The sequence below is a fragment of the Colossoma macropomum genome, unplaced genomic scaffold (assembly GCF_904425465.1).
Source record: "Colossoma macropomum unplaced genomic scaffold, Colossoma_macropomum, whole genome shotgun sequence".
NCBI lineage: Eukaryota > Metazoa > Chordata > Actinopteri > Characiformes > Serrasalmidae > Colossoma > Colossoma macropomum.
Window position 1 is genome coordinate 35,162,969 of NW_023494799.1, and position 130,102 is coordinate 35,293,070.

At 37.7% G+C, this 130,102-nt stretch overlaps 4 protein-coding genes across 6 annotated transcripts; all 4 read left to right on the plus strand.

The window, feature by feature from the left end:
- Positions 1 to 32,393: 32,393 nt before the first annotated feature.
- On the plus strand, positions 32,394 to 60,467 carry LOC118818664 (adhesion G-protein coupled receptor G2-like). Its single transcript, XM_036585952.1, has 15 exons — positions 32,394 to 32,522; positions 34,659 to 34,735; positions 34,830 to 34,912; positions 39,248 to 39,358; positions 40,613 to 40,727; positions 45,285 to 45,426; positions 48,822 to 48,944; positions 50,242 to 50,340; positions 50,452 to 50,497; positions 51,896 to 51,990; positions 52,088 to 52,206; positions 53,572 to 53,834; positions 53,986 to 54,082; positions 56,513 to 56,793; positions 60,280 to 60,467. Exons 2-15 carry the CDS (start codon positions 34,701 to 34,703, stop codon positions 60,366 to 60,368), a joined length of 1,698 nt encoding a protein of 565 aa, XP_036441845.1. The 5' UTR covers positions 32,394 to 32,522; positions 34,659 to 34,700; the 3' UTR covers positions 60,369 to 60,467.
- Positions 60,468 to 67,531: 7,064 nt separating this feature from the next.
- LOC118819048 (adhesion G-protein coupled receptor G2-like) lies at positions 67,532 to 88,707 on the plus strand. 2 transcript variants are annotated; one of them, XM_036586660.1, is made up of 15 exons: positions 67,532 to 67,614; positions 67,733 to 67,906; positions 71,354 to 71,474; positions 73,047 to 73,292; positions 73,397 to 73,571; positions 73,657 to 73,804; positions 73,973 to 74,089; positions 74,805 to 74,930; positions 75,044 to 75,080; positions 76,829 to 76,938; positions 77,082 to 77,197; positions 78,557 to 78,825; positions 79,475 to 79,580; positions 80,126 to 80,406; positions 87,946 to 88,707. In XM_036586660.1, the coding sequence occupies exons 3-15, from the start codon at positions 71,390 to 71,392 to the stop codon at positions 88,086 to 88,088; spliced, it is 1,959 nt and encodes a 652-aa protein (XP_036442553.1). In that variant the 5' UTR covers positions 67,532 to 67,614; positions 67,733 to 67,906; positions 71,354 to 71,389; the 3' UTR covers positions 88,089 to 88,707. The 2 variants fall into 2 exon arrangements, with proteins under 2 accessions (XP_036442553.1, XP_036442554.1); XM_036586661.1 differs by lacking the exons at positions 67,532 to 67,614; positions 67,733 to 67,906; positions 71,354 to 71,474; positions 73,047 to 73,292 and having other exon boundaries at positions 73,474 to 73,571; positions 73,662 to 73,804.
- Positions 88,708 to 91,590: 2,883 nt separating this feature from the next.
- LOC118819475 (adhesion G protein-coupled receptor G3-like) lies at positions 91,591 to 105,748 on the plus strand. Of its 2 annotated transcripts, XM_036587283.1 has the most exons (13): positions 91,591 to 91,720; positions 93,038 to 93,116; positions 94,651 to 94,744; positions 95,254 to 95,388; positions 97,218 to 97,331; positions 97,972 to 98,023; positions 98,209 to 98,300; positions 98,419 to 98,534; positions 100,765 to 101,030; positions 101,207 to 101,297; positions 101,391 to 101,683; positions 103,346 to 103,480; positions 105,619 to 105,748. In XM_036587283.1, exons 1-12 carry the CDS (start codon positions 91,660 to 91,662, stop codon positions 103,447 to 103,449), a joined length of 1,497 nt encoding a protein of 498 aa, XP_036443176.1. In that variant the 5' UTR covers positions 91,591 to 91,659; the 3' UTR covers positions 103,450 to 103,480; positions 105,619 to 105,748. The 2 variants fall into 2 exon arrangements, with proteins under 2 accessions (XP_036443176.1, XP_036443175.1); XM_036587282.1 differs by lacking the exon at positions 105,619 to 105,748 and having other exon boundaries at positions 103,346 to 103,908.
- A 10,075-nt stretch (positions 105,749 to 115,823) lies between these two features.
- On the plus strand, positions 115,824 to 126,391 carry LOC118819476 (adhesion G-protein coupled receptor G1-like). Its single transcript, XM_036587284.1, has 8 exons — positions 115,824 to 115,935; positions 116,351 to 116,417; positions 117,343 to 117,439; positions 118,899 to 119,027; positions 122,770 to 122,883; positions 123,517 to 123,568; positions 123,749 to 123,840; positions 126,258 to 126,391. The coding sequence occupies exons 1-8, from the start codon at positions 115,881 to 115,883 to the stop codon at positions 126,351 to 126,353; spliced, it is 702 nt and encodes a 233-aa protein (XP_036443177.1). The 5' UTR covers positions 115,824 to 115,880; the 3' UTR covers positions 126,354 to 126,391.
- Positions 126,392 to 130,102: the final 3,711 nt, after the last annotated feature.

Below are 130,102 nucleotides of genomic sequence, written 5' to 3' on the forward strand. Positions count from 1 at the left end.
GCTTTTTGATGGGTCACACCTCTGACTTTTGAGGTTTATCATTTTATTTTAGACCAAAAAGATCCCAAGAATAGCACCTAATAGCCCCTGTGCTGGTAGATGGTGGATGCACTGCATGTGCTAAGAAGATCCACTGCAGATCTATATATTACTTAGTATGTAAGCAGTTTTATGATCCACTATAATTTGTACTTGTACTCAAGCTGTGTTTTGGAAAGATACCTTTATTATTTCACTGTAGTAACAATAGTGTTACTTTGAATGTAGGTTTAGGCGACACTACCTGCCTATGATAACGTATTAGATGTGGAAACGGAAACAGGATGGAAGGGACAAACTCAGACTTTGTTAGTAGTTGTGAAAAAGAAAAAGAAGAAAAGCTTAACAAACATATCAGTTAAACGATCACTTTGGGTTCCTGTTGGTGACAGAAGGAAAGATGATGGTTTCACAGAAACAGGCTTAAGGAGTAATTTGAGAATAGCTGTGCTGGGTTTTAGCTGTGCAGGTGAGGAGAGCACTCAGACTGTTTACAGAGATTTGTGAAAACAGGAGATGAGTGTGTTGAGAGAATGAGAGGAGCTTAATGGATGTCAGTATGAATGTGTCAAGTCTTTAACAAATACTGACCCAAAGACAAACACACATAAACACACACGTGCAAACACACACACACACAATAGTGCAGGTATGTTTTTGTGCAATATATATATATATATATATATATATATATATATAGTATATATATATATATATATACACGCACATATATATATATTAATATATATATTATATATATATATATATATATATATATATATATATATATATATATATATATATCAAATGTGTATTATATAGTATATATGTATATGTAAATATGGTTTCTAGGCCTAAACCTAACCCTAAAATGATTTTGTTCTTTCGGTTTTATGAAATAAAATAAGGAGTTGGTCCTGATAATATAGGTTAGCCTTAAAAGAACATTTAAACACACACACACAATTTTCTCTTCCTATCTTTGTGCTGTATTTCCACTGATTTCTCTGTAACTCTGCCTATATCTAACAAATGCCTCGCCTTAACCTCAGGAATGAAAAGTTTTCTTTAAGAAATATTCCCTGCAGGGAGGTCAATTCAGGAAGGTCCTCAACAGTTCAGTGAACACTTTAGTACACTCACCCACACACACACTCATACTCTCACACACACACACGCACACACACACACACACACACACACTCACACTCTCACACACACACACGCACACACACACTCACACTCTCACACACACACATGCACACGCACACACGCACACACACACAATGACCATACAGCAAATAAACTGTTGCATGCTTTCAGTGATCAAAGAACAAGACCAACAGTGTAATTCTGGTCATTCATTAACTCAGACCTGTTCACCGATTCTACATAAGTTATGGAGAGTAAGGTGTTATTCTCAGTAGATCAAACCAAATTATTCTACCAAACTGCAGACTGAGCATTTATTTTTAAATGTCTAGAAAAAAATCATCTCTCCTCTGACTGAAGTTTTTTGTGAATCAGTGCTTCACAAGACATAAACCTGCATGCTCACGAACAGTTTACATTCAAGCAAAAGAAAATGAACTTGCATAACAATATAATTCTGAAAACTATATATATATATATATATGTTCATTTTGACTGTATATAGTGCCCGGCTCCCTGTATTTCTTCTTTTTGTGCATATTTGTCGACAATTGTTTCAGATGTTCCAACAAAGTGTAAGAAAAAGACACCCTGACTAAACACAGGATTCTTTCATTTACAGAAGGAAAATTATTATCCAACACCACCTGACCCTGAAAAAGTAATTGCCCCCTCAGTCAAGCAGTTAATCAATTTAGTTGATAATTGGTATCAATTAAACTGGACACACCCAGGCTTAATTACTGCCATCCTTGTTGAATCTACACATCACCATTACTTGAACTGAACCTTTAACAGCAATGTGAAGTAGGCTAAGAGGTCTCAACAAGCAGCAGACTCTGCCGGAAGAGAAAGAAAGTTATTAAAATATATTAGTCTAGAAAAGGTTACAAAGCCATTTCTAAGGCTCTGACTCCAATGAACCACAGAGTGAGCCATTATCTCCAAATCGAGAAAACTTGGAACAGTGTTTAATCTTCCCAGAAGAAGAAAATTCCTTCGAGAGTACAGTGACGACTTAGTCACAAAAGAATCCAGACGAACATCCAAGAAACTTCACTCACCTCTGATAAGGTCAGCATTCATGATTCCACCATTAGAAAGAGACTGGGCAAAAATGGTAGGCATGGGAGAGCTGCAAAAACCAAGAGGAACACAGAGGTCTGACATTTGCCAAAAACACCTTAATGACCCCCAAGCCTTTTGGGACTGATGACTCGAAGTGTCCCGTTACATCTGGCAAAAAGCTAAACACGGCATTCCACAATAAGAACCTCATACTAACAGTTAAACATGGTGGTGGTAGTGTGATGGTGAGGGGACGCTTTGCGTCTTCAGGGCCTGGATGACTTGCCATGATTGATGGAACCATGAATTCTGCTCTCTACCAGAAAATCCTGCAGGAGAATGTCCAGTCATCAGTCTGTGATCTAAAGCTCATGCATAATGCAGCAAGACAATGATCCAAAGTCCACCTCTGAATGGCTCAACTTTGGAGTGGCCTACTCAAAGTCCTTATTTGAACTCCTTTGCGATGCTGTGGCAGGACCTTAAACAGGCATTTATCCTCAAAAGCCCTCTAATGTGGCTGAATCAAAGCAATACTGCAAAGAAGACTCCAAATTTCCTCTACAGCAATGTGAAAGACTGATCCTTAGTTATAGGAAGAGTTTGGTTGTAGCTGAAGATGCTAAGTGGCACAACCATTTATTAAGTTTAGAGGACAGAGACTTTTTCACAGGGGTGATGTAGGTGTAGCGTTAAAATGTACATTACTACACATATTTAATCTACATGTATAAGTATTCATTTTAAAGTATTGTTGGCACATACTATATTGTGAATAATTATATCTTTAAAAAAGAAAAAATATATATATGCATATTATATATAAATATATATACACATACATATTATATATATATATATATATATATATATATATATATGTATACACACACACACACATATATACATATAAATATAAATACATATAAATATAAATATACATATATATATACACACACATATATATATATATATATATATATATATCTTTTGTGATACAGATCAATACTCTGGGGAACTGGAGCACTGGTTGGAGTGAGAGTGACGCTGCAGTCACGTGATCTCCCAGGGGATTCTGGGAGATTGAGTCCAAAGAGAGTTCAGAGCCAAAGGGCATCTTATCGCAAAATCATATGTGACTCACATCCAGAGTTATGAGCCTACAAAGAGGGGTTAAGAATGTCATCTGCCTCTCATCATGTGTGGATTTATGTATCTACATTTTGTGTGAAACTGACCAATAGGCACATCACATCGGAAACCCTTCATACATTTGTAAATGTATGCTCATTCTGAAATTGATGCCTGCAATATGTTCCAAAAAATGCAAATTCAATGGCACTGAACTGCATTAAACCTAATAAAGAAGGAAATCTCAGTAATTTATTCAAACGTAATGACTTTGCCTCACAACATGTCAAATGGTTTTAGATAAATAGTACATCTTAAATATATATAAATATATTTTATTTACAATGTAGGGTGACTATATTAGATATTAGATATTAGAATTGAAGAATATACATACACAGGTATATACACCAGAATCTATTTCTATTGACAGAGCACCCCCTTATGGTTCTGAAATGGAAAATCTGAAAATCTGAAAATCTGAAATTCTCTGGTGTCCTAAAGGGATTCCTGCACAGTTTGGTGATTTTCCTACTCAAGCACTCCTGAAACAGCTCATCGGTTAATTGTCAGGTTTAGTTATATTGAGTTATACATTATAGTATACCAAAGCAGGAAAATCACCAAACTTTGCTGGACTCAGGTCCTCAGTTCCCCACCCCTGTCTTAAAGTGACCAGTTATTAGTGGTGGACAGTAATGAAGTAAATGTAATTAGTTACTGTACTTAAGTCTTTTTTTTTAGCGTATCTGTACTTTACTGAAGTGTTTCCATTTTGGGCGACTTTTCACTTTCACTCCACTACATTTCAAAGTCTAATATCTTACTTTTTACTCCACTACATTTTGCGAAATCTGTCGTTCCTTTTGGTTTATGTGTGCATAAAAACGTAACATGTCAAAACGAAGGAAGAGCAAAGCAAGAACACCAATCAGGGCACAGCGCGCACTTTGTTTTGAGCTTGTTTTGACCTGTTGGACATACAGACCCAATGCAAGCACACGGTTCAACATCAGTACACCAGCGTAAAATTTTGAGAGTTCCTATTCCAACATGAATGATGGAAGAAACTCCTGACTCTAACCTAACTTTGTGTAAATAGACCACAATATAGAAATATGTACACATATTCAGTTGTGACTGGCGTGTTTCTGTATTCTGAATTTATACAAACACCATTTCATGTTATAGTAAATTCGTTTTGGCTAGTTTATGTTTATGAACAGAGACCTGAAGATGCAACTTAGTAAAGGAAAACTCATTTGTGAATCTGAGCTTAAAGCAAGTTTTTATTAAACTTAAACTTGTAACTAAGTTGCAAATAATTCTGTTTCCGTTAAATAAAGCTTGTTCGCAAAAGTTTATTTCAGAGCCACTCAGTTCTACCTAATGGAAATATTTTGCCTTCAGTGTTTTGTGCTTTTGATCATTTTAATCGACATCAGCATCGGACTAATTAATGACATTCTATTAAAAGATTGGTGTATCAAGAGTGACACTGGAGTATTTTCACCTAAGTTTAGTTGATAAAGCAAGAGTCTTATTACAAAAATGATAATAGGACATTAGAGCCATAATTAATCTTTTAGTACTTTCACTTTTGATACTTAAATACATTTGAAGTCAAATACTTTTGTACTTTTACTCAAGTGGAGGTCTAAAGGGAGGAACTTCTACTTTTACTGGAGTAATATTTAACCTTGGGTATCTCTGCTTTAACTCAAGTACATGATTTGTGTTCTTCATCCACCACTGCCAGTTAATCTTGAGGCAACAGAGGTGACTGTTATTCATTGTTTGTCATGATATCATTTATCAAACAACGATCAGTGCATTTTAAACAGTAATCACTGGCACCTTCTTTCTCTTTTTGCATCTGTTTTTGTTTCTTCCCTGTTTTGCATACATTTACATTTTCTTCAGAAACACAGTACACAGGAAGTGGAGAAGTGACATGGCATGTGAGGTAAATATTACTTACAATTTTAGAAAGCCTACTCGTAATTTGAATTGCAAATTTAAATGAAAATAGAAATGAAAAACATTCTAGTCATTTTGTGTTGCTGTGTCCCTGCATAGACACACATACAGAACTTCAGAAAGGTGAGTTTGTTACTACATTTCTTTATTATTACTGTTGTTTTTTATCATTTCCTTAAAAATTGATGTAAAAACGTCCTGCTTATAATACTGCTTATCATTAAATAATAAATGATTTTATGTTCTAATGATGTGACAGATAAACTGTCCAGTCCAGTGTTGTTGTGCTATTGTATTACTGATTTCACAGACATACATGAAGGGACATTTTACAGATTTTCAAAATTTCTGCACAATTAAATATTAAATATGTAAACAACATCACTGTGAGTGGTTTGATGTAAAATGCACTGTTCATACAGTCAGAATCGTCCATAGCAGTAACAAGAACCAGGCTGAGAAGTTTAATGTCTCTGAAAGCTACATCACAGAAAGTTACTACATGAATATTTCTAAACATATTTATGGTGAAGAGGTGCATGCAGGGAGTTGTGTGGCAAAATGGTAACAAATCAGATTTGCAATAATTTTTCCATCAGCAACACACAGAATCATTTATAAGACATGTGTATGTTCACTGGACAGTAAATAAAATGGCTATATTTACATTGTTGACATTTAGTCTGAGCCGCTAAGTTTCTCTACAATGAACCATTTCACATCAAACGACTCTGAATTTCCCTTTAATCATTCTTACAGCTGCATTGTCTTCAATTTACAGAAATCTGCTAAATCAATAATGAAAATCATGCATTATTACATAAGTCTTTACACAGTAGGGTGTAAAAAACTACTGAATCAATTTAAATCTTATTCTATACAAATAAGTTACGTTTAAAATAATATAATACAGTTACTTTTAAAATTTCATCAGTGTGCCATAAGTATTTGAGCCTCAACTGGACAACAACTGCAAAAAAAGCTGTGTAAGCTAATGTACAAACAGGGTCTATGGAGGACCACGTCTTCCCCTCACAAACAAGCAATTTGGGGTGTTTCTACCAAAGCGTGAAAAATACAGGGCACTATCAATGCAAATAGAGAAATTTGACACCCCTGTGTTAAATACAAATGATTTTTGAAAATGCATGGTTGCTGTCAGTGGGCTTTTAGCATTTAGCCTAATATTTTGGTTTTAATATAATAGTTTTAGTGTTAAAAAGTATGATTTTGTATAATAGAGCATGTAGTTTCAAGAATGCCTCACTCCAAAGATCACACTCTGTCACCGAAGCATGATCGGTTTTAAAAAAGCATCATAACCTAGAAAAGTGCATTTCCTGAAGAAAATACAGAGTCATTGCACATTTAAACAATTTCCAGGTGGTTGCTAAGGTACTGTCAGATGGTTACTATGGTATTTCGGGTGATTGCTAAAGTGTTGCTAAGTTGTCTGAGGAGGTTGTTCGGTTATTGCTAACCAGTTGCACTGGTATGTCTGGTGGTTGCTTGTATGAAAATCTGAAAAAAAAAAAAAATTAGGATTCTATTTTGCTTCCTGCACCATGAATGATTCTGCCCACGTCTCATGACATGTGTGCCTTGACGTTGTGGAAGAGAAAAAACTTTGGCTCAAAATATGTTTCAAGCCAACTATATTGCAAAACGATTGTAAAACAATGTCTGAGGTATCAGACGTCATATTCACAACCATCTATGAAATATGTAGCTTTCTGTGAAGTACATTGAACCCGTCAGTGGTCTGGCTCCTGTCACCACCACTGTGAACTCATCTAGAGATCAGTTTCTCTAAAACACAGCCTTTCACATCAAACCATTCTGAATGACTTTGTTTACATCTTAATGACTACGGTCATTTTTGGTCGTCACCATCAACAACACTGGACCAGGCAGTGTATTAAATAAAACGTCAATATCTGACCATGCTGCCTTAATGACAGGCTGATCTGTTTTTGTTCTGTCTTAGGTTAAACTCAGAATGAGGAAAGTGGTATTTACTGTAATGACTCTAATGTCACTGTTCCTTGGGAACAGATCGGTACTCCCGGAGTTGAACCTTACCAAAGGTAAATAAAAGAATCAATCTGTCTCTCTGTCTTCCAGTTCACCTTTCTTTTGAAATCCACTTATTGGCAAAATCTGGGGATTTATTGAAAAATTGAACTAAATACAGTATATAATACAAGAGAAAAATAACTTGTGTTGACTTTAAACAATGTAGAATGTAAATTGCCTCATACAAACATTCACAAACCATCACAAAATGGTAGATGTTGTTTTGATTTTGGAATTTTAAGGACAGTTTCCCCACAGCCAGAAAATTTGGAAATATTTCTGTATTTTACATATTTTTATTATCATCTGCGTCATCACTGGCTGAGTGAAAGCTATTTGGATATTAGTGTAAAAATAAGGATTTTGCCTTATTCTGAAAAATCATATCCATTGATAAAAGTGTTCAGAGCAGAAAGTTGATTGTTATATTTTGTTTAATTGTGAATTCTGTTACAATCGCTAATATATAGTTCAGCCATTGCCATTATCAAGAGCTTTTCTGGCCATTGTTAAGCTAATCTTCTTTGATTTGTGTGCACTGTGTTTCTAATATGGTCAGTAACTATGCTATCCTTGCAGTTCACTTGAATGCATTGCTCAATTAATTGAATGCCCAGCTAATAAATGACCAGAGAAATTATTCAATCTTACCAAAATATACCATAGTAATCTGTAGACAACAATTAAGTAAAACACCTTCACAGGTTCAGTGCCACCTCACCCTTACCTAGCTGAGTTATCAGAGAAGATACTGGTATCTCCCATTCCAGCTTCATGGAAGGAGATCCATCTGCAAATCTGATTCTGTGCACATCTTGCGGCACTGTGCAGAGTTGTGTCCACTCCATGTGCCTTGATGCTGTGAGACAGAGATGACTTTGGCTTAATTAAGTAACCGAGAAAAAGTGGATCTCCTCGATGCTCCCATGGACCATGAAGAGCTCTTGGGGCTATTGTTGTTGTTTTCTACTCAAAATCCCCTTCAGCCCTTCTGTTTGAGTTCAGCCTGGGTAGAAAAGGTGAAAAGTTTACCAAACATTTGCCACGTTTTGTTTCCCAAAATGTTCACACATTTTCAAAGAATGAAAAGTTGCTTGCAGGTAGTCGGTCAAAGGTGCAGAGCTCTCTTTCATTGTTAAACCAAACTCTGAGCCTGAAAAACAAGAGTGATTCCTTGAACAGCCCACCAGAGGGCGTCAGCACACTATTTGAATCGCCAGTCCCCTCTCACTGTGCATTTACTTCACTTTGCTGTTACCATTCGCTTCAAAATCTACTGTCATTCCATTCTCCAAAAAACAAACAATACTGGACTAAATGACTACAGGTCTAGAGTTCAGTTTGTGGACTTTAGCTCAGCTTTCAACGCCAGAGCTGCTGCTGTCCCAGCTGTCAGTGCCAGATCCTATCTTCTGGTGGATCATGGACTTCCTGACAAACAAGAGATAGCAGTTGCGGCTAGGAACACATGTCAGACCCCCAGACCCCGAAGCATTGTGTGCTTTCACCCCTTCTCTTCAGTCTCTATACCAGTGACATTGTCTCTAAGGAACCAGTTGTGAAGACTGGGCAAGTGGTCACCACCACAGACATGGGAAGTGGGGGTGCTGAGGGGGCTGCAGCACCTCAGACTTCAGGACAATCACATAATCGGTTGCCACGCCACATATCAACAATTTCATACAATCAGCTTTTTTGGATGAGGTTTGTCCAGCATGACAAACAGAGAGAGGATCAGAGCATCAGTGGTCTGATGTGTCAGTTATACATGTATATTGTCGTCTCTTGCCTCATTATAGTGCAGCATGAGACGTTCTGTTTGATATAAATTACCAAAACAAATTCAAGCTGAAAAAAGGCAAATAATTTAGCATGACATCATCGTAAATAGAGGTTGTAAAAACTCTAAATGGCCATCATGTGTGTTCTGTCTGCCAAAAGGCTTCATACTGGCTCATAAGGTTTGTGAAAGATCAGGTTAAATGGCTGATTCAAACAGCCTATCTTGAGGAAAACAGTGCAGATCTCAGTTCTGACAATAAAAAAAAATACTTAGTAAAAATTTTATGTACTGGCTGAATAAAAAAAACATGTACTGCTTCTTTTTAGGGGAATTCTTCAGAAATATCTCCTTGCAGCAACCCACTTTTGCACATTAATGACGTAGTGTCCAAAATCATTTACTACCATCACAAATTCTGTTCTTTATAATAATGTTCTATATTGTGATCCAGAGTTTCAAAAGTGGGGCATAGTGATTATAGTGATTCATTTCAGACACAGCAAGTGTCATGGCTTGGGCACACATTGTTGTTTCTATAACTGGCTCACTGGTCTTCATTATGATGAAACTGGCGATGATGTTTGGTAATCATGATTTGTCACTCAATAATAATGAATTTCTTTAACAATAAAAAATATAAATGTGGTTTTGAGAAATCAGTATTTGTTCTACTGTGAATTTAAGTAAAAGGGAGACATAGGGGTATCTAATGGCACCTAAACTACACATGTAGGCAGGCTTATCCCTACTTCCCCAAAGAGGTGCACCATGACTTTGTGCTTGAGGTCAGAATCTGCAGTGTCACACCCACCTCACTGGAGAAGGCCATGAGAAAAGCAGAAAGAACTGTGGTAATACTGTGTCCCCATAATCAGAGGATGAGAGTGAGGATTGAGTAAAAAAGTGTACCGAGCAGAGTCTGAGCATCCATTTACGGTCAGTTTGGTTTGCTTGCATTGCTTTAAGAGAGGACATACAGCACAACACTGCTGTAAAGCAGAGCCAGCAAATGGGAAGAGTCAACCCAGTGAGGGACATGCAGCTCCCACATTTCCAACCACTTAGAGAGAACTTAGTGATCAGCAGAGTAGGGAAGTGATGCAGCCTGTGGCAACAATGCACCATGACCGTCATGCCATAATTGACATGCTTGACCATCTGCCTGGCACAGCAACAAGAGCTCTGGAGGACTGGACAACCACTGAACTAAGGCTAAAGTCTTTCACTAGCAGAATTGCGCTCATGCTGGGGAAAAAGCAACTTAAGATCTAAGGGTGGAAGCAGCCATTGAGCACGAATAGTGGTTCACTCCCTGTGATCCTTACATTTTGAGGCTGGATGTCCTCACTGCAGCTAAAGCATTGCTGGATGCTATGTCAAACCAAGATCCAGCTCATCTGTGAGGACCAGCAGCGGCTGACGTAGTAGGAAGAAACTCTGGAGAGTGAGGCACTTAAGTTCTCTGTGGGGAACCGTTCTGAGACTTGAGGAGCTGAACACACAGCACCAGTGGTAAGAAAGGAAATTCTGGAGGCCGAAGGCGGCACACTCAAGACCATTGTCTCTCCTCAACCAACATAACTATTGGCACTAAGTATTCCAGTGGGTATTATTCTCCTGGCGTATACCAAACCGAGATGTACATCAGACTGCCAGAGTGTCAAAGTGAAGTATGATTTATCACTCTAGAGAACACGTTTCAACACTCTAGAGAACACGTTGCTTCGCACCACTCCAGCCAGCACTTGGCATTGTATATTGTGATCTTAGGCTTGTGTGCAGCTGCTCAGCCATGGACCCATTTCATGAGCACAGCAGAATGCCACAGTACACTAGAGAGTGAATCAGCATGGCAGAACGCCACAGTACACCAGAGAGCCAAATCAAACCATAAACAGATTGAAATACCACCCCTTACTTTACCATCAGATTGTGCAAACTGTGCTCGACTTGGCCAGAGTGTTGCTAAATCGTAAAGCAGAATCTCCGTTCTCCATCACATAAGGAATGTTGAATTTTTTATAGACTTGCTCATCTCGACAACTCCGCCGGCATAGGCAGACAGTTCATGGGGCCGTTTGGGAGCGAAACCCAGGTCTCTGATCAGCTCTACACCTTGTCAGTCTGAAGCTACTATCAGCCCAGGCCTTTCTCCTAAGCCCATGTCCTTGCCACCAACAACCCTGCTCATTGGAGATTCCATCATTCAGGGGAATCAGGGCAAAAAATGCGCTAACTTACTTTCTTATTTTTCAGATTACAAATCTGATTTGATTACTGATGTAGCCAGCGCCCCCTTTAGTGGAACAGACTTAAATGCATCAACTAGGATCAATGATTTTATTAATCAGCCGATCTGTGTATATATATATATATATATATATATATATATGTATATATATATATATATATATATATATATGTATATATATGTATATCTTCTAACTTTTAATAGGCCATGTGCTTCAACCTCTAGGAAACATGTGCAGCACATGTGCAAAATCTGTTGCCTGTCACCATTCAAACACAGCAGAAAGAAATACCTAAATTTGCCTCTATGAATGTACAATCACTTACAAACACATCCCTTATTTTACTTTCACTTAACTTTCTGTTTTACGACTGTGTTTTTGGATCATCCTTTTGACATTAAAGCTCTTAACTCTAGCCTCGTCTGTGAGCATCTGGATAGTAATAAATTATTATTATTATTATTTATTATTATTATTACTACTACTCTTATACGTTGAGCTCATACATTTGGCCATATAGTGTACAGTGGTGTTGTGATGTGTAATGTGGCAGAACGGACCTGACGCTTGTGGCAAAAGCACAATGTGTCTTATTAGTAGTAATGTGAGTGTAATGTGAGTGTAATGTGAGTATAATGTGCCATATTGATATCTCCTTCAGTTGTAGACTGAAAGAGCTAAAACAGAGCTTATGTAAAGTGTGGAGAAGTAGTGTCACCACTGAAAACATTTGGCACATTATAAAATGAAAAAATACAACAAAGGAGACCCCGAACTGATAAGCAGCTGAAATCCCATATCAAACAAGAACAGGAAAACATTTAACTTTCAAAACTGTAGCAGTTGGTGTTAAAAGAATAGGTGATAAAACACAGTGGTAAACATGCCCCCGTCCCAACTTTTTTGGAATGTGTTGTTGGCATCAAGTTCAAAATGTTTCCATATTTGATATGTTGTCTTTGTACTATCTTCAATTAAATATAGGGTTCAAATGATTTGTACATCATTGAATTTTGTTTTTATTTTTGTTTTTTGCACAGCATCCCAACTTTTTTGGAAATAAATAATAATAATAATTATTATTATTATTGTGATATCTGTGCTATATACCCACGCCCCAGGAGGATAAGCAGGTTAGATAGGGAATGAATGAATGAATGAATGAATGTGATCTATATTTGTGATGCACACAGAGGATCTTTAACCTTTTGTCCAGCCCTCTTTTTTTATTAAACACAAAACAATAAATGCTAAAATGAGAATATTCATAAAGTTGTTGTTTTTCTTTGAACTGCAACCATAATCTTGTTCTTTCTTGAAAGCTGACACTCTGATGTTTGTTGTGGACATTTTTTATTTGTGCTTATGAAAATAGTGTGAAAATAGCTGCCAGTGGATCTAAAATACAATGGAGCCATAGATATCAATGTTACCTACTCCTGGTTCAAATCATAGGTGCCAGAATTAAAAATAAATTACTTAAGAGCTGACCTGCTGTACAATCCTTTCTGGTATGTTTGTTTTATGAGTAAACAAAAGAAATAACTAAATAAATAAATAATAGTACAAAAATAGTACAATTTTTTACAAGACAATAACATTAAAAAACCTTTTAGCTTATGTTGTATGCAAAACATTATCCAAAAATAGCTGATCTGGAATGCAAATATTATGAATACATAACAAAAATAGCAAAATTTAGGTTCTTTCTGTATAGTGGAGTAACTCAGTGGGCTCTTTTTACAGAATTTAAAAAATAACGGTTCCATTAGTTCAATTTCTAGGTTTCCAGAAACTCACAAATAATCTTAGTGTACTTGATTGGTTTTCGTGATTCTTGTCAGTGCTTTAAAATTTGTAATCATTTTATCTGGTATAGATTTGTGATCATAGCAATATCAAACGTGTCTCAAAAGCCCTTAGACCCCCCTCACAAACAAGGGATTTAAACTTATAAACTTGATGGCACCATATTTTCCACCTTATTTTCAACAGCACAGTTCTGCTGTCTTGAAAATCTTAAAATTAAATTACAAAACTTCAGTTAAAAATAGTACATTATTCAAGGATCTGTCACTGATATCTGACATGTTTCTTATGTGTCATCTTCTTAAAGTCTTGGAAAAATTCCTGGAAATTCACCTTCAAATTCAAACATTGATGGCCACAGACTCAATGAAGGAAGTTAACAATCTTTTGGGAAATAGTAACCTGAAGACGCTGATGAGGTAAGGACCCCAACATCAACAGTCACTTTATGAAGGACTTAGTACAGTCAAATAAACAGATTAAAAGTTTTCTTATAGTAACAATATTGACTACTTTTTTTTAAATAATCATATTTTGCTTTTCATGCTCTTTCATACAGCTGTGTCAAGGATTTAGAGAAGGATCTTGAACACACAGAAATTTCAAAGTCAGAATCCCTGAAAGAAGGAAATGTAACTGCTTACCTGCACAAAGCAGACAAACCCTTCAGAAATCTTACAGTATATGTCAAAGACACAACGGTACGATGTCTTTTTTATAGTTAAAAAATTAATTATAGTAAAAATATTGTCATGTCTTTTATAATGCTTTAGTCCATTTGTGCGTTCACTATTTTAACATGTTCTGCATTTAATTTAAGTTATGGTGATTTAGTTAGGCCAGTCCACGTCTACCAACTCTGCAAGACCTGGTGGACCACCAAAACTGTAACCTTCAGATAAACAGTACTTAACGCCTTCATCTTAGAGAGAGAGGAGAAAGTCAAGCTCCACTCTTCCTTCATCTGATTCTGAAAAACATCCACAGATGTTTTTGTCTGTTCTTCCACAACTCAACGGCACGAGTCTGAAAGGATGTGTAGCTGTAAAGAAGCTGTTACTGAGAAAAGAAACTGTAAACGAAGATTGAAAATGTACAAAATTAAAAATAGAAGCTGCTGGTTTTCTCAGAACAATGGCTCTGGCCACCCCAGAGTCCAGACCCCAACATTACTGGAGGGGATTGGGATTACTTGGACTGTAAGAAGCAGAAAATGCAACCAACTTCTAAGACTAAACTTTGAAGCTGTGGAAAAGTATTCCTGCGGATTTCTTTCAAGCACTGTACAAAATAAGAAGGCAGCTCAACTTCAAATGATATAGCAACTGATTTCATGGCTTTGCTTGAGTTGACTCAACTTGAGGCCACCAGCGTTCACCCAACTCAAACTTAGTTGAGTCAAAAATTCTCCCAGTTACTGTTTCTAGGTCTGCATCCCAGTTAGATAAACAAAACTGACTTTGCGTTTTTTTTTTTACTCATTTTCCCCACTAGCTGGCGCGCCTTCTATCACACAGTCCCAATTTTTCTATGGGGCTTCCAGTTATGGACGGCTGTGGTATTGCTGGGATTCAAGCTCAGAATCACCTGATGCTACAACAAATTATTAGACAGTTGCACCACATGAGACGATGCCCTGCGTTACATTTAAAACAACAAATATTTTCTCAGGTCTATTAAACATTTGTAGACACTAAAACTGAGTTCATGTGGTGCAGTGGACTAAGCCGTCACCGCAACAGGAGGTTGCGAGCTCCAGCAATACCATAGCAATGTTTACTCAAGAGGAAAAATGTCTAGCAGGATTGTGTGATGGAAGGAGTCCTGTCTAGTGGGGAAGCTGAGTATAAAAAAATAGGCTCATTTTATTTACCTCACTGAGACGCAGAACTAAAAAATGAAGAAAACTTTTGACTCAACTAAGAAGTTTGTGTTGTGTCCTCAAGTTGAGTCAACTCAAGAAAAGCCATGTAATCAGTTACTAGATCATTTTGAGTTGAGCTGACCTCTCATTTTTAGTGGTGAGTGGGAACTTGTGTCCTGTGAAAGGTTCTCCGGTACCTTGTTCAAAATCAAATGATTAATCAAAACATTTAGAGAACACAAAGGCAAAACATATGCATGAAATAAAGTCATGTCTAAATGCTAAAACAGGTTTGATAATTATGCCTAAACTTTGATGACATCTCTATGCTGTCTAGCTGGGATTTTAAACACCTTTCACTTTATTTATGCAGGACAATTATTACCTGGTCTATAAAGTCGTTGTGTGAAGTTATTCTGTTTTGTACAACAGACAACCACACAGGTGTTGAACAGCACAGCGCAGATCTTCCTACCGGAGGAGCTCGTAGCAGAAGCTGAGAACACAACAATCGTCGTCTGTATAGTAACCTCACCTCTGGATTTTGAGGTACAGCCTAGTAATTTCCTCTTTGTCCTGAAGAATTCTCTTCATGTCTTACAACAAATCCAAGCAGGCCAAATAAGCCAAATAGGAAATGAAGGACAGATAGACCTTTTTATTTTAGGATATTTTAGGACATAAGCACTTTGTCGATTTAGAATAATAGCATATTTTCTGTTCACTCTCCCATTTTAAATGAGCATACATTTTGAAACACACACACACACACACACACACACACATCATCTAAACCGCTTATCCTTCTGGGTCGCGGTGGGGTGCTGAAGCCTATCCCAGCTGTCATTGGGCGGAAGGCAGGATACACCCTGGACAGGTCACCAGTCCATCGCAGGGCAGGCAGACAGACACACACACACACACACCTAGGGGCAATTTAGCATGTCCAATTGGCCTGACTGCATGTCTTTGGACTGTGGGAGGAAACCGGAGTACCCGGAGGAAACCCACGCAGACACAGGGAGAACATGACTCCCATTTTGAAACAGTTTCAATTTTATTTTTAATTACAGTTAGTTTCAGTTGTGCATGCTTTCCACACAATAATTACATCTAATTACAGACTCATTATGTCTTCATTGTGTATCCAACAAAGCAGGGGTGGGGAACTACAGTGCTGAAGGGCCAGATACCTGCAGAGTTTGGCGATTCTCTGTACAAGTACACCTGATTCAACTCATCAGCTAATTATCAGGTTTAGTTGGTGTTCTAGAGCAGGGAAATCACCAAACTGTGCTGGACTCTGGCTCTCAGTTCCCACCCATGCAATAAAGCATAAACTTAACTTGCTGAAAAGGATTAAATTGGTGTGAAAATGTATTATTATTATTGTTGTTGTTGTTGTTGTTGTTGTTATTATTATTATTATTATTATTATTATTATTATTATTAAACTTATAAGCAAACATAGTTATGCATCAGGAGTTAAAGTAATATTACTTTACTATTATTATATAGTCAGGGATGGATTTGTGAGCTTTTGGGCCACGTCTAATCACAACTGCCAGCTGACGTTACAGTCTCAATTCTCACTGTGCAGAGCCAGTGGCACAGCCAAGGCAATGATAGATTGGAAAAGCAGCAGCCTCCTTTGGGCCCTAGTGCCCTGCCATCGAGTCTCTACATTCACCAAGATTAAGACCGACCAACTAAGAATGAATGAGAAAAAATAATGATGGTCTATGGTTTATAGTATAGTATAGTGTATGGTGTAGTATAATATATTTTAATGTAGTATAGTACAGTACAGTACGGTGCATTACAGTATATTATATTGTAGTTTAGTATGATACAGTTATAGTGCAGTCAAATGCAATATAGTGTATTGTGGTGTAGTGTAGTATAGTATAGCACAGTACAGTGTATTACAGTATAGTATATTGTAGCATAGTAGTGTTGTATGATGAAGCATACTACATGTATAACATGATAAAGCGTGGAAGAGTAAAACAGTATTCAGAGTACTCTGTTGTTATTCATCTCAGTTTATGGGTGATTGATAAAAGGCAGATGCATTTAACAAACGTGATTTACTTTCATTAAGTTACGTTTCCAAGCACTTTTGCTCATAGAAGAACTGGAAAAGTGTGACTGTTTCAAAATGTAAAATGTTACATTATGCTTCGGCTCATATTCTTCTCACTTTCAGTAAAAACTGACTGGGCGTATAGCAAAAAATCTCAAGTTTCTTTCTCGTAAGACTGTTAATAAAGCCCAATTTGTTTTCTCTACAATGACAGAATGCCATTGATGGCCGAATTATTGGTGTGAGTGTCAGTGGAAAGAATATCTCAGGTCTGAAGTCTCCAGCGATTATCTCTGTGCGTGTGGGATCGCTTGTAAGTACATTTTACTTTCAGTAATATGACACACTCATTTATTAGTTGTAGTCTTTCACTGCTCTTCCTTTCAATAACAATTCCAAATCATTTCCACTGTAGGTAAACAGAGAGCCAAAGTGTGTATTTTACAACTTTACATTCTTTGGTAAGTTGACTCACTTCGCTGCTTGAATGCTTGAATTATCATTTATTTTTACACTGTATCACAAACAGTTTGATCTTTGTATGAGTTCATGAGTCTCTTGTCTCTGAGACATTTTAGATTTTTTTTTTATACAGATTTAAAACCTAATTTGCCTCTAGAACATGTTTGATAGTACTGGCATTAAATCATTATTGCTATTTCATTGGAGGGTATGAAGCAGACAAACACAAAAATGTGCAAAATCTCAGGCAAGATTACTTTTTAACAGCATTCTTATTTTGCCTAATTTCAATGCAAAACAGTCGCTGATGCCTATAGTTATAATGTATACTAGCAAACAAGATTACACACAAAATTAACAAGCTACAGTGCCCTCCATAAATATTTGCACCTCTGGTAGCGAAAAGGGCTGTAACAACATTCTATATATAAAAAAGAAATTTTTACCTTTATTTAAAATATAATGATTGAAGAAAAATCCGAAATCTTATGGAGACTTTTGTGGTTTTCTATGGGGTTTATATCAGGGGACTGGGGGGGCATGGCAAAACCTTGATTTTGTTGTCAGTGAACCATTGTTGTGTTAATTTTGAGGTGTGTTTTGGATCATTATCCTGGTGGATGATTCAAACTATGGCCACAGTTTAAGCTTCATAGCTGGGACAGTCAGGTTTTGGTTTCTGCTGGTACTTGATGGAGTCTGTGATACCATGTATATGAACAAATTGTTCAGGGCCTTTAGAAGAATAAGAGCTCCACCACACCACAGATTCACCACTATACCTCACAATGGGAAGGAGGCACTTTTGGTGGTTATATAGGTGGTATTTGATTGCAGTTTGGGAGATGTTCTGACCCCAAGACCTAACTAACGTCTGTAATTCCCCAGCTGTAACCTTTGGAGATTCTTTGTCCATCCAAACCATCTAAATGGGCTTGTTATTTTCATCAACTGGTTTGTTATTTTCTTGTATCCATTTCCTGATTTGTGCAGCTCAACAACCTTTTGTCGTAGATTACTGCTGTATTTTCTGGTCTTTCTCATAGTGATGAATGACTGATGGAATTTCTAGCGGCATTGAAATTGCGGCACACATAGATTTGAGAACAATATTTATTTCATGAAAAGATTCAGTTTTTTCTTTTAATCATTACACCTTAAATAAAGGTTAGATTTTTGCTAATATTTTTGAACAAAAGATTATGATTGTTTTGGTTGTGACAAACTTACTTATGAATTGCATAAAACACAATCTTACAAAAACTCATTTTTTCAGTGTTTCAATAATAAAGCAGGTTTGATGTTTCCTTTTCTTCGAACAGACTTTGACGATAGCGGTTGTTCGACGAATTGGAGTACAGGACAGGACTGGGTTATCTGCTCATGTGATCACCTCACCTTTTTTGCAGTATTAATGGTATAATCAAATTTATTTCAAACACACACAATATTTCATAACTATAGTAGAGATAAAAGGGTCAATCATGCCCATGTTATGTTCAGATATCACCCAAAAATGTTTCCAAGGAAGATGAAGAGGCTCTGTCCTACATCACTCTCATCGGTTGCAGTTTGTCTTTGCTGTTTCTGGTGGTCACTGTTTTCCTCTACTTTATAAAATGGTGAGTGTATTGCTTCTTTTTGCTCAGTCTACTTTGCATCTGTCAGGCAGATGTTTAAAAGGTACAGTGTTCATCAAGCAACAAACAATGTAAAAGTGCCCTCAAAAATACAGCAACCTAAATGTTAAGAAGAGGCATTTTGTCTTTCCAAAAAAAAAATCAAACCACCTTGGGAGCCACAATATTTCATGTCCATTTTACCATCTTGGCTGTAAATAGGTCTCAGTATGTGCTAGTGTAGCTACTAGTATAGGCTACAAATATAATATAAACAAAAACACAGTCTTACTTTGCTCTGCTTCAAGCTTCAGCTCAGCTATAGCTGCTTTTCTCGCATCTCCTGCAGGAAACTTTTCCGCAAAAGAAGAACAGTTTCTTGTAAAATGTCACTCAATGATTGACTTTTTATGAGGCTAAAGTCACTTCTCATTCACCAGTTTCTTTTAATAACTTTCCCATTCCACCTTAAATGGTGCCTGATGTGCCAGAATGTAATTGCTCCACCAATTAAGGTGGAATGGGAAAATTTGAACAAAAAGCTGGCGAACGAGAAGCTGACTTCAGCCTTGAGACTTTTTAGTATTTGACAGTTTTTCGTTGCAGATTAAACGTATCAGTAAACCAGATGGAGTGATTATGAAAACAAATAAATCCATTTGTCTCTTTTCATTAGTACTGGCTAGGCAAGACTGTTGTCTGCGTTGCTATGATGACCAGCAGTCTGCGCACCAACCATCAGGGTGAATTAGCAGTTCTGCATTAACTCCACCTTTAAGACCATTTATTGTTAAAACTGTGTTTGAAAGATGAGCAGAGCTTTATTTTACTGCAAAGGAGGATTATTTTATTTTTACCTACAAATCTAATTCTAATGTGGAGCCACAACAGGGCAGTAAAAGAGCCACATGCTGCCAACCCCTGCGCTAGTGTCAAGCGGGGTACCACCTCAGTGACATTTTAGTACTTTTTTCTGAGTGTAGGCAGTGAAGAAAGCTAGCCTAACTATAAGTTTTTGTTTTTTTTCTGTCTCTAAGGCGTGGCTCAGCAGATCAGTCTCAGTGAGTGCACATTAGCCTGGCTGTGGCTCTCATTCTGTTGAATGGACATTTCATAATGAATGATCTGGTTGTAAATGTACAATCTGCATGTATCTACGTGGCAGTTCTACTTCACTACTCTCTCCTGGCCACTTTCACCTGGACAGCTATCGAAGGCTTCCACCTCTACTTGCTGCTGCTGAGGGTCTTCAACATCTACATCACGCGATACCTACTCAAACTAAGCCTGGTGGGCTGGGGTAGGTTTAACATCTTCAACTGGTTTTAATAGAAAAGACTTCATTACTTACAATACATTAATTAAGTTATCAGGATAAGTTAAAATGGTCTTTTGTTTTGAGAAATATAAATATGTTTAATAAGTTTTGCCATAACTATTAAATTGTTCATTTAATTTTAGGCATCCCTGCTATTTTTGTTATTTTGATCTTCATCACTGACAAAAGTGTGTACCTGAATGTGGGTTCCTCTTCAGAGAACAGCAACTACAACAATGTGTGAGCTTAAAACAGTTGCCTCTCTTTTAGACATAGTTTCAACGTTTTTATTGAAAATGAACAGGAAAACTAACTATAGAGTCTTTTTTAAGATTAACATTTCATGGATGAATTGTGAAATATACATGAAATAGTTTTAATTGGCATAATTTATAGAAAAAATTTAAAATATTGATGATTTTTTTTAAAAACTATTAGCATTTTGTTTCCATACAGCAATAGCATGCCAATCGGTCAATCTGCAATGCATATAGTGTAAATATATCAATAAACCGCCAGTGAGACCCAGTCATGTTCATCATCCAGGCGTGTGCACAATGACCATTTGCATGCAAGTGTTTAAAGATGCAAAAAATACAAAAAAATAATTATCATGATTTAAAAACAATCAACTTGGAAAATGTAAAAATGTTGCATGTGTTGAAATGGCAGTGTCCAATGGCATTGTACTCATTTGCAGTTCCATTTCTCGCATGCTGTTGCCATATGGCAACAATCACATTTTATCATTTTACGTAAAACTCAGCATTTAAACTGGTTTCTTTTATGAAACAGAAGTTGTAACATTCTGTAGATTGTATTAGATTGTATTTTATATGTATAAATGTTTAATTACACATACACTTTGATAGTGTATCAGAAGCCAAGGCTTCACCATCTGATGTGTGTGAAAAAACATAGATTGCAACAGGAAGGCATATGATCAGAAAAAAACATACATAATTTTACAGACAAAGCCTTCAGTTTCACAAAGAAATATTAAAATCCGAACTTTTACATTGTAGTCATGAAGCAAAATCACTTGTTGCCATATGGCAACACCATGCCATAAAGGAATAAGATGATCCTTATGATCTAAAATATATTTTATAGTGTCCTCCTAAAGAACTAGTTAGAAAATGCAAATGAAACTTAACCCTTAACCCTGTGTTACATAATGTTGCCTCAGGGCAACAAACCCATTTTTCTCACTTTACAATAGCATTACCCATATTTACAGACAATGACAGGGTTAACTATAAATGGAACAGTTTGAGTATGTCAATACAAAGCATGTTCTTGATCATACTATCTCTTACTGGGCACTCTTAAACCTCTTTTTTAGCATCCAGTATATTTTTTTTTGTTATGAGAATTTGCAGAAATATGTTTGTTGCCTAGAAGCAACATTGTGCTACAGTGGAATGGATTTGACCAGTTATAAGCCAGGACTCACTACTTCAGGGAATACAGCTCTACATAATTTCCTCCTATTGTTGCACAATGTTGCCTCAAGGCAACGTACTCCAAAATGACCCCTGCACACATTTTTTAAAATGTTTTGAAATTTAATAATCAGGTCCATTTTATGCAAGAAAATTGAATCAAATATATATTTTTTGTGTGACTTGTTGTGAATACCGTGTCACTCTCTTTGACACCTTCTCTCTCTCTCTCTCTCGTCCTTTTACTCCCTCCATGTAGATGCTACATCTCCAATGAAGTTGTGAAAAATGTCACCATTTTGGGCTTCTTCTCTGTGATATTTGCCTTTAACCTGGGCATGTTGGTGGTGGTTGTCCGGACTCTTTTCTTCCAGCGCCCTGTGTTCCCGGGTCAACATCAGAATCATAGAGCCAAAGACGTCTGCACAATTCTGGGCATCACCTGTCTACTGGGCATCATCTGGGGCCTGATCTTCTTCTCCTTTGGCCAGCTTTCCACTGTTGGCCTCTACTTCTTCTGTATATTTAACTCACTGCAGGGTGAGTAGAAGCAGATCGTCAGTTCTGGGGCCTGGTTGTTGATGAGGTGCATCACATTTTCGAATGTTACATTCAGCAGGAATGTCCACATTTGAATATGTAAATTCAGTTCAATTCAATTAAAAAACAAATCAATATATGTACAACAAACAAGTTTTACATGTCAAGTCTGGATGGTGATTAAATTACAGGAAGTAAAGAATATAAATAATACAAATATATGTATTTGTAGTGCCTTGTGGTCAGTGATGATGAGGAATAGTGAGGCTGCCATTTAGAAGTGCATTAAAAATAAATTCTATTGAACTTGTCTAAGGGAAAGTGCTCTGTTAATAAAACACTTTAAATGGTATTTTATAGGATGCTGACCATTTTTATTTATCCTTTCAGGATTTTTCATCTTCATCTGGTTCTGCACATCCAAATCAGCACCCAGTGAGAGCAAAAGACATATGGACACACAAACTATCAGTACCTTAACTTAGTGGTCATCTGCAGGGTCATTTAGAGTGTAACTTCAGAGATCATATCGATGCTGTCTAAAGAAACACAAATATCTCCAAAATAGTAAGTTTATAGGAGAGGGCAAAAACACTCTTACCTTTCAGTGTAAGTCAATGTAAAGAGATTTTATTCCAAGTGATTTTAGAGCGTTTCTATTGGTCCATTCATCATGAAATTCGCACACAATGTAAAGGATGGCTGGTGTGTTGAAATGATGTACAAAAATAAAAATTGGCAAAAATGGAGATACATGGTTTTCTTTGGACAGCTACAATATACACATATACACACAGGGAACGGTGCAGTATGTCAAAGATTGCACTTTCCAAAGGGATTACATTCCATATTCTCTTTAGTTTCTCTTTCATTCCCTGATATGATTCTTGTGTTCCCTCTGACTGTTACCATCACAAAGGATTGCCACAGCTATCACCACCGCACCTTATCTACTATTACTAATATTTGTCTGGACCAAGACGTCTCACAAGATCTTTTTGTTGTTTTCCACCACTCTCTGTGCTTGCACCTGTTCCTGTATATGATCTCTACCATCTGGAATTGCATCTCATTCATCCTGCATTGTGAAACCTGTTACTAGGAGCTGTAGTTCATCTGTTGGCTACACAGTTTATTAACTACCCTGTACTGTTCATCAACGCAAAGGGACCACAGCAGGACCAGCACTTTAAACCAGTACAACTGTGTCAGGCAAGGGAGGAAAAATACAGTTATGATTATAGTCTGTAACCTCATCTACAAAGTAAGAGATATTTCTAAGGAGATATACGACAACCCACTGGAGTTTCCAGAAATGGAGTAATAAAAATGATTAAAAGATAGAGAGAAACTGGGATTGTGCAACTGTGCAAGACCTGGTAGCCCTTCAAAACTGCCACCATCAGATAATCAGTACTTAAAACCTTTATCCTTGAGATAAAGGAGAAAATCAAGCTCCACTTGTCAGATCTGAAAAATCCACAGGTTTTTCTGTCCATCCATCCAAGGATGTGTAGCTCGCAAGAAGCTGTTACTGAGAAAAAGAATTTGACAAAAACTAAGAAAATTTGCAAATTAAACCACTGAAGTTCAATGGACTGACCATCCCAGAGCCCAGACCTCAACAACATTCAGCGTGTTTTGGATTACTTGGATCATAAGACACAGAAAATGAACTAACTTCTAAGACTGAACTTTGGACGTGTGGAAACATATCACTGCAAAGTTCTTTGAATAACTGAAAGCAAGTCTCCCAAAAAAGAGGGTGAGCATCATGTTCTCCAAAGTGCCTAGTTTGTTCTCCCAGCACTCTGCACTGTCATGAAGGTGCTATGTAGGTACATTTTTCATTCATCAAGGACAAACTATGCAAATGTACCCTCAAAAGTACAGGTTTTAACATCCAACTGTTCAACAATTCTATGAATGTCATGTTTGTAAGCATCTAGAAACACATTTATAACATGTGTATAATTCATAAGGCATTATAAATGTTTATAAATATTTATAAAAATGAATTACATATGAATTGTTAATATAATGCCTTATAAGTAGCGTTAATAACATGTTATACTGTCAGTGCCAAAGAAGTCAGTCCCAGCTTGGAGAGTGTAAAGGAAAGACAAAGTTTATTTACGGGATTTCCAATATTTTATTTCTCAGCGCTGGTGCTGTTAGAGCTGCATCTTCGGGGCTTCAGTCCTGAATATTCAGATGCTCCAAACAGGCTGTCCAGCCTAGAATTACTGCTACAATGCACTTTTCTTACCCAGCGCTCTCACTTTAAATATTAAACTACATCACAGCAAATCAAGTACCCATCAGCCCCTCCCCTGAACCCCCTCTTACATCACACTGAGCGTGAGGTCATTGTGGAGTGAAGGCCTGGAGAGGGAGAGGCGAGATAGTAAAGTGCTGTAACTGTAATTTGTTCCCTCACTGGTTCTAACGTCAAGTGCTACAAACCTTCACTCTGTAACACAACTACACTACAGTAATGCTAATTTCTGCTAGCATTCTACTGGATATGCAGTGTTAAGTTAGTGCCAAGCTAACGGTGGTGTACATTGACTTTGCCACATTGGGTAAAGCACTGATGGCAGCACTAGTTTAAAATCTGACTTTTGAAGCCTGTAATGTGCTTCATTGTGTATGTTTTAGTGTTTCAGTAAATACTTGAAGCCTCACTTGTAATATTGAAGGAGGCTTTAGTACAGTGTGCTTCACTGACAAATATAACTTATGAGCTCTCAATTTGTTATGATCAGTACTTATAATGCATTATATTAACAATTCATAATGCAGAATAAGCATGGCTATAATGTGTAATGCATTTTTATAAAAATTTATAGCCATGTTTGTGATGCCTTATGAATGCATTATAACATGTTATGAATATGAATTTTCTCCCCAGGGAAAGGGATGTATTTGTACCTTTTTCACAATCTGAATGGCTTGTTAAATTTTCCAACTTATGTCTCTGATTGACTAATGAGATTTTCAGTCCCCCATTTTGACTAATTAGGAATTAAGGTACAGGAACAGAAAATTCCAAAGAGAAGCTAGCAAAGAAGAAGCTAACTTCAGCTTTAGCTGATTAATTCTTTCTTTGATATGATACTCTACATCAACCTCAAGTCTGACTCAAGCCAGAAAATAAAAACCTGCCGTGTGTAGCATTTAGTGGGATCTATTAGCAGAAGTGGAATATAATATACAAAACCATGTTTTCTTTATGTATAATCACCTGTAACAATGAAGCATTGTGTTTCTGTTAGCTTAGAATGAGCCTGTGATGATGTAAGGTACTCCTTACACATCACAAAGTAAAGACTGATTGTATATACTTACCTATACTTACCTGTGGACTGATCATCCGTGCCTTTAAGGACCAAAAGAGAACTGAGTGGCTTCACCTGAGTTTTACTCCCTGAGGAGGGAGGAACAAAACCTGTAAGAGAGGAAATTGTGTTTAATAAGTGTACACTGAATTGCAAAGGTATAATAATGACATTATGAAGGTGAAAATGAGCAGTAAGTGAAGAATATGAATTATATTTACTGTTGCATGTAAATATTTAAATGTTTAAAGCTCTTGTTTTACCCACATCAGTAATGGTTTATTCCAGGGGAGGAGCAGCCCGTATATAAGCAGCATTACTGGGGCTACGAGAGGATTCTTTCAGCTCAGTAGTTGACTGAATGTTAATGAATGTTGGTGATCTGTATGACTTTGCAGTCATTGATCTATGTCGTCTAGTTGTAGAGACTGTATTTTCGTTTTGAGTGTGTGTGCATGTAAATATGTAAATAGCTGTTAATGTTGGTGTGTAAATAAAGGTGACGGGGAGAAGAAGAACTCTTGTGAAAGCCCAACTTTTTCCAGGTCCTCAGACCAATCGCCCGACATTACCCAGAAAGTGTGCCCCCCTACTACAGTATACTGCCGGGTCGAGGGACACGCTTTATCACAGAGCCCTTCATATGTACAGCAGCTCCTCTGCCAACAGAGACCACCATGTTGTGCTGTCATGTTTCTACAGTAGCCCAGAGAGGACAAACCGAACACTTGCTCTAGAGCAGGGATGTCAACCCAACTGCTAAAAGGGCTATATTTCAAAATCTCAGCATATCCATGTTCCAGAGAACACATTCTTTATGTCTGCCACTTTTCTGATGCCACTGCTGTCCATCTATGTTTTGTTTTATAATTGTACTTAGGGTATTCCTTCATAACGGCCACACCGTGTCTGCAAACAAGACAGATATTGGAAGTAAAAGGGTATTTAGGCTCCCACCGTCTTGAAATCCCCAGCGTTTACTGTCCACTTCTCACTTTTAGCGAACCTAGGTGGTTTTCTTAGCTAGCTAAGTGAAGCACAGCTGGTGTGTCTGGTGATGTGACTGGTGTGGTAGGAGGTGTAACCGCTGTTCCATAGATTGCTTTTGGGGGGAGGGGGTTGGAGTACACTTCACGTTGCAGTGCATGTTGGGGATTGTAGTGTAGCACACTGTGAAATGGGCTAATAATAATAATAATAGTTAATAGCTTAATAGCTAATATTAATCTCTAGATGCCTTTGTGTTTTTACATTGAAGCAGCAGCTTGAATTTGGTGTTGCTATAGTACCAGTTGGAAGACATAGAAGAAGAAACAGGGGTTGCTGCTGGTGCAGGCTGAACATTTTGTGTTGTGTAAAGTTTGAGAACCCAAATTTTGACAAATGGAGGATCATACTTATTATTTAGCTCATGAAAAAGCATGGGAGCATGAGTCCTCCATGCTTGGAAGCAGTGAGGGAGGGGTAATCAGTTCTCTGCAAAGTCACTGCTAGATGGCACTAAATCTTACACACTGCACTTTTAAAATGAAAATAAAATACCTGAAAAAGGTTTGCTGCCATGGGTTGTTTTTGTTGCCATGGTTACAGTCAGTGTACGGTCTCAATATGCATTGAATCTAACTTTGGTTAACAATTAATTAATAATTAAGAAGACATCCCTAACAAACACATTTGTCATATTTGGAAAAAAAAAAAGCTAATTATAAAGATGTTTTAATAGGTCCTCATTCAATTTACTAATTTTCATCAATAGCTTCATTAATTGAATTATTTGTATTTAATCTGGGAGGCTGGGTATCAGTGTGTCACCCTTCCCTCTGTTCTCGGAGTCACTACCTCCCAGCTTCCGGACTCCATCTCCCAGAACACCTCACCTGATCACATGACCTCTCTTCTCCCTCACATGACTCTCCACTGGTCTGCTTCACCTGACTACTGATTAACCTCACCTGTTCCTTGTTTCTTGTGACCTGTTAGTTTAGAACATAAGCCCGGGCTTTAGCATAGGGCCTTTGTGAAGCAATGTCCTTGTTTACAGAGCCTTATTGAGCCTTCTAGTCTGTTGGTGTGCTTTTCTGTGTATGACCATTGCCTCGTTTGTTTCTGACCTTGCCTTTTGCCTTGCCCTCTCAGTAGTTTGGTGATTTCTGGTTCGACCTTGTTTACTTTGGTTTTTGGTCTTCCCTTATGGTTACTGTTTTCACGTTCTGGCTTTTGACTTTGGACTGGTTGACCTTGATTTTGGATACTCCTTTTGTTAATAAACCTATTTTACTTCAATGTCTGTAATTACATAAATCAAAGACAATACACTGTGGTGTATAAAAATCTTCTAGGTGAAAGACTGAGTTCCACTGCACTACAGTACCTACTTACAGGTGAAATTCCACTACTGAATAAAAAAAACATTTTTGCTTCATCATTTATTGAGTATGTCGTCAGTTCACTCCTTTTCTGAAACTAATAACGGATGAAGTCAATTCATTTTTATTCTGACTGTTTCTCTTCTTACTTATACACATCATATTTTTAAAGTGACCTGTCACAGGATAGAGCACCAATGCCATCAGTGAAGAGAGAGTAGGCAGAGATTAAACTTTAATCACTGACACAAAACCAAATGATAATGAGGCAAGAAAATTATGAAAAAAAATAAAAAAATAAAGTTGGCTGGTACCAGTTACTGCAAACAGTTAAAAAACTTCTCCAAAAGAAACTTAGCAGATCTGATAAAAACACAACAATACCCAGCAGAAAAGATAGCATTAAAAAGGGCTCATAGGAAAAGTTCCAAGACTCAGCACAGGAGTTTACACTAGGCAGCTTCTGATGTCTTCCTAATGAGCTGCAGTTGTAACTATCTAATGGTAAAGTCTTCCCAAACAGTTTCTAATGAGAAGCATTTGCGCTCAATATATGTTTGAGTCCTTTTGAAGTCCAGTTATAGAACTTTGCAACAATGTCTTATGTACATTCATGACATCAGTGAGCACAAACCACTTTACGGATGGATGCCCTCTAGTGTTTTGTAGTCAAGTTTTTAATGGGAGAAATAGGAAGTGGCCAGGCCCCCCTCAAACTAGCTCTGGTCTACCCAGGCTAACCTCAGCCTTGGGGGCTCTTGTATAGCACCCTATTTAATGCTGGCCTACTTCTGGCACAGTTCTTGCCAGCTGAGCGTGCCACAACTGGTCCAACGCTGGCAGCCCATCCCAGACTCTTTTTAAATGACTCCTTTTTCAGATGCCAAATTTGTACTGAGTCTGTTATAACTGGACTAAAAACACCCCAAAATCATTGTGTTTTCATTCACTCTCTTTACTGCTAGGGATGTCACCTCAACCTTGGGGGTTCCTGACTCCATGGCACCACCTACTGCTTGAGTGTGGCATGACATGACCAGTTTGACTTGAGCTACATTGCACTCCCAGGGCCCTTAAGCAGTACCATTATATTCCGTACACACCTGAGCAGATGCTGTCAGTTAAGGGAACTACAGTTGATAAATCCTTTCATTTGGAACATCCGGCAGCATCATAAACACAAAGCAACTCTCATCTTCGGGAAACATGCAGTGACTGATGAGTTCCTGCAACTTCCTGCGAAGTGAAAATTTGTTGGCCTCTGTTTGAGGTTTTTTCCATTTAGAACAGAAAAATCTTAGTTTGTAAGTCACCCATTTTGTAACATGTTTAAAGACAGAAAAAATGTATGGCACCCTGTTTAGCCATGAAATGGTGGCCCACTTTTGGCCCAGTTCTTGCCAGCTGAGCGTGCCACAACTGGTCCAATGCTGACAGCCCATCTGAGACTCTTTTTGAATGATGTTTCTTCAGATGCCAAATTTGTCTGTCATAACTGGACCACAAACACCTTAAAATCACTGTGTTTTCATTTGTTCTCTTTACACATCTCTTTTCTCTTTGTTTCTCTTTGCATTCTCAATTTGCAGTTTTTACTGTATACTTTATTGATAGTGGACTCCCAGCTAGAAGTTTTTTGCTCTAAAAACATTTTGAGAATATTAAACACATGTTCTATTATTGGTTTCAGTGGTATTTTTTGTTGTTGTTGTTGTTGTTCCCAGAATGTTCTTCTGGGAATGTTCTCCAAAAACATCATCATGTAACATAATCCATGGCCCTGATAACATCCTCAAAACATCCTCTGAATATCGCAGTTAAAACATTGTCTTAGTTGACATGTAACCCTATAGAAACATTATGTGAGATGATGAACATCTTTAAAATGTTCTTTGAACATCAGATTTCCTTAAACATTATTAGGAATTATAAGTAACGTAGCCAAAGTTATGGGAACGTTCCCTGCTAGCTGGGCTTTACATATACAAGAAATAACTATAAGACTGTACTGACTGTTGAATAGCATGAAAAATCCTCTGGTGTCAGACTTTTTGTACAAACATTTGTCCTCCACTCTTGTGAGTTTAAGCTAATGTTGGCCGAGTTTGTATTTGCATTCTGCTTAGTGTCAGATGGTGTCAACACTATTTCTAGTTGCTTCTCTCTCACTCTCTGTGCTCACATAGGCTATACTGTATTTTACTACAGCCAACTTCCTGATAAGGCTCTAATTTACATATTTTTCTATTTCTGTTGTCAGACAGCGGGACAGGGTAGGAAACAGTGACTGAAACATGGCCCATTAAGACTAGATGTTCATCAGCAGTCACTTCCAATCCCCTTCCAAACTGCTGCTCTGCACTACTAAAATGCTGATTTTATAACCTCAACATCATCTGACAAAATCACCATACACATGGTTTAAAGACAACAGCTGTGCTTTGATTTCGGCTACATTTACATGTAAAATGATCACTCAGAGGGAAAGTCAGAAGAACAGACTATATTTGTTGTCCCACACAGCGCTCCATCTGTGTGACAAACCACGAGAGTGACAGGACAGTGATAACGGTCAAAATAATCAGATGAAATTGTTTAAATTAAAACAAAGGAGGAGCAAATGATACAAATTAGTGATGGGTCCTTGTCAACATTGTTTGCTCATGTGCAGCTCATTCACATCTATGTCAGCTGACTTTTTTGAGGCACTAAAGGGGTCTGAAAAGTCATTGAACTCAGCAACAAAGTCACTAAGTTGGCAACATTGGGCCAAACCGCTTGCGTTTAAGTTGCCATTATTTTCCATGGCATTCACACGCTTTCTTTTCTCCAGTGCTGCTGGAGTTATCAGCGCATGGAACTGGCCCTGAATCAAAGAGTGGATGCAGAGCCACAGCCATCCAACCTGAGTTGGGCCAGAGGCTTTTCAACAAGTACTAGCCAAGCCGAACTGTGGCAAAACCGGGTCGGCACTGGTCTAAATGTTTCTGGGCCAATCCTTCCTTGGGTGACCTGCTAGTCCAGTCAGCTCCCTACCTCAGGAATACCATATTAGTTGTTCTCATGTAGATTTGATAAATCTTGAACACCTGTGTTTCTTGCAGTATAGGACACAGAGTATATAGAAACACACATTATTATGTACCAAAAATAGACCCAAAAATATATACTTTAGTATGTTTAAAGTATCAATGTTAGTCATTTTTTATGTTCTTGTTCATCAGTGTTCTGTCACTACCCAGCGTATATAAAGGAAATACATCATGCAAACATTGGAAATCCCTGTGGTGTCACCTAATCCTGACTTTTAGCCTAGTCGCTGATCTATAGGCTAATAAATACAATCATGCTAGCATAAGCTAGTTGTCAAACAAAATTGTAAAGAAAACACATGGAATCTTTAGTGAGCAGAAAATGCACAACAACAGCTGTAGCAATGGTTGTGTTTTTCATTTTGGCAGTGTCCCTTTAGTAATCCAGCCTAGCGAGTCTGCTGTTTTCAACTCTTTTCAACAAACTCTTAAAAGAGCAATTCATAAGATTTGTAATTAGATTTTTTTTTTTCATACTTGTGGAAACTTGTTCAAAAATTATTTTGGTGACTATTTACTTTCAGTCCTTGTTAGCATCGCCAGCTTGGCAGCTCCAGTTTTAAACTAAAGAAGCAAAACTTGGACACTAAACACATCTTAGCTGATCGACTGCATTTTGGACATTTCATTTTATTTTTTGCCCAACTATTCCTTTGAAGTGACCGGTTATTTTTGAGGAAACAGAGCAACATAGAGGATTCTCTTCACTGGTGTAATAGCTAATGATCAGTGCACTGTATAAACTTTCCTGGTTTTATGGAGGTTTTTTTTTTTTTGCCTTCTCTGTTTGTATATGTTTGAATTTCTTAGAAACACACTGCATGGATGAAATGGAGAACTCAATATAAGGAGTCACTGTTTGGTGCCATCTCGATGTAACAAGTCTGCTATAATTTGAATTGCAAAGCTAGTGATGGCACAGTAAAGAGCAGGAAAACATCTAGTGTGAATATTGCTGCTTTATTCTTAATGTGTGACACATCATTGGAAGTTTTCAGTGGCCTCTATGTACATGATCCTGAAAATCCTAAATAACCTGCTAGGAATCATTTTGGGTTAATATATCCTTTTAGATGCACGGATTCTGGATTCCAGAAAGGTGAGTTAATTACTTAATTTGTTTGTTTTACAAGTCTGAAATGATGCACTGTCCAGTCCAGTGTTGTTGTTGTTGTACTACTGATTAAACACTACTAATAATGTTGAGAGCTGCTCTGACTTTAATATACAGAAATCTGCTAAATGACCAATGAAAATCATATTACTTGGTCCTGTTTAAGACACTATTTAGACATTATTAGACATCATTGTGCATTCATTACATAGGAGGATGTAAAAACTGTATTGAATCAAATTATATCGATTATATTGATTTTTTTCCAGTACATCTAAACATCAGGGTGTACTGATCAGTGGAGGCAGGTGTAAATGAGCTAGCAGCACTAAGGCCTCCCCCTCTTTCAAAGAAAGAAATGTATCAAAATAAGTTTTCTGAATCAAAATGACTATTTCCATGTATGTGTTTAATGAATTTAGATGCTTTCCTTGTCAAATCTTGCAGCCAAAGACAAGTGTGAGACTGTAATGAGGATAAGATCACATTTACTAACATTTTTTTTAAGAATACCACTTGTTTTTAGAAATATTCTTAGGAAAATAGTTAAGAAAAAATAAAAAAATGTTAATAGGTGATTTGAAGAATCATAATTTTTCATAACTTATAAGAATGATAAAAAAAAACACACATTTAAGAAGATTTTCTTTCTTAAGACACTTTCATGAATCCGGCCCCAGGTCCGTATCTCAGCTTTACCTGAATTTCAGTGTAAACCAGCGTACAAAACTAAAGGGAAACACACTGCCTGCTAGCTCACTGCTCCCACTGTTTACTGTTAGGCTCCCTGAAGCTTGCTTTCCTAGCTCCGCCCTTCAGAATAAGAGTCCACAGCTAAATAAACCTTATAAATAAATGCAGTCGAACTAAATAACCCCAAATTAACACGTAAACATTTCCCAAACAGCTTATTATTTTTAAATGGAACAGAACGCAGGTCTCTGATGCCTCAATATAATGACTGTTACGTACAGAATATTACAGAATGATTTGAACATTTGTAGAATGAACATTTGTGCAGTTGTGTAAATAATCATTATGGTACAGAAGGAGTTATACTGTAATACAGTAAGGGCGGTTTGTTGGGTTCAGTTTACGTTTAAAGTGTGGTTAATGAGCTACAGCTCTGGGGAAAAGCTGTTAGCCTGTCTGCATGTGCTAGCTTTGACGGCCCTGAATTTAATTTATTGTAAGTTTTGACATCCATATTTTTATATGCTGTTAAAAATTGGCTAGAAGCTGGCTCTTTTGGACTTCTGTTGACCCTACAGCAACAGCACCGGCAAAAGGTCTTAAGAAAAGTATGAATTGGCTACGATGATTTATGCCTAGCCCCTAGCTGAAGATTCAAACAGCCAATCTGTGACTCCCTGTCAGATGTGTTGTGACTTACACAAAGTGAAATGCCATGTAGAGTCATTATACATTTGGGCTCCTTTTAGTTAACCCAGGATGCCTAGCTATGCCTTCCCACAATCTGCAGTCAATAATCATTAGTGGGTAGGTCAGTTCTAAAATCTGATTGGCTACGACCTGCTTAAAATCAATGTAAATTAATTTTGCTTATGCTGAGAGTCAGAGTGCTGTAGGAGCAGTGCACAGACATTTGGAGCTTATAACTGCTTGTAACAGACATTCTGGTTAGATATATTCTATAATTTGTATGTTACTGTTTTTCAGTAACGATTTAAATCTTGTCATGTTCTGCTCACTCATGTTGTAGTTCATACAAAGTCTAATGCTGCTCTGAAATATACTGCAATTGCTCTGTTATATGATGTATAGGTCATGTCATGGATTAGCAAGTATAACTTTTCTACAAAATTACACAACAGCACTCCAAATTGTTAATTATTAAATCGATATATTTATATATTTCAACTTCTACATTGCCTCTTAAATACATGGATTAACTTCTTATTAAATTTCACTTTAAATCAAGTAATTTACTGTTAATAAATTGACACAATCTAGATCTAATTACTGTTTATAACTGAAAGATCTAGTCAAGCAACCTTTATGTACCAAAATATCACTTTTCCTACATCAACAGTGTTAATAGCAATTATTCAGTAAGCTGTCTAATTCAGGTAATCTAATTCAATTTGATTTTGCTTTAAGACATTACAGGACTCAGAGACAAATCAGAGGAAGTTAGCATTCATGCTTAAGGTGCTATGTTTTAAAACTTCATTTAGGTAAGTAACATCAGTAAGTGATCTTATCTGCTTTCATATATGTTTTAATAATATTTATTTATTTATTTATTTATGCTTGTCTGTTTCAATACAGAATGGTGAAAGTGGTATTTGCTGTAATGATCTTCATTTCACTGCTAATTGGCAGTGATAAAACCTCTAATCCTACAACCAAAGGTAAATAAACACAGACAGTCTGTCTATCTGCCTACCAACCCATCTGTCTTTTCAAAATCTACATATTAGCCAAAATACAGTGCAAGGAAAAGCCACCAATTATTTTTTATATCTGCAGTATTTTACACAGCACAGGATGTAAATGGATATCCATACCAGATCAAAGAGTGATATAAGAAATTATAGATGTAGTTTCAGTTTTAGAATTTTAAAGAAGAAATTATCTGAGGCAGTACCCTTCTTGTCACTGCACTGTTAGAAATAAAGGTTCTGTTCAGGTACATTTTTTGTTCATCAAGGTACAAACAATGTAAATGTTCCGTCAAAAGGTACAACGGTGGTTTTAAGGTTCAATTGTGAACCTTAAATAAACTTTCCCTTTTCCCATATTTGGACCTTTTCATGACCTAATGTGTCAAAACAGAACGATAAAATAAAAAGCCTGGAGACGAGGCAGGGTGTATGGAGTCAGTACAACTTAGAAAACATAATTTCAATGGATTATGTTCCCTGACTAAAGGTACTCTTGAGGGTACTGCCAGAGTGACAGTTTTGTACTTTTATTTCTGAGAGTATAGGGTGGTGCCCTCAAGGGTACATCTCAGTACCCTTAGTCAGGGAACATAACTGTACCATAATCCACTGAAATGATATTTTTCTAAGTTGTACTGATTCCACACACCCCATCTCAACTCCAGGCTTTTTACTTTATTGTTCTGTTTTAAAACTTTAAGTACAAATATGTACTTTTCACCTGGGAACAACTTAAAAAGGTACACAATTGGACCTTAAAACCACTGTAAGGTTCAGGTACAACATTGTTTGTACCTGAACAAAAAAATGTACCTGTATGTACCTGTATTTCTAACAGTGAATAGAATTTGTAAAATGTGTATTTTACATATTTCTCTGCATGTCATTTGCATTGGCTAAATAGTAAGAGTACTTGGCAATTACTTGTCAAGTTGGTAAATCAGTCTTTAGTGAGCGTAGAAGAGCAAGATCTCCTCTATTGAGAAAAGTGCTCAAAGCAGAATGTTGTTATATTTCAGTGATAATGACTCCTCTTACAACCACTCACACAGCAGAGTTAAATGTTGATCTTCGTGATCTCAACACTAACATAACCGTTTTAATGGTGAACTCAACAGCCATCGTCATTTTTATTTTCATGTCTATTTTTTCATTTCCATGCGTCTAATACCCTAATCAGCAACTAAACTGCCCATGTAGCTCACCTGAACATACTGATGCTGAATGATCTGGTTAAAATATGACTGAAGAGTTAGTAGGACATTGTCCATGTTATGTCAAAAAAAAAAAAGTTTTGTTTATATGCATGCCAAGCCTATACTGCACTAAAACCTGATCCCTTTGATTATTATATTAGTTGGCTTTAAAAGGCAAGGTGCCCAAGCATCTGAAAGAATAAGAAGAACCTAATACACAGATGAAACAAGTACTTCTTTTTCAATCGCCTTTATTTGGAAGAGAGCAATTACATTTATGGGATTTTGCAGACACTCTAATCCAGATCAACTTACAGTTTAACCACTTTACACAGGTTGGCGAAGGTTGTGTTAGGAGTCTTGCCCAAGGACTCTCATTGGTATAGTGTAGGGTGTCTGCCCAGGTGGGGGACTGAACCCCAGTCTACAGCTTAGAAGGCAGAGGTGTTATCCACTACACTATAGCAATGTTTTATCGAAATGATCAAAGTTCTTTAGAAATAACCAAGATTTTGTTGGGTTAGCTTTCATATTGGTAAGTACAAAGTTGTTATTGGTGTAGCTGATTTATCAGAATATAATTAGCTAAGATAAGATACAACTGTATAAAATGATTCAATTTGTGCAATTTCATAAGTTTCTAATCAGTAGGACACTAGGAAGGTAAAAATAAAAAGTATGAAATCTTACATGCGTCAAGAAAAATGAACAGAGTCAGGTAGGATTTAAAAAATGACTAAAGTAAGCTGTGTAACATTGAGAAATTAGTTATAATAAATTTAAGAACCTTTGTGTAAAACATGTAATAAAAACAATTCTTTATTGCTTATCTTTTTGCTCTTTCATTTAAAATATTAAAAATCTCATTTTTATTTGAAACCTTCTTATGAAAGTTTTAAATCTATGTGTCACAATTTTAGGCACCCCAAAAAACTCTTAAGAGAGAATTCTAACTGAAGTAAATTCCCATTAATATATGTTTTTAAGTTCAACTGAGTGATTAGGAACACAAATGGTCAGTCACGACTTCCTGTATCACTGGGGAATATGAGATGAAACAGGCCAAATGCCCTCAGTCATCCATCACTATGAGAAAGACCAGAGAAAACAGCAGTGACGTACGACAAAAGGTTGTTTAGCTGCACGAATCAGAAAACGGCTACAAGAAAATAGCTAAACAGCCGAAAATGGTCGTTTCCACTATTAGGTCAACATTTAAGAAGTTTACAGCAACCGAAGATGTTAAGAACCTGCAGGGAAGAGGATGTATGTATTTACTGACCCCATGCACATTGTCCTCATTGGTTGGATGGTTTGGATGGACAAAGAATGTCCAAGCACAAGTTGTTTGGGGGGGTTGCCAGAAAAAAGCTTCTGCTGTCAAAGACCAACAAGCTCAATCTCCTACAGTTTGCCAGACATTACTGGAACTTTCAGTGGCACTGTGTTCTGTGGTCAGATGAGACCAAAATAGAGGTTTTTGGCAACAAACACCAGAAGTGAGTTTGGTGTGGACACCAAGACAGCCATGCAGAAAAGCACCTCATCCACACTGTGAAGTATGGTGGTGGATCTATGATGATGTGGGGCTGTTTGTCTTCTAAAGGCCCTGGACAACTTGTTCGTATACATGGTATCCCAGACTGCATCACATACCGGCAGATATTAAGTCAAAATCCGGCTCAACCAGGAAGTTTAAGCTCGACTGTGGATGGATCTTCCAGTAAGACAGTGATCCAAAGCACACCCTAGAAATCAACACATAAGTTGTTCACTGACCACAAAATTAAGGTTTTGCAATGGTCACCCCCCCCCTAACCTACTCCACATAGAAAACCTGTGGAATCAGCTGAAGAGGAGAGTCCACAAACATGGAGCCTAAAAGATCTGGAGAGGTTCTGTATGGAGGAATGGTCTCAGGTCATGTGCCTGTGTTCTCCAGTCTCAGGAGAAAACTCAGAGCTGTTGTCTTTGCAAAGGGAGGCTGCACAATGTATTAAATAAAGGGGTGCTAACAATTGTGGCACACTTAGATTTGAAAAGTGTTTTCAATGGTAAGATTTAGTTTTTTTAGATTTTATACAGCTATTTTAGGTTAGCAGTCATAGTGTTGGATAAACAAAGCATGTTATGTGGTATGAAAGTTATGGGCTGATAGACCCAATCCCATTTCTTCTTTTTATCCCTACACCTTGTTTTCAAGCGTCACCCTAGCCCTTTAGAACGAAGTTAAAGGGTAGTGGTTGAAATCTTGCCCTATGAAACAGGACAAATCCCAAAAAAAAAAAAAAACATTGCTGCATTATCAGGCAGCTAGCGCTGCTCTGTAGGCGACCCAGCCCGTCTTCAGTGATAGCAGAGGAGGGAAAAGTTCAGCTTCTCACTGCTGGACTTTAGTTACATTTAGGGCATCATATGCCTTCAAAGAGGGGGTATAAGACAATTATTCATTATTGTCCACCCCTAATTCTTTAGTGACATGAAGCTGAAGTGAGCTATTCACCAGGTTCTTGTTCAAATTTTCCCATTCCACCTTAAATGGTGCAGCAGTTACATTCTGGCGCTTCAGGCATCAGAACTGCTGAACTACTTAAGGTGGAACAGAAAAATTAGCTAGCTAACTGCCAAGACATTCGCATACTTTTAGCAATTTTTATGCTTGTTATGAAGAAAATGACTATAATACATTGAAAAAACATTAAACTAAGATAATACGATAGTTATCACATTTGTGGGTTTCTTTGGTCGCTTGCGTAGCCATCCTGCCGGTTTTTCTTTTTTTTCTAATAACACTCCGTTTGGAGTGAGTCTCTGAAAAACCTCAGTCTAGAGGGTCATGTAGCCTTAACACTTCGCCCTACACCTCTATCTCAACAACAATTAGGACACCCTAAGCCTAGACGTGAACACGCAAAACAGAGGATTAAGGGCTAAGTGGTAGGGGCGAGGGGTGAAATGGGATTGGGGCTAAGAGTGATTTTGTGCAAGTTTCTCACAGGATGGTAGTTTGTGAGCCCTGCTTTAGACCTTATCTGCCTAGCAGCACCAGGATGTCCATGTACCTTCTGCCACAGCAGTGGCCTGACCAGTTTCTCTCTAACTTCAGGCTGCAAGACCACACCGCAGCCCAAACCCAGTTCAACCACACCGCAGCCCAAACCCAGTTCAACCACACATGAATCTAATGGTCCTGACTGTGTTAACTCTGCAGGACAAGGTAAGGATCCTCCTCTAGCCCACTATTCACTTAATAACTCTCTCACACAGGGATGTTCATCACAAATGAGAAAGAAATAACTCTGTTAGGTGGCATGAAAATCATGGGCTGATAGATTAAGAGTGAGGCATTTTGTTTGAAAGAAAACATGAATAAGTCAGTTCAAATGTATTTACACTGAGATTACCAGTCATAATTTGTAATGTCATAACAATTAGAGTTATTCTCAAAACTGAATTCTCAAAACTCAATACTTTGTTTTTAGATGTGGTGTGTTTAACTGTATTATCTCAGAACATTAAGAAAAAAATATGAGTTCTTTTTGGCAATATCAATATATATTTTCCTTTTGAGTTTGATATAGTATGTATAACATTGATAAAATTGTTAAATTTTCAGTATGTATTGATCACTTCCCAGAATTTGCAGTCAAAATTTGTGAATTAAGCTGCAAAAAAAAGCACTTTTTTAATTCACTGTTTTCATAAAATCATCTATTCAGCCTACAACAGTCTAGCCCTGCCCATTCATGGCGAAAATTACATGGAACATTTCAGTCTGGACTGCTTTTTGATTGATGCACAATAAACCAGAACCAATCAGAGCAGAGGTCACTTACATATGTCAGTCTTAAAGACACAGCAACAAAAAAAGCCTGTTTAATTCAAAGAGAAAGAGGGATTGGAAAATGGTCATGTACAAATTAATGACTGTTTTTGGTAAATAAAAACAGATACTCTAAGTAAACCTTAGGAGAAAAATAAAATACAAAAAATATACTATATGGGGCTGTTAATATAACATTTATAAATGTTTAATAAAACAAATTCAATGTAATCAGGCTTAAACCTTCTCAGAATTTACAATCTTATTTAAAATTTGAGTTCCTTTACTTTGATTTTTCATTCTATATTTTTTTTTAAAAGAGAGTTCATCTAGTATGCTTTAAAATTTGTGATTTCATCTGATATATTTCCTCCGTAGCCCTACAGAACATTTGCTAAAACTTTCATACAGTCTGTACAAGCTTGCAGAAAATGGGATTTAAATTAATCAATTTCATAAGTAATACCTTCAACACTAATCCCCTGTTGTGAAAGTGCAGTGTTCCAAAACAGTATTTTTCTTTATCATTCTTTTAAAGTAAATGGTATTTAAACAGTTTTCAAGTTATATGAATGACTCTGGTATATGAAATATGTGTCACTGGTGCAAACTCGGCTTAGCCTTTGTTTTATTGTGACCTTCTTGCAGTGATAGGCCCGGAGAATTGCACAGTCCCATCTCAGGTCTCTCTTAATTTCACACGGGAATTTATGAAAGCAGTTAATGACATCTTAAACACAAGTGACCTGAACACGGTGATGAGGTAAGGACCCCAAATCAGCAGTCACTTTATCAAGGACAGCTTTCATCAACTGACATGTCCTAGTGCAGGGGTGTTCAACTAAACTAGACATGACATTTCTTGCTTACAAGGTCTGGATGAACAAACTAACATCATTCATTTAAATGCTCAGGTATTAATGATTATTCCAGGCAACTATTAAAACAAACCAGACACATCAAATATACTTTGAGATATATATGTAAAACTTTTATTTTGAAGGTATTTTTATGATCTAATGAGCATTTTAAAATCGTGACCATTGGCTATTGTTTGACAGATAAATAAATAAATAAATAAATAAATAAATAAATAAATAATTTTCATTGTTGATAGGCTGATAATTTGTATTAACGTTGTTAAAGACGACATTTTACATTAATCAGACACACAAATGCAAGAAAACAGGGCTTGGAATTGCACAGAGAATATCATGAGACTTTAGTGGTGGACAAACTGACTACCTGTCCATATAAACCCACAAATCTAATAAACAAGATAGAGGTGCCAGTAATGATGATCTGGAAGAACTAGCGTGAACACCAGGAGATTCTGTGTCGAGGTCAAAAAGTGTATCAGGTATTAAAATGAGGAACAGTTATGTACGTTCCAATATTAAATCAATCTGTTACGAGACGGCAGGCAGGCGGACCCAAGTGCAAAGAGGAAAACCTGTGAGAAAGGGTGTTAAATAAATTTGAGGCAATATTATGAGTATGAATTTGGCACATTGGAGTTGAGCTTACCCAGAGCCAGGCTCGAACCACTGATGTGCTGATGGGGGGTCCACGGAGTTACCGCTGCGACACCGGGAAGCACAGGTGACAATGGGAAAAATACCTCAGAGAACGGGAAATAAAAAGGTGGGAAAAAGGGCAAACAAAGGAAACGCTGGAAGTAGCTCAAACAAAGGCTGAACTAGAAATGTGAAATAAAAGTTAATGAGAAAACAAAAGCTACTTCCTCTGTAATTATGAGGGGAAGGCAGACTTTATGTTTCACTTGTTTGCTGTTAGTGGAGCAAACACCTTTTGTATGGCTTGGAGCCGTTTGTAGCTCAAGGCTTCTTGAGTTATTTATTTTTTTTAAGTAGTTTTGGGGCAGTTACTCTCTCTTGCTTTTTCAGCCCTCTTTCCTTTTCTTTTCATTTAAATACGCACCTGGGCTGTGTACCATACTGGTCACCCCTCTACAAAGGTGTGACAAAGGGCTGCTGTTTGCCACAGCCTTAAGTAGAGGAGTCCACAGGTGTGTCAGGTTGGGCCTAATCAGCCCGAGGGCTTCTGGGAATTGGAGTTCCCTGAAGTTATGGCACCTCACCGCCATCACCCTCTGCATAGGCTGGACCCTTCCACAAATCACTGTTAAATTAATGATAAAATTAGCAGCCCTAAAAGTTTTAGCAAGTTTTAACAACCATTAATTCATTAAAACTGGATCTTAAAACACAATTGTTCAAATCTGAAAATACCTAAACCAGTGGATTGGAAAATGGGCCGAAACGAACCCCAACCCCATCCTGGGAGTAAAAGTCAGGACCAAATGCCATTGTGGCACAGATTTAGATAATCTAGGTAAATATTTTTATTCTCTTCTAAAGTATGTGCATGAAACAAAGCATATGTTGACCATGCCTCAAGTTTAGCCTACAGTCCATTCAAATCAAAAGCATTTAGAATGTGAAAGCAGCCAGGAAACTCCGCATTTAATAAAAAACTGATGGTTCACTTTTTCCATTTCATCCAGCCTTGGCGGCACTTGTTTGGATATCTAGTATACTCTATGTAATCAATACTTTTTGAGGATTCACATGTTTGTCGAAAATTTCAGTCAGTGCGTTCAGTTTAAAATGTCCATGATTAATTAGTATGTAAGTCAGTGCAACTCAAGTGAAAGACAGTGACCAATACTGAGCTAACTAGCCTGCTAATCTCAGCCAACATTGCGAGCTAGCTAGCATCTAAATTATAAACAGACAGAAAAGACAGAGTAGAATTTTGATAACAGTGATTGTTTTGGCTCTTTGTAGTCTCTGCCTTGTTGAAAAAGCTTGTTTGGATTCTTATGTCGCTAGTTAATGGCAGTTTCAAAGTGTCATTAAATTTTAAGAGACATTTTTGCATGTGGTGCTGTTACATTTTTAGAAAATTTCTTTTAGTTAATGAACCAGTTCAGTGATGTTTTTAAACATCCAAAAAGTCCAGATTGTGTTCCTTTTCCTGATATCGATGGAATTGTTCTTGCTCTCTGAAGAAATGGTATTATCTTTGTTAATGAAAAAAATTGTTTGCAATTAAACCGTTTTGTGTGAATACTTGGTTAATAATTGAGAATTAATAATAAGATCTGTAATGAAAAAGCCTAGGCTGTATAGAGACCTTGACTAAATGCACATGCAGAATTGGAGTGTTTTTGTTTTCTAGGAAGAAAGATTCAGGCCTTCAGCTTCTGTAACACCCTAGTATATTTTAAGCAGGAAATTCATAACATTAAAGCATTTATTGGCATTTTAGAACATATTTATGCCAAAAGATGAGAAGTAAAACCTAGCCCACAGTAAAACCTGGCCTTTTCCACTCCTGACTTACACTAAGCAAAAATCACCACCATGTCTACGTTACACTGCAAAACTCTACACACAGTTCTCCCACATTAGGCACAACATTCAAAAAGAAAAAAAGAAAATGTGTATCCTTGCAAAGCACTGTCATTCCAAACTATAAACTTATGTACCAATCAGCCAGGAAAGGAAGGGAAAGAATATTAACTGGAAATGAAGTGGAGCAGCAGACAGTGTCTTAGTGATTCCTCTTTATTACAAAAAACAGAAACAAATTTGAAATGTCAATTTTGTTCATTAAACAGTTTGTGTTCCAGCTAACAATCAATATAGCTACATGTAATGCCAATGCTAGCTAATCAGTAAAACTTCAGTGAACGAAAATCTAACTAAATAATATATTTGTGGTAATATGCTAAAAGGGGCCTTTTGCTCCATGTCTCAGGGGCTTCTTCTCCCATGTTATCATATGTCTTGACCGGATATTTTAACAATGAGATGACATTGACACCAGTTGCAGTGGATGTTCATAAAGTGTATGTGTAGAAACAAACTGTCTCTAGAAACAAACTGTCTAATTTTACACTTAAACTTAATTTCTCAGTTGCATCAAGCTCACCTGTAAAAAATCTTGGTGTCGTGATAGACCCTGATCTGTCCTTCGACACACATATAACTAATATTACTAGAACAGCCTTCCTGCATCTTCACAATACTGCTAAATTGAGAAATGCATTCTCTCTACAGGATGCAGAAAAGTTAGTTCATGCATTTATTACTTCAAGGCTAGATTACTGTAATGCCCTGCTGGCTGGATGTCCCAGCAAAAGCCTTAACAAGCTTTAGCCAATCCAGAACTCTGCAGCCAGAGTTCTTACTAGAACCAGAAAATTTGACCATATCAGCTCAGTTTTATCAACCTTACACTGGTTACCAGTTAAATTTCACATTGATTATAAAATTCTCTTACTGACTAAAGCTCTAAACGGACTCGCCCCTCCTGAGTGAACTTCTCTCCCACTATGAACCATCACGCCTACTTAGATCACAAGGTGCTGGCTTACTATTAGTACCTAGAATTAATAAAGTTATGTCAGGGGGGAGAGCTTTCTCATACAAAGCCCCCCAGCTTTGGAATAGTCTTCCTGTTAATGTTCGGGACTCAGACACAGCCTCAGTGTTTAAGTCTAGGCTAAAAACTTACTTGTATAGTCAAGCCTTTGGTAATTAGTTTTCCCTGTCAGTTCTAAACCTGCCAGAGTCTCTGCTGCTCTGCTAACACTGTAATCTGTGATCAGTCACCCATTACAGAACTGACACCCAGTACAGAACTGACTCTGTGTTTTTCCTTTCTTTCTTTCTTTGCCGAGTTGAACTGCTGCCCATCCTGTGCGTCTGATGCTGCTGCCTCTTCTGCCTTGATCGGGTGCCACTGCTCGCCAACCCTCTGGACCGGCTTGACCACCATTGAGCTTCATGCTGTACATTGCCGTGCAACCTCACCCTCACAACCTGACCCCACTGATGCTGCTGCTGCATAAACTAAACTAATTAAATTAATCATTGCTCCACCTGTTTTCCCCGTTTTTGTACTAACAATGTTTACTTTCCGGTGTCGACCAGAGGAGGATGGGTTCCCCTTCTGAGTCTTGGCTCCTCTCAAGGTTTCTTCCTGTCTCTTAGAGAGCTTTTCCTTGCCACTGTCGCCACTGGCGACGCTCATGGGGGTTTGGACCCGGATTTCTTTTTGTAATGCTGATTTTGTTTTGTTTTGTAAAGCTGCTTTGTGACAACACCTGTTGTAAAAAGCGCTATATAAATTAACTTTGCTTGCTTGCTTGCTTGCTTGCTTGCATGTGTGCATGCCTGGTGAGGTTGTCTCCACGGGGAGTTTTCTGTTGAGAAAACATTCACATTGCCATGGTCTATTATTTTGAAAATGTATGGCATAATCCTTATTTATGTGCTCTTTCATACAGAGCTGTTAGGAACTTGGAGATGGCTCTGGAACGCTCTGATTTTTCAGAGTCAGAATCACTGAAAGAAGGAAATCTTACTGCATACCTACACAAAGCAGATAAATCCTCCGGAAATCTTAGCATTTATGCCAGCGACAACCAGGTAAGATGGTCTGCATTATTAAATATATAAATATTTGCATGTTTTATACTATTACGATTTAGGCAATTTGCAAATGATCCATTTTTAACATGTCATTGTGTTATTGTAATTTTCCTAGAGAACTAGGTTTGAGTGTAAGACAGCATTAAGCATATATTAAATCTACCTTGCAAGTGCAGCCCCAAACTAGGCGTACACTACACGCCTTTTAAAGTTCTAACAGATGTCTGAAACAGACAGAATCATAAACTTAATGTCAGTATTTTACAGATTTCTTTTCTTTTTGTTGTGAGGGTGTGCACAGTAGACAATAAGGCAAAAGAAGGCATCACACATACGTTTTGGGTATGAATAAGAACTTTAAACCCCCAAATCTCACCGTTATCACTTTCTACAAACAAGGCTAAACTGGGTCGGATCTATTTGTGCTTTTAGGCATAATCAAGAAGCATAGCTCAAACTGGGGATAAATATGGGGTTGAAAAACGCAGATATCACAGTGAGAACTGGAGAAATATTTCACTACTGTTATGGCAGGGATGCAGACCCAAGTGCAGAGAGGAAAACCCATGAGAAAGGGTCTTAATTTATTGAGGTGCTGGAGTGTGAATTGGGTGATTGTGCACATTGGGGTTGAGGTGCCTGAGATCCAGGCTCGAACCGCCGATGTACTGAAACACCTCAATGAATGGGAAAAATGGCTGGAAAAGGCAAACAAAGGGGACGCTGAAAGCAGCGTGCTCAAACAAAGGCTGAGACAGAAAAGTGAAATAAAAGAATCAGAAAACAAAGACACTTCTTCTGTGATTCTGAGAGGAAGGTCAGCTTTATGTTTTGCCTGTTTGCTCTTTGTGGAGCAAACACTTTTTGTATGGCTTGTTTAAGCCTTTTCTTGTTTAAGCCTTCTCTTTGGCTTTTAAGTAGTGTTGGGGCGATTTCTCTCTTTTGTTTTCCCAGCACTCTTTTCTTTTCTTTTCATTTAAACACCCACCTGGGCTGCGTACCGTACCAGTCACACAAAGGTGTGACAAAGGGCTGCTGTTTGCCACAGCCTTAAGTAGAGGAGTCCACAGGTGTGCCAGGTTAGGCCTAATCAGCCCAAGGGCTTCTGGGAATTGGAGTTCTCTGAAGTTGTGGCACCTTGCCGCCGTCTACCTCTGCTGGCAGCACAGACTGGGCCTTTACAACTACAAACTGGCAGCTGACTTGAAATTCTAAAGAAAATGTTTGTGTTCAACAAGCAGCTCCTCTGTCTCTGCGGTCAGCTACATACTCGTCTTTCTTCTAAGTCTCTTTTTGGCTGTTGCCTGAACCACTCCTTCAGTTAAATATCAGTAGGCCTCCAATCCAGCTTGAATGGAAGGCTATGGACTGGACTGTCAATTGCTTCTGACTGAGCTTCTGACCTAAAAAATCACTTGAGATTATAAAAGTTTGTAGGAAGGGGCAAATTGGGGTTAAAATCTGGCTAAAAAATCTGCAGGGTATGCCAAGCTTTGGAGCAAAGAGAAAATCTTGAGTCTGTTTTAATTCAAATTCAAATTACAACTCATCAAATTACAAATATGAATTACAAATTCATTTTCTCATTTAAATCCCAATTTATGCTAATAAATAAAGCATAAATAAACAAATAAGCGAACAAATTACACAATCAACCAAAACCTGGGCCTGTGCTTAATGACTGCCAAAGCAGTAGCAACACATGTCAGCCAGTACAAATTCTGAAATGATGCATCTTGCCTGGAACGACATGCACACCTGTGCGGTCACTTTGCGTTTGTCTTGTTTGTCTTTGTTTTTTTGTTTGTGCCTCTTCTGGAACAGCACCTGGTGTTTTTGTAACATTTATTTAGATAAATAGCTTAACTAGTCTTGTTGCCGCATGACTCATTCATGTTCTTTGGACTGCGAACCCTTCTTTTCCCAATTTGTTTCCCAAAGCAATCATAGCATTAAGAGTTTTCTCAAGGCAGCCAAATATTAGCCAAACAAAAATTTGAAATTAAATCTCCAGCAAGGTTGTAGCCAGGCATTATCCTTGTTTCTTACAAAAATTTGGTTTAGCAAGTCATTAGCACCCCTTACTGCTGTTTGTTATTTGGTACTGCTGTTATTTATGCAGTGTCATGCTTTTTATCAGTGCTTCATTGGTGGGATTTCTAGCACTGTGGAAATGTGTACATGACGGGTCGAGCTAATGTTGCAAACCTTGATAAGTACTTAGTACTGCACTAGAGAGGGCGCCCAAGTGCCTGCAGAACCCAAGCCACTAGCTCTGTTCCCAGGACGAAGCTGAACTGAGCCTCATTGACCCAGGTCTTGCCATAATAAGGCCATAATAAAAAAATATAAATGCCAAACCAAGAGGTCACTTGTACAGTCTCAGGGCAATGGGTCAGGGGCACAAGCCCTCTCAGGAGCCAGGTCAGCAAATAACTAATTTTAGGCAGCCTATAAGAGTCATTGGCTAAGGTGCTAGATTTACTATCCTCTGATACATGATTAGATTGCCTCTCTGCACTATTGAAGAATTCAGTGTAAAACTGCAGTAACTTACTAGCTAATTATACTAGTCTCCAGTATAATTTACTGTTTATTTACAGTGCTCATATTGTATTATACAATTACTATGCTTTACTGTTCAATATTGTGCTCATATGTGCTCTAATATGCACCCCAAATATGTCTGCGGACATCAGCTACATTATGAAGTACAACATGTAAAAATACTATCTAGCTTCTCATGTGAAATGAACTGTACACACACACAATAAAAGCACATTAACAAAAATTAACAAAACCACAAGGAATGCTGGGAAGTTCCACCCCCATCATTACAATAGTCAGAGATAAATAGTGTTTCCACTGTAAATGTACAGCAATTTTTTACAGTGTGGATAAAAGTACACGCCATGTATTACATTAAATTACACTTCATTCACTTTTAGGCTTCCCTTTCTTCCTTTGAGCTCCCCAAAAGGTCTGTGCGCGGGCCTGTTCCCCATAGACGACATTTGAATGGTAGCCAGTAGATCTGTGGAACTTTAACAGGTGTTAGGTCATGTGCTATATGTGCTATACTATTGCTCTCTTCCAAATAACATATGAAAATGCTTGATAACATCTGAAAATGAATGATGAGCATTCAAATGACTGTGGTTTAGTAGCTGCAAAACTTCATAATATTAAAAACTTATACATGAAACAAACGTATCTCTAAATGCTAAAAGAAATGATAAATATAGACGTGGATGCCGTCTTTGAGATCTAATTTTTGATAAGCAGAGGTGCAAAGTTTGAACTTCTAGCTGATCATTTTGCTTGCAGCAGAGCTGTGTTCTGTTAATAATGGTTTATAAAGTTGTTGTTTACATCCTGCTTTTGCACAACAGGCGAACACAAATGCCTCACGGGTGTCGAACATCATAGTGCAGGTCACCCTACCAGAGGAGCTAGCAATAATTGAGAACACAACGGTGGTCTTCTGCATGATAATCTCACCCAAGCAATATGTGGTAAAACTTCATAATTCCCTCTTTATCATACCTTTTATAAAAAAAGAAATAAAGAACAAAACATTATTTTTTGTAGAATTTTTTAGGACATACAGTCCTATGCAAAAGTTTGAACACCCCCTGATCAGATTATATGTTTTGTTTTGTTAATTGTGAAAATAAGTTATCATATCTTCTACAGGGAACAAACTTGTTTGTGCAAATTGTAATGCACAATTACTTTTGATATGCTGAGTTGAACATATTGGAAAAAAATAAACCAAAATATAAACATATACATATATATAAATGTAAAAGTAATATAACTTCTACACAGGCCACATTTTATGTTTCCCAATATGCTTAATTCAGCAAATAAACAGTAATTGTGCATTAGAATGTGTGAAGTATGTGCTTTGTAGAGGATTTGTTCTTATTTTCGCCTAGAAAAAAAAAACAAACAAAAAAAAACACACAAAACAATTTCATAAGGAGCATCTAACACAATTGAAAGTGATTTTGTTGGTTTGGAGTGATATTATATTTCCTGTTCAGCCTCCGATTTGAAAACAAATCAGCTTTACCTACATATTCTAGTTGTTTATTAATTCCATAGAATAATTACATATAATTCTTTGATTATGGTTTACATATATATCCAACAAAGCATAAAAAATTTGCCAAATGGCTCCTCAATTGTTTGTAAGGCAGTTTTGAGTCACTGTATTGTAGTTATTTTTTTTCCAATATTTATAATTACCTACACTGTTAGAAATAAAGGTTCTGTGCAGGTACATTTTTCATTTGTCAAGGTACAAACAATGTAAATGTATCCCCAAAAGGTACAACAGTGGGTTTAAGGTCTGATTGTGAACCTTAAATAAGTTTTTCCAGGTGAAAAGTTTGTATTTGTACCTTTTCATAACCAAATGTTTTAAAACACAACAATAAAATAAAAAGCCTGGAGACGAGACGGGGTGTGTGGAGTCAGTACAGCTTAGAACATATCATTTCAGTGGATTATGGTTCAGTTATGTTCCCTGACTAAAGGTACTGAGATGTACCCTTGAGAGTCCCACCCCAGTGACAAGAGGGGAACTGCCCCAGTGACAGTTTCATACCTTTATTTCTGAGAGTGTAAAGGAGAAGAATTGGAAATCTAAAGTGTGACTGTGGTATAAAACACACTTGCCTTGAAATGTCCAGAAATGCTGCCTTTTGCTTTGGTTCATATTCATCGTTTCATTTGTCATAAGCCTCTGTTTTTGTTGCTTGTAATAGCCTAAGTTGTCTTCTCTTGTTTTGCCTACGATCTCAGAATGTGACAGATGGCCGAATTATTGGTGTGAGCGTCGGTGGAAAGAATGTCTCAGGTCTGAGGACTCCTGTGATTATGTCTGTGCATGTGGGACCACTTGTAAGTACATTTTACCTCCAGTAATACAACACACTCATTTATTAGCTCAAACTCATGAAGTCTTTCACTGCTCTACCATTTCATAACAATTTCAAATAATTTTCCTTACAGGCAACCAGAAAGCCAAAGTGTGTATTTTACAACTTCACATCCTCTAGTAAGTCGATTCACTGAGAGAACTACATGTATGAATACACTCAAAAAATGATTTATGGCCATCATAAATATTAAGCAAACATTTTACATAAAACTTATTTTAAAAACATAAAAATATACTTTACTTATTTCTATTCTTTAGAAGCAACCCAATTTGGATAAATCCAAAACTGATTTAATTGAATTGTGTAAGACGCATTAGATTCTTCCACTAAATCTTATTAGGAGGCCGTGCACATGTGCAACAGTAACAGGAGACGCATCAACCCCCAGAAAACTGCTTCAGCTGGCACGGTGGACATAAAACGGCCCTTTTTATTTTTACAATCTCCTGCCATCCTTTGTTATACAGTGCAACTGCAATGAAATAGTGATGCACATTAACTTCATTTGTCTTTTTAATGTTTTTGACCATATATTAATGTTTCATTTTGCTTATTTTAAGTGATTTTGAGAGCATCCTTGCTGGGTCTGCTGTCATGTTAACGGGTACAAAAGGTAGATTAAATAAACAGTGGGATGATTTATTGTGAAGCATTCAAATCAGCAGTTCATGGTTTTTGTAACTGTAGGTGACCGACATATTAGCTTGGCATGAAGTGACTGATAGCATTAGCTAGCTAACTTACATTCAGGTTTATTGAACACAATGGAGAAACATTAATTATAATACCATTTTTTACATTGGATTTATGTATTTAAATTGAATGGAAAATTGACGTAATTAAAATACATAAGTTTTAACTTTTGGGCTTAAATATTTGTTTGAGTGTATAATTCAGTTTCATTTCTAAAGACAAGCAGACACAAGGATTTCAAGTGCAACATCACAGTCAAGGCTTAAAAACAGTCACTAGTGTTTGTAGTTACAATACATGCTAGTAAACTGTACATACAGACATACATTACAAGCAAGCATGTTACACTATGTACTCGAGAAGGTGCAGCACGAAATGAGCTGTCCATGATAGATTTACTTGAAGACACTTGAATGACATGAGGTTGAAAAATATATCTGACATCATGTTAGCAGGTGTAAAGCCAACTGGAAGGTGGAGCTTCCCAGTATTCATTACAGTTTCTGTTAAATAAATCTTATTTTTCTTAGTTTTTATGGTCATGGTCAAATAAAAGTTCTAATTTAGAACATGAAGACAGCATAAAGATAACTTTATTTGGAGAGAAAAGTTCTAACTTGATTTTATAAACTTTAAAGCAACTGATTAAGACTCTTTAAGAGTGTTTCTTGAGTGTTTCAAGCCTTTTTAGGCCTTTTATTCTAACAAAATTTAAACTTGAAGTTTGTTCAACAAAATTGATTGAAGGAAAAGACTGGATTTGGGTCAATATACTTTCAGTGTTTAAGAAATAAAGCTGATTTGATGTTTTCTTCGAACAGACTTCGAAGGTAGTGGTTGTTCAACAAAGTGGAGTACAGGAGAGGACACGGTTATCTGCTCATGTGATCACCTCACCTACTTTGCGGTATTAATGGTACAGCCCCATTTATTTCAGACACTCTCAGGAATTTCAGTAACTGCACTAATGATAAAAAGGAAATAATGACTAATCAAGCCTATATTATGTTTAGGTATCTCCTGATAATGTTTCTGAGAAAGACAAAGTTGTTCTATCCTACATCAGTCAAGTTGGGTGCAGTTTGTCTTTGCTGTTCCTGGTGGTCGCTGTCATTCTCTACTTTGTGAAATGGTGAGCATATTGTCTCTTCACACAGTGAACCCTACAAGATGTTTAGAATTTAGTTCACACTTTCATAACTTTTAGTTAAAACTACTGTAACATGTTACTGACTAGTTGCCCTGCTGCCTCTCCAAATAGGCTCCAACTGTGGCAGCTTGTGTGTAGGAGAGACTCATCAGCCCCAAACTAAAAGCCATATTAACATTGCAAATACATACTTGAAATCACTGCTAAAGTCTGACAAAAAACAGCATAAATAGTTTGTAAAATGTTAACAATTTCACTGACAATTTCTTTATACAATGGGGAGTCCAGTATAACAATGTTCAGGCTACTATCTGGTTTCAACAGAACTTAGGGCATAGAGCCAAGTTCTGAACTTAGAATCTGAAGTTTTAAAAATTTTAAGGTAGCCCGGGAATCGACTTCAAGTTGAAACACCAGAAAGTTAATACTGCAGTCTAGCCTTTCGCATCTGTGCTGCCATCACCTTTTTACAGCATTATTTCTCTGAAAAATAAGAAAAGACTGTCAGGTTATCATTCATTTCTATGTGTGTGCAAGTATTCTAACTATATGTGTGGGAGGAGAGGAAACACATTTTCAGGCTAGCATATATCTATTATTCCAGGGAGATTCACTTGAAAGAGGCCCCGGATATTCTGCCGTTACGATGAAGCAATCTGAACCAAAAAAATATGCTACATACCTTGACGCATGTGTAATTGATTGCATTCCCTGCAGTGCTGGAAGTGATCTCTGTTTTCCGCCGGACACATGGTGGTACGGGGATATGCACCCGGAAGTTGCAAACGGAGGTTAAACGTTGCAACGGCTGTCCGGCGCCTAGCTCATCGCTCCAACGCAGGGGCATCCCAGCTTGTTCAAAGCTCCATATACTGAGGAGCACATTGCATGTTGTTTGGTTCAGATTGCTTCATCCTAGCGAGAGTTATTACAGGATGCTCGGGGCCTCTTTCAAGTGAATCTCCCTGTATAATTTGTAATTGTGTTATTATTTCACCAACAACGTGGCATGGGTGACTGGCACATCTGTAGGGCACCATTAATACTGAATGATATAAACAGGTTTTGGCAACATATGCTGCCATCCAGACGACGTCTTTTTCAGGAAAGGCCTTGATTATTTCAGCAAGATGACGTAACCACATTCTGCATGTAATACAACAGCATGGCTCCGTATTAAAAGAGTCCGGGTGCTAAACTGGCCTGCCTGTAGTCCAGACCTGTCACCACTGATAACATTTGGCACATTGTGAAACAAGAAATACGTAATCGTGTTGTTATTTCACTAACATTACATTTTCATATTAACCACAATGTCATTTTTCATATTTTTTTTCTGTCTCTAAGGCGTGGCTCAGCAGATCAGTCTCAGCAAGTGCACATTAGCCTGGCTGTGGCTCTCATTCTGTTGAATGGACATTTCATAATGAATGATCTGGTTGTAAATGTACGAACTGCATGTATCTACGTGGCAGTTCTACTCCACTACTCTCTCCTGGCCACTTTCACCTGGACAGCTATCGAAGGCTTCCACCTCTACTTGCTGCTGCTGAGGGTCTTCAACATCTACATCAGGCGATACCTACTCAAACTAAGCCTGGTGGGCTGGGGTAGGTTTAACATCTTCAACTGGTTTGATGGAAAAAAACTTTCATTATTTAGGATTTATATATTTAGATGAAGCTTTGAATCATGACCTCACATATTTACTTTATCCCAAGTATTCCGTTGTTCATATTAAAGTAGTCATATATTTTTTAGGTGTTCCTGCTGTTGTTGTTATTTTGATCTTCATCATTGACAAATATGTGTACCTGAATGTGGGCATATCTTCAGGGAAGAGCAGCAACATCCAAGGGTAAGCTTAAAACAGGTCACCGATTTTAGACATTTTAAACAAGTTTTAAACTCTTCAAAGAAAAAGAACAAGACAACCAGCTATTAGATCTTATATGATGATCCTTATTATCTAACAAAGCCATGTACAGTCAGCTCCATAATTATTGATACCCTTGGTAAAGTAAATTTAGTCTAACAACACAAAACCACATTTGTCACAATTATTGGCACTCTTGCATTTAGTAAGTTGTGAAACCACCCTGCCAACATGAGTCTTGAGTCTTCTGCTATAGTGCTTGATGTGATTGAAGAACTGGAGAACAAGGAAATCGAGGTCACTCTTCAATCTCTCCAGATCCTCCAGGGTCCTAGCTCCTCTCTTTTGGACTGTCCTCTTCCACTCACCTCACAGGTTAGGTCAGCAGACTGTGATGGCCATATCAAAAGTTTGTTTCTGTGGTCACTGAACTGTTTTTTTCATCTGAATTTGGACAGGTGTTTTAGATAATTGTTCTGCTACAAGATTCAGTTTTAACCTTTTGGCAAATGTGGCTAGATTTTCAGTTAAAATCTCCTGGTACTTCATGGAGTAACAAGGTTCCCAGGGCCTTTGGGCAAAAGCAGCCTCAAACCATCATATCCTCCACCATACCTAGCAGTGGGGATGAGATTTTTTTCTTTAGAACCTTTTTTCTTCTTATGCCAAATTCACCTTGAGTGTTTGATTCCAAAAAGCTCTATTTATATGTTCTATGTTCTCTGACCATAGAACCTGATTCCAGGCCAAGTTCCAGCAGTATCTAGTAAAATAACAATGCTTATGTTTGTGGTAAGACAAAAGAAAAGATTTTCCTCCTGCACATTTTCCAAATAGTTGTCATAAAGGTGTTATCTAATTATAGTTTTGGAGACTTGGTAACACCAAAATGCAACATTCTATCTTCTGCAAACCTCCAGCCATGATCCTTGAACAAATCTATTTTTACCTCTCTAGCCATCCACATTGTGCGTGGGAGTAAAATAAACATGCATTCTCTCTCAAACCAGTTCATTACAGCTCTGGTTGTTTCAACCCCTTAAAATCCCAGGCTTATTACATACTAAGGCCAAATCCCATTTCTTCTTTTTACCCTTACCCCTTGTTTTCGAGTGTCACCCTAACCCCTCGTAAATCAGTTCCAAGTGGTTGAAATCTTGCCCTACGAAATGGGACAACCTCAAATTAAAAAAAAACAAAAAAAAAACACATTAATAGGCTATTAGCACTGCTCTGTAGGCGACCCGGCCTGACTTCAGTGATAGCAGAGGAGGGAAAAGTTCAGCTCCTCACTGCTGGGCTTTAGTTACATTTAGGGCATCATATGCCTTCGAAGAGGTGGGCAATTATTTACTATCACCCACCCCTAATTCTTTGGTGATACTAAGCTGAAGTCAGATATTCACCAGCTTCTTGTTTGAATTTTCCCGTTCCACCTTAAATGGAGCAGCAGTTACATTCTGGCACTTCAGGCATCAGAACTGCTGGACTATTTAAGGTGGAACGGGAAAGTTAGCTAGCTAGCATACTAGCCATTTTTATACTTTTTTATGCTAAGAAAATGACCATAATACACTGAAATGACATTAAACTAAGATAATAAAGTGGTTATCGTAATTATCATAGAAAATACTCACATTTGTGGGTTTCTTTGGCCACTTGCTCAGCCATCTTGCCGGTTTTTCTTTTTTTCCTCATAACACTCTGTTTGGAGTGAGTCTCTGAAACCTCTTTGTCTTGTTTATTTATTCCCTAATCTTTCCCCATGTTGATGAATGACGACTGGTATTTGATTTCAGTGACACCTCATACATTTATAACTCTGTGAAACATAAAGGCATGGGAGACCACTTAAATTTTCCTGAATGCTCAGGTGGACTTGGGTAGAGTGAAATATAAATAGGAACATGCTTGAGTTATCTTTTGTTTATAAGAATGCCAATAATTTTGACACATGGTTTGGATATAAAAAAAATGTGGTTTTTAGACTAAATTTACTTCAATTCAAGGTTAGATTTTTATTTTATTTTCAGTGTGATATTTAACCTTTTGACACAGCCTGCATTTTGCATTTTATTTACATTGTGCAGAACAATTGCAATGCTTAACTCTCTGGTGAGACACACGAGTTAAGGACAAATAGATTGTTATACTGCAAAAAATAATGTATGCCAACTTAAAAAGAGTAAGTAAGTTAATTGAACTTCAAATAATTAGCAGGACATAAAACACATTCCTGGTCTGTTGACTTACTATTACAAGTTTAATAAATGCAAATTTAAGACACAAAATTTAAGACACAAAAACATTTTATAGCTTATTTAATGTGTCATTTGAAATTAAAACCACACTTCTTGTACTGACACCATTCTCTAATCTTTTTTCTTTCCCTCCATCACTCCCTCCATGTAGATGCTACATCTCCAATGAAGTTGTGAAAAATGTCACCATTTTGGGCTTCTTCTGTGTGATATTTGCCTTTAACTTGGGCATGTTGGTGGCGGTTGTCCGGACTCTGTTCTTCAAGCGCCCTCTGTACCCGGGTCAACAACAGAAACGTAGAGCCAAAGACATCTGCACAATTCTGGGCATCACCTGTCTACTGGGCATCACCTGGGGTCTGATCTTCTTCTCCTTTGGCCAACTTTCCACTGTTGGCCTCTACTTCTTCTGTATATTTAACTCACTGCAGGGTGAGTAGAAGCAGATCGTCAGTTCTGGGGCCTGGTTGTTGATGAGGTGCATCGCTTTTAGAATGTTAGGTTTAGCAACAATGTTCACACAACAGTATTTAATTTAGTTCAATTTAAGTAACAGACTATACACTACATGGGCAAAAGTATGTGGACATCCCTCCTACTGAGTTCAGGTGTTTGAGTCACACCTATTGCTAACAGGTGTATAAAATCAATCACATAGCCATGCAATCCCCATAGACAAACACTGGCAGTAGGATGGGTCATACTGAAGAGCTCAGTGACTTCAAACATGGCACTGTCATAGGATGCCACTTCTGCCACAAGTCAGTTTGTGTCTGCCATGCTGGTCAGCCGAAGCATGTGGTGTGTAAAAATCAACTATTACCTGTTGCATCACTCACTACAGAGCTCTCAAACTGCCTCTGGAAGCAACATCAACACAAGAGCTTGTCGCGACCAAGAGTTGTCCCTTCTGCCCAGTGTCTAGACATTTATAAGCATCTCTAATATGTTCTATGCGATTGCCCTAATAACTCTGTGTAGTCTAACTTCTTTAACACGAATTAAAGGAATCCAAAAATAACAAAAAGTGAAAAAGGATAAAGAAAAAAAAAAAGACTAAAAAGACTTCAGCCACTGAGTTCCTGTGGAAGGAAGGAAAAGACCTTCTCTTTACTGAGCATCAAGTGGCAAGTTGGTCCCCGGACAACCACAATGCAAATATCATCTTGAGACATCCCTTTTTATTGCCCTTTGAGGTGATGAAGTAATCAACCCACCCCTTTTTACACAATTCCATACCACCTTAGTCCCCATCATATCCAAACCTTACACCTTTTTTGGTAACCCTTAAAACCAAACGCATTTCATGTCCTTTTTTAAAAAAACATTCTGACCCAGTCATACCAGGCTGTTCCATCCTTACAGGGTCGTCTTACACAACTTGTCCACATAAGTTCAGGAGTTCACTTCAGCTATGATTTGTACTGTCATCTGGTACAGTTCCCTTTTGTGAGTTCAAGAGTTCATCCCCTTTAGAGATGAGATTCCAAATGCATGCAGTCTTGCTCCCCAATGTTACTGTTGCCACAAATTTGCTTCTTAGGAGAGCTCCAAATGCTCAGGTTAGCCAATATTTAGTTTGATTATTAAATCAAGGAATGTTTTATTAAATCTTTCCCATCAAGCAGGATGTTGGAGCACCATGAAATGGGTTTCCATGGCCGAGCCCCTGCAGACAAGCTTAAAATCATTATGCGCAATGCCAAACGTTGGCTATAGTGATGTAAAGTACAGTGCCACTAAACTCTGAAGCAGTGGGAACGTGTTCTCTGAAATAACGAATGATGCTTCACTATCTGGCAGTCCTGCCCTGCGATGGACTGGCGACCTGTCCAGGGTGTATCCTGCCTTCCGCCCAATGACAGCTGGGATAGGCTCCAGCACCCCGCCGCAACCCAGAAGGATAAGCGGTTTAGAAGATGTATGTATGTATCTGGCAGTCTGATGAACAAATCTGAGTTTGGCAGATGTCAGGAGAACACTCTCTACTGGAATGCACAGTGCCAACAGTAAAGCTTGGTTGAGGAGGAGAAGGAGGTGAAGCTGGGCTCAGCTCCTTAGTTCCAGTGAAGGGTAATGTTAATGCTACAGCATACAAAGACATTTTAGACAATTATTTGCTTCCAAATTTGTGGCAACAGTTTAGGGAAGGCCCTTACCTGTTCCAGCATGGCTCTGCCCCTGTGCACAAAGCAAGGTCCACAAAGACACGGTTTGATGAGTTTGATGTGGAGGACCTCCAGTGGCCTGCACAGAGCCCTGACCTCAACCCCACTAAACACCTTTAGGATGAACTGGAATGTCGATTGCAGGCCAGGCCTTCTTATCTAACATCAGCCTGATCTCACAAATGCTCTTTTGAATAGGCACAAATTCTCAGACACACTCCAAAATGTTATGAAAGGCCTTCTCAAAGAATGGAGGCTGTTATAGCCACAAAGAGGGGGAATCAACTAAAACAAAACTTACATATGTGTAATGGTTAAGTGTCCACATACTTTTGGCCATAGAGTTTGTGTTGCCTATGTGATCAGAGTTTTTTTGCACTGATTAGCACTGCCTATGGTAAGCATCAGTAGCCATGTCTGGCATATTTTAAATTGTTCTCTACATAGAAGATGTCTACATAGAAGGTATCTGACTTTGGCCATGGTGAAAAAATGTCCAGATGTGGTTTTACACGCCCATTTACAACCCTGGGGTTTGGCCCTAGAACGAAACAAGCTGTTTTCTGGGCTAATGATTAAATCTGCTCCGATTTGCTGGTTTACAGCGAGGCACTGCAATGGTTCACACGTAAGCAACATGTTGAAATGGACACAGACAGGGAAATAAAATGAACCTCCATGTAAAAAAGCTAGGTCATACTATTTAGGTAGTTATGCTGGTAACTTGGAGCTTGCTAGTGGCTAACGTTACCTATGCTAGCTACTTGCTTTCGATATTTACAACAGCACAAAGTACGTTAAAGTTGTTAGCTCACTATGAAGCCTTCGATTCAAGATAATCTGACTTCAACTGTCAAAACGTGGATAAAAATCATAGCTGCTACTTGCAGGTTGCTGTTGGGGTTGTGATGCTAATAAAGTAAACCCTGCTTGATATTGGTCAAGGTTTGAAAAACCAAGCGAAATCTACAGAGCAGGCTTAACAACTATGAATTAAAGTTGTCCTGAAGTTGGCTTCCTTTTTTCTGTTCCACCTTAAACGGTGCTGCAGTTACATTCTGGCACCTGTACAAGCTGTAGCATTTAAGGCGGAACGAAACATTCAGTCAAGAAGCTGGTGAATAGGAGGCCTTGTTTAAAGCTTTGTTTAAAGATGAACATCAGCCATGCCTGTTGACAGTTTAGTTCCTTGGCAAAGGTATGAAAAGTGCTGACATCCCTTCACAGCCTGGAACAGTACAGTTTCTGTAAATAGTCTGCCATTTCCATTGCTGTTGCTCCACTGATGGTGTGGTGTCCTGCTGGGCTAGAACGTAGGATAGTATGTACACATTTTGGGGGCATAAATATTAATGACTCAAGACTTATGTAAAAGTTTAGAATTTTGGATTTGTCCCATTTTACTGCCCTTTTTTGCAAATGCAGGTTTTTATTTGGAGGAGGAGGCAATAGTGTTTGAGGTTCACAGCATGTCAGTTCCACGTCCTGAACTCTCCTTATTCAACTATGTCAACATAAATACAGTTTTTTATTCTATGGCAACTTCAAGTAAAGAACTGGGCTCCTTTCACCACTCTCTGTAGTGCCTTGTGGTCAGCAAAGGCGAGGGGCAGTGAAGTTGGCATGTAGCATTAGGAATGTAATATCATCATCAAGTATACATGCCATAAAACATTTCTAAGACGAGAAAAGTACTGTTCTTCGAAGGGATTTTTGATGGATCTTAACCATTTTTCATTTGTCTTTTCAGGATTATTCATCTTCATTTGGTTGTGCATGTCCAAATCAGCATCTAGTGAGAGCCAAGAGAATGTGGACACACACACAAGCAATACCTGAACTCCACCGCAACTCTGCGGCCAACTACTGGGTCATTTAGGGCATACTTTTAAAGATCATATATAAATACACACAGGTTCTCAGTTTATGAACTCTAACACTCATCCCATACAGATACAGAAATTCCATCTAAACATGGCCAGAACAGCTCAATACACTAACCACTACACTGCCCTACTGCTGCCATCGATGCATGTAACTTTATTTTATGTATTATAATTATGAGACAATGTTGTATTCAAGCCTATTGCATTGTTTTATTTAAATATATTGCTGGCTGTACAGACACGAAATTACACACCTTTGCATTGGATGTCGACTGATACTTCAAGAAATATGGATCTGCCTGAGCCAAGAAAACGGCATGGTTTGCAATAAAATGCACAAATCAAAATCCACATGTAGAAGTTTTCATATTTTAAGACTTAGTCACATCACAGCTCAAAACTATAACAGCTAAAAACCCATAACTGGTGTTCAAAAACATCCAACCAAATATTGCAGAAACAGCACATTTACCACTAGAGGGCACTGTGGGTGTATTTAAAAGTTGAGCACCTGAACAGGGGCTAAACAACAAAAAGGTGAATGTTCCACAATGGCCAAATCAAAGACCTCAAATCGAGAATCTGTGGCACTATTTGAAAATTGCGGTCCAGGAGTATCGTCTGACCAACCTGAACAACCTGGAGTAAATCTGCCAGTAAGAATGAGCAAAAATGACTCCCAAAACAGTGAGCTGGTAGAAACATACCCCAACAGATTTAAAGCTGTTACTTCAGCAAGAGGTGGCTCTACCAAGTAGTAGTCTGAAGGGGTTGAATGTTTACGCGAACAGCATTTTTCAGTTTCTAAAGGTCTGCTGAGAAATCATGAACTTTGAAAATTACTTTAAGAGCATATTAGTTTGCAACAATAAAGTCAAATAAGTCATTTATAACTGAGACAAATCTGATTACTTTTAAGGGGGGTTGAATACTGTTGTTTCAGAACATGCTTTGGTTCCCATGATGCTTTGCTCATGCTTAGCCAGGCTGTATTTAGTTCTAAAAACAGGCTAATGTTATGCAAAATTTTGAGCAGGTTGGGTAGGTTGTGTTTTGGGAATGGATTACCATCACCCTGGTTTTTGTCCTTATCCATAACCCTCAGCAGGAGTCACACCAGGCTGTGGCCGTACTGTAGATTTAGAGAAGCATATTTGTTTTCTCTGGAAACTGGAGCTGTGTGTCTGTACTCTGACTGCTGAGTCAGCTCCAAATGATGTTATAAAATGGGCATGAACTTTGAGTTGTCTGAGGAGAATATATGAAAGAGTCCTGAATGTCTCCTCCAGGTGGTGCTGTTCAATTATGCAATTATATTGGAAGGAGCCCCATGTGGCCAGTCACTGATCGGTCACTTTATGAAGTACACCTACCTTGTACAGTCATTGTCCATTTTATCAGCTCCACTTACCATATAGGAGCACTTTGTAGTTCTACAATTACAGACTGTAGTCCATCTGTTTCTCTGCATACTTTGTTAGCCCCCTTTTACCCTGTCCTTGACGTGGTGGTGGTGTGTTGGTGTGTGTTGCGCTAATACGAGTGGATCAGACACAGCAGTGCTGTTGGAGTTTTAGCAAATATTACTAAAACCTACTGCAATATTTAGAACGACTGCTACGAATGCGAAGTCTATTTTGCTGACATTTCTGAATGACAAGTAACTTTAGTGCATTAACATTAACAAAGTGTAATTTAAAAACAAAACATGGTTTGCTGCAGAAATTATGGTATTTTTAACTTAAAAATCTGTACATGTAATCAGTTCGGATGGCAAAGTTCTTCTTTTTCTTGATTTTGAGAATAAGATTCTCTGGAGGAGCCATACATGAGCCTAAGGTCATCATGCCCAGTGCCAAACAGCAGCTTAAAAGGGTAGAAAGCTTCCCAGCATTGGGCCTTGGAGCAGCGGAACTGTGGAACTAATCATTTAATCTCAATACCATCTGAATACATATCTGAATACAATCAAATCCTCACAGTAATGTTCCAACATCTAGTTTAAGTCCTTCCAGAAGAGTAGAGCGCTTTCCAAAGTTGAGTATTCTCAAAATATCCAACATAGATTCTTAGAATAGGTTTATTTTCGAGCATGATATTGATGGACACTATATCAGTAGGAAAGAGCAGCTGCTCATGGCTGGAATTTTTAGCAGATGCTTAGTTGAGCATCTTTACAGTGGCTTCAAAAATAAACTAAAACGTTCATGTCAAGACATTTGTTTGTTTATATGTGGTGGTAGTTCAAAAGTAGCCCACAAAGCCACTGCTTGACAGGACATACACTGACATAGCATCATCACTTCTCATGAAAAAAGGAGCGGTATGTTTTTGCATCATATTTTGTAGGATAACATGCAAATTTAATTTGATTTTAAATTGAGTGCAAAACCAGTTAAGCTATTCTAAAATTAAACTCTGAACCTTTGAACTTCACTATTAAAAAAAAGTTAACAATTATTTCCACAAGTTGAAATTTAGGGGGTACGGATTGGGAAAGACACCTCCCAATAGAAAGTACCCTATAAATGATGATTTAATATATATTTAGCTTATTGCTGCCTAGGATTCAAATAAATCATAACATAATCCTTGTAAATATCTAACATCTGAATGCTTAATTGTTTTTTTTTACTTTTGGACCACAGTTTGGACTAATTTAGTAGAATGGTCCATATAATAGGCTGTATTGTATGTTTGACAAGGTGGAAAACAAAGTAAAATGTATAATTTAGAACAAAAAGTGGCTTATAATTAATATTCATGAATATCCACGCGTCATTTTTTCACAGCAGCAGCCACACACACACACACACACACACAGGGCAGATTTTGCCTCTGCTTCTGGGCTGTCTGCCTTCAGAATCATATACAAAGCATGCTCTATCAACATGAAACCTGAATTTAGCACTGGAAAAACAAAAACGTAGAAATATTCATCTTTAGTGCTATAATCAACAAAATTCCCAGTAATGAATCAGCTTCTGTTCACACATAAACCCTTTGCAAGGCCTCAATCTTACTGCCATTTCAACTCCAGCATGTATTCACTCTTAGTCCCTTTGCATTTCCATTAAATTTCCACATAAAGGTTTATGTGAATGAAAGGGGCTCATGTCATGACTTTTGGAATTGGAAGTCAACTCAAGAATTTCTGGACCTGAACAGCTCTACTGAACACTGAGCACAGGAGCACAACTCAGTATCACATTATCAAGACATCAAAAACTGAAACTGGCAAAACAAGATCTGCCCTGCAAACACATTTATGTTGTCAAAACATTGAAATCTAATTTCACAGGAATTTATGACAACGTTATCTGACAACATTGTGACAACAAAGGGGCAATGTAGTCATTACATTGGCACAACCTCCTAGAATCCTCTGTTAGAATCTCCTAGAATCTGTTATGTTGTGAGTGGAACTCCATGGAATTTTGCTCAGTTGCTAACAGGTGGTCATAACACCGTATGGCAACGTTACTGAATAATGAGGTTGTGACAACGTTGTGACAACCTTGTTCAGACAACGTAAACAGCACCACCTTTTGACAACGTGTTACGGGACGGCAGGCAGGTGGACCCAAGTGCAAAGATCAAAACCTGTGAAAAAGGGTGTTAAATAAACTTATTGAAGCAATGGAGTGGGAATTTGGCACATTGGGGTTGAGCTGACCCAGAGCCAGGCTCGAACCACTGATGTGCTGATCGGCGGTCCATAGAGTTACCGCTGTACCACCGGGAAGCACAGGTGACAATGGGGAAAACATCTCAGGGAACGGGAAATAAAAAGGCGGGAAAAGAGCAAACAAAGGAAACGCTGGAAGCAACTCAAACAAAGGCTGAACTAGAAATGTGAAAGAAAAGTTAATGAGAAAACAGAAGCTACTTCCTCTGTAATTATGAGGGGAAGGCAGACTTTAGGTTTCACTTGTTTGCTGTTAGTGGAGCAAACACCTTTTGTATGGCTTGGAGCCGTTTGTAGCTCAAGGCTTCTTGAGTTATTTTTTTTTTTTAAGTAGTTTTGGGGCAGTTACTCTCTCTTGCTTTTTCAGCCCTCTTTCCTTTTCTTTTCGTTTTTCTTTTCTTTTTGTTTAAATACCCACCTGGGCTGTGTACCATACCGGTCACCCCTCTACAAAGGTGTGACAAAGGGCTGCTGTTTGCCACAGCCTTAAGTAGAGGAGTCCACAGGTGTGTCAGGTGGGCCTAATCAGCCCGAGGGCTTCTGGGAATTGGAGTTCCCTGAAGTTATGGCACTTCGCCTCTGCTGGCGGCCGGTGGCGCAGGCTAGGCACCTTGCCGGCATCGCCCTCTGCTGGCCAGCGGCACAGACTGGACCCTTACACAACATTGTAAGAAAGTAGACAACATCGGGACACTGAGTGCATTTACATGCACTTCATAATCTGATAACTGCGGAAAATCAGATTTTGTCAGTAATCCGATCAACATATTTACATGCGCTTGAATAATCAGATAATAGGAAACTCCGGGTCTGCATGAGTCAGACAGTGATGGATTTCTGCTTTACAACCAGCCAATAAACTCACAGACGAAGACGTGACGTAAACGTAACTTCATGCCACGGCTTTTTTTAAAACATCGCACCACTTTACCTGAAAATATGAACATACATCATCTAGAAGTTGAAGAATATTTAAATATGTCATTTTGTGTTTGGTTTCAGTGCTTCTCCAAAAGTGTTTCGCAGCCATCTCGCGGTAACGCTGCTTCTTCTTATCGGGTACCGCCGTCATTCTCGCTCTTGCGCAGACTGAGAAATCTGAAAGAAATCAGAGTAAGAGTTTACCTGCACTGAGAAATCTGACTACTGAGCTAAAATCCAGCCTCTTTATCAGATTTCTTAATCGGATTTCTAGATCAGAGTATGGTGTGTACATGACCATTTGAGTAATCGGATCAGAGTGTGTTTGCTGGGTACCTACAGTTGTATGCAAAGGGTTGGGCACCTCTGGTCAAATGATGTTTTGTTAATTTTCCAAGCAAAAATAAGTTAACACCTCCTCTACAGACAACATCTTAATGTACAATTACAGTTCATTTTCTGAATTTAACAAATTGAGAAAAAACATAAAGCATAAAATGGGGCCTGTGTGTGAAGCTTATGGCACATTTATTTTATCTTCTTTTTTTCCAATATGTCAAAATCAAATGAAACAGAAATTGTGCACTAAAATTTGCAGAAAAATGCTGTACTTAACCCTTGAGTGGTGTTGGGGTCTGTGGGTTTTTTAATGTTTACCAAAAGACAAAATTATGTGATTTATTTAACACATTTTCAGTGTCTTCAAACTGTTCACCCCCCACACATTTATATTACACATGTGGTGTTGGGCTGAACCCGCAGGAATAAAAGTGTGGAGGTGCTGTGTCCTTCACTCTGTTTTCCTCCTACATGGCCTGCTGTTAGTGTGTGTGTGTGTCTGTGTATGTATGTGTTTGTATATGTGTGTGTGTGTGTGTAGGTGTGTGTGTGTGTGTGTGTGTGTGTGTGTGTGTGTGTGTGTGTGTGTGTTGTGTGTGTGTGTGTGTGTGTGTTGTGTGTGTGTGTGAGGGTGGACAACATGGACAAGCTGCTGACTGGCTACAGCTGCTAAAGGAGAACCCTACGCTGGACACTTGTGATATTTTAAACATCTGGTATTTTGTTATGGCTGTATGATTTAAAAAAACAATAATGTGGTGGGTCCACCAGACCACTGAGTAACAAACACATCAACACCACACAAAGGTTAATTTAGTTTTCTGTAGAGGAAGCTTTAACTTATTTAACTCTGGCAATCAACAGAACATCTCATTTGACTGGGGGTGTTGCAAACTGTTGCTCTGACTGTTTACAGTGGTGTTGGGTAAAATTTATGACTATTTGTTTGGATGTCTAACAAACTGTGATTATGATGCACCCTGGGACCCCACGTGCCACGTGGCCTTAGCATGTACAAGAAAAAATAAAGCCTAATCAGGAAACGTCCTGTGTTTTACTGGAAAGCACTCTAAAATATGTTAAATATCATACCCCACTTCCAGGCACACAGTCATGGATAGACCACAACTGAATGTGTGAGTGGAAGTCCAACTGTCCAAACAATCGATGCTGTCCATCATTGCCTCGGTCACTGCCTTCAGCAGCGAGCCATCTCTTCAGACTCTGACAGAGAACAGACAGAATTTAACCTCTTATTCTCCAGGGTATATTTTGGTTTGTCCATCTGAATTCACATGAAATCGTAAGGCAAATTATTCAGTAACTGCATCAAACAAATGTAAATTTTTGTTTTATTTATTTATTTTTTTTGTAAAAGCTCCCCTTAAATTAACAGAAAATGTGTTTTATGATCACACATATTGCTCTATGCTTACAATTTACTGCTGAAAGCCAAAAATCGTAGACGCTCTTTGTATTATTTTATAAAAAATAATTTTTACAGAGTACTTCACTGAAGAGACGCCATCTGTTTATAATTTATAGCCCAGATTTGTGGAAAAATGGGTCGACTTTCAGTAGACAAAAAAAATTGTGAGTTCAGCTTCTTTTATTATAAGGGTTTAAAATTACATCACCCATCTATTTGACTGGAAAGAAGAAAGTTACAACTCTCATATGACACCCACCTTTTGAATGTAGCTTATGAAATATGAAAGTTATGAAGAATATGACGAAGTGCGTTGTGGAACCACCGGTGGTCTTAAGGAGTTGAAAAGGTTAAAATACATTTTAAATGTGTGATAAACTGGCTGAGAAACTAACATGAAATGATATAGCCAGCAGAAATGTTGCCTCAATTTGTATGATGGGTGAAAGACATCTTCACACAGACATTACAGACTGAGCTGATATATGTACCTGCTCCTCTAGTTCAGAAGCCAATAACAACATAAAGCCAATAACATATAGAAGTCCATTGTTTCCAAGTAACTGAAGTACTACATTGCTGTGTTGGCTCACCTCATGCAAATAATGCTGTGCCCTGTGTTGCTGTTCAAACAGCTGCTGAATCAAATGACTCATTGTTGTGTTTGTTTGTAATGGTCATGTTCATGTATGTATATGTATATAAGGAGAAGTTAAAGACAAGTTTCCACACTGGTGGACCATCACCATCAGTTATAGTAGAAACCTGTAGCTCCTGTTGCTGTAGTTGCTGTTTTCAAGAAGAATGCTTTACCATGGAAGGGTAATCAGTAATATATTTGAATAAAGTAAACAAAAGTACAAGACCTGTCTTATTCACTCTGTATATGAAGTGATTGACCGCTGAACATGATGCAGTGTTATTTGCATATGCAATACAGAGGACGGGCATGACGGGCAGAAAGCGATCGAGTAAAGGTGACGTCATGGAACTTCCAGTAGAACTGTTTTGTCTGGGGTTGCCAGAATTCATTTTCCTTTTGAGGATCATAGCGTGCTCCACGATATGACAGCTGAAATGTAATCTCAACCTGAATTATTTGGACAAGATTTTGGTAAGTTTGATTTTTTTTGAAGAGGTCACAACATTGTATATTTAAAAGCACTGAGCTGATTCTCAGAGCATAAGGCTGATTTTTGGAGGCTGTGTAAAGAATGGGGAAAGTATCTAAGGACAGAGAACAACCAAGAGGGCTTTTCTGTAACACTTTTCAAACATCATAGTGTTTAGTTGAGCTGATCAACTTTTTAAGAACAAACTGGGGAAAGCATGGCTGTAGCACTAAATAGACACCACTGTTTAAAACCTATTTGCCACATGATCGTTTTTAAAATAACGACGATTATCTATAAAAGTGATGTTTATTTCATTGTAACAAAGATTATAACAGCTCAACTAAACATTATGACAAGGTAAAGCTGTGGTTAACACCTTGAAAAAGTAATGATGGCTGAATTTTGATTAAATATTGATATTGAAATGTATTCAGCACATGTTTTCTGTTGCAATACATACAAAGTAACATTATTAGAATACATTTAGACTGTATGTCGATAGTGAACTTGGGAAAATGCACAATTTTACTTCATTCCCGCATTTACTTCGTTCCTCACTGTTACTGGTTGGCAGTTTACTTATTTGTCATTATTCTATCATCAAAAGTGTTTCTGTTTTTCATAAGCTTATCAGTTATTGAAATTACTCAAATGAATCTGAAATAAACCAACAAGTGGGGTTATTATGAAGACATGTGGGCTTTAAAGGTATAACGGGCCCCTTTATGGGACCATTTCTGTTCTTTTTTTTAAAGAAATTATATAAAACTTGCCTGAAAAAGTTAACCAGAGATTCACCTTTCATTTTATTATACATCGTCTTTTTTACTAAGATTTAGATGGGTTTATGCCTTTTATATGGCGTTACTAAAATAAAAATATTTGCCAAATACATACTGTCCCAGTTTTGCTAACTCAGTATACTAGAAATATATCTCCCAGTAACAAAACCTTTACTATTACGATTTGCAATTTTTAGTTAATGATGTATGTTAATGACATATGCAATGTTATACTATGAAGAGCAGTCTGGCACAAACCCAGTGCTAAAGTTATTACTCATAAACATGTCCGCTACTGAGGAAACTGTTCAGTTCCAGTCAAACCTCAAAAGAGCAGTACCACTGACATTAATAAATGGCTCATCACAGTGATTTATCAGTCTACTCAGTCTTTAGCAGGATCTTCAGTGTTAGTAAAGAAGCTGTTTCTTGAGTTACTGTGTTGGTACCAAAGGTGGGAATAAGTCACAGTTGCAAGCAACCACTATGTCTCAAGTTTTGACACTCAAGTCCCAAGTCGAGACAGTCAAGTCTTGATTCAATTCCCGAGTCAGTACAGGCGAGTCTCAAGTCAAGTCCCAAGTCAATACTGGTGTGTCCTAATCTTTGAGTCCTAAACAAGTCAGTGCCTTCTGAAGCAAATTTAAGGCCAGTTCAACACTGAATACCAAACATGATGGTAACTATAATAGAGCCTTTTAATGACAGCATGTTCGTAGTTGTGGTATGCACCTGTCCCCTGGGCCCTGATGATGGCCGCAAGAGCTGGCAGGAAGGTGGGGCCTGAACTCCGAGCCCAGACGAAAGCCCGCAAAGATAGCGATCATCATCAGTGCCCTCACGGCCATCGTCAGGGCCCAGGGGACGGGTGCATGCTGCAGCGGTGTATGTCTGTATATTAAGTTTTTTGGGGTTTTTTTTTGCCCTTTCAAATAAAGTACAAAATCAACGGTACAAGGATAACTATGACAGACATAATAGTATACACAAAGAGTAGTACAACTACACATGAAAAGAATTTTCAAAGAACTATTAAACTTAATAAAAATTGATATTTTGAGATTTTTTAATGATTTTGGGGAGCATTGGGAGCATAGGATTCAAACAAAAAAACTAGCTCAGCACTAAAACTAACTCAGCAAACTAAAAGCAACTGCTGAACAAAGTGGACAGAACAGACAACAAAAATGATGCTGAATGACGAAGCTGAAGGCTTCTTTGAATTTTCTGTTTCATCTTAAATGGTGCAGCAATCAGGTGCCGGAATGTAACTGCTGCAACATTTAAGTGGAACGGCAAATTCCAACGTGATGCTGGCGGATAACAAGGCAACTTCAGCCTCGTGGTGAATGCTGTGCTTGTTTTACCAGCAGAAGCTGTTAAAATCAGTCAAATAAAAACACCTCTGTTTATTTTGTTCTGATAACATGAGGAAAATGGTCAGTTGACCTGCAAAGTTTCTCAGAGTTTAAGTGCTAAGGACTTATTGATGCTTCGCTTGTTACTAGCTAATGGAGGCGAACTTGAATTCTAAGCGCTACTTGTCTGCAGAAATAAAATAAGCTGGGCATAAACACAGTAACAGACATTAGACAACATAGGTGTACAACTAATTCACAGCAGGAAACGAATTGATTCACATAAAAAGTAAGCGGCTGTGTAGAGTCCTGTCTGCATTCAAATGCCTGTCCACGTTCTTCTACTTTGGGTGTCGAGTCTTTCCAAGTCATGAGGCTCAAGTTCGAGTCAAAGTCGAGTCATTGCTATTTGAGTCAAAGGTGCAAGTCTTTCTTTGTCAAGTCAAGTCTCATGTCATGAAATTTATGGCTCGAGTCCAAGTCATATGACTCGGACTCGAGTCTTTCCAGGTCATGAGGCTCAAGTCCGAGTCAAAATCCGAGTCATTGCTATTCGAGTCAAAGGCGCAAGTCTTTCTCGATTTTGCCTAGTCGAGCCCCAAGTCGTGAAATTTCTAACTCAAGTCTGACTCAAGTCCAAGTCATATGACTCAATACTCGAGTTTTTTCAGGTCATGAGGCTCAAGTCCGAGTCAAAATCTGAGTCATTGCTTTTCGAGTCAAAGGCGCAAGTCTTTCTCGATTTTGCCTAGTCGAGTCCCAAGTCATGAAATTTGTAACTCAAGTCTGACTCAAGTCCAAGTCATATGACTCAATACTCGAGCTTTTCCAGGTCATGAGGCTCAAGTCCGAGTCAAAATCTGAGTCATTGCTTTTCGAGTCAAAGGCGCAAGTCTTTCTCGATTTTGTCTAGCCGAGTCTCAAGTCACAAAATTTGTGACTCAAGTCTGATTCGAGTCAAAGTCATATGACTTGAGTCATCATCTCTGCCAAGCTGGTACACACTGTGTACTGATTTTGAAATAATAAAGCATTGATGAAATTATTTTAAAAACTTGAATTTATTTCTTTTAATTTAGTGGGTATGTTTTCCAAAAGTATTGTTTTAAAATGGTACAAACTTGGACTGAACGCAGAAACACATTCTGAATACTTGTATTCCATTACATCTTAATCCAGGTGAAACATTTACATTTGGATTTACAGTGTAATACTTTTGCAAGATATATGTGCTTAATGTAAGACATGACAAGCAGAATAATTCCTCACACTGTATTAATAATTTCATTCTTTTTTCTTACCACAGTGTTCACAGCTCTTACAGCAGCAGGCAGTTGCTGACATGAATTCCATCTACATCACAGTTCTGTTGATCACTGGAGTCAGTGTTGGTTATGGTGACAGTATATCAACAAACTGTTTAAACGGTACAATCAAATACTTCATTTAATCTTAAACAGGTTACAGTAGGGCTACTGAGTGGTTCGACCATCTAAACACTGACCCTCCTTCTCCCCCACCATGTTATGCTAGCCAGTGCAGTTAGCATTCTCTTCTAAGAAGTCAAGTTAGCAGCAGTTGGAGAAAATGTAACTGGTTTTCATTGGAAATTGTGTCTCAGGGGAAAGACGTGCGAGCCTTCACCTTCTCAGCTTGGTAGCATGCTGTGATGGGCAAAAAATCTAGTTAGCAGGTAGAACTGGAATTGGAGAGAAAATTCATATAATAATAATAAAAAGCCTATTTTAGATGAGTGGTAACTCAAATCTCATACTGAGTGTGTCTTACAGTAAATACAATGCTCTAGCAATGGAGACTAGTTAGATCATGTTTGAATAATATTTTCATTCTAAATTTGCAGTTTAAAAGTGTTGACATAACAGATGTGTCCAGCATAATGAGGGTCTCAAATCTTTCCAAGTTATGAGGCTCAAGTCCGATTCAAAGTCCAAGTCATTGCTATGGCCGAGTCAAAGGCACATGTCTTTCTTGATTTTGTCAAGTCTCAAGTCATGAAATTTGTTACTCGAGTCTGACTCGAGTCCAAGTCATATGACTCGAGACTCGAGTCTTTCCAGGTCACGAGCCTCAAGTATGAGTCAAAATCCGAGTCACTGCCATTCGAGTGAGTGGTAACTGAAATCTCACACTAAGTGTGTTTTACAGTAAATACAATGCTTTAGCAATGGAGCCTATTTAGATAATGTTTAGATAATATTTTCATTCTAAATTTGCAGTTTAAAAGTGTTGACATAACAGATGTGTCCAGCATAATGAGGGTCTCAAATCTTTCCAAGTTATGAGGCTCAAGTCCAATTCAAAGTCCAAGTCATTGCTATTGCCGAGTCAAAGGCGCAAGTCTTTCTTGATTTTGTCAAGTCAAATCTCATATCATAAAATTTATGGCTCGAGTCTTTCTAGGTCATGAGGCTCAAGTCCGAGTCAAAATCCGAGTCATTGCTATTCGAGTCAAAGGCGCAAGTCTTTCTTGATTTTGCCTAGCCGAGTCTCAAGTCATGAAATTTGTAACTCAAGTCTGACTCGAGTCCAAGTCATATGACTCAATACTCAAGTCTTTCCAGGTCATGAGGCTTAAGTCCGAGTCAAAATCCGAGTCATTGCTATTCGAGTCAAAGGCGCAAGTCTTTCTTGATTTTGCCTAGCCGAGTCTCAAGTCATGAAATTTGTAACTCAAGTCTGACTCGAGTCCAAGTCATATGACTCAATACTCAAGTCTTTCCAGGTCATGAGGCTTAAGTATGAGTCAAAATCCAAGTCACTGCCATTCGAGTGAGTACAGTAAATACAATGCTTTAGCAATGGAGACTATTTAGATAATGTTTAGATAATATTTCCATTCTAAATTCGCAGTTTAAAAGTGTTGACATAACAGATGTGCACAGCATAATGAGCCTGTTTAAGATGAACAAATCAAACATATTTTCATAATTTTATGTGTACATATTTACTTATCTTTATGTATTTCTTGGTATCTGCAGGGTTCACTAGTGAACTGTCACAAATTCAGAATATAAGCTCCTTGAACATCACAATGAACATCACAGGCCCTTCAGGGTTGAACATTAGGATTTCTGATAGCGCAACTCAGTTAGAATGCAACTGGGGGCACCATGAATGTCACATAGAGTGTGAATTTCTCAGTGGCACCAAGAACCTAAGCAGCCTACTGGAAGAGGAAATATGCGTACAAAATAGCCAAGACACTCAACTTGACTTCATCCTAAGTAAGCAACTGTATTTTGTCCTCATACATAAGTTTATAATGACTTAAAGGAAGAGTTCAATGATTCGGTGCCTGTACTGATCAGTTCTGTTCTCTGTTCTTCAGGTAAATCCAATAAAAGTTGTAATGTCACAATGTGCAGAGAAGACAGTGTAATCACACTAATGGATGGAATCAATAACATCAATTCTACAGCAAAAGAATTGAAAAGATTGCTTATTATTAAAAACATGTGTGCGGATTTGTTTAATAGCAATAACATTACAAAATCATACATCAGGTAAGCAAACAGTAGACTTCCCAGGTCAGTAGGGGTCACCAACTTTAGACTGGTTGAAAACTGTCGTTCTGTCTCTGCCACATAGGACAGAGAAAAAGTGCATACTTGACATCATCAGGATACCCTTTAAAGAGAATAGAGAAGACTTTGACCTAGAGGACTTGGCCATGACTGTGGTTAGGATGGACAAGAGCACCGTTAATGATGATTTTGTAAAGATCAGTACTCCTCAGGTAATACACAGCTCAACCAAAAACATAAAACACTGCTCCTACTGCTAAAACTGATAAAAATAATAACAATAACAATAATAATAGTGGTGTATTCTACTGTTTTATCTTACATTATTGTGCTGACTAAAAAGCTAAAACAGGAAAACATCTGCCTTTGCTGTCTCATAGGTCTCAGATCGTCTCCTGTCTGTGACTACAATGATCCCTGTGGAGCGTTTCCAAAATGTTTCAGAAGAAAAGAGCAAGGTTGCTGTAGTTATGTACTCCTCTGCCAAGCAGTTTATGGTAAGAAAAAATCTTCATAGCCATTTTCTGTGTCATTCAGTGACGACAGATTAATATATTAAGTCCATGAGTTAAGTTTCTTGTATCCATGAATTCGTATTCTGAAGGCATATGGCCACAAGACACTTGTCACACTCGTGGCCTCAATATACTAATCTGTAGCCTCAATATATTAATTCATGGCCACAGGAAACTTAACTCGTATTTGTGGACATGCCTTATTAACGAATAATCACCATGTCATACGTTTAGAAATAAAGGTTCGGTGCTGGTACATTTCTCATTTGTCAAGGTGCAAACAATGCAAATGTTCCCCAAAGGTACAACAGTGGTTTTAAGGTCTGATTGTGAGCCTTAAATAAGTTTTTCCAGGTGAAAAGTACATATTTGTACCTTTTCATAACCGAATGTTTTAAAACAGAACAATAAAATAAAAGCCTGGAGACGAGACGGGGTGTGTGGAGTCAATACAACTTACAAATTATAATTTCAATAGATTATGGTACAGTTATGCTCCCTGACTAAAGGTACTGAGCTACCATCCCAGTGACAAGAGGGGTACTGCCCCAGTGACCGTGTCATACCTTTTTTCTGAGAGTGCACCTTTTTGGCTGTCGTACATTTCTGCCAGTTGTTCTGAAGGTTTGATGCTCATTCAATGTTGCCCATTTTCTGACAGCTGTTTTGTTTTTATTCCCTCTGAAAACATCCACAGATCAGCCAACGGAACATAACGATTTTGTCTCCAGTCATTCGGATTGAAGTTGTCGATCAAATCATTAAAGATTTGGCCAAGTCGCTTAGTATCAATTTCACACTGAATAACAATTCTGCAGTACCTGTAAGTGATCTAGAAATATGTTTCAAAACACTGTCATTTTTTGCACTCTTACATTCTTGTGCAAGTTTCTGTCACTATTCTTTCTGATTCTGCCCTTTTGTTTCTTTTCGTAGGCAAACTATTGCTTGTCATGTCAGTACTATGATGAAGGTATGTAAATTTTGGTCAGGTGCCAGTTTCAGTCTTTTTTTTTGGTGAGTGTGTCATTACAGGAACAGTAATAATGACAATTACAAAGGCTTTAGAACCCATTGAGAAAGAAGAAATACTTGCTGAAGAACTCTCAGATTGCTCTGTAACTCAGAAAATCTGCTTTTAACTATGGGTACACTTGCAGGGACACTTAAATGCTTTTTATTTACAAAAATAATTCCATTTTCACCACAACACACACTCAAATACAGTGTGTATTAAATAGCAATATTATGGATATATGCTTAAAGGTTCTATGATCCTAACACCGTCTTTTCCGACTTTATGGGTTCTGCTGTCCTCTTGTCCCTCATCAGTGGTCAGTTTAGACCCTAGGACTGCTGTCCGTTGGACATTTTGGTTGCTGGACTAGTCTGGATTAGATTAACGCCTTAAAACACACACACACACACACACAAATATATATATATATAGTTTGCTCAGTTTCCAGCACATCCCGCTTTAGCGCTAGGCTGCTGACACTAAAGGGGAAATTTTTCAAAATTTCTGTATAATCCAGTCTCTGAGATATTAGGATTAATAAAATCATTCAGAGTGGTTTGATGTGAAATGGTTCATTGTAGAGAGACTTAGCTACTCTGATGTCTTTACAGTGCTGGTGATAGGAAGAGAGGAGCAATGTTTACAATGCCGATATGGACATTTTATTTAAGAACCAAACCGCTAGTGAACCTATATGTGTCTTATGAGTTTTTATATGTAATGTTGACGATGGTACAACAGTGGTAAATCTCAAAAACATATGTTTTCTTCGGGGACTATTTTGCCTTACAATGCCATGCATGTATCTTTCCACCAGGACTGGGTTTAAAAATGTCCAAGTCCAAATTCTTATCACAAAACTGTCATAAAACAAGAATTAAAAAGAATTAAACTCATCTCTGTTTAATTCTGCAATAATAATAATAATAACAATAACAACAACAACAACAATAATAATAATAATAATAATAATAATAATAATAAACCTACAACATAAATGATTTACAATTAAATAGGCCTAATTATTCTCACTTCGTAATGAAACTGATGATATTCATGATATGTGCACAAAAGCATATTGTAACATAATTTATCACGAAATCGATAAAATATGTGTATGTAATGTAATATGTAATGTTGTCCACCTCTACAGCAATGTTTTGCACTTCATTACGGGAAAAAGTCTGGTTAAGTGTTTATATGTCTTTATCACACCTAATTAGATCTCTCACTTTCCATTGCAAGTGATTCTGTGGTACAAGGGATCAATCTGATTAATCTGGGATGCAACCATACATGTCACCTGCCTTTGTCCCCAGTATTTGTATTGAGTTTTTGAGAAAAGCTGATGTATAATAGAAACATATTTTTATTTCTCTAATAAGGGTGATATTAATCATAATATACATTCATTGTGTGTGTATTGCCTGCTTACCCACTATATATATATATATATATATATATATATATATATATATATATTGTATATAATATATATTGTTTATATATATATATATATTATAATATATATTGTTTTTTTGTTTCAACCACTTATATATGTATGTGTGTGTATATATATATATATATATATATATATATATATATATATATATATATATATATACATACAGGTGTCCAGAGCTTTCGGCAGTTAACAATTCAAAACTGACATTTTTGTTTATTTCATGACACATTTTTAACAGACAATCACGAATGGATAGGCCGAAAATGTCTCAGTCCCCGAGACTATTATAACGACAGCAACATTGCAAACTGCTCGTATGATCACATGACTCCCTTTGCTGTTCTTATGGTAGGCACTGAATTTGTTATTAGGTATATATACACACTTCATATTGGCAGATAAAAAAATCAAATACATTTTGCTAATAGATCAAAATTCTCTCACCGCTCCTCTCTTTAATTGTTTGTGTGTGTGTCTCTCTCTCACATTAGGTTGACGTGCAAATAGATAAAACGCACTGGCAAATCTTGTCGTATATAAGCTACATTGGGTGTGGTATCTCAGCACTTTTCTCTCTTGCCGCCATCCTTATCTTCTTTGTCAAGAGGTGGGTACACAATTATTTGTTCTGTGTCAGAGGTCATTTTGGTTTTGGTTCCCTAAAGAACCTTTCTGCAGGTGGCTCTTTAAAGAATCATTTTAGTAAATAAGATGAGTGTGTCTGAAGAACCATTATAAAGGCCCAATCCCATTTCTTATTTTTGCCCCAACCCTTTGTTTTCAAGTGTCACTTTACACGATTTCAACCACTACCCCTTGTAACACAGTCCCAAGGGGTAGTGGTTGAAATCGTCCCTATGAAATGGGACCCTCAAATAAAAAAAGAACATTACTTCATTAACAGGCTACTAGCGGTGCTCTGTATACAACCCTGCTGGTCTGTAGTGATAGGGCACAGATTTGCTTCTCAATTTAACTTAATTTAATCTAACCACCTTGGGAGCCATAACTTTTTTTGAAGTAATGTTTCATCATCTTGGCAGTAAGTATGCCTCAGTATGTCCTAATGTCCAAATATAGGCTAAAAGTATAATATAAATGAAAACACAGACTTACTTTGCTCTGCTTTAAGCTTTAGCTCTGCTATAGCCACTTTTCTCGTATCTCCAGCAGGAAACTTTTCCACAAAAATAGGATAGTTTATTGTAAAATGTCTCTCAACATTCAACTTTTTACGAGGCTGAAGTTGCTTCTCATTCACCAGCTTCTAGTTCTAATTTTTCCGTTCCACCTTAAATGTTTCATGGAACATGAAAATTTGAACAGGAAGCTGGCAGGCAAGAACCTGACTTCAGCCTCGTGACTTTTAAGTGTTTGACAGTTTCTCATTGCAGATTAAACATATCAGGAAACCAGCTGGAGTGATTATAAATGCAAATACTTTGTCTTGAATTCCATAAGTCTTCAAATTATCTATGTTCGTCTTACACCTTTCCTTCTGCTTTTTCATTAGCTACTAGCTAGGCGAGATTCTTGTCTGTGTTACTACTGACCAGCAGCCTGCGCACCAACCTTTAAGGTTAAAGGGTGTATTAGCAATTATACATTAATTCCAGCTGTGGAGCCGCACAGGGCAGTAAAAGAGCTGCGTGTGGCTCCTGAGCCGTATGTTGCTGACCCCTGGGCTAGGCTGATAATATTAGCAGAGGTGAAAAAAAGACATTAAAATTTGTCTGTTCATCTTAAGAGACTGGCGGCCTTTCTAAGTGTGAATTTTAAGCTTTATGTTAGCTTCTATGGGTTTGTGATCTGAGTTTAATAGTAAAAGTAAGGTGACTGTTGGTATCAGGGTCTCTGGTCACTGTCTCCTGGTGAATCTGGTGTGTGCAGTAGTCTGTAGCCTTTCTTATATTCTTATGTACTTTGTTAACATGTTTACATGGTATCTGTTTTTATTCTCTCAAAGGACACCAACCGCAGACTCCTCCAACAGCATCCATGTATCTCTGAGTGCCGCCCTGTTGCTCCTCAACACCAGCTTTCTGTTTAGCGAGTGGGCAGCCAGCTGGTCTATAGAGGGCGTCTGCGTGTTCGTGGCTGTGATGATAGAGTACAGCCTGCTGTGCTGCTTCTCCTGGATGGCCATTGAAGCACTGCACGTGTACCTGCTTCTGATTAAAGTGTTCAACACCTACATCAGACACTACATGGTCAAGCTGTCCTTGTTTGGCTGGGGTGAGAAATACAGCCATGTAGTTCACAACCAGTATTGGGGTAGATACTTAAAAAGCAATCCATTACAAATGAGCCAGTAACACTGATTCAAATTACTAACTAGTTAAAGCTCTTGATCCATCAGTTTCATATTAGCATGATTAAATGTTTCCGTAGAGTGTTTGCTGTGTTTACAAAGCTTCCAGTGCTCACACTGCACTACTAACATCCAGACACAGATAATCTATATAGAGGAAACATGATTTAAATGCAGCACATGTAATTAATAGAGACATGTGAGTAACACAATGTATGTAATGTATATGTATGTATGTGAGTAACACAAATAACTAATAGGGACGTGTGAGTAACTAAAATCTTTATTTCAAATTATCATCAAATTAATGCATTGCACTACTTTGTTACAGGAAAAATTAATTACATTATTGTAACACTTTACTTTATAGAGCGTCACCCCCCACACTGCCCACACCGCAAAACACACTGCCACATCAGCCCAGGAGGGAATTATCATTATCATTATCATTAAATTATTAGCAAAATGATATCACCCCTAAGCATTCAGGTTTTACAATAAAGCAGCTGCATAATAGGTGCATAAGAAACAACAAAGAGCAATAAAAATTTTTCCTGGCGTTTTTCCAAACAGGGGTGCCTGCTCTTTTTGTTGGAGCATCTCTGAGTGTGTACAAGGTTAAGGCTTTCTACGGCAGCAAGAAGGTGACATTAACAGACACCACAGATAAAACAACAATGTGAGTGAAGTCTTTAACTATGCCATTTAGATTTTTTGCTGTAAATGAAAAATGCCTAAACTGACTGTTTTGACTGTTTGACTGAATGAGTAGCCACGTTGTCCTGCAGTATGATAGTTACCATTAAATACAGTGTTGTGTAGATTACTTTCTCCAGTACTTATGGATTACATTGCTGAAACGTAATCAGCAACGTAACCTGATAACTTTTGCACTAATTTGATCTACCTCACTTACTTGGATTCATAATCCACTAATTGGTTTCACAATCGGTTTATCAGTTTATGGGCAACCTCCGTATATTAATAAACGCATTTATTTGTAGCCTAATCAAAAAGTTTATCAACTGAAAATGCAGTCCCTAAAATAGTAATCCATAAAAAAGTGATCTGGTCCTGTATATTTGAAAGGTATCTAACTCTAATTACGAAAGCTTAATTTTTTAAACTAGATTACGTAATCCAGAATACAACCAAACAATGACTAAATGCCTACCTTAAACAAGCACTCCTGATCCTCACCATGATGTGTTTTATATTCTGCAGCTGCTGGGTCACTGATGTTTTCTTCCTGTACGGAATGAACATCGCCTACTACAGCATCGTGTTCTTGTCAAACACGGCCGTTCTCTCGACAGTGGCCTCTCAGATTTGTAAGCTACGGCGTTTGGGATCCAAAGGCAAGAAGCTTCCTACTTGTAAGGACATTAGTACTGTGCTGGGCCTGACCTGCCTGCTGGGATTGACGTGGGGCTTGGCTTTTGTTACCTCTGGATACACAAATTACCCCGTCCTCTACCTCTTCTGCATCTGCAACACCCTGCAAGGTACCTTTAATACAGTTATGGGCAGTTTTGGGCAGTAGGTTCTATAGAACAAACTATAACCTCTCTCACACTTACAATAACCATTTACTCATTTTATTACACTTGTGTATTTGAAGATACACACAAAATGTTTTCAACCTGAATCAAACCTCTTTCAGTAGCTCAGCTGTTGTCAGTTAGCATTGGGAACAGTCGCATTCCCCTTTCAGACTCTAGTTTGTGCACAGCTCTGTCTAAGAGCCATTTTCCATCCTCAAGTTAACTATGAGACATGAGCTACTCAGTATGAGCTCACTATATGGAATGCTAGGTTTTTTATTGGTGCCTCTCAATTAGGGGTGGGAATCTTTAGGCACCTCACAATTCGATTCGATTACGATTCAGAGGCTGCGATGCGATTATAAAACGATTATCGATGCATCTCGATGCATCTTTTTTCTCTATACAGGATTTCTATCTTCCTACTGTCTGAGGACTTGGTAGTTTTAAAGCAAAGTATTTGTAATGATCCATAATGTAAATGCATTGGGGGGGGTATTTTCGAGATTGGACGCTGAATCTCGGCCCTGGTTCTCAATGACCTAGAACAGAGAGCAGACAGCAGGTCACATAGCACCGAGGTCTGGCCTCAGCAGTAGCGAATGAAAAAAAAGAGATTAAGACGAACATTTGGAGGACTTATTCACATTTATAAGCAGCGTGGTTGGTTAAATCTGCAATGAGTTAAAAAAAAAAAGTTGCGAAAATGAACTCGCTTCTCTTTCGAATTTTCCCGTTCCACCTTAAATGGTGCAGCAGTTACATTCGGCGCCTAAAGCAGAATTTAAGATGGAACAGGAAAATTAGAATGAGAAGCTGGCGAATGAGAAGCTGGCGAATGAGAAGCTGGCGAGTGAGAAGCGACTTCAGCCTCGTAAAACAGCCGGACATTTTAGAAGAAACTCTTCTAGTTTTGAGGAAAAGTTTTCTGGCGGAGACGGGAGGAAAGCGGCTGTAGCTAAAGCTTCAAGCAGAGCGGAGTAAATCTGCGCTCTCATTTATATTTTTAGCCCATACTAGGACATTATCACACACTGACACATACTGAGACATTAAATGTTGTGGCTCCCAAGGTGGTTTGATTTTTGCTGAAAGGACAAAATGGCTCTTCTGAACATTTGTGTTGTGACTCCTGATCTAACCTGGCTTTAATGCAGAGGAGCCGGTCGGATTTCTCAATCGTCCACTTGTGTTTTTGTTATGTGCCGCCACAGACTGTCCGGGCGCTGCACTTCCGCACTTCCAGTTCCGCCTTTTGCGTTCCGTCAACATCACGTTATAAATTAAATATTTAGAAAATCGATTTTTGACATTTGTGAATCGATTCAGAATCGTTCACGTCTGCATCGCGATGCATCTAAGAATCGAGTTTTTCCCGCACCCCTACTCTCAATATAGTTCTTTAATCAGCTTTTTATTCCCTCTAACAAAACTCTCCACAGCAATTACCAACATTTAGGATGTTAGGCACAATATTAACATCCATAACTGTAGAGTTAGCAGCACTGCTGGCAGTAATATGTCACAAAGTTAGTTCTGGAGATGCAGTGGGCCATTTTTAACCCTAACAACGGGCATAGTTGCTGTGTCCAGCAAAAATGAATAATGAAAGCACGTGACTCTACATCATCACCTCTTCTGTAGGTGCACCTGTGCTCATTTTACAAAAAGATTTACCATAGAGTGTAAATTTCACATATGAATGGGAAAAAATTGATACATCAACAAATGTACTTCTTTTACAAAACATGTGTGTAGCAATGTATGAAAGTTACCAGGTTCTAAAGGCAAAACCGCCCAAAGGCTAACTGGTTCCTAACATCCTGTCACTAGTAGCGTTAAATTTTGGGGGGAGAGGGTGCAGATGAGGTGGAGACACTGCAAAAAAATAAGGTTTTAACTTTAAAAAGTGTTTGGGCTACCTTAAAAGTTTAAGTTAATTCAACTATGAGTAGTGAGGTAAAAGAACAGTGTTTAATGCACTGTAATCTTACTATTTAAAGTTCAAATAACTCAATTTTAAGGCAGCCTGGTAACAAACTTTGTTAAATTAAAAATCCATTCTTTTACAGTGTAACTCACCATTTAAACAAATCCTTTTATATTTTTTTACTTTATTTGACTTAGCCTATCATATCAGAAGCAACACATGAGCATTAGTAGCGGTTAGATGGAAACAAGCTGTGCTGGCTGATGTGACATTTCATTCCTGTCATCTCATGGTAAAATACGGTGACCAACATGACACGATGCACAGTACAATGGAAAACATGTTGCATACTTATAAACGTGATGCAAATTCAGAAAACACATCAACATGACTACACCTGAACTACACTTCACACACGAGCTGCGAATACAGAAAACACATGCAACTTCACAAACACAGCAAAGCCAGTCACAACACAGCGGAAATGTTTCTGAAAGACTCTCAAAGTGGAATGTCCGTGATGGAGATTCAGTGACAGAAGTTGATAAGACCATGAAGACTCAGTAAGACTCCAGTAAGTTCATGGTTACACACAGATACACTCTGCAGATGAGTTGCATTACGATATACTGATATTAGTTATCTGTTCAAATAAAAGTTAACTTGTTTTTATCAGTGAATATTTTTGCTGCCTAGAATATAAACATTTAAATCCTCTTGGAGTGTCCTTCCGAAAACATTTCCATTGTGCTGTGACTGACTCTGCAGAGCTTCGGAAGTTGCATGTGTTTTCCGTATTTGCAGCGTGTTTGTGAAAGTAATGCTTATGTAGAGATTTTGATGAAGGTGTTTCTGCATTTGGTCTTTGCAACCAGCGTAGTAAAGTTACTGGGTTTGCCCCTGGTTTGGTCAAACTAAACTAGTTTTGGGAGGTCTATGGTGGGGAAGCCTTGCCAAGTCTAGATTACATTATATAGTAGCCACAAAAAAGCCACCAATCTTTGATTAAATGACTCTGTGTGTGTTGGGGGTGGGGGCTGTTTACAACCTACGACTAGATGTAATAATAAGGACCGACCTTTGACCTGTGCGATGTTCATGACCTGCTGATGTTCTGAGAGTTATAAAACAGAGCCTGGGTGGCCTTTTGCATTGACTATCACATTTGCCTATTCAAAATCAAAACCAAACAAAACAAGACAGTTTGCTCACTGAGCCACATCACATACCCATTTTTGTGTCATCTTTGAGAAAAAAGCAGCAAATTAATTATTTGATTAATTGTTCTTTCATTATTTGATCATTATTTCAATCTTTTCACCAGGAAGAGTCAGGCAGTGACAGTCAGGGCTGCATTGAAGAACTGGGCAGATATCAGCACTGTTGTACACCATAAAAAATATGCAAATTTTATTTCCCAAGAGTTTTAGGGTTAGGTTTCACCTCTTAAATTCCCAGGCTTAGTACATACAAAGGCTTATTTTTCCATAACTACATGGACTACAGTGCAAACTGGCTGAATTAAAATGTTGGACCCACCAGTGGATCTTGGCCATTTAAGGGGTCAATGCACATAGGTTAAAGTTGACTAAGCTATAAAGTTGACTATATGTCTGTGACTGTATGCAAGTCACTGAATGTTCAGACCTCAAAATGTCAGTATTCTTTGTCTATTAAGGAAAAAAAGGTCAGATTAACTTAAAAAGTCCTATGAGGTATGATGACATGTTTGTTTTAGCCACCTTACTGTTAACTGTTTTCTGAGTTTATGCAAACAAGGTTAGCTGTGCGAGAGAATGCATAATGAAGTACACTGTAAAAACATACCATTTTTGATGCATGTAAATAAACCATACATATACTGTATTTCAACACTGCTATTGTTAATTTACAGAAAAAGAATATAAATTCACAAAAGCAAATTATCACCTTTATCTCACAAAGATTATCATTTAATGGTTGATGCTGTTATAATTATGGTAAAATACTAATTGTGAGAATTACTAGTTGAACTAGTGAAATTGTTGATTTACAGTAAAAGGCTGGATTTCTAAAAAAAAGTTAAATGACTGTAATTTTACAGACTTTTGCCATCATTGTGAAAACACTTTAACGGTACACGTCCACTACACACTGCACAGAATTCTCCCTCACTTTCTTCGTCAGCACCTTGACACTTGTCTGTCTACAACAAAGGACAAGAGTGAATTTGTTTATCAGTCCTGGATTTCAAACACATTTCAAATAAATTCTCATCTCAAGTAGGCTACAAAGTTAAAAGCTCAGTGTAGTTTATAAAATCATAGTTGTCAGAACAAAATCTCTAAAACATGATCTTTTTAACAGAATGAAAAAACGTCCTTAACTTATAACAGGAGTTAATGTAACGAGTCGTTTTGGACCATTTCTAATGATCTGGTCATTATTAAATGTGAACACAATGGAAAAGGTAACTGGAGTTTCCAAATTATGCAAAAAAGCGAAAAAGTACAAAAATGGAGATGCAAGATTTTTGCATGACAGCAATGATTTGTTGGTTGCTACATGGCTATCAGCCAACAAAAATTAATCATTCGGATGAGGAATCTGAATGCAGTGGACATGCACCTTAAGTTAAGGTTAATTAATAGGTTTTGTCTGGCACCCCTGCTGCTGGACTTTTTATCCGGAAATTTTGTCATGTAGCAAGTTGAAACACCAGAAAACAGTAGAAAGGACTGTAAATGTACTTGCATGAAATAATATAATATGAAGTGCCAAAATATAAACTGAATGAACATGGAGCTTGAGAAATGGGTAGCTATAAAGACTGTTTGTTGGTTATCATATTAAATAGTTTTATTAGTTTCACTTTTTGCTGTTCACATAAACCAAACATGATGGAGCTCCATTCAATGCATTCTAGCCCAATGTAACCCCTGAGATGCAAAGAAAAACAACACTCACTGCAAAAGTGTGCATTATCTAGAACATAGGTCTTCAATTCTGGACCAGTTTCAAGGTTTTATAACTACTGATGTAACTGATCAGGGCCATAAGCATTGAATAAACCACACTGCTGTACTACACCAAGTGCAAACTTCTCCTTTATGTTCTCCTTCTTTACCCCCCTTTGCCCCATATGTAAAGTTTTATGTGTATATACTTCATTCATTCTTCCATAAACTACAATTACTCTTCCGTTAACTGCTCTGACTGCTTGTTAGACTGTTTCATTTTATTTGGTTAATTATATTTGGTTAATTATTAAGTTATTTAACAATTTATTTTTGGCTGAGAATACATATTTAAGCCTGTACACTAATTCAGTTCATGGCGTATCTTTAGTTTTGGTTTCGTTAAACACTTAAAAAGACGTTCTTTAAAAAAGGGAATGGTTCTTTTTAGAACCATGAGTTGTACATAGAACCTCTGCATGCCTAAATGGTTCTTTGCATGGTGTGTTGTATGTGATTCTGTATGGAACCTTTTTTTGAATATGGCTCTACCCAGCACTTAAAAAGGTTCTTCTCTTGTTACAAGCTTGACATCGTAACAATAGCAGAACCCTTTTTGGTGCTACATAGCATCATATTCAAAAATATATATACAACACATTCTCCATCAGTCTGAAGAACCATTTTACCATGCAAAGAACCATTTAAGCATACATGGTTCTCTGTAGAACTCATGGTTTCACTAAAGAACTGTTGAAGAACCCTTTTTTAACAGTGTAGTTTAGTTTATTCTTAACAATGATAATAAACAGAATGTTTAAATCCTTAAAATCCCAGGCTTATTACATACTAATGCTTATCATTGAGTCCCTCCATTACAAACTGGTTGAGCTATTCTATAGATGTGTGCTTTGGGCCTGTCAGCGGACCCTGGCCCTTTAAGAGGTAAACAAACTATATATAAACACTGGAACTATTAGGAATTATTTTTTGTGATGGCACTGGTACTAAAGATGACATTCTCCATTACGCTATGTAATCATAAAATTTGCATAAAATTTTGGAAAGCCTGAAACATACAGTATGTTGTGGTTTAGTGAGAAACGTTGTCTTGTTTTGTTTTTTGAATATGAAAATGTGATATAATGTTGATCCAGAGGGCAAAACAGGCTCTCTTTTATAACTCTCAGAATATCAGTAGATCACTAATGTCACACAGGTCAAAAGTTAATCTAGTCACAGCAAAATAAACACAGAAAACATATTATAGAAAACAGCTGGGGTTTTTTTCAGTATTTAGTGTATCCACCCTTCACCTTTACTACAGTTTCCATTCTTTTCAGGAGACTTGGGTTCAGCTTTTCAAAGAAATCTGCAGGGATATTTTTTAACACCTCTAAAGTTCAGTCTTAGAAGTTGGTTGCATTTTCTTCTTCTCATGATTCAAATAATCCCATGCTCAAATTTAAACAATCAGTCTGTAAAACATTACACCACATGACCATTTTCCTTGTTCTAGTACAGTTTTTCTTCTTTTTGTTTTTTTTTAAGGCTAATTCCTTCCCTCAGTAACAGCTCCTTGAAAGCTACACATCCTTTCAGACCTTTCATTCTTTTAAAGTAGCTACAAGAGCTGTGTGCTGCCATTCATTGCATTTAAAGGTTTAATTGATTTCACCAGCTCCATTTGCCATTCAAATGAACCAAAGGTGCTGAAACTGTTTGCCTTTATTCAGACCCACAGCACTGAGTTCCTCTCACAGTGGAAAGAGTGACAGAGTGAAGTTTCTCTATAACATTGATCAATTTTTTCAAACAATAATTAATTGAGCTCCAGTTTTTGAAACTCCTATTTTTTCACGTATTTTCCTTTGACTTTGCCCTTCCTTAAGCAAGTGGGTTTTCTTATTTCTAATCTCCTCTAAAATATCTCCTGAAAAAATGATGGTTGCCATTTTAACTGGAAATGAAAAGAATGAAGGATCGTCTTTGACTTTTGTTCAGTACGGTTTTTTTTACATTTCGACAAGACCGCAATTAATTTGTGGTTAGCGTTAGCCTAACATGGACACCATACTGATGAGGCCTGTCTCATGATCCTCTCGGCCTTGTCTGCACAACAAGCTGTAGACGAGCTGGTATGGACAGTGTGATTGACTATTATTTTCCAAATTCCAGCAGTGTCTGAATGTCCCGAGGCATGGGTTTATGGGACACATATAAGACAAATTACAAAGTTGAAGTTCAGTATTGTTCAGTTTTGTTTTTATTGTTTTTCACTATATTTCATGTTTACATTGGTTGTTAAAATCGTTCTTATTAAAAATGGAAGGGACACCCTATATATACATATAGGGTATAGGGTGTTCCCTGCCTGCCGCCCAGTGAGCGCTGGGATAGGCTTAGGATAAGCGGCTTAGATAATGTGTGTGTGTGTGTATGTATGTATATATATATATATATATATATATATATATATATACATACATATCACCTACCACCTGATTACAAACAGAGTGGATTCTAGCTCTATCAATATAAGCATATTTCTAGTCGCTTTTACTATTACTCTATTCACAGTAATCATCTGAGTTATGTGTGGAAGCATGACGTTAAATTCTGCTCTATGTCCAGGGTTATTCATGTTCCTGTGGGTCTATGGGACGATGAGGAAGAATCGGCGTGTGGCGGCAGAAACCCTATCTCCAACCGAGCCCTACAGCTCCACAGGCAAACCGAATACCAGCAGCTCCCATGACTTTTCCCACTACTCATAACAGACTTTACAGGGTGCGGTCAGCATTCACCAACACAGAAGCTTCTTCAGCTTTGCCACAGACATCACTGGATATCAAGATGAGAACTGTCACAAGCCATAATCAACTGCACAGTCTACCTTTCTCCATTCACTTGTTTTATCAACATCACAACAATTTTAAGCTTTAGAAGTCGAGTTCATACTTTCAATTTACTCTACAATTCGTGTGTAGCTGCGCAATTACATATTTAATTACATAGTAATTTACCACTGAATTACATTTACATTCAATTTTCATCCTAAATCGACAGGTTCGAGTCTGCAATACTGACCGTTTATCTGTTTATCTGTTTTTTTAACGGCAAGCAATGACAAAAAACATTGCAAAGACAAGATTGTATGCATAACAATAACTTTTTCAAATTAAAATTATAATAAAATATATCCTGTTTTTTGAAACAGGTCACCATGTGGCAGACTTGATTTATCTCCTGTGCAAGCTTACCATGCTGTACCAATAAGAGTCCTTGGGCAAGACTTCTAATGCTACATTAGCCTACCTCTGTAACATGATTAAGTCACTTTAGATAAAAGCATGTTCCAAATGTATAAATGTAAATGTAACTTAGGAAAGTTTAAAAAAAATCAGTACAGGATAATAGATTTAAGTCACATTAATGTAATTTAATTAATCTAAATGAATGAAAACACATTGTAATCTAATATTTTAACTTAAATTTATTTAACTCAAATAAGTCTGTTGTACATAAAACTGAGTATATCCCAAGTATTACCCAACTATTTTAAGTTAGGAGGCGTTTTTGATCATTTTGTACACTCAAATGGCATTTTTGAGTTGAATTAACTTATTGTCTGTTGCCATTACAGCTTTGAAACCATGACATTCAAAACATGAAACTGCACTGTTGCTGGTTTAACTGTTTCTCTCTCATTAAAGTTACTCAACAATTGTGTATAACTGAGTGAAACTCAGTAAGCTGTGTTGGTTAAGTAAAATAAAGTGATATGTTTCTTTTGTTAACACAATCATGTCAGAGAAAATTTCTTTCCTATTGGCTCCTGACTCCATCTATTCGCATATTGAGTGTTCCTTTCCATTTGTTTTACAAAGGTCAAGGTGTTTTTTTATTCAGCCTATGCTAGCTTTCCACAGGTGTGTGCTTTTCATGTATGTTTTACTCAGCTGTCTGACCTTGTGAGTGGCTAAAAGGGTGAGTTAATGTTCTCTGCGCTGCTGAATGTGGGTTTGTGCTGGCAGATGAACACAATCACATTAAGGGTGAACTCTTCAGTGTTTGGTAAAGTGGTCAATATCACCTAATTAGAAAAAAGTTGACTACATTTGCACAAACATGCATTTGTTTTAATCTAACATAATGTTGTTAATCTAATTTAAAAATGGTAACTTTTTTAAGAAATCCCGTTTCCATTTTTTAAAAGTTAATTCAAATGATCTGGGCTGACACTGCATTGTTTTGTATACTGTATTCCAGCGTTTCTCAACCAGTGGGCCGTGAAGCACCCTCTAGTGGTCAATGGGCCTGTGCACAGGGGAAGGCAGTAGTTCATACTGGGCCTATAATGTCATTTTGTAACAAAAAAAGCATAAGCGGAAAAAAGACTAACTTAATAATTAAAAATCGAGGAATCAAACATTTTCACATTATACCCAATATACATATGAATAGAGCTGTACAAAAAAAATGTCACAGAGTAGTAGGTGAATTAAACACTAACATTGATGATCAGATCTTTTTCAGTCCCTGATTCTCAGGTTTTTCAGTGTCAGCACTTAAGAAAAGAAACAGAAAATTGTATTTAAAGTTGATTTTATTTTTTCTGTGGGCGGCTATGTTTTGTACTTATAAACAGAAAAGAACCCCTGCTAGATTCCATTTCTGCTAAAAGATCCCCCTAAATCTTACACATGGCACCTTTAAAGGGGATTTTAACCGTTTAACTATACAGAAATTTTGAAAAATCTGCAGAATTCCACTTTAATGTACTGCATAGCTAGAATCTAAATCTAATCAGCAGTCGGACACAAGGTGACTCGCTCTTATAGCCAGTAAGGCTAGGCCAGGGTCGGAAACGGCTCTTTTACTTTCTTGTTGTGGCTCCGCAGCAAAATTAGAATTTTAGGTAAAAATAAAATAATCCTCCTTTGCAGTAAAATAAAGCCTGTTGATTGTTTTAACACAGTTTTAACCATAAATGGTCTTAAACATTGGAGTTAATGTAGCCTATAACTGCTAATACACCCTTTAACCCTGAAGGTTGGTGTGCAGACTGCTGGTCACCATAGCAACAACAACAACAACAACAATCTTGCCTAGCTAGCAGCTAATAAAAAAGGCAAAGAGAAAGAACAACGATAATTTAGAGACAAATAGACTTATTTGCATTTATAATCACTCCAGATGGTTTCCTGATACGTTTAATCTGCAAGGAGAACCTGTGAAACACTAAAAAGTCGCGAAGCTGAAGTTTCTCATTCACCGGCTTCGAATTTTCCCCGTTCCACCTTAAATGGTGCAGCAGTTATATTCTGGCACCTCAGGCCCCATTTAAGGTGGAACAGGAAAATCAGAACAAGAAGCCGGTGAATGAGAAGTGACTTCAGCCTCGTAAAAAGCCAATCATTGAGAGACATTTTACAAGAAACTGTTTCACTTTTGAGGAAAGTTTCCTGCTGGAGATGCAAGAAAGCAGCTATAGCTGAGCTAAAGCTTGAAGCAGAGCAAAGTAAGTCTGAATTTTAATTCATATTTTTTTTAGCTTATAATAGTACATCAGCACATGCTGAGACATATTTACAGCCAAGATGGTAAAATGGACATAAAATGGCTCCCAAGGTGGTAAGAGTTTTGTTGAAAGGACAAAATGGCTCTTCTTAACAATTGGGTTGTTGACCCCTGGGCTAGGCAATGAACCAAAGAACAAAAGGTTGACATACAGACAAGGGGAGGTAGGCCAAGGGAATAGAAACACACAGAGGGTGAAAAAACAAGACATCATTTTCTTGTTTCTTATTTAAGCAAGAAATAAATAAATAGACAGACAGATGTAATGCAGACTGCTGGTGCCAAGAAGTGGGGTTGACCCGACATCAAGAAAAAATCATTGTATTTCACTGAATCATTGATGTGCATTTGTTGAATGACATCAGTGAGAAAGAAATGATTAAAAACAGTGAGATTTCACATTTGTGAGTGCATTTTGGCTGATGAATTGTACTTTTCACTACGGTTATCTGCTGTTCTGGGCTTACATGCATCTGCCCAGTCACTGACCACTGAGGCTGGCAGCCTAAACCAGCCTACTTTATATCTGAACTATTTTTTTTTTTTTTGGCTGTTTTTCTGAACTTGTATTTTGTAAATGAAATGGTGGAATGTGAATCCCCTGCTGCCTGTGAAACTTAGTCATATCTCTAAACGGCCATGTACATGTACCAACACGCCGTGTGACGACAGCTACCTAGCAAAGAGCCACTGAAAGAGTCAGAGCTCACAAAGAGGAAATGAGTAAACGGTGTTCGCAGATAAACGGGGAGGCTTTTTGAGGAAATGAGGAGATTTTATTTACTCACAGTTTTTATACTGTCCTCTGTGGCGCTGACTGAGGGAGGTGAGAAAAAGAACCTCTTACATTCTCTGAATTAAGCTCGACCGAAAGTAACGGTGGCTTCTGGCTTCTGTCTTAGGATTATCAAGAGAAATTCAAATTCTTTAGATATAAACAATGATTTCAAGGGTTAAATCAAATATATTTTGTGTATGTGTATGACTATATTGTTTACCATCAAACAAATGTTGATTCTGTCTTATTTTAAATACCTGCGTGTCTTGTTATCCTTTTTTTAAATGCATGGGTGTCTTTTTTCTTTCCTAAGTACGTGGGTGTTTGTTTTCCCTATTTTAAGTATGTAGGTGTCTTTGTGTGTCTTTTTTTTAGGATGTTTGTGTCTTTTCTTAAGCATGTGTGTCTTTATTAAGTTCGCCTCCTTGTATCTACACTCTTTTTCCATTTTATCAGCTCCACCTACCATATAGGAGAACTTTGCAGTTCTACAATTATTTAAGATTCAAAAGTTTGTTATGTGCACAGAAAAAAAGCCACACTGCACAATGAAATTCTTACACTGCACTACCTCCCAGACTCCCCTTTTCACCATGTTCAGGACCCCACAGGACCACCATAGAGCAGGCATTATCTGGGTGGTGGAACATTCTCAGCACTGCAGTGACACTGATGTAGTGGTGGTGTGTCCACTCACTGTCCACTCTATTAGATACACTTACCTTGTTGGTCCACCTTGTAGATGTAAAGTCAGAGACGATAGCTCATCTGCTGTTGCACAGTTTGTGTTGGTCATCCTCTAATCCTTCATCAGTGGTCACAGAAGGCTGCCCACAGGACGCTGTTGGCTGGATATTTTTGGTTGGTGGACTATTCTCAGTCCAGCAGTGACACTGAGGTGTTTAAAAACTCCAGCAGCACTGCTGTGTCTGATCCACTCAGACCAGCGCAACACACACTAACACACCACCACCACGTCAGTGTTACTGCAGTGCTGAGAATGATCCACCACCCAAATAGTACCTGCTCTGTGAGGGTCCTTTGGGGTCCTGATCATTAAAGAACAGGGTGAAAGGGGGCTAACAAAGTATACAGAGAAACAGATGGACGACAGTCTGTAATTGTAGAACTACAAAGTGAAACTATATTGTAGGTGGAGCTGATAAAATGGACAATTAGTATAGATACAAGATGGTGTGCTTAATAAAGAGGCCAATGGGTGTAAGCTAAGTCAGCATATTGAAACTCTGGAGGCAGAGCTCACAGTGGTCTTCATCCTTCCTGTCTGCACTCGTTGCTTGAGATAAGAATGTGTCTGTGACCCTTTTCCTGAACAGTTATCTGCTATCACACTGATATCTGCAGATCCCAGTTCCAGTCGATCTATAACTCCCTGTTACAAGGTTCCCCAATACTGTGAAGAAAATGAATCCAACATCCCTCGGTGAGTTATGGTACTGATAAGACCACATGATGTGTAACAAAGGAAGTGGGTGTTCAACACACCAACTATCGTGTCTCAAACCATATAAACTTTATAATCAAACATTAATTTTGATTTTTTTTTTTCATTTTAATTGGAGTGTTCATTTTGTCCCTTGTTAACAGAGCCATAAACTAGAACCATTAACAATTATATAATTGATAATAAAAATATCTATCTAATTGATTGGCAATTTAAAACCATGAGATCCCTGAGGAAACCTCCTATAAATTACATAGGCTCTTCATTCAAACTTTATCATTTTATTCCTTAATAAACTTGGAGAATTTGGCGCAGCAGCAGAGAAATCCCTGCACAGGTGGTAATTAGGGGGATTCCACTTATTTTTCTAAATGCATGCATAATTAAACTGTTCTTTACAGTGGTGGTGATAGGAACCAGGGGTCACAATGTCCACAACACAAATATAGACATTTTATTTACTATCCAAAACCACCAGTGAGCCCACACATGTCTTCTGAGTTTTAGGTGATGTTGAGAATGGTAAATAAGTGGTACATTTTTTTAATATATTTTATTACTTTTCTATTCTATTTTACCCTTCCACCATGAATGAATGGGAAAAAGGAAAAAGTTTTAGGCCAAAACCTTTTCAAAAATATTGTAAAACATTGTCTTAGAGATCAGGCAGTATATTCGTAACAGTTTTGTGGAATAACATTATGTAAGGGAGCTTTTAGAGGCATTAAACTATTTAGTCATCTGGTTCCTATCAGCACCACAATGGACAATTCGGACTTGATATGTATCTCAAGAACGAATCATTTGACATCAAACCACTCTGAATGACTGTGATTACACCCTAATTGATTACATTCCCTTTTAACAAAGCTATGAGCTTTCTACCAAGCTACAAACTTAAAAAAGTGGTTTTTCAGGGGTTCTTTAGTAAAGAAAATGGTTCTATATAGAACCATGAACACTCAAAGAACCCTTTGCATCACTAAATGGTTCTTTAGATTGATAGAGAATGTGTTGTATCGTTCTATTTAGCACCTTTTTGAAAAGGGTTCTGTATAGCACCAAAAAGGGTTTTGCTATTGTTACTTGACATTGTAACAATAGTAGAACCCTTTCCGGTGCTATATAGAACCAGCTCCTTTACTAAAGATCCCTTAAAGAACCACCTTTTTTAAGTGTGTACAACAAAGTGAAAAATAGTCTGAATTACTATAGTTTCATTCTCACCACTGGTCATTTCTAATAGCCCTGCTAAATTTGTTTTTAGAGATCTCATATGAAATCGGTGATGATAACTATTTAGTAGTCTCTCACAGAAGCTGTGATTAGTACGCATGTTTTAAATGTATTATGAATCTAATCATCATGCCTACACATTGCTGTACTCACTGTATTGCTCATATATATTATATGATTATATGATATTCAGTGAATACTGTAGATATGATGAACACTTCAGAAGACCTGACAAATAATCACAGCTAACTGATTAATACTGGCCTTTTTCATGCAGGTGTATAGAAAAAAAGATGAGAAACTGTACGTTTTCACAGCCCAGGACAAAGAATCCAGACTTTTATATGCAGACTGTAAAATCCTCCTATGAGGTAAGACCATATTTCTTTCTCATATTCTAAAGAAAACACTGGCGCTTAAAAGACACACTGAAACCTTCACAATAAACCCAGAATGAAGTTAAAAAAATATGCAAGTAACACTGAAGTGAGATTTGGGGTATGAGGTTGCAACAAGATTTTTAAGCAAGTTAACCCAACCATGCTACATCACATCATCCAGAGATATACAGCACTGTGTAAAAGTCAGAGACTACCTTTTATTTATTCAATTATGTATACAATTTCCAGTCAAAACAGCCAGTAAGCATGTTATTCGTTTTTCAGTGTCAGAAAAAAGCAGGAAACATTTAACAGAAAAGCATCAAATTCTAAGTATAATATCAAATCTAATGGTTTTAATTTGCCTACTCTTTACTTTGTGCACCTACTGCCACTTTAACTCTTCCGTCCTTCTAAATTTACCATCAACGAGCCTCACGCAGTACTGAAAGATATGCTTGAATATGCAATGAATTGTGTATTACTTGTTGCTCTCACAGGTCACAGTGGACACAGTGTATGGCCATGCAATTCATATTCCCTCAGAAGCTGTCCTGAAAAGCACTAGGGAGCAGCTGGGCAATGGCCATGAACTGCACTTGACCGTATCTGTTCTTAACCGCAGCCTTTTCGAGGTTAGTGATTTTGGCCAAGGTGGGCATCTATTATTGTTTAATGCAAGCGTGCCAGACTCCAGTCCTGGTGGGCCACAGTACTGCACAGTTGGGCGTAATGAGTTTGAATGTGTGTGTTATGTCCTATGTAAGCTGGAATGCCTGGGAAGCTGTAATTCAAGTGATTCCTTATGAGATCTGTGATATTACTCCAGCATTTTTCTTCAATGTCCAAATTCTTTCAGTCACATAAGTAATAATTCCAGAGCGCTCTCAGTGACAGTCCTGTTTGAGTCAATCTTACACTAATGTAATAACAAAATTACCTATGGTATTTTGGGAAAACTACACAAGCCAAAGGTAGGCAACATGGACACATGAACATCACATTTATGCATGATTGCTGACCATCTCCGCCACAAGAGCATTAGTGAGGTCAGGCACTGATGTTGTGCATGGTAAGCCAGTGAATCTCTTCCACTCCAGACTCAGCAAACCATTTCTGTATGGACAGATCCATGCAGAAAGCATGATTACTCACTCCAGAGAGCTTTTCCACTGCTCAAGAGTCCAACAGTGGTCTGCTTTACCCTACTCTGGCCAACACATGGCACTGCAGTTGGGGATCTTAGGGGATCTTAGGCATGTTCGCAGCTAGCTGCTCAGCCATGGAAACCCAATCTGTGCACCTCTTTATGGCAGGTTTTGTGCTGACATTGCTTTCAAAAGTCATCCACATTTCCACTTCACCATAACAACACTTGCAGTTGACTGGGGCCACTCTAACAGGGCGGAAATTCAACAAACTGACTTGCTGGAAAGGTGCCAACCTGTGACAGTGGCACATTGAAAGTCACCAAGCTTTTTAGTATGACTCATTCTACTGTCAGGGTTTCTCTATGGAAATTTCATGGATGCACACTTGATACTTGATTTTGCATTGCTGTTGTGGCTGAAATGGCCGAACTCACTGCTTAGAATATACTGTATCACATATGAACTGGCCAGTCTTACAAAAATTACATCACAGATCCTCAAAAGTGTATCCAGCTTGAAAAGTAGGGAAATCACTAAGCCGTGCTATAGTTCTCTCAGACTGGAGGTCTGGCTGATGTACAGCAGTTTCTCAACCCAGAATACCTGTGACAAGTGTACTGGGCATTGGTGTAGACAAAATGTAGACCTTTTTGTGGACCCCTGGTTGATTTTCTCAGAAATATATGTTCTCAGATTACAACATAATGTGTATATAAGTATGATTTGTATTGTTTTGTTTCCCCCTTGACCCTGTATATTTGGCTCTATTAATAAAAGATTGCAAATTCGATTAACACAGATAAAAACCACACAGTTTGAGTGATGCTATAGCCATTCGCACCAGGAGTCCAAGAGAGTACAATCGGCCTCGGCCTTTCCTCTCCCCACATCACTCTGCTAGCCATTGTGGGCCTTTTAACTAAGTTAATAGAATTGGCAGTTAGTGTTCTCCTCCAAGCGTTTTGAGCTGTTTAATGAAGTTGCATTAGTGTCAAATTGAAAAGATGCTGGCTTCACGTGACTCGGAGGAAACTTGTGCAGGCCTTCACCCTCCTAATACTGGTAGTATGAACTGATTGGGGGAGACCTAACTAACGGGTGAAACTGGATACGATTAAACTGGGAAGAAAATGGGCGAACACATTCCTGTACCTGACATGTACTGGGGGAAAAAAGAGCTTCTAATTCTGATTCTGATTCATCTGTCTGTATTACTGCAAAGTACAGTGGTTGCCTCATACTGATTCACTGCATGTTTTAATCTGTAGCAATAGTGAGTCATAGTGGTGTTCTCTACCTGTATTTTGGCCCAGGCACGTTCAGATAAAGGATCTCCTCATGAGCAGGTTTTAGGAGTGTGGCTTGGCAATCAAGATGTCCACGACCTTTCTCATCCCGTCAGGATGGTGTTTGTGAATGTCTATCAGGTATGATATTTACCTGTTGCGCAATAGAAGTGAACTGTGTTATATCACTATAACTACATACTGGAAATGTAGGCTTGGTCATTGGTCATTTACATACAGTAGGGTCCTACATCTGAGACCCCATTGAAAATCTGGGACTGTTTTAATTTAATCCTGAAAATAAACAACAGAACATTGTATAATTTTGAAAGAATTAGAACAAAGAAAAGTTACAACAAATAAAATGACAAAGAAATATTTGAGATTCTGCACTGTTTCTAGATCACTATTCACATTTATGTCACTGACCACATTAAGGCCTTTGTACAAAAAGGTCGATTTTTTTAAAGTCTTATTTCTTCTATTGAAAGATCTATCGTTTCGGCGACTCTCAGGTGGATTTGATCCACTCAACATAGACTTTTGTCCCTGTTAGTACACTAAAAATTGCTATGAAATTCTGAACGTCATGTAAATATGTCAGATTCTACTTTTCACTCAGATTATTACACTGATAATATCTGAAAAGACTGCAAAAGTGAAGCATTTTCATTAGTGGTCTCAGACAGTTGGTCCTCACTAAAATGGTAGCACTGCTAACAAACTGCAATTTCAGCAAAATTTGTCCTCATTTGTAAAGAAAAAAATTCCTATCTTTCAGAAAGGGAGTGGGGAATGTGTCTTCTGGAAGCTTTCGACCAACAGCGAACAAGGTCCTGAACCGAACTCTCAAATCAATCCTGGTGAAATCTGAAATAACTTCTTTTCTCCTGACAAGAACATGATAGTGAGATTATAAAAACAAGTTGTGGGTCTTTGATTGATGCCTGTTGTTGATTGTAAAAAAGATGACAGGTCAAGTGGTTTGGTGAGTTCCAGTTTCATGTTTTGTGTTTAGGTAGTTGGAGCACAGATGGCTGTAACACAATCCAGAACAACACAAACTTTATCTGTGAATGCAATCACCTCAGTTTCTTTGCAGTGCTGATCGTAAGTGAAAGCTTCAAACACACACTGTATGATCTGATTTTGTTAACGGAGCACTCTTTATTTTACATCATTCTTGGTTCTGGATATGACTGTTGTACATAACATTCTTCTCTGACAGAGTCCTGATGTGCCGGATCCTGTTGACATTCAGCGTCTTGAGTATATCTCATACATTGGGTCATCTCTTTCTGTGGTGTTCACAGTTGTCATCATCGTGATGTATCTGTGCCACAAGTGAGACGTCTCTTATTGTGCATTCACACCACAGTCACGGTGTTTTCTACAACCCCATTTCCAAAAAAGTTGGGACGCTGTGCAGAATGGACAAAAAATTAGGATGCAATGATGTGCAAATCATGTAAACCATATTTAAAGGAAAATACTACAAACACAACATATAAAATGTTGAAATTGAGTCCATTTTGAATTTGATGCCAACAACACATTCCAAAAAAGTTGGGACGGGGGCCTGTTTACCACTGTGTTTCATCACCTCTTCTTTTAACAACACTCTGTAAGTGTTTGGGAACTGAGGAGACACTGCTGTAGTTTTGAAAGTAAAATGTTTTCCCATTTATGTTTGATACAAGATTTTAGCTGCTCATCAGTTCAGAGTCTCCTTTGTTGTGTTTTTCACTTCATAATGTGCTAAATGTTTTCAGTGGTGACAGGTCTGGACTGCAGGTCAGTTTAGCACCTAAACTCTTTTAATACAGAGCAATGCTGTTGTAATACATACAGAATGTGGTTTGGCATTGTCTTGCTGAAATAATCAAGGCCTTCCCTGAAAAAGACGTCGTCTGGATGGCAGCATATGTTGCCAAAACATGTATATATTGTTCAGCATTAATGGTGCCTTCACAGATGTGCACATCACCTGTGCCATGTGTACTAATGCACCCCTATACCATCATGAATACTGGATTTTGAACTGTGCACTGATAACAAGCTGAGTGGCCTTTAGCCTGGAGGACACGGTGTCCATGATTTCCAAAAAGAATTTCATGTTGATTTGTCAGACCACAGGACACTTTTCCACTTCCCCTCAGTCCATTTTAAATGAGCTCCGGCCCAGAGAAGGTGGCAGGATTTCTGGAACCTGTTTATATATGGTTTCTTCTTTGCGTTTAAGAGTTTTAATTAGCATTTGTGGATGCAGCAACAAACTGTTTTCATAGACAGTGGTTTTTAGAAGTGTTTCTGAGCCCATGCGGTGATTTCCACTACAGAATCATGTCTGTTTTTAATGCAGTGCCGCCTGAGGGCCCAAAGATCACAGTCGGCTAATACTGTTTTTTGGCCTTGTCCCTTGCATACAGAGATTTCTCCAAATTCTCTGAATCTTTTAATGTTATTATGTACCATAGATGATGAAAAGCAAAAGTTCTTTGCTATTTTACATTGAGAAAAGTTATGCTTGATTTGTTGCATTGTTTGATCATGCAGTCTTTCACAGAGTGGTGAACCCCTCCTCATCTTTACTTCTGAAGACTCAGAAAGGCTCTTAGCATTACACAACTTTACCAGCCTTTTGTTGCCCCCCGTCCCAACTTTTTTGGAACGTGTTGTTGGCATCAAATTCAAAATGGGCAAATATTTTTCAAAAAACAATAAAATTTTGATTATGTATTTGTTAATTGGCAATCACTGTGGTGAGAATTCCACTGATTTTATAAAATGTCTGCATAACTCATTTGTTGAAATGTAATCAGTCATTCAGAGTGACTAGAGAAACTTACTGAACCATGTTTTCGTAAAAGTGGTGGTGATGGGATCCAGGAGTCTCAACACCTACAAGGCAAATATAGCCATTTTCATCACTAATCAAAACAACCACTGACCCTAAACATGTCTTCTCAGTTTTAATATGTAATGTTGACAATGGTGAAATGGTGGAAATCTGAAAATTGAAATATGTTTTCTTTGGGAACTACTTTGCCTTACAACACTTTGCATGTACCTCTCCACTGTATATAATTTAGGTCAAAATCTTATCACAAAATTGTCATAAAACAATGTCTCAGCCATCAGGCCACATATTCATAACCATTTCATGTTATAACATTCTGTGAGGGAGCTTTTAGAGGTCTGGTTCCTATCACCACTACTGTGAAAAACTCTCAGTAAGGCCCAATCCCATTTCTTCTTTTTACCCCTACCCCTTGTTTTCAAGTGTCACCCTAACCCTTTGGAACTGAGTTACAAGGGGTAGTGGTTGAAATCTTGCCATATGAAATGGGACCCTCAAATTAAAAACAAAAACAAAAACACTGCTTCATTAACAGGCTACTAGCAGCGCTCTGTTTTTTTGTTTTCATTTAACAACGTGGGTGGGTAGTTCATTATTTCATATCATTTGGTTTTATATATCAAAAACCCTTTTAGAAAAAGAAATTCAAGTTAATTTTTTTTTTTTTTGCATCTCATTTCTAACTGACACAATGTGTGACTTCTCTGTACACAGGAAACGGAAGGCAGGACAGACTCTCATCATTCATATACAGCTGACAAGTTCGCTGTTCCTACTGCACCTCTTTTTCCTGGCCAGTTCAATTTGGTCCAGTGCAGAGTGGGGAGGCTGCTGGACCCTGGGATTCTTGCTGCACTGGGCCCTGCTGGCCACTTTCACCTGGATGGCTATTGAAGGCTTCCATCTGTACCTGCTACTGGTGCGGGTCTTCAACATCTGCATCAGCAGATACCGACTTAAACTAAGCCTGGTGGGCTGGGGTGAGTTATAAAGATTTGATTCACTGTCATCAAGTCTTCTGACAAGGGTAGCAGTCACCAGCCCTGCTTCTGGAGATCTACCTTCCTGCAGACTCCATATATGCACACACACACACACACACACACACACACACACACACACACACACATTAAATCGATTATCCTTCCTGTTCTAGGAGTTCCTACAGCTACAGTGATGATCTGTGGAATGGCTGGTGCATATGGCAAGTACACTCTCATGGAGAACTCCAGCAGAACCACTAGCCTGTAAGGCCTGTCCAACAGTTCCAGAACATTTCTGTTAATTTGTATTCTTTATCTCCACTTTAACCATATTTGCATTTTGCCTCCATTATACAGTTGCTGGGTTACTACTAAGGCTGCAAGGTACATAACAGTGAATGGTTATCTGGGGCTGGTGCTGCTCTTCAATGCTGTTATTCTGGCAGTGATGGTGGTGAAGATGCGGCAGCTGAGAGCACGAAAGATCCAGGCGGGTAACAGAGTGAGGAGGATGTGGAAAGACTGGGCCAGCCTGCTGGGCCTCAGCTGTGTTTTGGGGCTCCCCTGGGGGCTGGCGTTCATGACACATGGACCCCAGTCTATCAGTCTTTCAGCAATTTACCTTTTCACTGTGCTCAATGCCTTTCAAGGTAGGTCTTGTTTCATCAAGCATATAAACTTGGTGTTAAAGCAATCATTCTGTGAAAAATCAAATGTGAACAATTTTTCCCTTACACCAAATGTAGTTGATCAACCAAGACATACCATTGTTATTATAACAAAAACATACAATGTCATTGATGAAAACACCACTCTTGTGAAGCACCAAAAGCTATTTGAGTGCCCATGTGGAGAATCTATAGCCTGCTAAATGTGAGTGAGTGAGTGAGTGAGAAAATGAACGAGTGAGTTGCACGCCAGGTCCATGGGCTGATTTGCTTAAAATCTAAAAATACAAAATACAAACAAAATTAAAAGTAAAAGCTAAAAAATTCCACTGCTGTCTATGCATGGCAATGTTATGATAAATTTCCCTTAAAGCCTCCTGATTTCTTCTGTTTTCATGTTTGCTGCACTAAATGGTTTCAGATCCTTATACAAAATGTTATATAAGGAGAACATGAGGAAACACAAAACACAGTTTTAAATGATCAGAAAAAACAGTTTTGCAACACCAATATCAACCACTTGAAAAAGTAAAATGGTAGAAATAAACTTAACAACTGGTTGTGCCAAATTTTGCAGTGACAACTGCAACCAAACACTTCCTGTAACTCGAGATCCGTCTTTTGCGTAGTTTTAAAGGAATTTTGTTGCAGAATTCCTTTATTTCAACCACATTGAAAGACAGGCATATAGGCAATAGGGTTTGAGTCCGGACTTTGATTAGGCCACTCCTAAACCTTAATTTCGTTTCTTTTGAGCCACTCGGAAGTAGATTCACTTATGATGTTCGTCAGGGTTCTTTTTTCTTGGATAAGTTGTTGCTGTGCTTTTGGAGGAATTCTGGTAGGCCGGCCACGTCTTGGAGGATCATCACTGTTTCAGGTTTTGTCCGTTGTGGTTCACTGGAAAGCCAGAGCTTTAGAAATGGATTTGTACCATTTTCCAGACTGATATATTTCAATAACTTTCTTTCTCATTTTCTCCAGACTTGTTTTTTATTGCAGCAGGAGCATGCTGCTTGTTGAGAACATTTAGCCTACTTCACACCAGCTGTGGGTGTGTCTGGTTTAGTCCACAATAATTAAATATATTTGGGATAACTGGTTGATTGAGGAGCAGCACGGTGGTGCAGTGGGTAGCACTGTTGCCTCCCACAGTCCAAAGACATGCAGTCAGGCCAGTTAGTTATGCTAAATTGCCCCTAGGTGTGAGTCTGTGTGTGTGTATGTGTATGTATATGTCTGTCTGTCTGCCCTGCTATAGACTGGCGAACCTGTCCAGGGTGTTTCCTGCCTTCAGGCTCCAGTCCCCCCACCCAGAAGGATAAAGTGGCTTAGAAAATGTGTGTATGTGGTTAATTAAGTGATTTGGGGGGGAATTAATTTTTCACACAGGGCTAATTGGGGGTTGGATAACTTTTTCTCTTGAATAAAAAGGGCAGATACCAAATATGGTTTGCTAATACATTCCTGGTGAAGGGAATTGTGTATATTTGATTTTTCACCAAACTCTTACTTTAATGTTGTTGATTTGTTACCTCACACCTGTTGTGTTGAAGTCTTCTAGATATTACTGATACTATATGTTAACATGTCTAAATAAACAGGTGAAAAATTATTTGGGTCCCTCTGCAATTTATCTTCCAGGTGTCTTGATGTTCCTGTGGTTCTTATCGATCACCTGTAAGTCCATTCATGAGGAGCAGCAATCAACAAAGGGCTCCTCTATGAGCAACGTCACCTCAGGATGATACAGGATGATACATTTTGGCGACTTTTTCGGTAAATTCAGCGTAAGAATATTACTAGTTAGCACTTCCGCAAAGTCATGCAGCAGAAAATAAATACTAGTCTGTCTGCTGTCCAGTGACAGAAGTCCTTAGCCCTCTGTATCTTAGTTGTTTTGTGTGCAGGTCTTAAAAATCTCTGTTATGTAGGCCTTTCTACACGATGTGTAATCACGATGACTGCAATTGTCAGCAATCGTTATGAAGCTAATTCTAATTTTTTTTTAGATAATTCTAGCTCTTTAGCGTGTATGCTACCAGACAGGGAGTTTTTAAGCTTATATTTTTCGCTCTGTAGGAGAACATGTAGAGAACATGTCGACTCTACACATAATTCTGTGTAACTGTAGACTTTAGTGTGAGTGTGAGCACAAGGAACTCTCAGAATTGAAAGGTTCTATCTGTGTTTGATCCATTACAGAAAAATATTTCCAAATATCCGACATATTCTTACACTGAGCGGTCAAAAGTATCTTCAGACAATGACTTTGTTAGGATATGAAAGGTGATTGCACTACAGAAGTTTTGCTAGTTACATAAGTTAACATAAGTTTAAAGTTAGATTTGTGACTCTCAGTATATTAAAACTGCACTAAACACAGATAGAACCTCATAATTCTAGGGTGTGGTAATGTAAACATGAGTTACAGAAACCTTTTTTTGTGGTTATTTAAATTTGCTTTCATTCATACTGTCAATTTCAAATATCCATGTCTTCACTGAACATTTTTTGCAAAGCCAGTTATTTTTGAATAATATTTAGTGTTCAAATTTTTGACTTAAATGTAGCAAAAGTAACTTCGGAAAATGTTATTTTTGAAGGTGTGTAAAACAACGAGTGTGTTTACATGCACTCAATAATCCAGTCATAATTGGATTTCTGCAGTTATCCGATTATTCAAATGGTCATGTAAGCACCGTACTGTGATCTAGAAATCGGATTAAGAAATCCAATAAAGAGGCTGGATTTTAGCTCAGTATTCAGATTTCTCAGTGCACGTAAACTCTTACTCTGATTTCTATCAGATTTCTCAGTGCATGTAAACTCTTACTCTGATTTCTATCAGATTTCTCAGTGCATGTAAACTCTTACTCTGATTTCTATCAGATTTCTCAGTGCACTTAAACTTTTACTCTGATTTCTGTCAGATTTCTCAGTGCACGTAAACTCTTACTCCGATTTCTATCAGATTTCTCAGTGCACGTAAACTCTTACTCTGATTTCTATCAGATTTCTCAGTGCACGTAAACTCTTAATCTGATTTCAATCAGATTTCTCAGTGCACGTAAACTCTTAATCTGATTTCAATCAGATTTCTCAGTTCATGTAAACTCTTACTCTGATTTCAATCAGATTTCTCAGTGCATGTAAACTCTTACTCTGATTTCAATCAGATTTCTCAGTGCACGTAAACTCTTAATCTGATTTCAATCAGATTTCTCAGTTCATGTAAACTCTTAATCTGATTTCAATCAGATTTCTCAGTTCATGTAAACTCTTACTCTGATTTCAATCAGATTTCTCAGTTCATGTAAACTCTTACTCTGATTTCAATCAGATTTCTCAGTGCATGTAAACTCTTACTCTGATTTCTATCAGATTTCTCAGTGCACTTAAACTTTTACTCTGATTTCTGTCAGATTTCTCAGTGCACGTAAACTCTTACTCCGATTTCTATCAGATTTCTCAGTGCACGTAAACTCTTACTCTGATTTCTATCAGATTTCTCAGTGCACGTAAACTCTTACTCTGATTTCTATCAGATTTCTCAGTGCACGTAAACTCTTAATCTGATTTCAATCAGATTTTTCAGTGCACGTAAACTCTTAATCTGATTTCAATCAGATTTCTCAGTTCATGTAAACTCTTACTCTGATTTCAATCAGATTTCTCAGTGCATGTAAACTCTTACTCTGATTTCAATCAGATTTCTCAGTGCACGTAAACTCTTACTCTGATTTCTATCAGATTTCTCAGTGCACTTAAACTCTTACTCTGATTTCAATCAGATTTCTCAGTGCATGTAAACTCTTACTCTGATTTCAATCAGATTTCTCAGTGCACGTAAACTCTTACTCTGATTTCTATCAGATTTCTCAGTGCACTTAAACTTTTACTCTGATTTCTGTCAGATTTCTCAGTCTGCGCGAGAACGGACGGGGAATGTCGTGAGATGCAGCAAAACACTTGGAGCAGCGCTGAAACCAAACACAAAATGAAGGATTTACATATTCTTCATCTTCTAGATAATGTATGTTAATATTTTCAGGTAAAGTCGCGCAATGTTAAAAAAAAAGCTGCAGTATGAAGTTTGAATTTTACATTACGTTTATGTTACATATTCTCAGTGCGTTTATTGGCTGGTTGTAAAGCAGAAATTCAATTACTGCCTGACTTTTGAAGACTCAGAGTTTCCCCATTATCAAGAGCATGTAAACGTGTTGATCGGATTACTGACAAAATCTGATTTTCTGCAGTTATCAGATTATTAAGTGCATGTAAACGCACTCAATATCAATAATAAATGGACGGTGGTTAAGGAGAGCTGTGACAGAAGTTTATTTTGTTTAATGTGGTAAATGTAAAGAAAGAAAAACTTAATGCCTTTACATTCATTCTGTACTATAAGTGCAATCTGTTGAGTAATCTGCTGGCCATTTCACTGAGCTTTGTGGTATGCATTTCATACGTTAGATGTGCTGGGACACCAGGCTAACTTATCACGAGCAAGAAAAAAGGTACATAACTTTATTTGAAAAATATGTTTTTCCTACTACAAACACAATCAGTCGCTGATGTTTCTGTGAAATGTAGGGGGTAAGGTTGAAAAAAAAATATTATATTTAATAATTAGAACAGCCAGAAGCTGTAACCATGACCTCTGTCTGTGTGGCCATATTTTCTCCTATCCAAAGCTTTCAGCTACATGTTTAGCAAACTAATGTAACACAGCCTTCTATTACAGTTGAGGTTCTAATTTCACATTCATCTGAGAGCTCTTGTTGAAAATCAAATGTTAAGCAGACGAACTTCATGTATGGGATAGAGAATAGTTTCTGTGAGTATCCCTAAAAGCGTTTTAAATTTGTATGCTAGATCATTTTTGCATACTTTGAGGTTATGTTAAATCATTTGGTACCAAGTTTGGCGTCAAGTTTTTTTCTGTGTGTATTTGAATTATTCTCACAGTTGTGACCATTCAGCCTTAAGTAAAGATCTATACATACAGGGGTGTCATTTTACTAGACTTCAGTCCTCCTTTTGCTTTTGAATATTTCACATATTTGATATGTGCTGCACTGATTGAGTTTTCAGAAAGGTGGTTGTGATAGTGTTCAGCTGCTCTTATGTCGTTCATCTCTTATTTGATGTGCTTGATGTTGATAATATTTATTTTGTTGTTGTTTGTCATGTTTTTGTCATATTTTCTATTCTCTCTGCTGTTTTCTATGCAATTTTAAATGCACAACATCCACAACAATGTACAGATAAATAAACATTTCTGATACAGGCTGAAGAGTCTCCCACAAGGGGGAGCCATTAGCACTCAAGCAGCATTTTGTGTGCATCATTGAAAGGAAAAAGTTGGGGGTGTCTGTGGTGGTCAAGGGTTTTTCAACACTGTGAAATGTCATCATTACATGATTACAATGAAATATATATGAAATATTAAGGTAAGAATAACATGTAGGAACAAACAGACTAATGTAAAATGAACTTCAGCCAACTCTTTTCCCAAATAGGGTACTTGCACTCTCCTATAGCTCCAGGCAAAATCAACACTTTTTAACACTGCAGAAAAATTCCAAAATAGCTGTCGTAGCTAATAATAGACGATAGCTAGCTGCTTCATATCTCATTTCCATAAGGCTAACTGGTTCATAGTAGTGGTAGTAATAGCTTAGTAGTAGTCCTAATAAACCTAATTATTCATTTAAACAATTCATTTAATACATTTTACATGTTAGTTTACCTGACCCTTTTACCTTAGAAGTGACACTGATAAGCATCTGTAGTGGTTAGATGGAAATAACCTGTGATAACCGTTGTGTCGTTTCATTTCCGTCATTTCATGGGAGCAGCATTAGTCACTATTCAAAGTGTACTGAAATGACTAATGACACAAACCAGGTTTCCAGCGGTGTAAACTGCCTTACTGCCTCTCTAAGTGTCTTCCTATGACTCGTCAGTATTCCCCCGTTTCCACTTTTTTCCCCTGATTCGATCAAACGTCTATGGTCTGGTTGGCAAGCCTAGCCGAGTTAAGATTATAGTACATGATAACCACATACAGGCTTTAACCAACATTCAAACCAGGGGTGCAAATTTGGGCTGACAAGTCAGGGCAGACCAAAGCCTGGAGGCCACCTGCTGACATTGGTCCTCATTAGATATATTGTCATATATCTAATGGCTTGTAAATCTATATCTCCTATGTAGCTAGATTAAAAGAACAAGAATAATGTGATGTACTTTTTGATGCAAGAAAGAAAAAAAAGAAAAAAACTTCTTAAATGTGCCCTTTTTCCTTAACTACATACTTAAATTAAGATAACTATTATTCTTCAAAAACTTCTTTCTCAACCTTTCTCTTATGAACAATTGTGAGAACAAGTAGTATTCCTGAAAAAGACCTTACAACAGTCTTAAAACTGTCTTAGACTCTATGAATCGACAGAGTGAACCTCTTAAACTGTAACTTTCAATGTGTTTCACAAAATGTAACTGTGGAAATAAACCAAGTAGTAAACCATTTACTCCACTGTCACATCTAGTTTTTGTTTGCTAAATGTTTTTAAACGTTTGTATTGCCTTCATAGCGCGCCGATGTAAGTAAACTGAATAACCAGTTAACAAAAATATGGTATAAATTCTGATAACCTGTAAAATGTCACATAATATTGAATAACCTGTAGCACATACAGAAACTTCACAATTGTTTTTAAGAAAATAATTAAGACTGTCTTAAGGGAATGTTTTACAATAATTGCATTTTATTTTTTTCTTAAACGTGTTCTTGAGAAAGGTCCTAAGAAAACATCTTCGTCAGATTCATGACCTGTTCTTAAATCGCAGAACTGTTCACATCTTTGTGCTCTTGAGTGTGTGTAGACTCTGTACTTACCTAAGAACAAATCCCAAATACGAAAACATTGGTGAATGTTAGAATCTTCATGAAAACTGCTTAAGTGGCTTTTAAGAAGAAATTTCGGTAACACTTTCTATGAATGTCACGTTTGTAAGCATCTATAAACACACTTATAACATGTTGTAATGCATTCATAAGGCATTATAAACATGGTTGTAAGTATTTATAAAAATGAATTACACTCAATTACACTTTAAAGCCATGTTTATTATACATTATGAATTGTTAATATAATGTATTATAAGCAGTGTTAATAACTTGTTATACTGTCAGTGCCAAAGAAGTCACTCCCAGCTTGGAGAGCATAAACAAAAGACAAATACAGAGTTTGTTTACATCCTGAAATTTCCAGTATTTCATTTGAGCGTGAAGTCACTGTGGAGTGAAGGCCTGGAGAGGGAGAGGCGAGATAGTAGAGTGCTGTCATTGTAATTTGTTGCCTCACTGGTTCTAACATCAAGTGCTAGAACCCTTCACTCTGTAACACTACACTACAGTACAGTAATGCTAATTTCTGCTAGCATTCTATAGTATTAAGTATTAAGTTAGTGCCAAGCTAACGGTGGTGTACATTAAAAGTGGTGTATATTGACTTTCCCACATTGGGTAAGTGATGGCAGCACTAGTTTAAAATCAGACATTTGAAGCCTGTAATGAGCTTTATTGTGTATGTTTTAGTGTTTCAGTAAATCCTTCAGTAAATACTTCAACTTGAAGCCTCACTCTTAACACTGGAGGAGGCTTTAGTACAGTACGCTTCACTTCACTTAGAGCGGACAAATACAACTTACGAGCTCTTATAATTTGTTATGAACACTACTTATAATGCATTATGTTAACAATTCATAATGCATAATAAGCATGGCTATAATGTGTAGTGCATTTATATAAATATTTATAGCCATGTTTATGATGCCTTATGAATGCATTATAATATGTTATGAATGTGTTTATAGATGCTTACAAACATGACATTCATAGAAAGTGTTACAGAAATTTCTTCTTAAGAACAATTGGTGAATGAGGTCCATGAATGAGGTCCATGAACTTTTTTTATGAACTTCCTAGTGTTTGTATTAAGAGTACTTGTGAGTTTTTACTTAGGAAAGCCTTCATAAATCTGACACCAGGTTGTTAAAAGGTGCTACGGTGCGTTATGTCATGCGTCCACTTTCAAACTACACAGTGAAATCAGTGTTTCTGGAAATTGGAGGACAAATTAGTGAGAAATGTTTACATTAATTCAGGAACATTAGACCTTTTCTCACCTGCATTTCATTGGAGCACAAAACTAGCCTAGAACCCAGCTTGGATAGTTGAACTTACTCGCATTTTAGCAATTCGGCAACAAAGTGGCCAATGGGGTAAGAGTTTTGGTTCACTCTAAAACTAGCCGCAACTAGCAGTAAGGTCACTGTAGTCTGGACCTCAGTAGTTTCAGATGTTTTTTTTGTCATATATCTCCACTAATGAGATTTAATGCTGACGTGGATTGCGGTAGTCTCCGCAGTTGCACAGCCATGGGTTTCACAGACCCAAGCAAATAAGGATGGAATATTTATTAATTAAGATAATAAAAGTTGATTGTTTTCTGTGAGTGCTGTTGCTGTGTTATGTCCAATCAAAATCATTACTCTCTAAACCACACTAGGCCTCATTTTCTCAGCCCTCCAATCACTGCTTAGCAACCATTGCTTTCCATCATTGCCTCAAGCCTTCAATTCCTTATCAGCGTCCGTCATGTCCGTCTAAGATGAGAAATTAAAGGTGTATTGTGTGATCTACTCACACTACAACGAACATCAGAACGTTTTGTGTTGACAGCCATATTGATGGCATAGCATTATGTAACATAAATAAGAAGTCAACATATATTTGGCTGTATTTTGCCTCAGCTTGCAATATGGTATCATGGGTGAAAGAAGCTTTTATTGGAAAGTCACATTCGAAAGTATGTCATCAAAAACACCCTCACCCCTTATTTTGTGTCAGTGGTTAAATGACCCTGTGGGGGTGGGGGATATGTCTGTTTAGAAGAAATAATGAAGGTTCACCCACTGACCTCAAAACAATGGTGACTCACTAAACCACAGCAGACAGTTTCAATTTCAGGCCTTCAGGCATTCGTTCATTTGAAGAACTATTTGCACCAATTCTTGCTCAGTCTCTGAAAAAAGAAAGAAAGAAATCTTAGTGACTCGACACGGTTAATCTTTTAGACAGTAAAGAGAAGTAGAAAAGGAGATTCAGCAGTTATGGGGAATGATGTGAAAACAGAGGAATGGAAACTACCCGACAGACGTCTCCATTTTACTGTGGGAAACTGAGTGGTGTCTGGGTACGTGACACTCAAGTGTATTCTGTTGACGTCTTTACTCTGAACTGTATTCTGTTGATGTCCAGGGTTACTCATGTTCCTGTGGGTCTATGAGACCACGAGGAGGCGTTCATCTCCATCTAACTTTAATTAGACTTATGAAAACAGATGTGGTATTGACTGAAAGTTTAGAATCTGCATTTTGTATGTTTCAAAAAATGTGTGAGAAATAATTAATATTTATTTACACCATGCCTTTGTTATGGCAACATGTTTTGGAGAAATATTCCATATGGTATTTTGTGTTATGTATAATGTGCCTATACATTTTAGGCTCCTTGAGAAGTACACTACTGTGGAGAAGGTAGAGACTACCCTTTGTACGTTTAAAGTCAAAACTTAAAAAAAAAATAATTTCCCATTTTTAACCGTAAATGAATCAGAAACCTTAACAACTACATTTAATATCAACATTTTCCGTATTTAGTACCCAGTAATTTTTTAATAAGAACCTTCTGTGGCGTGTGCCATCCCACCTGCCACACCAATTCTGCAGCTCTTAAATATGATGCAACAACATGTACAACATGTCTGTACTGCAAGAATTCATGAAGTGGACAAGAATATTTAAAAAAAAAAAAGGCTTAATTAACACAAGGAGCCAACTGATCGCAAGAAATTACCAGACACACCTCTGTGTGTGAGCTGCTTTACCGCTCGGAACACAGACAGAGAGTGCAGAGCTGCCACTGGAGGAGGGTCAGTACGGACAGAAACAGTAGCCCTTCTGTGTTAATTTCATATAAAAAACTAGCAATGAATTTTACTGCAGTGATTCTTAACCTCTTACATGGCCAGGAAACGCCAGCAGGCCCAAAGTTTTATTACACAGTTCTATAACCAAAGAATAGCTCAACCAATTTGCATTTAAGTCCTTGTAGTAACTAAATAATAAGCCTTATTATGTAATAAGCCTGGAATTTTAAGGGGTTAAACTGTTGTGGTGTAATTCTGATGTGTTTTTGTTGGTTCGCCACATGACGGGGAAAGTGTGCCAGTTCATTTCCACGACTGTGAAATGTGTGGTGAGCAGGGGTGCCACCAGGCATTTTGGGCCACATGAAAAGATATCACCACCGCACCTCCCAACAACCACAGGCTACGCCAACCCTGCAAATATAACACTGTGCAGACATGCGTACAACATCCTGCAAACTGTGGAATTCATTATTTGATGCAAGAGTGATACCCTCTATGAGAAGATAACCCTCTGTAATGTGCTGAGTGTTTGAATTCTTATCAGTGAAAAGAATTTAATCATTTTTCTTTTTTCATAATAATAAATCTGAAGATCTGAACTATGTTAAAAGATATGGTCTTGCAAATGAGCATGATCTTAAATTTGCAGGCATAAACACACGGAGCAACAGTACACCACCCCCTGCTCTCAGCTTTTCAAAGAAATTTGAATGGATATTTTTCCACACCTGCACAGTTGAGCCTTAGAAGTTGGTTTGGAAATGTTCTTTTTTTGTCTATTATCTTTTCTCATTAACAGCTTCCTGACAGCTACACATCCTTTCAGACCCATAGTGTTGAGTTGTCTTCTCGCAGAGGAGGATGGACAGAAATATCTGTGGATTTTTTCAGATCTGAGTGAAACTTGATTTTCTGATAGCTTTACCTGCTGTTTATTGTGACAATGTTAGTTGTTAGGACTTCCACTCTCTATTTCTTTTACATGTATGTATTTTAATGAACTCCAGTTTTGGAAACTCAGTCATATCTAATCTCCTCAGTAATTTCCTGAAAAAGGAACAAATTGTACTCCATTTTGACTGGAAATAAAACAAATGAGGGATGGTCTCAGGCTTTTGCAGAGTAAACTGCACTAAACCGCACTAAATTTTACATTTTTGGAGGGTTTACTGTAACACTAGGCTGATGAGTCAGACACTTGTAACTGGAAGGTTTACTGAAAAAAAGAACTGATACAAAAAACAGGATACACACAGATCAAAAACCAGTAGAGCAAAACGTAATGCATGGGAGCAGGCAAAACCGTAGTCGTAAACAAGTGAGGGTCAGAACCAAAAGATCTATCTGACATGTAAACAAAGCCAACAGGGAAAATCCGAAAAACGACAAAGAGAAACACAGCAAGGTCAAACATGGAATAAGAGGCAAACTGGAAAACAGCTCAGCAAACACTGACAGAACAGGGGCAATACTTCACAATGTACCAATGAAACAGACCAGCTTATATACACAGTTCTACAGGTGATGTCAATCAGAATTCAGGCCACTTGGATCAGGCTAGTTCACTGGTGATTGGTTGATGGAGTCACATGACATACTGAGGGCTCTTGGGAGTTGGAGTTCGTAATGAAATCAGAGTCCGACTGAGAACCAGGAAGCGTGACGTTTACTGTACTCATCTGTTAAACTTACTAATGTTTATCTAGTAACACATACTTTTTTCATGTTTAATCCTTAGTTACTCTGGTAAAGGTAGTTAAGATCAATTAATTTAAATAAGTCCTACAGACTGAAGAGTTTTTTGCCCAAAAAAAGTAAAACCTACCTGCACATCTTAATTAAAGAAAGTTAACACAAAGATCTTTTTTTAGCATTTTTTGAATTAAGGTAACTTTATTCAGATGTTTTATATTCATTAGTTCTTTTAATTAGACTTCACAGGCAAAGACAGAAAGCCAGTAAGGGGTTGTTTTTAAAGACTTAATAAATTACAGACTGTTTACTCCATTTACTGGTCTTAGTTTTAGTTTTAGCCTATACAGAAGTACCTATGTTGTTGCTAAGCACATGAAATATTTTTGACGCCTTTAAGAGGTATCAAGTCACCACAGCTCAAGCAGAATGAGTTCTAATGTTTTATATTTAGCTAAAGCACCAATTGATTCCGCGGTTGTGCTAACTGTGAAATTATCTGATAGACTGCATAAATGTATACATTTACTTCTCATGGACTTCAGACATTCAAATCAGATCTTTGAGTTGAATCAACTTATCGCAATTTAGTTTACTCTGTTATGACTTCTCAGCTTTACTTGACAAATGTTTGGTCAATGCAACCTTCTTAGATAAAATCACTCCTATTTGCTCTTGGTACCACACATTTGCATATTGGGCGTATCGTCCCACCTTGTTTAACCTACTCTCTGTGTGTTGTCTTTTTCCCCAGCCTACCTTTCCTTGGGTGCTTCTAAAATCTGGTAATCTAATCTAAATCTGTAGTGATTATAAATCAGTGTTGAGTATACGGAGTTGCCACGATTGCATTTACTGAGCATGGTTCCTGTGGTCGCTGGACACTGCAGTGAGTACTTCTGCATTCTGGGCTGTACTATCAGCTTTTGGCAAGACAGTCCAGAGTAGTATTAAATTAATCTGCAATACAGTATGAATTTGTTATCGCTATAATCTAGTTTAGCCTAGCAGTGGATTTCTCAGTTGTATTGAGTACAATTATTAAGTCCAAAATAATCATTGTAAGATCAGCAAAATGAATTGAGTTAGTCCAATTTAATCAATTTACATAAGTGTTTACATAAGTGTAAACATATAATAAACATAATATTAGACAATAAACATACAATTTGGTCAGGGAATTATTTATTATTTAGTATTATTATTTATTAAATTAGAGTATCTTAAACAATTTAAGGCAACTGTTTTCCTCAAACCATTTGAGTTGACATCACATCAGGTTGTACAGTGCAAAGTAAACATAACTTGAAAATAATAATTGTATTTACACTTACAAGTCAACTGGTTGAATGGTCCTAAATTCCTTTAAGTAAGATCAACTTACCAACTTTTATAGTATTCTGTGTTGGGTTGTAAAGGAAGGCCTGTAGTGCATTATGTTATCAGGACACAGGAAAGATATTTCATTACAGCTACAAAAAACACTGTAACCAGATTACATTAACATTATAAAAATACTGTAATTAATAGCAGAATTACATTCAAACCACCAGTTGTCTTTCGTGAGTTTCGCCACAGTGCTCACTTCACCACAGAGGAAGAGGGGAGAGAGTGCGTTGTGGTATTAATGCAGTAATAATAACCAGATGTAAAGTAAAATAACCAGATGATGTTACTGTAATCTAGTACAGGTGATCAAATTATTGATCACCTGTACTAGTGATCAATAATCATTATTGATTGGCAAATTATTCAGTAACTGCATGAAATAAATGTAAATTTTTATTTTATTTATTTATTTTTTGTAAAAGCTCCCCTCAAATGAACAGAACATGTGTTTTATGATCATACACATATTGCTATATGCTTACAATTTACTGCTGAAAGCCAAAAATCTTAGATGCTCTTTGTATTTTTTTATAAAATTAATTTTTACAGAGCAGATCACTGAAGAGACGCCATCTGTTTATAGTTTATAGCCCAGATTTGTGGAAAAATGGGTCGACTTTCAGTAGACAAAAAAAATGTAAGTTTAGCTTCTTTTATTATAAGGGTTTAAAATTACATCACCCATCCATTTGACCAGAAAGAAGACAGTTACAGCTCTCATACGACACCCACCTTTTGAATGTAGCTTATGTTTTGCCTGATGTTTTGGAACCACCGGCGGTCTCAAGGAGTTAAGGTTAAGACAGCTTTCTTTCTGCTCACTATTTCTTCCTGTCCACAATTTTCAAATGAAAATCTACTTTATATATCTTGTTTCCCATTTTTGTAAATGACACAGTACACTGTGATACATCTGAAGCCGTGGGAAACACATACATTTAACGCAAGCCCAAGTGATGATACCATGTGAAAACAGCCGCCTTCCAATTCAGCAGAAAACCACAGTCAGAAAAAATAGTCAGACCTCATATTGAGGAAACGCGTAAACAGTGGCAGCAGACAAACAGAGGAGATCATATTTTGAAGACATGAGGATACCTTATGTACTTATCATTTTTATATTTTCTTCCATGGCGCTGGAAGGTAAGATAAAGGACATCTCATATTCTGTGATTTCAGCTTTACTGAAAGTAACAGTGGCTTCTGGCCTTAATGTTATCAACCGCATTCTAATTGTGTAGCATTATGCCTATCATTATACATCAAACAAGTGCCTTGATTGGACTTGAGTGGAAGTTGTATCATTATGTATGAGTTTACTTAATAGGTGAGGTTTGGAGCTGTGTTGAGTTTCAAGATGTTAACATGAGTGTATTTTACATTTGTATACATCAGCACTTTAAAACTGTGGAGATAAAGCTTAGAATGGTCTTCATCCCTTCTGTCTGCATTCCTACTTAAAATAAGAATATGTCTGTAAGATTTTGAAAAATTGGTAATTCGTCTTGAAAACATTTCTACTATTCGATATCACACTGTATTAAACTGATATCTGCAGGTGCCGGTTCCATCCGTTGTGCAAACGTTCTCACACATTGCCAACAAAACGGGTCTAACATCCCTCGGTGAGTTAAATGGGTTGAAAAAAGTGGAGAGACATTTACATTTATGAGCCCCATAAATGTGCATTAATATTAAAAAATACTTTATATTTATATATATATACAACCTTATAAAAATACAATCTGTGTATATATGCATATAACTATGCTTTTCAATATTTCAGTATTTTAATCTGAATGTTCTTTGACTTGATTTCAGGATCACTGAAAAATAATTGTATTATTAATTGGTTATTCTTTGTCTTATTTAAAAACCATGAGGAAAAAGAACATTCTACTTAATACATATTTATACTACATATGACTTTTTTGTAGTTTTTGATCAGGTTTAATCATTTTATCCCTTTGTAAACTTGGGGAAGTTGGCACAGCAGCAGAGAAATCACTGAACCGGCTGTAGCTGTTATTATAGTTCATGAAGCTATGAGATCTCAACCACACAGAGTTAAACTACAGCAGACAGAAAAGTCATTTTAATTAAAAAATGGAACAATTGCATGATTGGACTATAGAATAAAGCTTGGATACCACTTTACAATAAAATAGAATTGAGTTCAACTTAAGTTAAAGTGATACTTTTCATGTAAACGATTAGAAGTAATTATAAAATTTCAAACATTAACAAACAATTTAAACAGTCTCATAAACCTGGAGAGTATTGTTAATGCGGTAAGCTTTGCCATCTGAGTCAGGTATATGTCATTGTGTCCCATGAAGAATCACAGTATTGGACAGTATGTGTTTTTTTGTATGTTTGTGTAAATAAACATACAAAATTACTGCTTATTTTCTGGTAATACAAGACTAGCATGACTTCTTTCACTAGTAGTAATTATTAGCTTGCTTCTACTACTGCTTTATCAGTAAGAATAGAGAATAGCATCTAATCAGATGACAGCGATTCATTAACCCTGACATTTTTGAACAGGTGTGTTGAAAACATGATGAGAAACTGTGGAAAAAGTCTTCCACGGGGTTTTCATAGCCCAGATTTCTACTTGAGGTCTGCAAATTCCTCCAGTGCGGTAAGAGAATTTTTGTTTTTTTCATATTTGCAAAAACAAACATGTCTGGCATTTACAAAACTCACCAAACCACTCTCTGTAAACCCTGATTTAAGTACACAAATGTAGTATATGTGGCACTGATTGCTGACATATGCGTTCAGTTACCCACAGCTTGTACAATCTCCATACAAAAGCATTCCCAATAGATTGGGACACTCTGGAGCAGCAGCACATGAGCCTAAGGTCACCATGCCCAATGCCAAGCGTCAGCTAGAGGGGTCTAAAGGCCCCCAGTACTGGGCTGTGGAGCAGTGGAACTGTGTTCTCTAGAGTGATGAAGCTCCATACAGTACCTCTGGGAAGAGTTGGAATGATCCAGAACTGACCGTCCAACATCAGTACCTGACCTCATTAATGCTCCTGTGGCTGAATACAACAAACCCTGACAGTAATGATCCAACATCTACCATAAAGGCTTTTTGGAAGAGTAGAGGATGTTATTACAGCCAACTCTCTATTAGTTTTTTAGAAAAAATGATGTTTTGATGGAATAGTGGAATTGAACATATAGTGTAATTGTGAAACTGTAAACTGCTGAATTGCAAATGCAGACATAGGGTAAAGTATACACCAGGGGTATACTCCGGTCCTGGAGGGCCAGTGTCCAGCGCAGTTTGGTGATTTACTTGCTCCAAGACACCTGATTACATTTGTTTGTTAGTTGCCGGGTTAAGTGGTGTGTTTGAGCAGGAAAACCTTCAAACTGTGCAAATGAATACACAGATGTGTCTAGCTAGAGACAGAATGTGTTATTTTTTAACAAATTTGTTGTAGGAGTCTCTAAAATATCCTATCAAGTGGCTGTGTAATTAAAGATACAGGCATACTGTGTGTAGCATAAAAAAGCAGTAGTATCGCTTAGCTTGGCAGTCTTACTTCACTAGCTTATGAATATTACACGATTATTAGCTTGCTGGGTTAAAAAGTGTCCACATTTTAAGCATCACCTCATATGAAAACACATTTGTACCTAGTTGCGTTAGTCAGCTTTGTTCAACACTGTTTTGTTCAGACTGACTGAGATGATAAAGAGCCAATGTCTTCATATGTTTTAAAGCTCAAAATAAAGCCAAGATAATGCACTGTTGTTTTGTTTATGTACAGTCAGCAATGGCATGCTCTTCCATGCATCTGGCCATAGACAGTGTTACTAACTCCTGGTGGCAGGGGAATTGCAGAAGAGGAACTTTTAACGTTTTAATATCCATTTCTATATTTCAATATTTTTTATTGACTTTTTTATTAAGTTTTAGTTTGACAGACCCAGTACGGATCTCCAGCAGATAATATTTAGGAACAGGAAACTGATCTGCAAGAACATACATGAATTTCCTAGTACACAGCCTACAAGCACTGTGAAGAGCAGGAAAATGTGTATGGATAAATAATTTATTTGTCTAACTTGTTGTTTTCACAGGCCAGAGTGGACACAGATTATGGACATGTAATCTATGTTCCCTCAGAAGCTGTCCTGAAAAGCAAAAGGCCAGACAGTGAAAATGACGTGTACTTGATTGTAACTGTTTTCAACAGCAGCCTTTTTGAGGTTAGTAGCAGATTTTAGCCAATGTGGTCATCTCATTTTTTAAATTAATTTATTTTTTAGATTTAAGACACGTGATTCAAATCATGGGCTAAAAGACCTGTACACAGCTGTATTGTTTACTTGTACATGACTTTTCAATCTCTCACTAATTACATTACAGATGCTCCTCTTGTGAAACAGACTAATTCACACAAAATTAAACTAAACTCACAAATGAAATCTGCAGTGTTCTGGCTCTACAGCAGTGTTTCTCAACACTATCCTAACAGACAGTCCATAGTTTTGCTTTAAGTTAGTTCCCAGTACAGCTCAACTTTGTTTGGGCGTTAAAAAACGGCTGTCGCAATTTACCAAAAAAGGCTCTTTGGCGTCTGTAATAAGATGGGGGTGGAGGTGTTCCTTGCCTCACTACATATGCATTTATCGGGGTTTCCCTCTTAAGGTGCAAAATACTGGGAGAGGATTTTTACAATAAAGCGCTTATTCTGATTTACTTAGACGGATAGTATACTGGCTGTGCGCTGTTTAATGGTCTTTTTTTTTCTGCTAACATGGCTGCCATTGTGGTTGCTGAGAGAGAAAAGAGAGAGTTTATTAGACACATTTGTTTTCAACTTCAATGAAAATAAAAATGTCTTGTCCAAATAATGACTTGACCATGTTCTTTCCCAAACTATTGTGAAACACTTTGTTTCTAACAGTTACTGATAAGAATTACTAAGAATTTTGTTACTTGCATTATTCATATCTCTCTGAGAGAACAATATTACACACAATGCATTTAAAATGTGTTTCCTCTATATAGATTATCTGTGCCAGTGTTCTGATTACGTGTCCTACCATAGCACATATTTATAGATAGATCCCTACATGAAACTATAGGTTGGATATTTCTATTTTCTATTTTTATTAATAATCACCTTCACAGAAAATGCTACCTCCATTAAAACTATAGATACATTTTTATAACCTTAATTGACCTTATCAGAAAATGCTAGCAACATTAAAACTGTAAGTAGGACATTCAGACAGCCTAAATCTCCAGATCAGAAAAATATTACCAGCATTAAAACTAAAGGTAGGAGATGTTGATACCCTAAATTACTTTATCAAGGGTAAGTAGTATTATTAATCTTGATGTCTTGCAGAAAGCTTACTAGCACTTGTGGTAAGATAGAATTAAAAACACAATATTACTGTAGTGTTTACTGCTATTTAAAGAGACACAGCTTTTCTATAAGTCATGGTACTTTGTTTTCCTGTTGTTGTTGGCCACAGCTACACTGTACATGAATGGAGTTTTTTTTCTCTAACAGCTCGTTCGCTACCCAGCTCATGTGCCCTCATCCGCCACTCTCTTAGCTACAGTGAGACCTTAGCAAAATGAACCCAGTGAATACATGCTAAAGAACGCACAACCTAAAACTTACATGTAAACATTTACGTTATAAATACTGAATTACTATATTATTTAATCGTATGCATGTGTGGTAGAACAGATTGTTAGAATGCCTGTATGTGAATAGCGTGCATGTGTGTGCTACCGGCGACAGCTGACTTTGTAAATACGAGCAGTGCAGCATGAGCACAGGAAGTGCTATAAACTCTACCATGCTATGAAACCTCTGCAGTGCTATAAATCTGTCAAAGCATCTAACCCTATTAATATGAAACTGCTGAAGAACAGAGCTGAGCACTTGAAGCTCTGGATGGCACCACCTGATGCCACCTGAAGTTCAATCCTAACAAGACTAAGCTGCAATTCATCCCTGGAGCTACAGATCCTCAGCATGATCTTGCCATCTCATACGAGAACTCTTGGTCAGTCTGTCTGAAGATGCAAGAAGCCCTGGTGTGATTCTGGAAGACCAGTTATCGTCCTCAGCTCATACTGCAGACAGCCATGCAGGTTTCTCCTCTGCAACATCTGGGGCCATATTACAGAAACTTCTTAAGTTTGAAATCTCATCCTATCTGTTTAGTCACCATGACAACTTCAGTTAGGACTGAATTTAGGACAGAAGCTATTACAGTACAACAGTTCTTAAGTTCATAATCTTATCATAAGCTCCAGATAAGAAAACAGTATGACACAATCATCCTAACTAGACAAAAAGCTCCTAAATTTTGTCCTAACTTTAAGCCAACCCCAGAGCTGTCTTAACTTCTGTTTAACTGTCTGTTTATATTGTTTTATGCAGTGACAGGCAGCACAGTTTACTTTAACTAGCATATAGATGTTACATTTATCTACACTGAAAACGGTGCTTTGACTTTTTTTCTAACAGCATTTTAAAACCCCAAATGCTGCAAACATGATCTCCACCTCCCCCCTTATTACCTTCGAGTGATGATGTTGATGAAAACCTGTCAGATAAAATATTACAGTGATGGTGGTGAATAATGAGCAGACAGAGCTGAATGTGTGCCTGTTTATTAGGAGGAATAACATTAGCACACTCAGCTAAAGTGTTTGGGAAATGAAACTGAAACTGTGGAGCGGCAAAACAGCACAAAGTGCTGACACAATATTCTTACCTTTAGGTTTATAGCGCTTCAGTTTTGTTTGACCTTTTTAAATCAGTAACGGTAGCTAATGTTAGCTGTCTGGCTAACTAGCTTGTGCGCATATGGTCGCTTGCTAGGTAAGAGACGTGACAGTTGACTGTCAACTTCAATCGAGTAAGTTAAGATTTCTTAACTTGAGATAAGATGCTGTAAGATACAATAAGATTCCTCAATCCTACAAGATAAGATTTGCTTCAGTTATATGAATTTGTGAAAAATCTTATTTTGACCTTGCTCTTAGCTGGTCATCCTAAGCGGCCCTCAGGCTCTTGCCACTGACCTAGTGCGCTGCAGCACAGCTTGGCTTTAATCTTCTGAAGTCCACTCATATCACTTCACTGCTGTGTTCACTTCACTGATAGCCTCCTGCATCAGACCTAAAACACTGATGCTTGCTTTTAAAGCCAAAAACGGACCAGCCCCTTTGACCATGGCAATGGTCAAAACTTGATCTGTACCTCAAGCCCTTCAAGCTTCAAGCACAGCTCAGCCTGGAAGACAAGCATCAAGACTTTTCTCTGTCCTGGCACCCAGGTGGTGGAACAAACTTCAACTGACTGTCCGAACAGCAGACTCCCTTAATGATTGTCTAGATAGGTAGTTTGGACTCAAACCTATTTGTATAAGCTAGGAGACATTCTCTGAGTGGACAACACAGCACTTTTGTAAGTCACTCTGGATGACAGCATCTTGTAAAATGTACATATAAATGGAGAAGCTCTATAAGCTTTAAATTTTATTCTTAAAAAATTTTACATCAAGCTTATGAACAATTTTTGCTGGTTAGTTTATGTGTTTTCAAACAGCATTACACCAATTAATAACTGTATTCAAGCATAACCAGTAGTGTCTTGTTCAAAAGCAGGATGGTGACAGGCCTTTTAAATGGCGTTTACTGTGATTAATACTGCTCATAATTCTTTAAACTATGGTGATTGCAAAAAGCAATTTTCTCTACATTAACCCTCTAAATGGTCAGGTCCCACCAGTCGGCCCAGTTTTTTTTTTTTACACACTTCTATAACCTAAGAATAACTCCGCCAGTTGCATTGAAGTCCCTGAATAGTTACTGAATAATAAGCCTTAATATGTAATAAGCCTGTGAGTTAAACACATGATCTTTACATAACTTTAATCAGTCATACTGGTGTTCTCTACCTGTATTGTGGCACAGGCACCATCAGATAGAGGATCTCTTCATGAGCAGGTCTTAGGAGTGTGGCTTGGCGATCAGAATGTCCACAATCTTTCTAATCCTGTTAGGATAAAGTTTGTAAATGTCAGTAAGGTAAGAAATTCACCTGTTAATACAATCTACACTTAACAGTATCTACACTCTTACAATCTTAATTGTATCTACACTCGGTCCGTTTGATCAGCTTCACTGCCTATATAGGGGCCATATAGACCCCTTCATCAGTGGTCACAGGACGCTGCCCACAGGACGCTTTTGGCTGGATGTTTTGGTTTTGGTTCCAGCAGTTCTCGGTTCTCAGTCCAGCAGTGACAATGAGGTGTTTAAAAACTCCAGCAGCACTGCTGTGTCTGATCCACTCGTACCAGCACAACACACACTAACACACCACCACCACATCAGTGTTACTGCAGAGCTGAGAATGATCCACCATACAAATAATACCTGCTCACAAATGAAGAACAGGGTAAAAGGGGGTGACAAAGTATACAGAGAAAACAGATGGACTACAGTCTGTAATTGTTTACTGGAATCACATAAAACTATTACATTTCTACAGTTGGAGATGGATTTGTGATCCCCCTGCCCTCAAATTACAATGTGAAATGTGAGAAAACTGTTGAGCAGCCTGTGAAAGGGTTAATAAAATGTACAATTTTGACAGGCGCAGAATTGAAGTAATTTGTTCTAATTTGTGTTCTTCCAAAAAACATTCATATGTTTCAGGATGGGAGTGGACAGTGTGTCTCCTGGAAGTGGTCAAACAGTAGTGATCAAGGTCCTGAACCAAACTCTGTTGAAATTCTAAAATAATCTTCATGTATTGTTGCAAGAAATGTAATGAGAACATAAAAACACACCGGGGGTCTCTGAATGATGTTTATTTTTCACTGTGAAAAAGACCGCAGGTCAAACGGTTTTATGATTTCCTGTTTCATGTTTATTTCTGTACGTTTAGGTAGTTGGAGCACAGACGGCTGTAACACCATCCAGAACAACACAGACTTTGTCTGTAAATGCAATCACATCAGTTTCTTTGCAGTGCTTATTGTAAGTTCATGCTTCCCAACAGACTACAATGGTCAAACACTAACTTCCTGAAATGCACTCTTGAAGATGACTGTTCTCTCTCCATCCTTCCTGGCAATCAGATAAGCTGTACAAATATAATAAACGGTAATGGTGAAGTGAATTTTAAACACAAACAGTTAACTCACAGTTTTACTTCTGCTTCATATGAGTTTAAAACACTGGTAAAATAGGCCAAAACCGATAGATGACAGCTAATAAACTACAACACCCGTTTCACAAGCTCAGTGTTCTGTTCATCTTTCACACAAACCACATGAACATGCATGCTGGGTGAACTAATTCCGCCTTGGTGAAAACTACTGACCCACTTGCTTTTAAAAGCAGCGTCTACTGTCTGCTACGTTTATCTCTGTATGAGACGCTACACCACACAGAGTGACTGACTTTTTGAGATGCGCAGGTGCCGCACACATCATGGGCGGATGTTTCATTTCACTGTTTTCACGCCTGCTGTGACAGTATGCTTCCCTTTGGTCGCTTGGCGGTTTTGTTTGCTGGCATTATTTTCTTCATCTTTGTTATGTACATTTTGGCTGCCCAATTTTAAGGATGCTTTATAAGTAGGTTAGGTGTTGCACCGATGGTTAGGTTTATGTTAACCTGTGTTCCTTGAAGTGTGGGCAATCTTGCTACTGCTATTTTTGTTTGTGCCACTGATGTGATAACCACACTGCTGTCTGTCAGCAATAAGTTATAACCTCATATCCTGCCAATAGACACAGCATGTCTGAAAAATCAATTGTATGGCAATTTACTGTTGTCTTTATGCACCCAGCGCAGGTCAGTTACCACTGGATGACAACAAATAAATGACTTTATTATATTTCATATTACAACAGAAAAAATAACTCAAGAGGTTTGGTTTTAACACCACAGATAACCTCATTACAGTTTTGAATATCGCAAGCTCCAGATTATGCAGCTTGGTCAAAACATTCAAAAACATTCCTCATTCATTCATTAATAAATGAATAAATAAGTAAGCAAGCATTTAGAAAGTTAACATGCCCAACATTGTAGTTAGTATGTCATCATCGTAATGCTGCACAGCTCTACTGTAACCTGCTACGATGTCATAAAAAAAAAGTATGACCTGACCACCAACAAAGACAGCCAGGGCTGTTTAAACATTTGCACCCAGATGTCTATAATTGGATGATCCAGGCCAGGAGGCACCACATGAAGGCCCTTCAAAGTTAAATTATGAAGTTTTTAGAGGAACATAAACTTACTGAGCTGTGACTTCCAAAGTCCTCACTCATTCATTCAAGTAGATTCCCAAATAAGAAAGCATTGGTGAATGTCAGAATCTTCCTAAAAACAGCAAAGTGAGTTTTAAGAAGAATTTTTTTTCTTAACAACGGCTGGAGAACAAGGTCTGATGTTATTTTCCTTTTGGCCGGGGACGGAAGTGAACAGGTCAAGAATGGAAAGCAATCAGATAAGCTGTACAAATATAATAAACGGTAATGGTGAAGTGAATTTTAAACACGAACAGTTAACTCACAGTTTTACTTCTGCTTCATATGAGTTTAAAACACTGGTAAAATAGGCCAAAACCGATAGATGACAGCTATTAAACTACAACACCCGTTTCACAAGCTCAGTGTTCTGTTCATCTTTCACACAAACCACGTGAACATGCATGCTGGGTGAACTAATTCCGCCTTGGTGAAAACTACTAACCCACTTGCTTTTAAAAGCAGCGTCTACTGTCTGCTACGTTTATCTCTGTATGAGACGCTACACCACACAGAGTGACTGACTTTTTGAGATGCGCAGGTGCCGCACACATCATGGGCGGATGTTTCATTTCACTGTTTTCACGCCTGCTGTGACAGTATGCTTCCCTTTGGTCGCTTGGCGGTTTTGTTTGCTGGCATTATTTTCTTCATCTTTGTTATGTACATTTTGGCTGCCCAATTTTAAGGATGCTTTATAAGTAGGTTAGGTGTTGCACCGATGGTTAGGTTTATGTTAACCTGTGTTCCTTGAAGTGTGGGCAATCTTGCTACTGCTATTTTTGTTTGTGCCACTGATGTGATAACCACACTGCTGTCTGTCAGCAATAAGTTATAACCTCATATCCTGCCAATAGACACAGCATGTCTGAAAAATCAATTGTATGGCAATTTACTGTTGTCTTTATGCACCCAGCGCAGGTCAGTTACCACTGGATGACAACAAATAAATGACTTTATTATATTTCATATTGCAACAGAAAAAATAACTCAAGAAATAACTCAACTTTGGTTTTAATTATATTAATTGTATTAACAACAGTTATAGTAGTGTTCCTTATCAGTCTGGTAGACTATGTGTGCACAGTAACGAGTATGGATATGACTCTCATTCACAATGTTGTTTCCTGACAGAGCCCTGATGTGCCGGAGCCTGCTGATGTTCAGCATCTTGAGTATTGCTTATATATGGACCATTCTACCAAATCAGTTCAAACTTCAGTGCCATAGAAATGAAAACATAATAATAACATCATAATAATAAAACAATTAAGTGTGCAGATATTAGATATTTACAAGAATTATGTTATGATCTGAGGCATTAATTGAGATAGTAATAAGCTATGTATACAAAATCATCTTTTATAGGGCACTTTCTATTAGGAGGTGGATGACGCAAACCCTAACTCCTAAATTTCAAATCATGAAAATAAAACTTAATATTTGTGCATGTTTTCCAATGTTGTTTTTTTTTCTTTTTAGAATTAAGTTGAAATATATACATTCATCATGAGTTTAATTTGTAAATAAAAAAAAAACTTTATTAAAAAATGCTCAGTTTTTATGCCACTACTGAAACACAAAGAATTTTAGTCACTAGGCGGGGCTCATTTTAGCCACACCCCTGCATTTGTGAGCAGAAAGTGAGACTGCATCCCTGTCCCTCATGGCCACAAGGTGAGCACTGAGATCCCACTGTTTTGAGGTAAAAGGCCCCAAAGTCTGAAAATCACTGTGTTTCATTAAGAATAGTCAACAAAAGGCTTTGGAATCGATCCCACACAGAGATGTTCAGGTTTACCCACACTTGTGTGCACATGGAAAGCATGATATAATCAGGCCCAGATCACCCTGTGGATTTTATGGGTATGTGCCCAGGGGGCCCCAGCCACCCACCCAGCCCAGCGAGCAATTATGAGGAAATTTAAACAGCTGTTTTGATGCACGATAGGTACTTCAGTAGTGGCGCAGCGGGAAAAATAAATTCACTTAAGCCTTGTCATTGTGTCTCGGCTGATCATAATCCCGATGCTCTCCAAGTTTTTTTCTTATTTTCTCCTCCAATCACTGCTTAGCAACTGTTCCACTATCTGCCCAACCTCAGTCAAACTTTCAGGTTGTTTTTTACTTTGAATCTGAAGCTCCAGATATTCAAAAAATTAATCGAGACCTGATGCCGCAACAAAGTGGAGAATTTTTCAAAGCCAGACACATATGAAAACGGTCAGTCTGAGTTGAGAAAAAAAAGTTGCTGTCATTGTCTGCAGTGATCTGCAAACTGTCTACTGTGTGGCCATAAAATAACCAAAAGTAGGACATTTTCACGCCTGCTGTGACAGTATGCTTCCCTTTGGTCACTTGACGGTTTTGTTTTTTAAGTTTGCTGGCGTTATTTTCTATATCTTTGTTATGTACATTTTGGCTGCCCAATTTTAAGGATGCTTTATAAGTAGGTTAGGTGTTGCACCGATGGTTAGGTTTATGTTAACCTGTGTTCCTTGAAGTGTGGGCAATCTTGCTACTGCTATTTTTGTTTGTGCCACTGATGTGATAACCACACTGCTGTCTGTCAGCAGTAAGTTATAACCTCATATCCTGCCAATGGACACAGCATGTCTGAAAAATCAATTGTACAGCAATTTACTGTTGTCTTTATGCACCCAGCGCAGGTCAGTTACCACTGGATGACAACAAATAAATGACTTTATTATATTTCATATTGCAACAGAAAAAATAACTCAAGAAATAACTCAACTTTGGTTTTAATTATATTAATTGTATTAACAACAGTTATAGTAGTGTTCCTTATCAGTCTGGTAGACTATGTCTGCACAGTAACGAGTATGGATATGACTCTCATTCACAATGTTGTTTCCTGACAGAGCCCTGATGTGCCGGAGCCTGCTGATGTTCAGCATCTTGAGTATTGCTTATATATGGACCATTCTACCAAATCAGTTCAAACTTCAGTGCCATAGAAATGAAAACATAATAATAACATCATAATAATAAAACAATTAAGTGTGCAGATATTAGATATTTACAAGAATTATGTTATGATCTGAGGCATTAATTGAGATAGTAATAAGCTATGTATACAAAATCATCTTTTATAGGGCACTTTCTATTAGGAGGTGGATGATGCAAACCCTAACTCCTAAATTTCAAATCATGAAAATAAAACTTAATATTTGTGCATGTTTTCCAATGTTGTTTTTTTTCTTTTTAGAATTAAGTTGAAATATATACATTCATCATGAGTTTAATTTGTAAATCCATCCATCCATCATCTAAACCGCTTATCCTTCTGGGTCGCGGTGGGGTGCTGGAGCCTATCCCAGCTGTCACTGGGCGGAAGGCAGGATACACCCTGGACAGGTCGCCAGTCCATCGCAGGGCAGACAGACAGACAAACACATTCACACACACAATCACACCTAGGGGCAATTCAGCATGTCCAATTGGCCTGACTGCATGTTTTGGGACTGTGGGAGGAAACCCACGCAGACACGGGGAGAACATGCAAACTCCACACAGAAATGACCCTGGTCACCCGGCCGGGAATCGAACCCAGGCCATTCTTGCTGTGAGGCGACAGCGCTACCCACTGCGCCACCGTGCCGCCCTTAATTTGTAAATAAAAAAAATAAAAAAAAACTTTATTCAAAAAATGCTCAGTTTTTATGCCACTACTGAAACACAAAGAATTTTAGTCACTAGGCGGGGCTCATTTTAGCCACACCCCTGCATTTGTGAGCAGAAAGTGAGACTGCATCTCTGTCCCTCATGGCCACAAGGTGAGCACTGAGATCCCACTGTTTTGAGGTAAAAGGCCCCAAAGTCTGAAAATCACTGTGTTTCATTAAGAATAGTCAACAAAAGGCCTTGGAATCGATCCCACACAGAGACGTTCAGGTTTACCCACACTTGTGTGCACATGGAAAGCATGATATAATCAGGCCCAGATCACCCTGTGGATTTTATGGGTATGTGCCCAGGGGGCCCCAGCCACCCACCCAGCCCAGCGAGCAATTATGAGGAAATTTAAACAGCTGTTTTGATGCACGATAGGTACTTCAGTAGTGGCGCAGCGGGAAAAATAAATTCACTTAAGCCTTGTCATTGTGTCTCGGCTGATCATAATCCCGATGCTCTCCAAGTTTTTCTTATTTTCTCCTCCAATCACTGCTTAGCAACTGTTCCATTATCTGCCCAACCTCAGTCAAGCTTTCAGGTTGTTTTTTACTTTGAATCTGAAGCTCCAGATATTCAAAAAATTAATCGAGACCTGATGCCGCAACAAAGTGGAGAATTTTTCAAAGCCAGACACATATGAAAACGGTCAGTCTGAGTTGAGAAAAAAAAGTTGCTGTCATTGTCTGCAGTGATCTGCAAACTGTCTACTGTGCGGCCATAAAATAACCAAAAGTAGGACATTTTCACGCCTGCTGTGACAGTATGCTTCCCTTTGGTCGCTTGACGGTTTTGTTTTTTAAGTTTGCTGGCGTTATTTTCTTCATCTTTGTTATGTACATTTTGGCTGCCCAATTTTAAGGATGCTTTATAAGTAGGTTAGGTGTTGCACCGATGGTTAGGTTTATGTTAACATGTGTTCCTTGAAGTGTGGGCAATCTTGCTACTGCTATTTTTGTTTGTGCCACTGATGTGATAACCACACTGCTGTCTGTCAGCAATAAGTTATAACCTCATATCCTGCCAATGGACACAGCATGTCTGAAAAATCAATTGTACAGCAATTTACTGTTGTCTTTATGCACCCAGCGCAGGTCAGTTACCACTGGATGACAACAAATAAATGACTTTATTATATTTCATATTACAACAGAAAAAATAACTCAAGAGGTTTGGTTTTAACACCACAGATAACCTCATTACAGTTTTGAATATCGCAAGCTCCAGATTATGCAGCTTGGTCAAAACATTCAAAAACATTCCTCATTCATTCATTAATAAATGAA

Excerpts from the sequence above, each read along its gene's own strand:
- LOC118818664 (XM_036585952.1), top strand. The coding sequence starts at position 34,701 with ATGCTTAAGGTGCTATGTTTTAAAACTTCATTTAG. Across the intron at positions 50,498-51,895 it reads TTACAACTTCACATCCTCTA|ACTTCGAAGGTAGTGGTTGT; the intron begins GTAAGTCGATTC and ends TTCTTCGAACAG. Across the intron at positions 51,991-52,087 it reads CCTACTTTGCGGTATTAATG|GTATCTCCTGATAATGTTTC; the intron begins GTACAGCCCCAT and ends TATTATGTTTAG.
- LOC118819048 (XM_036586660.1), top strand. The coding sequence starts at position 71,390 with ATGAATTCCATCTACATCACAGTTCTGTTGATCACTGGAGTCAGTGTT. Across the intron at positions 75,081-76,828 it reads ATGTCAGTACTATGATGAAG|ACAATCACGAATGGATAGGC; the intron begins GTATGTAAATTT and ends CATTTTTAACAG. Across the intron at positions 77,198-78,556 it reads CTTATCTTCTTTGTCAAGAG|GACACCAACCGCAGACTCCT; the intron begins GTGGGTACACAA and ends ATTCTCTCAAAG.
- LOC118819476 (XM_036587284.1), top strand. The coding sequence starts at position 115,881 with ATGAGGATACCTTATGTACTTATCATTTTTATATTTTCTTCCATGGCG. Across the intron at positions 115,936-116,350 it reads TTCTTCCATGGCGCTGGAAG|GTGCCGGTTCCATCCGTTGT; the intron begins GTAAGATAAAGG and ends TGATATCTGCAG. Across the intron at positions 116,418-117,342 it reads AACGGGTCTAACATCCCTCG|GTGTGTTGAAAACATGATGA; the intron begins GTGAGTTAAATG and ends ATTTTTGAACAG.
- LOC118819475 (XM_036587283.1), top strand. The coding sequence starts at position 91,660 with ATGAGGAGATTTTATTTACTCACAGTTTTTATACTGTCCTCTGTGGCG. Across the intron at positions 91,721-93,037 it reads TGTGGCGCTGACTGAGGGAG|ATCCCAGTTCCAGTCGATCT; the intron begins GTGAGAAAAAGA and ends TGATATCTGCAG. Across the intron at positions 98,301-98,418 it reads GTTTCTTTGCAGTGCTGATC|AGTCCTGATGTGCCGGATCC; the intron begins GTAAGTGAAAGC and ends CTTCTCTGACAG.